Below are 144,179 nucleotides of genomic sequence, written 5' to 3'. Positions count from 1 at the left end.
TCACAGCCTGGTACGGAAACTGCTCGGCCTCTGACCGCAAAGCACTACAGAGGGTAGTGCGTATGGCCCAGTACATCACTGGGGCCAAGCTTCCTGCCATCCAAGAACTCTATACTAGGCGGTGTCAGAGGAAGGCCCTAAAAATTGTCAAAGACTCCAGCCACCCTAGTCATAGACTGTTCTCTCTGCTACCGTATGGAAAGCAGTGCCAAGTCTAAGTCCAAGAGACTTCTAAAGAGCTTCTACCCCCAAGTCATAAGACTCCTGAAGGTCTAATCAAATGGCTACCCAGACTATTTGCATTGCCCCCCCACCACCTCTTTTACGCTGCTGCTGCTACTCTCTGTTATTATCTTTGCAAAGTCACTTTAATAACTCTACCTACATGTACATATTACCTCAATACCTCGACTAACCAGTGCCCCACCACATTGACTCTGGACTGGTACCCCCTGTATATAGCCTCGCTATTGTTATCTTACTGCTGCCCTTTAATTATTTGTTACTTGTTTAATGACAAGCGAACCTGGAACATTGTTATGGATTTGTCTCTTATCTGTTGATAGTGATTGACGTCAGACTGGAGATACAAGAACCCAGGACACACTGATTATTCACTGTTGTATTGTATTGATGACATTCTGTGGACACTGTGTGATTCTGTAGCTGCTGACAAAGTCACTGCTTTTTGTTTTGACATCCTACAACTCCTCAGGCTGGTGTTTCTAGAACATTTGGTGCTGCCTGATTAGGAGATAAAGGGTCTGTGTCCAAGAAGACAGTTAGACATCTTTTCTGCTTCTGTGCTGGATGGTGTCTCCCTGTTGCAACTTTATTTATTTTTATTTACAGTGGCAAGAAAAAGTATGGGAACCCTTTGGAATTACCTGGATTTCTGCATAAATTGGTCATCAAATTTGATCTAATCTTCATCTATGTCACAACAATAGACAAACATAGTATGCTTAAACTAATAACACGCAAAGTATTGTATCTTGTCTATATTGAATACATAATTTAAACATTTACAGTGTAGGTTGGAAAAGTATGTGAACCCCTATGGCTAATGACTTCTCCAAAAGCTAATTGTAGTCAGGAATCAGCTAACCTGGAGTCCAATCAATGAGATGAGATTGGAGATGTTGGTTAGAGCTGCCCTGCCCTATAGAACACATTCACAAAATTTGAGTTGGCTATACACAAGAAGCATTGCCTGATGTGAACCATGTCTTGAACAAAATAGATCTCAGAAAACCCAAGATTAAGAATAGTTGACTTGCATAAAGCTGGAAAGGGTTACACAAGTATCTTTAAAAGCCTTGATGTCCATCAGTCCACGGTAAGACAAATTGTCTATAAATGGAAAAAGTTAAGCATTGTTGCTACTATCCCTATGAGTGGCCATCCTGTAAAGATGACTGCAAGAGCACAGCGCAGAATGCTCAATGAGGTTAAGAAGAATCCTAGAGTATCAGCTAAAGACTTACAGAAATCTCTGGAACATGCTAACATCTCTGTTGACGAGTCTTTGATACGTAAAACACTAAACAAGAATGGTGTTCATGGGAGGACACCACGGAGGAAGCCACTGCTGTCGGAAAAAAATTGCTGCACGTCTGAAGTTTGCAAAAGTGCACCTGGATGTTCCACAGTGCTACTGGCAAAATATTCTGTTGACAGATGAAACTACAGTTGAGTTGTTTGCAAGGAACACACAACACTGTGTGGAGAGAAAAAAGGCACAGCACACCAACATCAAACCCCATCCCAACTGTAAAGTACGGTGGAGGGAGCATCATGGTTTGGGGCTGCTTTGCTGCCTCAAGGCCTGGACAGTTTGCTATCAACGACGGAAAAATGAATTCCCAAGATCATCAATACATTTTGCAGGAGAATGTTAGGCTATCTCTCCGCCAATTGAAGCTCAACAGAAGTTGGGTGATACAACAGGACAATGACCTAAAAGACGGAAGTAAATCAACAACCGAATGGCTTCAACAGAAGAAAATATGCCTTCTGGAGTGGCCCAGTCAGAGTCCTGACCTCAACCTGATTGAGATGCTATGACATGACTTCAAGAGAGCAGTTCACACCAGACATCCCAAGACTGTTCCTGAACTAAAACAGTTTTGTAAAGAGGAATGGTTAAAAATTCCTCCTGACCGTTGTGCAGGTCTGATCCACAACTACAGATAATGTTTGAGGTTATTGCTGCCAAAGGAGGGTCAACCAGTTATTAAATCCAACTGTTCACATACTTTTCCCACCCTACACTGTGAATGTTTACACGGTGTGTTCAATAAAGACATGAAAACATATAACTGTTTGTGTGTTATTAGTTTAAGCAGACTGTTTGCCTATTGTTGTGACGTAGATGAAGATCAGATCTAATTTGATGACCAATTTATGTAGAAATCCAGGTAATTCCAAAACCTACTTTTTCTTGCCACTGTATTTATTTAACCTTTATTTAACTAGGCAATTCGTTTAAGAACAAATTCTTATTTACAATGACAGCCTACACCGGCCAAACCCAGACGACGCTGGGCTAATTGTGCACTGCCCTATGGGACTCACAATCACGGCCGGTTGTGATACAGCCTGGAATCAAACCAGGGTGTCTGTAGTGACACCTCAAGCACTGAGATGCAGTGCCTTAGACCGCTGTGCAGCTTGGGAGCCCAAACTTGTAGTAAACCGGATAGATTTTCGATTGACTTTATCAATGACTATTCATTCCGTTAGCGGAACGTGTGTCCTAGACAGGATAAACTAGAAGTATTTAAATATTCTTGATTTCACAACTGGGATAAATAAGAGTACAGCGACACCTTCCATCCCTGGAATAAGGTACGCTTTCAAGCCATATCCTTCATTGGTCACCTCAGTGCCAACAAATTGGCATGGAATCGTTTCGACTTGAAGGAGAAAATTGAACTTACCACTGAACCTCAAGTAGGACCCATTCTGGCTAGGTAGGCCTACGTGTTTTGTTGACCTTGAATCAGCGATAAAGAAACAATAGAAAACGGGAAAGAGAGAGAACACAAAGTACGATACAGGGCAAAGTAGGCCAAATCAAACGTAGGCCAAATCAAAAAGTTTTCTGGCTAAAAATCCAGACTTTAAAAAAAAAAGTAAACCTTTATTTTCCAACCTTTTTAGGATAAGTAAATGTCTTGTATGTCAGTTTTAAAGGGTCCTTGATCTTGCTATATTTAATGAATCTGATTTTCAGCTCTGTAAATAAAGTAGTGATGAGGTGCATGCTTTATTTCCTAGTGTTTAATCTCAAAGGAATGCGCTTAATCTGTTTCTATAGAAACACTCTACATCACAAACACAAGACTGCTAAAAGAGACTAGAGTACACCCTGTGTTGGTGTTGTCACAAGTGTAATATTGTTATGCATTTTTATTTAAAGACTCACTCCAGGCTCCTTTTTACCTCATTTATCACCTGATTTACTTAACAAAAGGCACATCTCAACAGGGGGTCCAGGTATATCATGACATGGCACAAGTGGGAGAGTTGGCCTTTCCTCTTTTGTCCTCTATTGCTCTTCTATTGTTCCGACAAGCAAGTGGGATGCCAATGACATCTGAGTAAATGCATCAGAGCAAGTCCTCCAATGTCCAAATCTTTAAGTTTCCAGTTGTGTATAAAAAATTCTCAAACTCAAAACATATTGTGTACATGACAGTACTTATACTTTGGGTATTGTTTTTCATCAGGAGAAGGTCAAAAATACCTGGAATGCATCTTTAACTTATTTTAAACTGTTTGGCTGCGTTTACACAGGCAGCCCAATTAAAATCTTTAGCAAAATATTTGAGAAGCATCCAACTGCAGATGATGTTGGCTGAAGCTACCTAGTCTGTGAATATCAAAGTGTATGCATGTGCGTCTCAGATGATGTTGGCTGAAGCTACCTAGTCTGTGAATATCAAAGTGTATGCGCGTGCGTCTCAGATGATGTTGGCTGAAGCTTCCTAGTCTGTGAATATCAAAGTGTATGCGCGTGCGTCTCAGATGATGTTGGCTGAAGCTACCTAGTCTGTGAATATCAAAGTGCATGCGCGTGCGTCTCAGATGATGTTGGCTGAAGCTTCCTAGTCTGTGAATATCAAAGTGCATGCGCATGCGTCTCAGATGATGTTGGCTGAAGCTTCCTAGTCTGTGAATATCAAAGTGCATGCGCATGCGTCTCAGATGATGTTGGCTGAAGCTACCTAGTCTGTGAATATCAAAGTGCATGCGCGTGCGTCTCAGATGATGTTGGCTGAAGCTACCTAGTCTGTGAATATCAAAGTGCATGCGCATGCGTCTCAGATGATGTTGGCTGAAGCTACCTAGTCTGTGAATATCAAAGTGCATGCGCGTGCGTCTCAGATGATGTTGGCTGAAGCTACCTAGTCTGTGAATATCAAAGTGCATGCGCTTGCATCTCAGATGATGTTGGCTGAAGCTACCTAGTCTGTGAATATCAAAGTGCATGCGCGTGCGTCTCAGATGATGTTGGCTGAAGCTACCTAGTCTGTGAATATCAAAGTGCATGCGCGTGCGTCTCAGATGATGTTGGCTGAAGCTACCTAGTCTGTGAATATCAAAGTGCATGCGCATGCATCTCAGATGATGTTGGCTGAAGCTACCTAGTCTGTGAATATCAAAGTGCATGCGCGTGCGTCTCAGATGATGTTGGCTGAAGCTACCTAGTCTGTGAATATCAAAGTGCATGCGCGTGCGTCTCAGATGATGTTGGCTGAAGCTACCTAGTCTGTGAATATCAAAGTGCATGCGCGTGCGTCTCAGATGATGTTGGCTGAAGCTACCTAGTCTGTGAATATCAAAGTGTATGCGCGTGCGTCTCAGATGATGTTGGCTGAAGCTACCTAGTCTGTGAATATCAAAGTGCATGCGCGTGCGTCTCAGATGATGTTGGCTGAAGCTACCTAGTCTGTGAATATCAAAGTGCATGCGCGTGCATCTCAGATGATGTTGGCTGAAGCTACCTAGTCTGTGAATATCAAAGTGCATGCGCGTGCGTCTCAGATGATGTTGGCTGAAGCTACCTAGTCTGTGAATATCAAAGTGCATGCGCGTGCGTCTCAGATGATGTTGGCTGAAGCTACCTAGTCTGTGAATATCAAAGTGCATGCGCGTGCGTCTCAGATGATGTTGGCTGAAGCTACCTAGTCTGTGAATATCAAAGTGCATGCGCGTGCGTCTCAGATGATGTTGGCTGAAGCTACCTAGTCTGTGAATATCAAAGTGCATGCGCATGCGTCTCAGATGATGTTGGCTGAAGCTACCTAGTCTGTGAATATCAAAGTGCATGCGCGTGCGTCTCAGATGATGTTGGCTGAAGCTTCCTAGTCTGTGAATATCAAAGTGCATGCGCATGCGTCTCAGATGATGTTGGCTGAAGCTTCCTAGTCTGTGAATATCAAAGTGCATGCGCATGCGTCTCAGATGATGTTGGCTGAAGCTACCTAGTCTGTGAATATCAAAGTGCATGCGCGTGCGTCTCAGATGATGTTGGCTGAAGCTACCTAGTCTGTGAATATCAAAGTGCATGCGCGTGCGTCTCAGATGATGTTGGCTGAAGCTACCTAGTCTGTGAATATCAAAGTGCATGCGCATGCGTCTCAGATGATGTTGGCTGAAGCTACCTAGTCTGTGAATATCAAAGTGCATGCGCGTGCGTCTCAGATGATGTTGGCTGAAGCTTCCTAGTCTGTGAATATCAAAGTGCATGCGCGTGCGTCTCAGATGATGTTGGCTGAAGCTTCGTAGTCTGTGAATATCAAAGTGCATGCGCATGCGTCTCAGATGATGTTGGCTGAAGCTACCTAGTCTGTGAATATCAAAGTGCATGCGCGTGCGTCTCAGATGATGTTGGCTGAAGCTACCTAGTCTGTGAATATCAAAGTGCATGCGCGTGCGTCTCAGATGATGTTGGCTGAAGCTACCTAGTCTGTGAATATCAAAGTGCAGATGATGCTACCTAGTCTGTGAATATCAAAGTGCATGCGTCTCAGATGATGTTGGCTGAAGCTACCTAGTCTGTGAATATCAAAGTGCATGCGCGTGCGTCTCAGATGATGTTGGCTGAAGCTACCTAGTCTGTGAATATCAAAGTGCATGCGCGTGCGTCTCAGATGATGTTGGCTGAAGCTACCTAGTCTGTGAATATCAAAGTGCATGCGCGTGCGTCTCAGATGATGTTGGCTGAAGCTACCTAGTCTGTGAATATCAAAGTGCATGCGCGTGCGTCTCAGATGATGTTGGCTGAAGCTACCTAGTCTGTGAATATCAAAGTGCATGCGCGTGCGTCTCAGATGATGTTGGCTGAAGCTACCTAGTCTGTGAATATCAAAGTGCATGCGCGTGCGTCTCAGATGATGTTGGCTGAAGCTACCTAGTCTGTGAATATCAAAGTGCATGCGCGTGCGTCTCAGATGATGTTGGCTGAAGCTACCTAGTCTGTGAATATCAAAGTGCATGCGCGTGCGTCTCAGATGATGTTGGCTGAAGCTACCTAGTCTGTGAATATCAAAGTGCATGTCTGTGCAAAGTGCATGCGCGTGTCTCAGATGATGTTGGCTGAAGCTACCTAGTCTGTGAATATCAAAGTGCATGCGCGCATGCGTCTCAGATGATGTTGGCTGAAGCTACCTAGTCTGTGAATATCAAAGTGCATGCGCGTGCGTCTCAGATGATGTTGGCTGAAGCTACCTAGTCTGTGAATATCAAAGTGCATGCGCGTGCGTCTCAGATGATGTTGGCTGAAGCTACCTAGTCTGTGAATATCAAAGTGCATGCGCGTGCGTCTCAGATGATGTTGGCTGAAGCTACCTAGTCTGTGAATATCAAAGTGCATGCGCGTGCGTCTCAGATGATGTTGGCTGAAGCTACCTAGTCTGTGAATATCAAAGTGCATGCGCGTGCGTCTCAGATGATGTTGGCTGAAGCTACCTAGTCTGTGAATATCAAAGTGCATGCGCGTGCGTCTCAGATGATGTTGGCTGAAGCTACCTAGTCTGTGAATATCAAAGTGCATGCGCGTGCGTCTCAGATGATGTTGGCTGAAGCTACCTAGTCTGTGAATATCAAAGTGCATGCGCGTGCGTCTCAGATGATGTTGGCTGAAGCTACCTAGTCTGTGAATATCAAAGTGCATGCGCGTGCGTCTCAGATGATGTTGGCTGAAGCTACCTAGTCTGTGAATATCAAAGTGCATGCGCATGCGTCTCAGATGATGTTGGCTGAAGCTACCTAGTCTGTGAATATCAAAGTGCATGCGTGCGTCTCAGATGATGTTGGCTGAAGCTACCTAGTCTGTGAATATCAAAGTGCATGCGCAGATGATGTTGGCTGCGTCTCAGATGATGTTGGCTGAAGCTTCCTAGTCTGTGAATATCAAAGTGCATGCGCGTGCGTCTCAGATGATGTTGGCTGAAGCTTCCTAGTCTGTGAATATCAAAGTGCATGCGCATGCGTCAGATGAGTGCATGAATATGCGTCTCAGATGATGTTGGCTGAAGCTACCTAGTCTGTGAATATCAAAGTGCATGCGCATGCGTCTCAGATGATGTTGGCTGAAGCTACCTAGTCTGTGAATATCAAAGTGCATGCGCGTGCGTCTCAGATGATGTTGGCTGAAGCTACCTAGTCTGTGAATATCAAAGTGCATGCGCGTGCGTCTCAGATGATGTTGGCTGAAGCTACCTAGTCTGTGAATATCAAAGTGCATGCGCATGCATCTCAGATGATGTTGGCTGAAGCTACCTAGTCTGTGAATATCAAAGTGCATGCGCGTGCGTCTCAGATGATGTTGGCTGAAGCTTCCTAGTCTGTGAATATCAAAGTGCATGCGCGTGCGTCTCAGATGATGTTGGCTGAAGCTTCGTAGTCTGTGAATATCAAAGTGCAAATGCGTCTCAGATGATGTTGGCTGAAGCTACCTAGTCTGTGAATATCAAAGTGCATGCGCGTGCGTCTCAGATGATGTTGGCTGAAGCTACCTAGTCTGTGAATATCAAAGTGCATGTCGCGCATGCGTCTCAGATGATGTTGGCTGAAGCTACCTAGTCTGTGAATATCAAAGTGCATGCGCGTGCGTCTCAGATGATGTTGGCTGAAGCTACCTAGTCTGTGAATATCAAAGTGCATGCGCGTGCGTCTCAGATGATGTTGGCTGAAGCTACCTAGTCTGTGAATATCAAAGTGCATGCGCGTGCGTCTCAGATGATGTTGGCTGAAGCTACCTAGTCTGTGAATATCAAAGTGCATGCGCGTGCGTCTCAGATGATGTTGGCTGAAGCTACCTAGTCTGTGAATATCAAAGTGCATGCGCGTGCGTCTCAGATGATGTTGGCTGAAGCTACCTAGTCTGTGAATATCAAAGTGCATGCGCGTGCGTCTCAGATGATGTTGGCTGAAGCTACCTAGTCTGTGAATATCAAAGTGCATGCGCGTGCGTCTCAGATGATGTTGGCTGAAGCTACCTAGTCTGTGAATATCAAAGTGCATGCGCGTGCGTCTCAGATGATGTTGGCTGAAGCTACCTAGTCTGTGAATATCAAAGTGCATGCGCGTGCGTCTCAGATGATGTTGGCTGAAGCTACCTAGTCTGTGAATATCAAAGTGCATGCGCGTGCGTCTCAGATGATGTTGGCTGAAGCTACCTAGTCTGTGAATATCAAAGTGCATGCGCGTGCGTCTCAGATGATGTTGGCTGAAGCTACCTAGTCTGTGAATATCAAAGTGCATGCGCATGCGTCTCAGATGATGTTGGCTGAAGCTACCTAGTCTGTGAATATCAAAGTGCATGCGCGTGCGTCTCAGATGATGTTGGCTGAAGCTACCTAGTCTGTGAATATCAAAGTGCATGCGCATGCGTCTCAGATGATGTTGGCTGAAGCTACCTAGTCTGTGAATATCAAAGTGCATGCGCATGCATCTCAGATGATGTTGGCTGAAGCTACCTAGTCTGTGAATATCAAAGTGCATGCGCGTGCGTCTCAGATGATGTTGGCTGAAGCTTCCTAGTCTGTGAATATCAAAGTGCATGCGCGTGCGTCTCAGATGATGTTGGCTGAAGCTACCTAGTCTGTGAATATCAAAGTGCATGCGCGTGCGTCTCAGATGATGTTGGCTGAAGCTACCTAGTCTGTGAATATCAAAGTGCATGCGCGTGCGTCTCAGATGATGTTGGCTGAAGCTACCTAGTCTGTGAATATCAAAGTGCATGCGCGTGCGTCTCAGATGATGTTGGCTGAAGCTACCTAGTCTGTGAATATCAAAGTGCATGCGCGTGCGTCTCAGATGATGTTGGCTGAAGCTACCTAGTCTGTGAATATCAAAGTGCATGCGCGTGCGTCTCAGATGATGTTGGCTGAAGCTTCCTAGTCTGTGAATATCAAAGTGCATGCGCGTGCGTCTCAGATGATGTTGGCTGAAGCTACCTAGTCTGTGAATATCAAAGTGCATGCGCGTGCGTCTCAGATGATGTTGGCTGAAGCTACCTAGTCTGTGAATATCAAAGTGCATGCGCGTGCGTCTCAGATGATGTTGGCTGAAGCTACCTAGTCTGTGAATATCAAAGTGCATGCGCGTGCGTCTCAGATGATGTTGGCTGAAGCTTACCTAGTCTGTGAATATCAAAGTGCATGCGCGTGCGTCTCAGATGATGTTGGCTGAAGCTACCTAGTCTGTGAATATCAAAGTGCATGCGCGTGCGTCTCAGATGATGTTGGCTGAAGCTACCTAGTCTGTGAATATCAAAGTGTAATGTGCATGCGTCTCAGATGATGTTGGCTGAAGCTACCTAGTCTGTGAATATCAAAGTGCATGCGCGTGCGTCTCAGATGATGTTGGCTGAAGCTACCTAGTCTGTGAATATCAAAGTGCATGCGCGTGCGTCTCAGATGATGTTGGCTGAAGCTACCTAGTCTGTGAATATCAAAGTGCATGCGCGTGCGTCTCAGATGATGTTGGCTGAAGCTACCTAGTCTGTGAATATCAAAGTGCATGCGCGTGCGTCTCAGATGATGTTGGCTGAAGCTACCTAGTCTGTGAATATCAAAGTGCATGCGCGTGCGTCTCAGATGATGTTGGCTGAAGCTACCTAGTCTGTGAATATCAAAGTGCATGCGCGTGCGTCTCAGATGATGTTGGCTGAAGCTACCTAGTCTGTGAATATCAAAGTGCATGCGCGTGCGTCTCAGATGATGTTGGCTGAAGCTACCTAGTCTGTGAATATCAAAGTGCATGCGCATGCGTCTCAGATGATGTTGGCTGAAGCTACCTAGTCTGTGAATATCAAAGTGCATGCGCATGCGTCTCAGATGATGTTGGCTGAAGCTACCTAGTCTGTGAATATCAAAGTGCATGCGCATGCGTCTCAGATGATGTTGGCTGAAGCTACCTAGTCTGTGAATATCAAAGTGCATGCGCGTGCGTCTCAGATGATGTTGGCTGAAGCTACCTAGTCTGTGAATATCAAAGTGCATGCGCATGCGTCTCAGATGATGTTGGCTGAAGCTACCTAGTCTGTGAATATCAAAGTGCATGCGCGTGCGTCTCAGATGATGTTGGCTGAAGCTACCTAGTCTGTGAATATCAAAGTGCATGCGCGTGCGTCTCAGATGATGTTGGCTGAAGCTACCTAGTCTGTGAATATCAAAGTGCATGCGCGTGCGTCTCAGATGATGTTGGCTGAAGCTACCTAGTCTGTGAATATCAAAGTGCATGCGCGTGCGTCTCAGATGATGTTGGCTGAAGCTACCTAGTCTGTGAATATCAAAGTGCATGCGCGTGCGTCTCAGATGATGTTGGCTGAAGCTACCTAGTCTGTGAATATCAAAGTGCATGCGCGTGCGTCTCAGATGATGTTGGCTGAAGCTACCTAGTCTGTGAATATCAAAGTGCATGCGCGTGCGTCTCAGATGATGTTGGCTGAAGCTACCTAGTCTGTGAATATCAAAGTGCATGCGCATGCTCTCAGATGATGTTGGCTGAAGCTACCTAGTCTGTGAATATCAAAGTGCATGCGCGTGCGTCTCAGATGATGTTGGCTGAAGCTACCTAGTCTGTGAATATCAAAGTGCATGCGCGTGCGTCTCAGATGATGTTGGCTGAAGCTACCTAGTCTGTGAATATCAAAGTGCATGCGCGTGCGTCTCAGATGATGTTGGCTGAAGCTACCTAGTCTGTGAATATCAAAGTGCATGCGCGTGCGTCTCAGATGATGTTGGCTGAAGCTACCTAGTCTGTGAATATCAAAGTGCATGCGCGTGCGTCTCAGATGATGTTGGCTGAAGCTACCTAGTCTGTGAATATCAAAGTGCATGCGCGTGCGTCTCAGATGATGTTGGCTGAAGCTACCTAGTCTGTGAATATCAAAGTGCATGCGCGTGCGTCTCAGATGATGTTGGCTGAAGCTACCTAGTCTGTGAATATCAAAGTGCATGCGCGTGCGTCTCAGATGATGTTGGCATGCGCGTGCGTCTCAGATGATGTTGGCTGAAGCTACCTAGTCTGTGAATATCAAAGTGCATGCGCGTGCGTCTCAGATGATGTTGGCTGAAGCTACCTAGTCTGTGAATATCAAAGTGCATGCGCGTGCGTCTCAGATGATGTTGGCTGAAGCTACCTAGTCTGTGAATATCAAAGTGCATGCGCGTGCGTCTCAGATGATGTTGGCTGAAGCTACCTAGTCTGTGAATATCAAAGTGCATGCGCGTGCGTCTCAGATGATGTTGGCTGAAGCTACCTAGTCTGTGAATATCAAAGTGCATGCGCGTGCGTCTCAGATGATGTTGGCTGAAGCTACCTAGTCTGTGAATATCAAAGTGCATGCGCATGCGTCTCAGATGATGTTGGCTGAAGCTACCTAGTCTGTGAATATCAAAGTGCATGCGCGTGCGTCTCAGATGATGTTGGCTGAAGCTACCTAGTCTGTGAATATCAAAGTGCATGCGCGTGCGTCTCAGATGATGTTGGCTGAAGCTACCTAGTCTGTGAATATCAAAGTGCATGCGCATGCGTCTCAGATGATGTTGGCTGAAGCTACCTAGTCTGTGAATATCAAAGTGCATGCGCGTGCGTCTCAGATGATGTTGGCTGAAGCTACCTAGTCTGTGAATATCAAAGTGCATGCGCGTGCGTCTCAGATGATGTTGGCTGAAGCTACCTAGTCTGTGAATATCAAAGTGCATGCGCATGCGTCTCAGATGATGTTGGCTGAAGCTACCTAGTCTGTGAATATCAAAGTGCATGCGCGTGCGTCTCAGATGATGTTGGCTGAAGCTACCTAGTCTGTGAATATCAAAGTGCATGCGCGTGCGTCTCAGATGATGTTGGCTGAAGCTACCTAGTCTGTGAATATCAAAGTGCATGCGCGTGCGTCTCAGATGATGTTGGCTGAAGCTACCTAGTCTGTGAATATCAAAGTGCATGCGCGTGCGTCTCAGATGATGTTGGCTGAAGCTACCTAGTCTGTGAATATCAAAGTGCATGCGCATGCTCTCAGATGATGTTGGCTGAAGCTACCTAGTCTGTGAATATCAAAGTGCATGCGCGTGCGTCTCAGATGATGTTGGCTGAAGCTACCTAGTCTGTGAATATCAAAGTGTATGCGCGTGCGTCTCAGATGATGTTGGCTGAAGCTACCTAGTCTGTGAATATCAAAGTGCATGCGATGATGCGTCTCAGATGATGTTGGCTGAAGCTACCTAGTCTGTGAATATCAAAGTGCATGCGCGTGCGTCTCAGATGATGTTGGCTGAAGCTACCTAGTCTGTGAATATCAAAGTGCATGCGCGTGCGTCTCAGATGATGTTGGCTGAAGCTACCTAGTCTGTGAATATCAAAGTGCATGCGCATGCGTCTCAGATGATGTTGGCTGAAGCTACCTAGTCTGTGAATATCAAAGTGTATGCGCGTGCGTCTCAGATGATGTTGGCTGAAGCTACCTAGTCTGTGAATATCAAAGTGCATGCGCGTGCGTCTCAGATGATGTTGGCTGAAGCTTCCTAGTCTGTGAATATCAAAGTGCATGCGCGTGCGTCTCAGATGATGTTGGCTGAAGCTACCTAGTCTGTGAATATCAAAGTGCATGCGCGTGCGTCTCAGATGATGTTGGCTGAAGCTACCTAGTCTGTGAATATCAAAGTGCATGCGCGTGCGTCTCAGATGATGTTGGCTGAAGCTACCTAGTCTGTGAATATCAAAGTGCATGCGCGTGCGTCTCAGATGATGTTGGCTGAAGCTACCTAGTCTGTGAATATCAAAGTGCATGCGCGTGCGTCTCAGATGATGTTGGCTGAAGCTACCTAGTCTGTGAATATCAAAGTGCATGCGCGTGCGTCTCAGATGATGTTGGCTGAAGCTACCTAGTCTGTGAATATCAAAGTGCATGCGCGTGCGTCTCAGATGATGTTGGCTGAAGCTACCTAGTCTGTGAATATCAAAGTGCATGCGCGTGCGTCTCAGATGATGTTGGCTGAAGCTACCTAGTCTGTGAATATCAAAGTGCATGCGCAGATGATGCGTCTCAGATGATGTTGGCTGAAGCTGGCTGAAGCCTAGTCTGTGAATATCAAAGTGCATGCGCATGCGTCTCAGATGATGTTGGCTGAAGCTACCTAGTCTGTGAATATCAAAGTGCATGCGCATGCGTCTCAGATGATGTTGGCTGAAGCTACCTAGTCTGTGAATATCAAAGTGCATGCGCGTGCGTCTCAGATGATGTTGGCTGAAGCTACCTAGTCTGTGAATATCAAAGTGCATGCGCGTCTCAGATGATGTTGGCTGAAGCTACCTAGTCTGTGAATATCAAAGTGCATGCGCGTGCGTCTCAGATGATGTTGGCTGAAGCTACCTAGTCTGTGAATATCAAAGTGCATGCGCGTGCGTCTCAGATGATGTTGGCTGAAGCTACCTAGTCTGTGAATATCAAAGTGCATGCGCGTGCGTCTCAGATGATGTTGGCTGAAGCTACCTAGTCTGTGAATATCAAAGTGCATGCGCGTGCGTCTCAGATGATGTTGGCTGAAGCTACCTAGTCTGTGAATATCAAAGTGCATGCGCGTGCGTCTCAGATGATGTTGGCTGAAGCTACCTAGTCTGTGAATATCAAAGTGCATGCGCGTGCGTCTCAGATGATGTTGGCTGAAGCTACCTAGTCTGTGAATATCAAAGTGCATGCGCGTGCGTCTCAGATGATGTTGGCTGAAGCTACCTAGTCTGTGAATATCAAAGTGCATGCGCGTGCGTCTCAGATGATGTTGGCTGAAGCTACCTAGTCTGTGAATATCAAAGTGCATGCGCGTGCGTCTCAGATGATGTTGGCTGAAGCTACCTAGTCTGTGAATATCAAAGTGCATGCGCGTGCGTCTCAGATGATGTTGGCTGAAGCTACCTAGTCTGTGAATATCAAAGTGCATGCGCGTGCGTCTCAGATGATGTTGGCTGAAGCTACCTAGTCTGTGAATATCAAAGTGCATGCGCGTGCGTCTCAGATGATGTTGGCTGAAGCTACCTAGTCTGTGAATATCAAAGTGCATGCGCGTGCGTCTCAGATGATGTTGGCTGAAGCTTCCTAGTCTGTGAATATCAAAGTGCATGCGCGTGCGTCTCAGATGATGTTGGCTGAAGCTACCTAGTCTGTGAATATCAAAGTGCATGCGCGTGCGTCTCAGATGATGTTGGCTGAAGCTACCTAGTCTGTGAATATCAAAGTGCATGCGCATGCGTCTCAGATGATGTTGGCTGAAGCTACCTAGTCTGTGAATATCAAAGTGCATGCGCGTGCGTCTCAGATGATGTTGGCTGAAGCTACCTAGTCTGTGAATATCAAAGTGCATGCGCGTGCGTCTCAGATGATGTTGGCTGAAGCTACCTAGTCTGTGAATATCAAAGTGCATGCGCAGATGCGTCTCAGATGATGTTGGCTGAAGCTACCTAGTCTGTGAATATCAAAGTGCATGCGCGTGCGTCTCAGATGATGTTGGCTGAAGCTACCTAGTCTGTGAATATCAAAGTGCATGCGCGTGCGTCTCAGATGATGTTGGCTGAAGCTACCTAGTCTGTGAATATCAAAGTGCATGCGCGTGCGTCTCAGATGATGTTGGCTGAAGCTACCTAGTCTGTGAATATCAAAGTGCATGCGCGTGCGTCTCAGATGATGTTGGCTGAAGCTACCTAGTCTGTGAATATCAAAGTGCATGCGCGTGCGTCTCAGATGATGTTGGCTGAAGCTACCTAGTCTGTGAATATCAAAGTGCATGCGCGTGCGTCTCAGATGATGTTGGCTGAAGCTACCTAGTCTGTGAATAGTCAAAGTGCATGCGCGTGCGAATCTCAGATGATGTTGGCTGAAGCTACCTAGTCTGTGAATATCAAAGTGCATGCGCGTGCGTCTCAGATGATGTTGGCTGAAGCTACCTAGTCTGTGAATATCAAAGTGCATGCGCGTGCGTCTCAGATGATGTTGGCTGAAGCTACCTAGTCTGTGAATATCAAAGTGCATGCGCGTGCGTCTCAGATGATGTTGGCTGAAGCTACCTAGTCTGTGAATATCAAAGTGTATGCGCGTGCGTCTCAGATGATGTTGGCTGAAGCTACCTAGTCTGTGAATATCAAAGTGTATGCGCGTGCGTCTCAGATGATGTTGGCTGAAGCTTCCTAGTCTGTGAATATCAAAGTGTATGCGTGTGCGTCTCAGATGATGTTGGCTGAAGCTACCTAGTCTGTGAATATCAAAGTGCATGCGCGTGCGTCTCAGATGATGTTGGCTGAAGCTACCTAGTCTGTGAATATCAAAGTGCATGCGCGTGCGTCTCAGATGATGTTGGCTGAAGCTACCTAGTCTGTGAATATCAAAGTGCATGCGCGTGCGTCTCAGATGATGTTGGCTGAAGCTACCTAGTCTGTGAATATCAAAGTGCATGCGCGTGCGTCTCAGATGATGTTGGCTGAAGCTACCTAGTCTGTGAATATCAAAGTGCATGCGCGTGCGTCTCAGATGATGTTGGCTGAGCTAAGCTTCCTAGTCTGTGAATATCAAAGTGCATGCGCATGCGTCTCAGATGATGTTGGCTGAAGCTACCTAGTCTGTGAATATCAAAGTGCATGCGCGTGCGTCTCAGATGATGTTGGCTGAAGCTACCTAGTCTGTGAATATCAAAGTGCATGCGCGTGCGTCTCAGATGATGTTGGCTGAAGCTACCTAGTCTGTGAATATCAAAGTGCATGCGCGTGCGTCTCAGATGATGTTGGCTGAAGCTACCTAGTCTGTGAATATCAAAGTGCATGCGCGTGCGTCTCAGATGATGTTGGCTGAAGCTACCTAGTCTGTGAATATCAAAGTGCATGCGCGTGCGTCTCAGATGATGTTGGCTGAAGCTACCTAGTCTGTGAATATCAAAGTGCATGCGCATGCGTCTCAGATGATGTTGGCTGAAGCTACCTAGTCTGTGAATATCAAAGTGCATGCGCGTGCGTCTCAGATGATGTTGGCTGAAGCTACCTAGTCTGTGAATATCAAAGTGCATGCGCATGCGTCTCAGATGATGTTGGCTGAAGCTACCTAGTCTGTGAATATCAAAGTGCATGCGCATGCGTCTCAGATGATGTTGGCTGAAGCTACCTAGTCTGTGAATATCAAAGTGCATGCGCGTGCGTCTCAGATGATGTTGGCTGAAGCTACCTAGTCTGTGAATATCAAAGTGCATGCGCGTGCGTCTCAGATGATGTTGGCTGAAGCTACCTAGTCTGTGAATATCAAAGTGCATGCGCGTGCGTCTCAGATGATGTTGGCTGAAGCTACCTAGTCTGTGAATATCAAAGTGCATGCGCGTGCGTCTCAGATGATGTTGGCTGAAGCTACCTAGTCTGTGAATATCAAAGTGCATGCAGATGATGTTGGCTGCGTCTCAGATGATGTTGGCTGAAGCTGAACCTAGTCTGTGAATATCAAAGTGCATGCGCGTGCGTCTCAGATGATGTTGGCTGAAGCTACCTAGTCTGTGAATATCAAAGTGCATGCGCGTGCGTCTCAGATGATGTTGGCTGAAGCTTCCTAGTCTGTGAATATCAAAGTGCATGCGCGTGCGTCTCAGATGATGTTGGCTGAAGCTACCTAGTCTGTGAATATCAAAGTGCATGCGCGTGCGTCTCAGATGATGTTGGCTGAAGCTACCTAGTCTGTGAATATCAAAGTGCATGCGCGTGCGTCTCAGATGATGTTGGCTGAAGCTACCTAGTCTGTGAATATCAAAGTGCATGCGCATGCGTCTCAGATGATGTTGGCTGAAGCTACCTAGTCTGTGAATATCAAAGTGCATGCGCGTGCGTCTCAGATGATGTTGGCTGAAGCTTACCTAGTCTGTGAATATCAAAGTGCATGCGCGTGCGTCTCAGATGATGTTGGCTGAAGCTTCCTAGTCTGTGAATATCAAAGTGCATGCGCGTGCGTCTCAGATGATGTTGGCTGAAGCTACCTAGTCTGTGAATATCAAAGTGCATGCGCGTGCGTCTCAGATGATGTTGGCTGAAGCTACCTAGTCTGTGAATATCAAAGTGCATGCGCGTGCGTCTCAGATGATGTTGGCTGAAGCTACCTAGTCTGTGAATATCAAAGTGCATGCGCGTGCGTCTCAGATGATGTTGGCTGAAGCTACCTAGTCTGTGAATATCAAAGTGCATGCGCGTGCGTCTCAGATGATGTTGGCTGAAGCTACCTAGTCTGTGAATATCAAAGTGCATGCGCGTGCGTCTCAGATGATGTTGGCTGAAGCTACCTAGTCTGTGAATATCAAAGTGCATGCGCGTGCGTCTCAGATGATGTTGGCTGAAGCTACCTAGTCTGTGAATATCAAAGTGCATGCGCGTGCGTCTCAGATGATGTTGGCTGAAGCTACCTAGTCTGTGAATATCAAAGTGCATGCGCGTCTCAGATGATGTTGGCGTCTCAGATGATGTTGGCTGAAGCTACCTAGTCTGTGAATATCAAAGTGCATGCGCATGCGTCTCAGATGATGTTGGCTGAAGCTACCTAGTCTGTGAATATCAAAGTGCATGCGCGTGCGTCTCAGATGATGTTGGCTGAAGCTACCTAGTCTGTGAATATCAAAGTGCATGCGCGTGCGTCTCAGATGATGTTGGCTGAAGCTACCTAGTCTGTGAATATCAAAGTGCATGCGCGTGCGTCTCAGATGATGTTGGCTGAAGCTACCTAGTCTGTGAATATCAAAGTGCATGCGCGTGCGTCTCAGATGATGTTGGCTGAAGCTACCTAGTCTGTGAATATCAAAGTGCATGCGCGTGCGTCTCAGATGATGTTGGCTGAAGCTACCTAGTCTGTGAATATCAAAGTGCATGCGCGTGCGTCTCAGATGATGTTGGCTGAAGCTACCTAGTCTGTGAATATCAAAGTGCATGCGCGTGCGTCTCAGATGATGTTGGCTGAAGCTACCTAGTCTGTGAATATCAAAGTGCATGCGCGTGCGTCTCAGATGATGTTGGCTGAAGCTACCTAGTCTGTGAATATCAAAGTGCATGCGCGTGCGTCTCAGATGATGTTGGCTGAAGCTACCTAGTCTGTGAATATCAAAGTGCATGCGCGTGCGTCTCAGATGATGTTGGCTGAAGCTACCTAGTCTGTGAATATCAAAGTGCATGCGCGTGCGTCTCAGATGATGTTGGCTGAAGCTACCTAGTCTGTGAATATCAAAGTGCATGCGCGTGCGTCTCAGATGATGTTGGCTGAAGCTACCTAGTCTGTGAATATCAAAGTGCATGCGCGTGCGTCTCAGATGATGTTGGCTGAAGCTACCTAGTCTGTGAATATCAAAGTGCATGCGCGTGCGTCTCAGATGATGTTGGCTGAAGCTACCTAGTCTGTGAATATCAAAGTGCATGCGCGTGCGTCTCAGATGATGTTGGCTGAAGCTACCTAGTCTGTGAATATCAAAGTGCATGCGCGTGCGTCTCAGATGATGTTGGCTGAAGCTACCTAGTCTGTGAATATCAAAGTGCATGCGCGTGCATCTCAGATGATGTTGGGAAGCTACCTAGTCTGTGAATATCAAAGTGTATGCGCGTGCGTCTCAGATGATGTTGGCTGAAGCTACCTAGTCTGTGAATATCAAAGTGCATGCGCATGCGTCTCAGATGATGTTGGCTGAAGCTTCCTAGTCTGTGAATATCAAAGTGTATGCGCGTGCGTCTCAGATGATGTTGGCTGAAGCTACCTAGTCTGTGAATATCAAAGTGCATGCGCATGCGTCTCAGATGATGTTGGCTGAAGCTACCTAGTCTGTGAATATCAAAGTGCATGCGCATGCGTCTCAGATGATGTTGGCTGAAGCTACCTAGTCTGTGAATATCAAAGTGCATGCGCGTGCGTCTCAGATGATGTTGGCTGAAGCTACCTAGTCTGTGAATATCAAAGTGCATGCGCATGCGTCTCAGATGATGTTGGCTGAAGCTTCCTAGTCTGTGAATATCAAAGTGTATGCGCGTGCGTCTCAGATGATGTTGGCTGAAGCTTCCTAGTCTGTGAATATCAAAGTGTATGCGCATGCGTCTCAGATGATGTTGGCTGAAGCTACCTAGTCTGTGAATATCAAAGTGCATGCGCGTGCGTCTCAGATGATGTTGGCTGAAGATGTTGGCTGAAGCTACCTAGTCTGTGAATATCAAAGTGTATGCGCGTGCGTCTCAGATGATGTTGGCTGAAGCTTCCTAGTCTGTGAATATCAAAGTGTATGCGCATGCGTCTCAGATGATGTTGGCTGAAGCTACCTAGTCTGTGAATATCAAAGTGCATGCGCGTGCGTCTCAGATGATGTTGGCTGAAGCTACCTAGTCTGTGAATATCAAAGTGCATGCGCATGCGTCTCAGATGATGTTGGCTGAAGCTACCTAGTCTGTGAATATCAAAGTGCATGCGCGTGCGTCTCAGATGATGTTGGCTGAAGCTTCCTAGTCTGTGAATATCAAAGTGCATGCGCATGCGTCTCAGATGATGTTGGCTGAAGCTACCTAGTCTGTGAATATCAAAGTGCATGCGCGTGCGTCTCAGATGATGTTGGCTGAAGCTACCTAGTCTGTGAATATCAAAGTGCATGCGCATGCGTCTCAGATGATGTTGGCTGAAGCTACCTAGTCTGTGAATATCAAAGTGCATGCGCGTGCGTCTCAGATGATGTTGGCTGAAGCTACCTAGTCTGTGAATATCAAAGTGCATGCGCATGCGTCTCAGATGATGTTGGCTGAAGCTACCTAGTCTGTGAATATCAAAGTGCATGCGCGTGCGTCTCAGATGATGTTGGCTGAAGCTACCTAGTCTGTGAATATCAAAGTGCATGCGCGTGCATCTCAGATGATGTTGGCTGAAGCTACCTAGTCTGTGAATATCAAAGTGCATGCGCGTGCGTCTCAGATGATGTTGGCTGAAGCTACCTAGTCTGTGAATATCAAAGTGCATGCGCGTGCGTCTCAGATGATGTTGGCTGAAGCTTCCTAGTCTGTGAATATCAAAGTGCATGCGCATGCGTCTCAGATGATGTTGGCTGAAGCTACCTAGTCTGTGAATATCAAAGTGCATGCGCGTGCGTCTCAGATGATGTTGGCTGAAGCTTCCTAGTCTGTGAATATCAAAGTGCATGCGCGTGCGTCTCAGATGATGTTGGCTGAAGCTACCTAGTCTGTGAATATCAAAGTGCATGCGCATGCGTCTCAGATGATGTTGGCTGAAGCTACCTAGTCTGTGAATATCAAAGTGCATGCGCGTGCGTCTCAGATGATGTTGGCTGAAGCTACCTAGTCTGTGAATATCAAAGTGCATGCGTTGGTGCGTCTCAGATGATGTTGGCTGAAGCTACCTAGTCTGTGAATATCAAAGTGCATGCGCGTGCGTCTCAGATGATGTTGGCTGAAGCTACCTAGTCTGTGAATATCAAAGTGCATGCGCGTGCGTCTCAGATGATGTTGGCTGAAGCTACCTAGTCTGTGAATATCAAAGTGCATGCGCGTGCGTCTCAGATGATGTTGGCTGAAGCTACCTAGTCTGTGAATATCAAAGTGCATGCGCGTGCGTCTCAGATGATGTTGGCTGAAGCTACCTAGTCTGTGAATATCAAAGTGCATGCGCGTGCGTCTCAGATGATGTTGGCTGAAGCTACCTAGTCTGTGAATATCAAAGTGCATGCGCGTGCGTCTCAGATGATGTTGGCTGAAGCTTCCTAGTCTGTGAATATCAAAGTGCATGCGCGTGCGTCTCAGATGATGTTGGCTGAAGCTTCCTAGTCTGTGAATATCAAAGTGTATGCGCGTGCGTCTCAGATGATGTTGGCTGAAGCTACCTAGTCTGTGAATATCAAAGTGCATGCGCGTGCGTCTCAGATGATGTTGGCTGAAGCTACCTAGTCTGTGAATATCAAAGTGCATGCGCGTGCGTCTCAGATGATGTGTTGGTCTCAGATGATGTTGGCTGAAGCTACCTAGTCTGTGAATATCAAAGTGCATGCGCGTGCGTCTCAGATGATGTTGGCTGAAGCTACCTAGTCTGTGAATATCAAAGTGCATGCGCGTGCGTCTCAGATGATGTTGGCTGAAGCTACCTAGTCTGTGAATATCAAAGTGCATGCGCGTGCATGCGTCTCAGATGATGTTGGCTGAAGCTACCTAGTCTGTGAATATCAAAGTGCATGCGCATGCGTCTCAGATGATGTTGGCTGAAGCTACCTAGTCTGTGAATATCAAAGTGCATGCGCGTGCGTCTCAGATGATGTTGGCTGAAGCTACCTAGTCTGTGAATATCAAAGTGCATGCGCGTGCGTCTCAGATGATGTTGGCTGAAGCTTCCTAGTCTGTGAATATCAAAGTGTATGCGCGTGCGTCTCAGATGATGTTGGCTGAAGCTACCTAGTCTGTGAATATCAAAGTGCATGCGCGTGCGTCTCAGATGATGTTGGCTGAAGCTACCTAGTCTGTGAATATCAAAGTGCATGCGCGTGCATCTCAGATGATGTTGGCTGAAGCTACCTAGTCTGTGAATATCAAAGTGCATGCGCGTGCGTCTCAGATGATGTTGGCTGAAGCTTCCTAGTCTGTGAATATCAAAGTGCATGCGCATGCGTCTCAGATGATGTTGGCTGAAGCTACCTAGTCTGTGAATATCAAAGTCTCAGCATGCGCTGAAGTGTCTGTGTCTCAGATGATGTTGGCTGAAGCTTCCTAGTCTGTGAATATCAAAGTGTATGCGCATGCGTCTCAGATGATGTTGGCTGAAGCTACCTAGTCTGTGAATATCAAAGTGCATGCGCATGCGTCTCAGATGATGTTGGCTGAAGCTACCTAGTCTGTGAATATCAAAGTGCATGCGCGTGCGTCTCAGATGATGTTGGCTGAAGCTACCTAGTCTGTGAATATCAAAGTGCATGCGCATGCGTCTCAGATGATGTTGGCTGAAGCTACCTAGTCTGTGAATATCAAAGTGCATGCGCGTGCGTCTCAGATGATGTTGGCTGAAGCTACCTAGTAGCTACCTAGTCTGTGAATATCAAAGTGCATGCGCGTGCGTCTCAGATGATGTTGGCTGAAGCTTCCTAGTCTGTGAATATCAAAGTATGCGCATGCGTCTCAGATGATGTTGGCTGAAGCTACCATGAATATCAAAGTCTCAGATGATGTTGGCTGAAGCTACCTAGTCTGTGAATATCAAAGTGCATGCGCGTGCGTCTCAGATGATGTTGGCTGAAGCTACCTAGTCTGTGAATATCAAAGTGCATGCGCAGATGATGTTGCATCTCAGATGATGTTGGCTGAAGCTTCGTAGTCTGTGAATATCAAAGTGCATGCGCGTGCGTCTCAGATGATGTTGGCTGAAGCTTCGTAGTCTGTGAATATCAAAGTGCATGCGCATGCGTCTCAGAGAATGTTGGCTGAAGCTACCTAGTCTGTGAATATCAAAGTGCATGAGCGTGCGTCTCAGATGATGTTGGCTGAAGCTACCTAGTCTGTGAATATCAAAGTGCATGCGCGTGCGTCTCAGATGATGTTGGCTGAAGCTACCTAGTCTGTGAATATCAAAGTGCATGCGCATGCGTCTCAGATGATGTTGGCTGAAGCTACCTAGTCTGTGAATATCAAAGTGCATGCGCATGCGTCTCAGATGGTGTTTTTCAAATCAAATCAAAAGTTTATTTGTCACGTGCGCCGAATACAACAGGTGTAGAACTTACAGTGAAATTCTTACTTACAGGCTCTAACCAATAGTGCAAAAAAGGTGTTGGGTGAACAACAGGTAAGTAAAGAAATAAAACAACAGTAAAAAGACAGGCTATATACAGTAGTGAGGCTACATACAGACACCAGTTAGTCAGGCTGATTGAGGTCATTGGGTGCCCGTAAAACTGCTGCCATGTATTCCGGCACATCTCCAAAGGTATGTTCGTGCCCAACCTGATCTTGAGCCGTAAAATAGTAGAGGTTTTCTTGTATCATTCTATTTCACAGTTGAAGTTGGAAGTTTACATACAACTTAGCCAAAAATATTTAAACTCAGTTTTCACAATTCCTGACATTTAACCCTAGTAAAACTTCCCTTTCTTAGTTCAGCTAAAATCACCACTTTATTTTAAGAATGTGAAATAGTAGAGAGAATGATTTATTTCAGCTTTTTTTTTCATCACATTCCCATTGGATCAGAAGTTTAAATACACTCAATTAGTATTTGGTTACATTGCCATTAAATTGTTTAAACGTTTTGGGTAGCCTTCCACCAGCTTCCCACAATAAGTTGGGTGAATTTTGGCCCATTCCTCCTGACAGAGCTGGTGTAACTGAGTCAGGTTGGTAGGCCTCCTTGCTCGCACACGCTTTTTCAGTTCTGCCCACACATTTTCTATGGGATTGAGGTCAGGGCTTTGTGATGGCCACTCCAATACCTTGATTTGTTGTCCTTAAGCCATTTTGCCACAACTTTGGAAGTATGCTTGGGGTCATTGTCCATTTGGAAGACCCATTTGCGCCCAAGCTTTAACTTCCTGACTTGATGTCTTGAGATGTTGCTTCAATATTTTCCCCCAAAAAATCTTTCGCCATCTATTTTGTGAAGCGCACCAGTCCCTCCTGCAGCAAAGCACCCCCACAACATAATGCTGCCACCCCCGTGCTTCACGGTTGTTTTTCGGATTGCAAGCCTCCCCTTTTTCCTCCAAACATAATGATGGACATTATGGCCAAACAGTTATATTTTTGTTTCATCAGACCAGAGAACCTTTCTCCAAAAAGTACGATCTTTGTCCCCATGTGCAGTTGCAAACCGTAGTCTGGCTTTTTTATAGCAGTTTTGGAGCAGTGGCATCTTACTTGCTGAGCGGCCTTTCAGGTTATGTCAATATAGGACTCGTTTTACTGTGGATATAGATACTTTTGTATCTGTTTCCTCCAGCATCTTCACAAGGTCCTTGGCTGTTGTTCTGGGATTGATTTGCACTTTTCGCACCAAAGTACGTTCATCTCTAGGAGACAGAACGCGTCTCCTTCCTGAGCTGCATGGTCCCATGGTGTTTATACTTGCATACTATTGTTTGTACAGATGAACGTGGTACCTTCAGGCTTTTGGAAATTGCTCCCAAGGATGTACCAGACTTGTGGATGCCTACAATGATTTTTCTGAGTTCTTGGCTGATTTCTTTTGATTTTCCCATGATGTCAAGCAAAGAGGCACTGAGTTTGAAGGTAGACCTTGAAATACATTGTCACGTCCTGACCATAGAAAGCCTTTATTTTCTATGGTAGAGTAGGTCAGGGCGTGACTAGGGGTTTAGTCTAGTTTATATTTTCTATGTGGGGTTCTAGGTTATTTTTTCTATGTTGGGATTTTGGTATGATTAGAGGCAGCTGACTATCGTTGTCTCTTATTGGCGATCATACTTAAGTAGTATTTTTTTCCACCTGTGGGTTATGGGATATTGTTTATGTTTTAGTGCACATTGCACTTCTGTAGCCCCGGTTTGTTTGTTCATTGTTTTGTTTTGTTAAGTTTCACTAATAATAAAGTATGTGGAACTCATATCGCGCTGCGTTTTGGTCCGTCTCTACAAACACCCTTGACAGAATATCCCATCAAAACAGGACCAAGCAGCGTGCCCAGGAGGAGAAGACCGTGAGAGATACCAGAGAGAGGTTGTGGAAAGGAGTATGCTGCAGTGGAGGCTCATTGAAAATCTCAGCCCGGCACCATTTGTGCCAGCTCTATGCACCAGGTCTCCAGTGCGCCTTCACAGCCCAGTACGTCCTGTGCCAGCTCCTCATACTCACCGTGAGAAGTGTGTCAAAGTTCCAGTACTATTGATGCCCAGGTCTCCCGTGCGCCTTCACAGCCAAGTATGTCCTGTGCCAGCTCCCCAAACTCACCGTGCGGAGTGCGTCATCATTCCGGCACCATCTGTGCTAGCTCTATGCACCAGTTCTCCAGTGCGCCTACACAGTCCAGTACGTCCTGTGCCTGCTTCTCGCACTCACCCTGAAGTGCGTGTCCCCAGTCCGGTACGTCCTGTGCTTGCTCCTCGCACTCTCCCTCAAGTGCGCCTTCCCAGTCCGGTATGTCTTGTGCCTGCTCTTCTCACTCTCCCTGAAGTGTGTGTCCCCAGTCTGGTGCCTCCAGTGCGCCTCCTCAGTCCAGAGCTTCAGGCGACGGTCCCCAGTCCAGAGCTTCAGGCGACGATTCCCAGTCCGGAGCTTCCCGGCGACGATTCCCAGTCCGGAGCTTCCTGGCGACGATTCCCAGCTTCCTGGCGACGATTCCCAGTCCGGAGCTTCCTGGCGACGATTACCAGTCCAGAGCTTCAGGCGACGATTCCCAGTCCGGAGCTTCCCGGCGACGATTCCCAGTCCGGAGCTTCCCGGCGACGATTCCCAGTCCGGAGCATCCTGGCGACGATTCCCAGTCCGGAGCTTCCTGGCGACGATTCCCAGTCCGGAGCTTCCCGGCGACGATTCCCAGTCCGAGCACGGCGTCCAGTCCGAACACGGCATCCAGTCTAGCTCCATGGCAGGAGTCTTCTTCTGTGCCGAGGTCCAGTCCAGGTACAGTGTTCAGCCTGGGTCCATGGCTCGATGAGCGGGTGCTTCAGCCCGCAACAGAGCCACCACCAAAGATGGTGGATCCGAGAGCTCAGCGGGTTCTTCTTCCCGCACCAGAGCCGCCCCCGATGCTGGCGGATGAGCGGGTACTTCGCCCCGCACCAGAGCCGCCACCGACACCCCTCCCCTAACCCTCCCTTTTTGTTTCAGGTTTTGCGGTCGGAGTCCGCACCTTGACCATAGAAAGCCTTTATTTTCTATGGCTTTCTAAGGTCAGGATATGACAGTACCCCCCCCACTAAAAAAGGTGCGGACTCCACAGGTACACTTCCATTTGACTCAAATGATGTCAATTAGCCTATCAGAAGCTTTTAAAGCCATGACATCATTTTCTAAAAATGTTCAAGCTATTTATAGGCACAGACAACTTAGTGTATGTGAACTTCTGACCCACTGGAATTGTGATACAGTGAGTTATAAGTGAAATAATCTGTCTGCAAACAATTGTTGGAAAAATTCCTTGTGTCATGCACAAAGTAGTTGCCAAAACTATAGGATTATTTTCATTTTGTCATGCAATGTTAATATCATACTTGTACTTTTTTGGTGAAAATCACTCCAATGAGTCTAAACCAAGCTTTTGCTGTCACCTTGACAAATTGGCTACACTAGCTAGCTAGAAGCTAGCTCTCTGGCACCATTCAACAGGTATATAAAGGAGGTATATAAAGGAGCCAGACCCTATTAAATGATTTGTCATATCTGATATATATCTGATCTTTTCCTTAATGTGTAAACAGCAACAACAACAAAAAACATGGAATCTGATCTTTTGAGTTCATATTTGATCTACTCCAGATGCTCAGACTTTTTGCTCTGAAGTGTTAGTTTTTTTGCACATGACCTGGAATTTCTAAGAATTTCTACTCCCACATTCAAAGGAACAATGACAGGAAATGAGCATTGCATCTGTGTACTACTTCAGAGGCTATATCAGTGTGCATGTGTAAATCTGATATGGGTCAAATATCCTGTTCACACAGGTAGCCCAATTCTGATATTTTTTTCACTGATTGTTTTTTTGTCCAATCAGATCTGAAAAAGATTTGATGTGAAAAGATATAATGTGATTGGTCAAAAGAACAATTAGTGGGGAAAATATCAGAATTGGGCTGCCTCTAAATGCAGCCATATAAAACTGAGTGTAGGCAGTCAGAAAAAAAGATTGGATATGGAAAAATAATCTGAAGGGTGGCCCATGTAAACATAGTGTCTGTGACGTCTGTAGATTTGTGTGAATCCCAATGGGATAAGCTACAGTGAAACATCTATAAAGTTGGCTTTGGGCTCTACCTTTCATACTGGGAGGACTACAGAGACACAAAAGAGCAGGAAGCAATGTTCCTCATTTTAAAGTCCGGAGTCATTGGCGATGAGCTGCAGTCCGGAGCCTCCAGCGGTGGTTCCCAGTTCAGAGTCTCCTGCAACAATCCACAGTCTGGTTCCACAGAAGCAGAAGGATCAGCGTAGGAAGCGGGGGCTACGTCCCGAACCGGAGTCGCCACCGAGGGTAGATGCCCACCCGGACCCTCCCCTATAGGTTCAGGTTTACGGCCGGGAGTCCTTACCTTTGCGGACTCCCGGCCGTACTGGGGGGTACTGTCATGCCCTGACCTTAGAGAGACAGTTTATTTCTCTATTTGGTTAGGTCAGGGTGTGATTTGGGGTGGGCATTCTATGTTGTCTATTTCTTTGGGAACCATACTCGGCAAAAAACAATCAAAGGCAGCTGTCTATCGTTGTCTCTGATTGGGGATCATACTTAGGCAGCCGTTTTTCCCACTTTCTGTTGTGGAATCTTGTTTTTGTTAGTTGCTGGTTTAGCGCTACAATACTTTTACGTGTCGTTTATCTTTCTTGTTTTTTGGTGTTCATTTAATAAATTCAAAATGGACGCCTACCACGCTGCACCTTGGTCTCATTCCGACGACAGCCATAACACTGTTAGAGGAGATTGCAGCCTAGTTGGACACACGACAGTTTGTTGCTCTGTTAATATTAGCACTTGCTATCTTGCCTTTCGTCAAATAAATGTTACCAATACGAATGTACAAAGAGCAGATGTTTTGGTAATTAGACCGCTATTTGCATTTCGTAAGTACTGGTGGAACGTCTACCAATGGCATGCCCCTCTTTTAGTGAGAAATTACAGTGGTCACTCAAAACATGTATAAAGCAGAAATAGAGAACAAAAGAAGAAAGGCCCCTCCTTGAGCTACTGTATGAGTCATGATTTCTTCGTCTCTCTCATGTCTAGATTATGAATGTGTTAATGTCAGTTATGCTTTGTAATTTATGGTTTTGCCTTGTATAATTTGACTTGCCTAGTTAAATAAAGGTTAAATAAAAATAAATAATTATATATAAAATGGAATCCATAAATGTTACAATGATATCAAATATTTTGTCTTATTAGGTATATAGATTCAAGCAGTACAATAACAATAAATGTCTGCAAACTTATCTGTACTGTATATTGTCAGAATTGAAGAGGTGAATTGTTTATTCCTCTGCTGTGCTTGGGTAGGGGGTTTGAATTTCAGAAAAAGCTGCATCTCGGAAGCACCAATTATCATGGGTGATGGGTGGGGACGTTTGTAATTGATCAATACTGGTGTGGTCCAATGTGAAGGCCACGTTAGAAGGACATTTAGCACCTTTATTTCTGTCCTGAGTACAGAAGGGAGACATTGTGAGGTTGATGTAGGTTCAGGCATTATTTAGGCCATGGGCCTCATTTAGCAAAGGTGCGCTTGAATTAGCAAAACGTATTATATTTTACGAATTCTGCTAGGTGGCTAAGTGGCTAATGTTAGTTAGGCTAGGGGTTAGGGTTAAGGTTAGGGTGAAGTTTAGGAGTTAGGTGAAAGGTGAACCGGTTAGGGTTAGGGGAAGGGTTAGCTAAAAGGGTTAAGGTTAGGGGAAGGGTTAGCTAATATGCTAAGCAGTTTTAAAGTAGCTAAAAAAGTAGTAAGTACTAATTAGCAAAAATGCAAAAGTTGTTCAAAGGACAATCAATCTTGCATAATGCATGGCCAGTGTTTGGTACTTGCTAGGTGGCATGCATTTTTTGTTTGGAAGTCACTGCAACATTCTGCCCACACCATTGCACTTTCACCATTGCACTTTCTTTTAGGAACTATCATGGCCCAGTTCCAACATCTCCAAATCATGCAGCAAATTAATATTATAATTTATTTCAACAAGGAACACAGACTGAGACCAAGGTCTCTTTTACAGGTGGGCCTTGTGTATACATGTTTACACATACAGTTTAGGTACAATGTTTAAGAAACTACACAAGACAAACAAAACAATCACAGATAACACACAAATACAGCAGCAGATTGTTACATTTACACACAGGTTATTCCCCTAACAGCACAATAACTTGTATTACCCAAACAGTTACAAGCAATACAAAAAGACAAATCCTCCAATAAATGTTTAAAATGGGCAAGGGGGACAAGAGTACCAAGTTTATGTTTAGTCTGCAGGCTATTCCATAGGCAAGGAGCGTAACAGGAAAAGGCATTCATACCCAACTCTGTGGAAATCACATGGGCCTCAACTGTAATCCATGCTTGAGACCTGGTTTTAGGAATTCTAAATCTAATGTTGATGAGTGATGATAAATAAGAATGTAGTTTATAAAATGGCTCTACAGTGCCGGTGACGTTTAAGATGAGGGAGGATGATAGATTTCTTATGAGCATGGCCTTATTTCTATTACAGCATCATACCCAGCTCAATGTAACATCGATAGGTTTATGCTACTATGTGATACTCAAATTTTCCCTATACCCATCATGAGGTTGCTGCAACCAAGCCTATGAATGAAACATTTGAGTACTCACAGTGACACATTCAATACTGCCTTGCATACTCTTGTCTGCGTCTAGCTAATCAAGGGTGTAGTCAAATCAAATCACATTTTATTGGTCACATATACATGGTTAGCAGATGTTATTGCGAGTGTAGCAAAATGTTTGTGCTTCTAATTCCGACCGTGCAGTAATATTCAATAATCTAACAATTCCACAACAACTACCTAATACACACAAATGTAAGTAAAGGGATGGAATAAGAATATGTACATATAAATATATGGATGAGCAATGACCGAGCGGCATAGGCAAGATGCAATAGATGGTGAAAAATACAGTATATACATGTGATATGAGTAATGTAAGGTACAAACAATAACTTCTATTGGGCAAATTCAGGTATGTTCAGCCCTGTTTTGTTTTGTTCCATTTGCTGCAGTTTAAGAATCGATGGAATGAATACACCCCTGATCACATACAAACATCATGATCATTTTGCTAGTTGTAGAATTCCTTCTCGCATCTAGGTGCTGTGCTCCTCTCACCTTTTCCCTTTGCTTGTGGACTTCATTGTCCAGCACATCAGCTGTCTATGACCAGGCAAAAAATTACTTTCCAAGCCAAACCTACATATCATATCCGCTAACCGCTACACACAGCCTACCTGCATAATCGTAGCTACTAGAACTAATGTGTTGGTAAACCCGCTACAATCATGCAGTACAGTGTAGGCTGCCAGCCGTTTAGCAGTTACACTGGCAGGCTCCAATGGCAATACATTAATAAAACCAAAATCTTACCTTGACTTGAAAGAGTTCCAGTGTTGGATAGCCAGTTAGCTAACATAGCTTCCCTTTCTGTTTGAGCCAGTTTTTGAGTAGGCTAAACTAGCTAGCTGCATTCACTAGCTAAGCAAACGTGAGAGAAGAATACAACGAAACATACCTATCTCTCTCTCTTTCTCTCATGGTTCTCCTTCATTTTTAATTAAATGAATTTGTTCAAAACTGTTAATCTATTGCCTTTCTCTTTCTTTGAGTCAACTACTCAACACATTTTATGCATTGCAGTGCTAGCTAGCTGTATCTTATGATTTCAGTACTGTATTCATTCTCTGATCCTTTGATTGGGTGGACAACATGTCAGTTCATGCTGCAAAAGCTCTGATAGGTTGGAGCACGTCCTCCGGAAGTTGTCATAATTACTGTGTATGTCTATGGAATGGGGTGAGAACCATGAGCATCCTAGGTTTTATATTGATGTCAATGTACCCAGAGGAGGACGGAAACTAGCTGTCCTTCGGCTGCACCGATTGCGCCGTACTCATTGCGAGTACCACTGGTGTAGCCGAAGGACAAGGGAAAGCTAAAACTACAGGAAAAATGACAGTGCTGGACAGTGCTGGAATAGAGAGTAAGATAGTGGAGCTGCAGGCAAATTACTAAGATCTGGTGTTACCCATTTCTGGAGCCTTGTGTCAGACACAGAGTATCAACTTCTGAAGCAGTGTGTGCAAAAGGTGACATCATTTTTTGTCAGCACTTTTTCATGTGGAGCAACATTTTCAACAATGAGCATTGTGAAACAAAAACAGAGAAACACACTAATCAATGCACACTTGGATTGCCTCACAAGGATAGCAAAAACAGACTATACATTTAGAATGAATTCAGTCAAGGAGCAGAAGGGACATTTTCTCTCATCCAGCTACTAAGGTAACCCTGAATATTGGTCTTATACATGTGACGTAGCCTATTTGATGTGTGTATGTATATATTTGTGATGTGCTGTACATCAAATTAATTGCATGTACTCTATTGCATGTACTCTATTTGCTCTCAATTGATAATTGATAATATTGGAAGAAAAAGTACAACAAATTAAAGATATGTGCAGCCCTCTGAATGATTGTCTCAAACCAAAGTGGTCCCCTTACAAAAAATAGTGAGTAACACTGGTCTACACTGCAAAACAGTGTTTTTTTCATCAATTATTTGGTGACATGTACAGTGCATTCGGAAAGTATTCAGAACCTTTGTCTTTTTCCACATTTTGTTACATTCAGGGCTGGGGAGTAACAAATTACATGTAATCTGTTACATGTAAGGTATTACAAAAAACAGTAACTGTAATCCGTTACGTTACCAGCAAAAATATTGTAATCAGATTACAGATACTTTTGAAAAACTACAGAATCAGCATTGAAAAAAGGTGCAAATTTAAGTTTGTTCCACCTGAGACAACTATGATGACACGCCAAATGTGTTTGATGGATCTTGGGAAAAGAGCAGGAATATGCTTTTGTAGGCTACAGTCCAAGCTATGTCTTGACTGCTGTCGGCATCCAAAGATTATCCAATTTGAATAAACGCTTGGATGTAAGGATGACGGCAGTGGTGTTGTCTACGACATACGGATATCAATTATTCATGATATCTACAAGCGCATTGATGTGAATCACACTGCTACTCTCTCATTTAGCTATTTGTGCCTTACGGATTGTGGTTGTTGTCGATGGCTGTTCACAAATCTAAATGTGTATTTGAACCCATTAATGGTTGAATTCAAGAAGTTTAAGCTGCCTATCTATACATCATGGTAGTTGAAACCAGTGGACAGCCAGTGAAAAATGTGCTCTTGTAACAGCTGCATAATGCGGATCCAAGCCTATAGAATAAAAGTGGGGCTTTTATTGTTCAACCTAATTCATGCTGATAAAAGAAAATCCATAGGCCTAATGTACACCTGCTCAAACCTGCACACTTTTGATAGACTTAAAGGGGCGGTCTGTAGTTGCTATCTATTTTTGGACGTATACATCATATATACTGTACCAGTCAAAAGTTTGGACACATCTCATATCAAATACAATGAAATCAAATGTTATTGGTCACATACACATGGTTAACAGATGTTAATGCGAGTGTAGCAAAATGCTTGTGCTTCTAGTTCCAACAGTGCATTGTGCACACCGCATCACCCTCTGGAGAGCCCTGCGGTTGAGGACGGTGCAGTTGCCGTACCGGGCTGTGATTCAGCCCAACAGGATGCTCTCGATTGTGCATCAGTAAAAGTTTGTCAGGGTTTTGGGTGACAAGCCAAATTTCTTCAGCCTCCTGAGGTTGAAGAGGCACTATTGCGCCTTCTTCACCACACTGTCTGTGTGGGTGGACGATTTCAGTTCATCTGTGATGTGTACTTCAATGAACTTAAAGCTTTCCACCTTCTCCACTGCTGTCCCTTCGATGTGGATAGGGGAGTGCTCCCTCTGCTGTTTCCTGAAGTCCACAATCATCTCCTTGGTTTGAACACAAACCTTTGTGGGGCCCCATTTGAGGGTCAGCAAAGTGGAGATGTTGTTTCCTACCTTCACCAACTGGGGGCGGCCCGTCAGAAAGTCCTGGACCCAGTTGCACAAGGCGGGGTTGAGACCCAGGGCCTCCAGCTTGATGATGAGCTTGGAGGGTACTATGGTGTTGAATGCTGAGCTGTAGTCAATGAACAGCATTCTTATATAGGTATTATTTTTGTCCAGATGGGATAGGGAAGTGTTCAGTGTGATGGCGACACCTACTCATTCAAATGAACATCGGTAAACATCTAGGTACATCTAGGTAAAGTAATCTAAAAGTAACGGAATGTAATCAGATTATGCTTCTGAGTTTGGGTAATCCAAAAGTCACGTTACTTATTACAATTTTGGACAGGTAATTTGTAACTGTAACGGATTACATTTAGAAAGTAACCTACTCAACCCTGGTTACGTTACAGCCTTATTCTAAAATGGATTAAATAGTTTCCCCCCCTCAATCTACACACAATACCCAATAATCACATTTACATAAGTATTCAGACCCTTTACTCAGTACTTTGGCAGCAATTACAGCCTCGAGTCTTCTTGGGTATGACGCTTCAAGCTTGGCACACATGTATTTGGGGAGTTACTATACATACTATACATACATACTTACATACATACATACATACATACATACATACATACATACATACATACATACATACTATACATATACTATACATTGTATTATGATTTGAATAAGGCCATTTCAGTTTTTGATTGCGTCCTGTTTGTTATTTTTATTTGTAGACTCCATTCTGATCGTCACTCCACCGCCAAGAGCGTCCTCGTCATAGGCACCAGCCTATTGAAATCATAATACAATGGGCCTGCTCTGGGGCCTCATTTATCAACCATGCGTACATTTTTTACTTAACTTCTGCGTACGTGGAGTTGCTAGGATGTACCAGAGGCTATGCATGTTTCCATTGATAAACCGAGCACAGTGGAGGCTCCTCACCAGTTAAAGACCCAGGCGTTTATTAACCCCTGCCAGAAGTTATGCTTCCAGTGTTGCAGGTGAACAAGTGTAGTTCTTCTACAACTCCCCTGTTAGGCCATCTGTTTTTTAAAGCCTACTTAGGCAAGGCCCCACAAATTACCGGACTACTAAGTCCTTCACTGTATTTTGTTCATTACTTAATGTTGTTCATGTCGAGGGGACACAGCACGCATTCCTTCTTGGAGTTGGATCAATTGTGCCACAATTGTGCTTGTCAGCGAGAAAAATATAATTTGTCAGCTTGCTTGGCTTGACCTCGCGACCCTTCCCATCAGGAGGTGAGCCAGTCACCGGAGGTATAAAAACCCTGTGTGTCCCCGGAGACTCCAGTCCAGTGGGTTCTGAAGACAAGGGCAACAGTAAAGAAGTACCAAACTTACCAGGCTACGGTAAGACTTATTTTATTTGTCGTTATAGTTTAAAAGTTGAAGAACAGAAGAGTAGTGAGACATAATGAGATATAACAATTCGCTTTTTAAGAATGTAATAATTTGTTTATTAATGTCTCTTCTTAAATTGCTTTCATCATTGCTTCATTTTAAGTGAATAAATCCTTCTATTCTTTTTAGAGATGACGATCTGGCAACTGCCTTCCATGCTCCTTGTTGTTATATCAAGTGTCTCTACTCATCCTCATCACTTATTTGAGTATGATGAGCTGAGTCAGTATGTTGACAGCCATCAGGAGGAATATGTACAGGCAAGTTTCTAAACAGAATAATGATGTTGTCTGTTTTATTATCTGATAATACAATATTCACTACAAATAAATACTGTGTGTGTGTGTGTGTGTGTATGTGTGTGTGTGTGTGTGTGTGTGTGTGTGTGTGTGTGTGTGTGTGTGTGTGTGTGTGTGTGTGTGTGTGTGTGTGTGTGTGTGTGTGTGTGTGTGTGTGTGTGTGTGTGTGCTAGACTCTGAGGGACTGGGTTGCTGTAGAGAGCGACTCCAGTGATGTCTTGAGGAGGCCAGACTGCCATCGCATGATGGATATGACGGCTGAGAAACTACAAGCCATGGGAGGGAAGGTGGAACTGGTGGACATCGGCGTACAAGAGGTCAGTTTTCTTAAATGTGGTCAACTTAATGATTATGTTATGGGATCTTTTTGTTTGCTTTTAGCTTAGTCTTTAAAGTCCTTTGGTAGCAGATCAGACTGGTTTGCAGAAATAAATACTAAAAGTTGGGTGTTAACAGAAATGCTCCCTGCCTTGCAAACTGTATTCAGGTCATTTTCTGCATCTACCGTGTCTTTTATCATCATGCTTAGCTGCCTGATGGCAAGACAGTGGCCTTACCCAAGGTGGTGACAGCCCAGTTTGGCAGTGACCCCAGTAAGCAGACAGTCTGTGTGTATGGACATGTGGATGTCCAGCCTGCTAAGCTAGAGGACGGCTGGGCCACTGAACCCTACAACCTGACAGACATCAACGGTAGGCTATGGCTTCCAACAGTAGTCTATGGTATCCAACGGTAGGTTATGGGTTGCAACAGTAGGCTATGGGTTGCAACAGTAGGCTATGTTCCAAGGGTAGGTTACGGGTTCCAACTGTAAACTATGGATTCCAGCCATTCACAGTCACAGCAATCAAATGTATTATAATGATTTTTTACAGTGCTTTACAGTAATCCATTCTAAACCCAACACATAGAAACATCTATCTACAACTAACAGCCATTAGATATTGTAACTAACGTGAAGGAATGAAGCAAGTACTTGGGTGTGGGATGATTTTTACCATACATATTTTGAACCAATGAAATGTAACTGATACATGCATGTTAAATGTCAATGTGAGCTGAACATAATGGACATTTATTTGAAAATAATTACTTTGATTCTACCTCTAAGGAAACCTCTACGGCAGAGGGGCGTCTGACAACAAGGCCCCTGTCTTAGCCTGGATCCATACAGTGGAGGCCTATCAGGCCCTCAGCATTGTGAGTGTTCAGTAAGAAGAGATATCAGAGTGAACTCATAGGAGATGTAGAGACAAGATGTGGTGAAACAAGTTCATTTGCAGTCTAACTGACCGTTATTAGGGAGCTTTCCTTTGTTATAATAATTCTTCTTTTTTTCCACTCCTCCTTTCCCCTCCTTCCCCTTCCCCTCCTCCTCTCCCCCCCCTGCCCTCTCCTCATGCAGGACCTGCCAGTCAATGTGAAGTTCATCATCGAGGGGATGGAGGAGACCGGGTCCAATGGCCTGGACGCCATGATCGTGGCGCAGAAAGACACGTTCTTCTCCGACGTCGATTACATCATCATCTCAGACTGTGGTTGGCTGAGCCGACGCCCCGCCCTCACCTACGGGACCAGGGGGAACTGCTACTTCTTTGCTGAGGTAGGACGGGCTGGGGGCATTTCCAATTCTGTGGGACGTTACTTTTTCAAGATCATTAATGAATAGCCATGGTGACTTTGTATGTTTGGTAGGTAGAGGGTCCAAAACAGGACCTACACTCAGGGGTGTATGGAGGCACTGTTATAGAGCCTATGACAGATCTGATCGGCATATTGGGTGAGTTTTTCACCTCTTTGAGTGACAGTTTGTAATACTATCTTAACACCTACTTTATAGGTATCGCTGGCTCATGTTTGCATGCAAAGCTATCGTCCTTGTGTCTGTGTGAGCTCTCTATTGGCAGAAATAATAAAATATTAGATATCCCTACAAATGTGTGTCCATAAGAACTGCTTGTGTGTTGACCTATCTCTCCCACACCCAGACACACTGATCAGCCCCAGTGGAAAGATCCTCATTCCAGGCATCAGAGAGGCCGTTGCCCCACTCTCAGACGAAGAGTGGAAGATGTACCAGGATATTGAGTTTGACATTGAGAGCTTTAAGTCCAAGATCGGCGTCAGTCAACTCATGTACAGCAACAAGGTGATTCACAGGGGAGCGGATTTTTTCCCAAAAAGCAATACATTTAAAAAAAACAAAACGTTTTAATGTGTTCTTTTTAGGTTTTCACTCCTCCTATCTCTGTTTCTCTGTGTTTAGCCTGTATGTATATAGCCTCGTTATTGTTTTTTTTTTTATCATGTTGTTTTATTATGTTATTTTGTCTTTTATCTATTTGTACATTTTCAAACTTTTTAACTGCATTGTTGGGAATGGGATCGTAAGTAAACATTTCACAGTAAAGTCTTCACTTGTTGTACTCGGTGCATGTGACAAATAAGAGTTTAATTTGATTTCTCAGGTAGATCTGCTGGCCCATCGTTGGCGTTACCCTACCGTTACCATCCATGGCATCGAAGGGGGCTTCTCTGGCCCTGGCTCCAAGACGGTCATCCCTGCTAAGGTCATTGCCAAATTCTCCATTCGACAGGTCCCCAACATGGACCCAGCAGTGGTCAAGAAACAGGTAGGTGGTACACGCCTCTCACCCAGTGCATTGTACAGTTGCATGACAACACAATTACAGTGTACATGCAGTTACACACAGTTACACACATTTCTGGAATTGTTATAACCTTCAGCCTCTCTTTATACAATACATCCAAGAAAAGGGAACATTCATCCAGGTTACACTATTATAATGAACTCATTCTGCTCATTCAGTTCATTTACTATTCAGTTATTCACTATTTCAGTTTGGTTTCAGTTAATGAGATAGATATGAAGACTGCATGTATGCCTGTTACATATTTGTTCTGTTGTAGGTCACAGACTACCTGAACTCTGTGTTTGCCAAGAGAAAGAGCCCCAACAAGCTGAAGGTGACCATGATCATCGGGGCTAAGCCCTGGTTAGCAGACACCAAGCACCCTCTGTACGAGGCAGGGAAAGCAGCCGTGAAGAGAGGTACAGTTAGACAACTCTGCTCTGGACAAACCAAAGGACATTTCTTATGCTGTCTGTGTGTGTATTTGTATGAACAGTGGTCATAGGGGTAATGATTACTGTTTAGTAGCTGACCTGTGGACATTTATTGCACAACAGTAGCTTCACAGTGATAGGCCTATCTGTAGTCTTTAGAGTTACCAGACATATATGCATATCCTTATCGCTAAAAGAAGCCAGTGTGCTGTGGTTCTACTGTAGACCTATCAGTGGTTAAGGCATGACAGTGCAGCGGTATTGTAATGTTTGTGTAGCAGAAAGGACTTGGAATGACAATCTCGCGAAGAGGTAGCCCTGTCTGAGGCTTGTATTCCTAAATGACAGCCTTGGACCTTGCAGATGAACTCTTGGTCTAACGGTTAAGATATTGACTTGAGACCTGACTTCTAATCCCACTGGTTGCAGTTGGTATTCCTCTACTGCAGGTATAATGCATTATGACGCAGTCAGACTTGTCACTGTTTTCCTCTAGTGTTTAACGTGGAGCCAGACCTGATCCGTGAAGGGGGAACCATCCCCATCGCTAAGACCTTTGAGGACGTGACCGGTAAGAGCATCATCATGATGCCCATCGGAGGCTTCGACGATGGCCTCCACTCCCAGAACGAGAAGATGAGCAGGTTAGCCCTTCAATCTCCTAATACAGTATGTATTTAAAAAATGACGATGGACATTTATAGATTTTTACGCATGCACGCATGAACACACACACATAGACGTATCAACAATGTCTTATTTCTGTTTATATTCCTTTCCCAGGTACAACTACATAGAGGGGACCAAGTTGTTCATCGCGTACCTCCATGAAGTGGCCCATCTCAAGAAGGACTGAGAGCACCTCTTTTCATCACCACCGTTATAAGACAGTTCTATATTGTTTAGCTTGTATGAGATCCCATCAGTGGAGTCTGGCTTTGTTTAGCCTTTTTCCTGACATTAACTGGTAACTTTTCTTGTTTCTTTCCCTCTAAGCAAAACATTCCAGAAACCCTGTGAGTTCTTGGCATCTGATATAGCCTCAACACTCTGCCTCTCTCTCTCGCTCTCTCTCTCTCTTTCTGAATCTTTCTTCCCCCCTCACGTTCCTCCTTTCTCTCTCTCAATGTCTCTCTCTCTCAATTTCTCTCTCATTCACATACAAATGTCTACTTGATAGAGCAAATAAAACTGGTTTGACACACTATATGTTTTCTGAATCTTTTTTGTCTGGGATGCTTTAGAAAGAACATTGTCAAGTGTTAACCAATATCCACCACGCCAATATATAAAGAACAAGTGTTTCCCAATACCATCCCTGACTTCAAGACATAAAGAAGCGTTTTACAATGCCATCCCTGACTCCAAGACATAAGAGCAGCCACAAAAACAAAGAGCAGCAAAAATTGCAGTTCTCTCCTTATGTTTGGCACATGGAAACACTATTTTCTTCAGCATTATGGTGAGTCTTTACTATTTTAGCAAAACATGTATGCATTTTTTTCATGGACTTCCTTAATTAAGTGCACTACAAAGACATTGTCATGGAAAAACAGAAGTGGCTGCATGTTTATAGATGGTATGATGAAGAAGAAGGGTGAAATTACTTGTAACATAACAGAAAAGTGTGTGTGATATTGAACATCAATATGATTGTATGACGACCTGAGTGGGGTCATGTGTATGCATGCATAACAGGGTTTGCATGAGCAGCTAAGCTTGCTGGTGTCATGTACTGTAGCCTAGATACTGTTAAGACAGCATTATGGCATCACCAACAGTAACTTCTGTTAGCATCCTTCATCCTCTGTATTAGTTCTGTTAGAAAGTTCTACAGTATTCCCAGTTGAGACAGTGCTAAGTTGTGTTTTTTGTCATACTGCACCCTGATCTTTGATCCTCGAGCCCTGGCAGAGTCCAATCAAGTCAGTCAGATACCAGAGACTACCTACAACCATAGACTTTGAATTACTAGAACAGACAATTCCATTCAAGTCACTGCTGTGTTGTTTTGGAATTTTATTTCTATGCCCCCACACTCTCAGGAGTAACATGGAAATCTAAACTCACCAAACCACCCATTCCCCTCTACAAGTATATAAGTCAGTAGCTAGAGACAAGTAGAAGCCAGTAGAACTAGATTGAGGCAAATATTGCTAGAATGTACAGTATGGAGTAAGTTTTTATTTGGTTATTATCATCACTGGCTTCCTGTGGCATCTTACTCTCCCTCACAGACAAAGTTCATTGTTGTTGCGTTCCTGTTACTCCACACATCGGCTTCCTCTTCTTCCTCCTCTTCTCCTGGAGCTGCAGGCATGTTGGAACCACTTTTTCAATACATAGATGACCACCAAAATCAGTTTGTTCAGGTGAGGAATGAGCACTATTATGACATTCTACCTGGAGTTGGGACTCATACCTATACTCTGTTACTGAACTGTATAATTATACAAATATACATGTTCTTGTGCTGTAGCGAGGTGAATAGAGAGAAACCGAAGAAACCGAAGCAAAATAGTAAAGAAAATAGGAATGTCCACTCACTGTTTTGCTGCTCCCATACGGGATCTTTTAATAAACCTTAGATGATATAATCACAACTAGGTTGCCTGCCTGCTATCCATAGGCCAGCTTCAGCAAGCTAATGTACCCTGGTATTACAAATGTGACAATATGAGGATGAAGGTGGCTCATGGTTTTGGTTCCCTAGGTAACCTGTATGGGCGAGGGGCCACGGACAACAAAGGGCCGGTCCTGGCCTGGCTTCATGCTGTGGAGTCCTACCAGGCCACAGAGAAGGTTAGGATTTGCCCTGAAACAGCACAGCTGAAATCTGAATCTTAATGTTCTGCTTGCGGTCTCTAGTTAGTTTTCAGACATTATCTAACCCATGCAGTGTAGCTTAACATAGCAATGGTTATTAAAGGGATTCGGTAATGCATGTATCATAACCTCAATGTTTGGGCTAATCTGTGAGTCTGAATATAAAACAATTTGTGGGATTGTAGTGGAGTCAAACAGTATGTGAATAAGAGAAGGGTCACTGACTGGTGGGATTGCCTGGATCTATTGATTTCAGGAGATACTAGTGAATATAAAACTCATCATTGAGGGTCTGGAGGAGGTGGGCTCATACGGTCTGTTGGAGTTGACCAGGAAGAGAAACGACAGCTTCTTTGCAGATGTGGACTTCATAGTGATCTCTGACAACGTGTGCGCGACCAGAACCCCAGCCCTGACCTATGGAACCAGAGGGAGCAGCTATTTCTTTGTGGAGGTGATGATATAGCTCATTTGATTGCTCAAATAAAAATATGACACACTCTACCATGGTACCATTTGTTCAGTATATTCCTCTGTTACTTGTTTCAGGTTGATTGCCCTAAACTGGACTTCCATCCTAGAGTGTATGGGGGTTCAATCCAGGAGCCCATGTCAGATCTGATAGCCTTACTGGGTGAGATACAGAGGCGTTTGACTGACAGCTCTATCCAATCGTCAAAAAAAGAGAGGCGCAACTCTCTTGTCTGATAGACAAAATTATATATTCATTCCGTTATAGTTCAGGTCAGAAGTCCCTGCACCAAGCAAAAAATGAAGATAAAGGTGTATGTGAGCTAAGGTGCTTATCCAAACTCAGTTCCAGTTAAAACATGTTTCATCCCAAAATGTCTTCATTATTTCTTATTCCTCCCAAACAGGAAGTCTGTTAGATCACACAGGTAAGATCCTGGTTCCTGGGGTCACTGATGATGTCGCGCCCCTCACTGAGGATGAGAGGAAGCTCTATGACAACATCAGCTTTGACCTGGAGGAGATGAAGAGTGTGACTGGGGTCAAACACTTCCTACAGGACACTAAGGTACTTGTCTGACCAATTATGGTCATTGCCATGCCAAACATTGAAAATTGGCCTAACAACCATTGGAGTTGGCTATACTAAACTAATCTGGGCGTAAGGATGAAGACGTGTTCTCTCGGTGGGTACTGTAGAAGTCGATGTTTGACAGAGTGTGATGACCTTTTTTGGGATACACAGCTATATAACATGGGGCAGCAGGTAGCCTAGTGGTTAGAGTGTTGGACTAGTAACCGAAAGGTTGCAAGATCGAATTTCCGAGCTGACAAGGTAAAAATCTGTCATTCTGCCCCTGAACAAAGCAGTTAACCAATTGTTCCTAGGCCGTCATTGAAAATAAGAATTTGTTCTTAACTTTTTATGGCTGCAGAGGCAGTATTGAGTAGCTTGGATGAAAAGGTGCCCATTGTAAATGGCCAGCTCCTCAGTCTCAGTTGCTAATATATGCATATTATTATTGGTATTGGGTAGAAAATGCTCTGAAGTTTCTAAAACTGTGTGAATTATGTCTGTGAGTATAACAGAACTCATATTGCAGGCAAAAACCTGAGAAATTCCACTTCCTGTTCGTATTTTTTCTGGGGGTGGCAGATTTTCAACCAAGCTCTCATTGAAATTACAGGGAGATATGGATGAGTTTTCACTTCCTACGCCTTCCACTAGATGTCAACAGTTAATAAAACTTTGTCTGATGACTCAAATGTGAAGGGGGGTCGAATGAGACAGGAAATAGTCACCACTGCCACAAGTTGACCATGCGCGTTCACAGGGGAAGGACCTGCGTTCCATCGGTCATCTGAAGTCATTCTAATTCTCCGGTTGGAATGTTATTCAAGATATATGTAAACAATATTCTAAAGATTGATTCAGGACATCGTTTGACATGTTTCTACTGACTGTTACGGGAATTGTTTACCAAACGCACTAACCAAAGTAGCTAATTGGACATAAATAACAGACATTTTCAAACAAATCAAGCATTATTGTGGACCTGGGATTCCTAGGACTGCATTCTGATGAAGTTCATCAAAGGTAAGGAAACTATGACGGCTAATTTGGCTACTGTTCTGAGCTCCGTCTCAGATTATTGCATGGGTTGCTTTTTCCGTCAACTTCTTTTGAAATCTGACACAGCGGTTGCATTAAGGAGAGGTATATCTATAATTCCATGTGTATAACTTGTATTATCATCTGCATTTATGATGAGTATTTCTGTTGAAATGATGTGGCTATGCAAAATCACTTGATGTTTTTGGAACTAGTGAATCTAATACACCAATGTAAACTCCGATTTTTTTATATAAATATGAACTTTATCAAACAAAACATGCATGTATTGTATAACATGAAGTCCTATGAGTGTCATCTGATGAAGATAATTCAAGGTTAGTGATTAATTGTAACCCATCCTTGTCCATCCATGGGATCCAGGGGGCCTTCTCAGAACCAAGCACCAAAACTGTCATCCCCAAACAGGTCACAGGGAAGTTCTCCATCTGACAGGTCCCCAACATGGACCCTCCAGATGTGGAGAGGAAGGTACAGAGTATCTACCTGTCATGGTTTGAATGACAGGTGTACCAGGGTTGGGACAGGAGAATACCCATAACAAATCCTTTAAGGATCAATATCTGCTAAATTACCAAAATGTAAATGTATTGGTCTCTGAGTAAGTGTACAGTATAGAAAAGTTGGCTCGCTCTATCTTGGTCACTCTAAGAGTCCATGTGTATATTTAAAACCCCGAGACCAATCCTAACATAGCCACTCTCTTCAAGCCTCCATGTCCAACTCTCCTCTGTCACAATACCATGTTTCACAGGTGAAGGAGCACCTTCAGCAGGTCTTCTCCACTCTAAAAAGTCCTTACAGGCTGAGGGTGACCACAACTGTTGGGGCTAAACAATGGGTGGCTAACCTGAAGGACCCACTGTACGTTGCCGGACAAAGGGCAGTCAGAGAGGGTCAGTTGTAGAGGCCATTTACATAACCTCTCTCATTTGAAACCATGTCTAACTTCATTGTTTAAGTTAAGATGTGGTTTATCCTTGTGTTAGTGTTTGGAGTGGAACCGGAGCTGATCCGTGAGGGCTCCACCATCCCTATCGCTCAGAACTTCCAAGAGGAGATGGAACCGGAGCTGATCCGTGAGGGCTCCACCATCCCTATCGCTCAGAACTTCCAAGAGGAGATGGAACCGGAGCTGATCCGTGAGGGCTCCACCATCCCTATCGCTCAGAACTTCCAAGAGGAGATGGAACCGGAGCTGATCCGTGAGGGCTCCACCATCCCTATCGCTCTGAACTTCCAAGAGGAGATGGAACCGGAGCTGATCCGCGAGGGCTCCACCATCCCTATCGCACTGAACTTCCAAGAAGAGATGGAACCGGAGCTGATCCGCGAGGGCTCACCATCCCTATCGCTCTGAACTTCCAAGAGGAGATGGAACCGGAGCTGATCCGCGAGGGCTCCACCATCCCTATCGCTCTGAACTTCCAAGAGGAGATGGAACCGGAGCTGATCCGTGAGGGCTCCACCATCCCTATCGCTCAGAACTTCCAAGAGGAGATGGAACCGGAGCTGATCCGTGAGGGCTCCACCATCCCTATCGCTCTGAACTTCCAAGAGGAGACAGGCAAGAGGAGATGGAACCTGAGCTAATCCGTGAGGGCTCCACCATCCCTATCGCTCAGAACTTCCAAGAGGAGATGGAACCGGTGCTGATCTGTGAGGGCTCCACCATCCCTATCGCTCTGAACTTCCGAGAGGAGACAGGCAAGAGTGTGATGATGATGCCCATAGGTGGCCATGATGATGGAGAGCACTCTCAGAATGAGAAGATCAGCAGGTAAGAGGAGATGAGAAAAGAGATACGATTCCAGACGTTTCTCCCCTAAATTTGTTTTTGATTTTTTTACATGGCAGATTAATCATGGAAAACGTCATCTTCAGTAAAATAGTGAATCTTGTTTTTCTCTCTCAGGTACAACTACATTGAGGGGACGAAGCTGTTAGCTGATTATTTTGATGAGATCTCACTACTACAGAAGGTGCAGGATATATTTCCATCCAAGCTGTGACCATGATAATTATGCTGTAGGTGACAGTATTGTGCTAGTTGAGTGCCTGGGTTTACATCAATAATGGCTGATCCCATGCTGTGACTCCACTCTCCCAGGGTTTCTCAGGGGAGGGTGATATCCAAGAACCACATGTCCATTTCACCACACAATGAATAGCTTACACACTTGTACATGTGTGAAACAGGACAAATATAACCACCCCTATTTGACCTTTGAACAGGTATTATTACATAGCCTGAATGAGGTTTATTACTTACCATAGGAACAACATTTTAGCACCCTCTAGTATAACTATTTCTACTATTTGTATTTTATGCATGTATTCTACTCTGGATGAACTAATAAAGGGGGCAAAGACAAACGGTGGCATGTCTTGTGAAATAAATCTATTGGCTAACTCAATAAACACTTAAGTGTTATCCAAATGTAAAAAATAAAATACTTGGGTCTTGTGAGAACATTTCCGGAAAAGAGGGGAGTCACCACACTTGCGTCTTTCACTTTGAACAAAAACATTTTTATATTGCACTTCAGATAGATATCATCCGTTACTTATTTGTGTGACTTGTCTGTCTGTCACCTTTAGCTGGAGTCAAGTGAGTCAGTCAGTGTGGATGTCAGTGTGGGCTCTCAAGAGAAGATAAGCTATGTGCACACTGCCCACAAAACGAGGTGGAAACTGAGCTGCGCTCCCTAACCTCCTGCCAAAAGTATGACCATATTAGAGACACATATTTCCCTCAGATTACACAGACCCAAAATAATTTGAAAACAAACCCAATTTTGATAAACTCCCATATCTATTGAGTGAAATACCACAGTGTGCCATCACAGCAGCAAAATGTGTGACCTGTTGCCACAATAAAAGGGCAACCCGTGAAGAACAAACACCATTGGAAAGGAAAGGAGACTAGTCATGAACTTACAGGATAAGAGACATGAACTGAGATCGTTAAACAACCATCACTAACAGAGTGGCTGCTGCCAACAGACAGACTAATCTCTTGCCATAAATTGAATAAATGGATTTAATAAAGGTATCACTAGTCACTTTATGACGCCTCAAGCACTCGGGAGCAGCAGTCTAAGGCACTTCATTCTTTTTTTTTATATATATATATATATATATCTTTTATTTTTGCATTTTCCAATTAAGAACATTCAAAACAAAAGTGAAAAGATATTAGACAACGATAGGACAAAGTGACAGTAACAGATGAGCGTAACAAAAAAATATATATAATTATTTATACAAACGTACAATAAGAAAAATAATAATAATGAGACATTGGATCAACTGCCGTAGGCTACCGTAATTTCTGGACTATAAACCGCTACTTTATTCCCACGCTTTGAACCTCGCGGTTTATACAATGACGCGGCTAATTTATGGATTTTTCCCGCTTTCAAAAAAACTGAGCACCGTCAAATAATGTGACGTAAATCGAGCGCACTCAAACTTCCCATCATTCTGATTACGGTAGTAATTTGTCACCCTCATCATGGCAAAGACACTGAGAAATGCATATGATGCAGCTTTCAAGTTGAAGGCGATCGATCTGGCTGTTGGAAAAGGAAATAGAGCTGCTGCACGGGAGCTTGGCCTTAATGAGTCGATGATAAGACGTTGGAAACAGCAGCGTGAGGAACTGACTCAGTGCAAAAAGACAACAAAAGCTTTCAGAGGGAAGAAAAGCAGATGGCCCAAAGTATTTGCAGCCACTCAGCATCAGTGTAAATCGTGCATTTAAGGTGGCGCTCCGTGTTCAGTGGGAGGCTTGGATGACAAGTGGGGAGAAATCCTTCACTAAAACGGGCCGCATGCGAAGAGCAACTTATGGTCAAGTCTGCCAGTGGGGCTGAGGCTATCATGAGGAGGAATGTAAAAAGCATGACTAGTGATGTATTACTGACAGCGTGGAGCATTGTCAAAAAATCCACTATCATCAACGGGTTTCTTAAGGCTGGACTGCTGCGTGTTGAAGGGGCAGCATGAGCTCAGCCGGATGAAAGTGACAAGAGCGACAATGAAAACGATCCAACATCGGATGAAGCAATTCTGAGGCTATTCAACTCCGACACAGAAGGAGATGACTTATGTGGTTTCAGTGCAGAGGAGGAGGAAGAAAGTGACCAATGACTTTCTTGGTAGGCTACTGTTTAATTTGTTACAAACCGTGTTTTGTTAAAGCCTATTTATTGTTGTTACAAGCCGTGTTTCGTTTAAAAGCCTATTTATTTTTGTTACAAGCCGTGTTTCGTTTAAAAGCCTATTTATTTTTGTTACAAGCCGTGTTTCGTTTAAAAGCCTATTTATTTTTGTTACAAGCCGTGTTTCGTTTAAAGGCTGTGTAAAGTTCATTTGTTTCAATGTACCGGTAGGCACCTGTGGCTTATAGACATGTGCGGCTTATTTATGTACAAAATACATATTTTTTAATAATTCAGTGGGTGCGGTTTATATTCAGGTGCGATTAATAGTCCAGAAATTACGGTACATATTATGCATTACGTGTGAAACATTATGTGAGGATTATATAGAGATTCAATCAATGAGATGAGGGGGGAGATTCTCCATATAGTCAATAAAAGGTTGCCAAATTCTGTAAAATGTCTTTAACTTATTCCTCAAGCAGTAAGTGATTTTCTCCAAAGGGATACAACTATTAACTTCCGATAGCCACATTGCAACTGGCAGGGAGGAATCCAATTTCCATTTCAAGGCAATACATTTCTTGGCAATCACTAGCAATATTTCTGTTAGCTTTATAGTATGGCTTTGCCTAAGATTGGTGTTAGTAAAGTTACCCGGTACACAGACCTCCGGGTCTAAAGGGAATGCAACCCCGTGAATTGAGGATATGGTATCGCATACCCCCTGCCAGAAACCGTGTAGTTTTGAACACTGCCAAGTGGAATGGAGGAATGTTCCTTCATCTAAGCCACATCTAAAACATAGGGAGGCGATATCTGGGTTGAACTTGTGCAGTCTAGATGGGGTGATATAGAGCTGATGGAGGAAATCAAACTGGATCAGTCAATGTGAATGTAACACCATCCCTGCATAGGTCACTCCATAGATCCTCATCTAGATCAATACCCAGATCTTTTTCCCATCTAAGTCGGGGTTTATCTAGCTCAGTCAGTGTTAGTCCTGACATAAGAGCATCGTATACACGGGAAATGGTCTTGAACAGTGGCTGGTCTGCGTGGCCGAGTTGTTCAATAGGTGACATCTTAGGTAGGTTCCATTGTCCCTTGAGTCACCCTAATAATGTTTTATAGTTATAGGTAGCTAAAGAAGTCCCTGTTAGGCAAGTGGTATTTCTGTTTCAGCTGATCAAAAGACATAAGAACTCCCTCCTCGTAACAATGTTCCAGAAGAGTGATACCCTTATCTGACCATGGTCTAAAGTTACTATTCTGGAAAAACATAGGAATCAATCTATTGTTCCATAAAGGGGTTTTAGGGGAAAGGAATCCCCCTCGTCTGAACAGCTCATGCAGTTTGCACCATGCCAGGACAGAATGTATGATTAAAGGGTTGTCTGTGATGGTTTTTATAGATTTTCTGTCCCATTTGTAAAACAATTCTGCCCCAGTGTCATCATTTACCTCAAGCTTTTCAATGTTCAACCATGAGGGAGAGGGACCATTGTCAAACCTCTGATCCAGAAACCTAGACTGTGCAGCCCAGTAGTACATTCAACAATTGGGGAGGTTTAAGCCCCCTTGACTGTAATCAAGGGTCAGTTCATCCAGGCCAACCCATGGGGTTTTGCCGTGCCAGATATTCCGTCTGGTCAGCTTGTCGAGAGAGGGAAAAAAATGCTGCGGGAACAGGGATAGGGGGAGATTGAAACAGATATAGAAATCTGGGCAGGACATTCATTTGAATTACATTGATTCTACCCAGTAGAGTGAGAGGTATCCATTTACAAAGGTCACCCTCCACCTTTTGCAACAAACTGGCCAGATTGAGTTTATAGAGGTTGTTCAGATTACCATCCACCATTATGCCCAAATATGTGAAGCCCATAGGCGACCATCTAAAAGGAAACTTGTGCTTGATGGTATGATGGTCAAAGACAGACAACGGTAAGATTTCGCTTTTATCAAAATTGACCTTATATCCAGAGAAAGAACTATAACACTGTAGTAGGATCTGCAAGTGAGAGAGGGAGTGTTCTGGGTTTGTTAGAAATAAGATAAGGTTGTCCGCAAAGAGTGATAAATTATGGGTATGGGGGCCCACCTCAAAGCCATGTATGTCAGGGCACGTTCTAATAGCCTCAGCCAACATTTCGATGGCGAGACCAAAGAGGTGGGGGCTAATTGGGCAACCTTGTCTGTTCCCCCTATAAAGAGGGAAAGAGGAGGAAGTAATCCCATTGGTAGCAATCCCAGCTTTCGGAGATTTGTAGAGTGATTTTATCAAATTTACAAACACGGTACCTAAACCAAACTTTTCCAAAACGCGAAAGAGGTATGGCCATTCAACCCTATCAAAGGCCTTTTCAGCGTCGAAGGAGACTGCGACACTAGGTATTTTGTTTTTGTTAGCAAGGTGAATTATATCAAAGAACCTTCTGAGATTATTGGTAGACAATCTATTAATTATGAAGCCAGTCTGATCTGGGTTGACCAACAGGGGAAGACATGACTCCAGTCTCTTAGATAGCATCTTGGTGACCAGTTTACAATCTGTGTTAAAGGAGAGAGATTGGTCTATAGGAGGCGCACTTTAGCGGGTTTTTCCCTTTCTTGTGGATTACAGCAATCACTGCTTGAGAGAGACTCTGGAAAGCAGTTGTCTTCCCTGGCTTTTTTAAGTACCTCCATAAAGGTAGGGGACCAACAGCTCCCTAAATTCTTGATAGAACTCTGGAGGGAAGCCATCCTCCCCAGGAGATTTATTAGAAGGTAAAGATTTAATGGCCTCCAACAATTCAGGAACTGAGAAGTGTTCACTCAGGCGTTCACTGTCTTCCCCTGACAGTCATGGGAGGTTGAGAGAGGAGAGAAAGGACTCGATCTCTGATAGATCATCGCTTGATTGGGAAGTGTAGAGGTCTTCATAGTATTTCTTAAAAGTATTATTAATTTCAATAGGGTCGAAAGATCTCATTAGTAAGAGTTTCTATAGCATTAATTGTCCTCTTACTTTCCTCTGCTTTCAGTTGCCATGCCAATACTTTGTGAGCTTTCTCTCCAAGCTCGTAATAACGCTGTTTTGATTTAGTGATGGCCCTCTCAGCTTGATATGTGTTCAGAATATTATATTGAAGTTTTTTATTTACCAAAAGCCTGTATAGATCTTTAGTCGGGCCTCTTTGGTAGGTTTTTTCTAGCTCTGAGATTTCAGATTCAAGGGCACTCAGTTCCGCACCGTGTTTTCTCTTCAGCCCTTTAGTATAGGAAATGATCGGTCCCCTCAGATAGGCCTTCAATGTGTCCCAAAGAATGAAACTGTCAGGAGCGGAACCATTATGCCAAAAACCCTAGACCCACTTCATTTTGCATACCGCCACAGATGATGCAATCTCTATTGCACTCAACACTACCCTTTCTCACCTGGACAAAAGGAACACCTATGTGAGAAAGCAATTCATTGAGTACGGCTCAGCGTTCAACACCATAGTGCCCTCAAAGCTCATAACTAAGCTAAGGACCCTGGGACTAAACACCTCCCTCTGTAACTGGATCCTGGACTTCCTGACGGGCCACCCCCAGGTGGTAAGGGTAGGTAACAACACATCTGCCACACTGAACCTAACACAGGGGTCCCTCAGGGGTGCATGCTCAGTCCCCTCCTGTACTCCTTGTTCACTCATGACTGCATGGCTAGAAATGACTCCAACACCATCATCAAGTTTTCCGATGACACAACAGTGGTAGGCCTGATCACCGAAAATGATGAGACAGCCTATAGGCAGGAGGTCAGAGACCTGGCCGTATGATGCCAGGACAACAACCTCTCCCTCAATGTGATCAAGACAAAGGAGATGATTGTGGACTACAGGGAAAGGAGGACCGAGCACGCACCCATTCTCTTCGACTGGGCTATAGTGGAGCAGGTTGAGAGCTTCAAGTTCCTTGGTGTCCACATCACCAACAAACTATCAATGTCCAAACACACTAAGACAGTCATGAAGATGGCACGACAAAGCCTATTCCCCCTCAGGAGACCGAAAAGATTTGGCATGGGTCCTCAGATCCTCAAAATGTTCTATAGCTGCACCATTGAGAGCATCCTGACGGGTTGCATCACAGCCTGGTATGGCAACTGCTCGGACCCTGATCGCAAGGCACTACAAAGCGTAGTGCGTACGGCCCAGTACATCACCGAGGCCAAGCTTCCTGCCATCCAGGACCGCTATACCAGGCGGTATCAGAGGAAGGCCCTAAAGCTTGTCAAACACTCCAGCCACCCTAGTCATAGACTGTTCTCTCTGCTACCGCATGTCAAGTGGTACCGGAGTGCCAAGTCTTGGTCCAAAAGGCTTCTTAACAGCTTCTACCCCAAAGCCCCCTATTCCCCATTTTACACTGCTGATACTCTCTGTTTATTATCTATGCATAGTCACTCTACCTACAGGTACATATTACCTCAATTACCTTGACTAACCGGTACCCCCTGTATATAGCATCACTATTGTTTAATTATTTGTTACTTTTATTTTCTATTTTTTCTGAACACTTTGTTTTCTTAAAACTGCATTGTTGGTTAAGGGCTTGTAAGTAAGCATTTCACTGTAAGGTCTCTACACCTGCTGTATTCGGCGCATGTGACAAATAACAATTGATTTGATTTGATTGGAGCAAGGGAAAGGTTAATGGAGAAAAGTACAGCGAGATATTTGATGAAGTCCTGTCCTGAGTGCACTGAAGCAGGTTGTCAGACTGGGGAGAAGGTTCAACTTCCAACAGGACAACGACCCTAAACACACAGCAAGACAATGCAAAAGTGGTCTCTAAACGTCCTTGAGAGTGGCCCAGCCAGAGCCCGGACTTGAACCCGATCAAGCATCTCTGGAGAGACCTAAAAATAGGTGTGCAGCGACACACCCCATCCAACCTGACAGCTTGAAAGGATCTGCAGAAAACAATGGAAGAAACTCCCCAAATACAGGTGTGCCAAGTTTGTAGCGTCATATCCAAGAATACTTGAGGCTGTAATCGCTGCCAACGGTGCTTCAACAAAGTGCTGATTAAAAGGGTCTGAATACTTATGTAAATGTAATATTTCAGTGTATTTTTAATACTTTTGCAAAAATAAAAACTGTTTTTGCTTTATGGTGTATTGCATTATGGTGTATTGTGTGTAAATTGATGAGGGAAAAAAACGATTCAATTAATTTTAGAATAAGGATGTTACGTATCAAAATGTGGAAAAAGTCAAGGGGTTCTGAATACATTCCAAATATACTGTGTTATCCAAGTGTTAAAAAAAAAACACTTGGGTATTGTGAGAACATTTCAGGAAAAGCAGTGAGTCAGTCAACACACTTAAGTCTTTCCCCATCAACAATAAATATTTATATTGTACTTCAGATAGAGATCAGCTGTGACTTACATTTGTGTGACTGGATGTCTGTCAGAGAGAGTGGGCTGGGCTGGGAGGGGGCAGGGTTATGCAGACATTAGATGAGATTAGGAGGAAGCAACAGGTGTGTTTTTGCTGAAGATACTATCAGGTCACTGTGTCAGTCTGCTAGATGAGCTTACAGAGTGAGGGACAGAGAGAGAGAGGGACAGGGAGAGGAAGAGAGAGCGAGAGAGAGAGATGGAGGCAGTGAGAAGGAGATGGAGGCAGTGAGAGAGAGACTGACAGACAGACACAGTCGGGGAGGGAGCGGGTGTGTGTGAGAGAAACTGCAACGAGAGACACCAAAATTGAGAACTGGACAGTACCACCAGAGAAAAATGGCACCCATGGGTGATGTTCTCCACCTGTTAGTCATCCTGTCCTTGTTGGAGAAGGGCAATGCCAAAGTGGGAGACTTCAAAGCAGCAGGAGCCACAGCACCAGGAGATATCATCATTGGAGGGCTGTTTCCCATCCATGAGGGAGTAGAGGAATCCCCCAACATCTCAGCACCCCATGAACCACAGTGTGCCAGGTACAGTAAGTGCCAAAATAAGATTGGGTGTTGTAAAGAGATTCCTGAGGATTCTCTCTCTCTCTCTCTCTCTCTTTCTCTGTGGGGTGTATGCGGGGTGTGTTCGTGAGAGAGTTTATTTATTCTGACAGGTTAACCACAGACAGTGTGATGATCCAACTATGCCTTATGTACCTTACACGAAAACGCGCGCGCATGCACACACACACACACACAAACAGGTTCAACATGGACGGGTTCACCCAGGCATTGGCTATGATCCACGCTGTAGAGTCGGCCAACAGATCCCCTGTCCTGACTACACTAGGGATCTCTCTGGGGTACCGTATCCACGACTCCTGCTCTGATGTCACCACCGCTCTGAGGGCCTCAGCTGACTTCACACAGGTAAAGGCTCTTTAGCCGAAACGTTGGTCAAATCAATCCACAGCAAGTATAGATAAGTGTGTGACCTCTTCTTCATTTGTATAGTTTATCTTCCATTGGCCAGCATCTCATTTAAATGACGTACATTCTTTACTTCAAAGGATCCCACCATGGACTGTGGGGGAGGGGCCAACACCTCTAACTCTTCCCCGCCAATTATGGCCGTCATAGGGGCCTCTTCCTCTGAGATTTCCATCTCCGTTGCCCGGCAACTCAACCTAAAGCTCATCCCTCAAGTAAGCAGCCAAAACCCACCCACAGAGTGACGGTTGATGGACAGTAACAACATAAATAATAATAAAGTACTGAGTTTTGTTGAATAAATGAAATAGACAGCAATGATGAATACAGATGGATGGCCAAATCAATCCAACACAATGTAGACGGAAATTAATTCTCTCTTCGAATCATCACAGATCAGTTACGCCTCCACCGCCATCATCCTGAGTGACAAGAACCGTTTCCCTGCTTTCCTGAGGACCGTACCTAGCGACGTGTACCAGACACAGGCCATGGTCCAGTTGCTTAGTGACAGCAAATGGACCTGGGTGGGCGTGGTCACAACGGATGGAGACTACGGCCGCTCTGCCTTGGACAGCTTCGTCTCCCAGGCAACCGCCTCAGGGATCTGTGTGGCCTTCAAGGAGATCCTCCCTAATTCACTAACCAGTCCTGACAGCGAATCAGCAATCAGCCAAGCCGCCACCACCCTCCAATTGAACCACAATGTCAAGGTGGTGGTGTCATTTGCCAAGCCTACTCAGATGATGTACCTATACCAGAAGCTGAGGAGTCTGGGGTCGGGGCTGGGGGAGAGGGTATGGGTGGCCAGTGACAGCTGGTCCTCGTCCAAGGAGGTCCTGGGAGAAATGGACCTCCCAGATATTGGCAATGTGGTGGGCTTCTCCTTCAAAAGAGGCAACCTGGCTCCTTTCCATCGCTACCTGATGAACCTGAGTGACATCAATGATGTCATAGGAAACAACTCCTTCCTAAAGGAGTTCTACTCACTGCCAAACAGGTCGGAAAACTCTGGGGTTTTGTCCTCCTCCACAGTCCCAGCAGAGATCCTGCTAAACAACAGCTATGCGAACGTAGTCTTCAATGTGGAGATGGCTGTCAGTGCCATCGCCCATGCAGTGGCTGATATCTGCAGCAAAAAGGACTGCAAGACACCAGGCACGGTCCAACCCTGGGAGGTAACTACTGCACATGTCTACAGCATATCAGACTTTACTTATATACTGTATCTCATCTAATATTCACTGAATATAACAAACATGAGGAACACCTTCCTAATATTGAGCCGGACCCCCACTTTTGCCCTCAGAACAGCCTCAAATTGTCGAGGCATGGACTCTACAAGGTGTCGAAAGTGGTCTACAGTGATACTGGCCCATGTTGACTCCAATGCTTCCCACAGTTTTGTCAAGTTGGTTGGATGTCCATTGGGTGGTGGACCACTCTTGATTCACATAGGAAACTGTTGAGCATGATATACCCAGCAACGTTGCAGTTCTTGACACATAATACCATATCCCATTCAAAGGCACTTAATAACACACGTACACAATCCATGACTCAATAGTCTCAAGTCTTAAAAATACTTCTTTAACCTGTCTCCTCCCTTTCATCTACACTGATTGAAGTGGATTTAACATGTGACATGAATAAGGGATCACAGCTTTTATCTGGATTCATCTGGTCAGTCGATATCATGGAAAGAGCAGGTGTTCATAATGTTTTGTATACACAGTGTATTTTGGATATGGCTTGGGTCTATGAACTTACATATGAAAATGCATTTGCATTCATTTCAGGTGCTTGGAGCCCTGAAGGACAGTTGCTTTGAGCTGGAGGGGAAAAGCTACACGTTTGACCAGAAAGGAGACATCAACCTGGGCTATGACGTAACCGTGTGGAGGTCTGTGAGAGGGGTCATCAACGTCCATGACGTTGCAGCTGAGTACCATCCAAACAACAACAGCTTCAGCTACACCAGCGGAAACACCAAAAATCTTACTGACCTGAGGGTAAGGGTAAGGGTTAGGGTTAGGGTTCGGGTTAAGGTTAGGTCTCAATCTCTTTTAGTCTGTTTGCTAGGCTGCGACACAAAGGTTCAAGTACACATCCATATTAACCTGTTATTCCCACTTCACATAGAGAGACAAACAGGCCGGAATGTCAAATCATCTACTTTTTCTTTCACAAAGTGACGAAAGAAAACTAAACATACCTGTTTGAGAGACTTCTCAGCTAAACTGTAAAACAAGTAAAGATGGAAATTAAATAACTCCTAATCAGTGAAACAATGGGCATTGTTTGAATGTGAAAACCACATACCTTGGCACATACTGGGAGCACCTGTCTGTTATCACACATTCCTGTTAGATCTCAGTGATGATCTAAAAAAACAAAACTCATAATTACCAGAGCATATAATCATTGGTTGAATAGTTTGAATACACCTGGCCTATTGAACACGGTTTTAAATCGAGAGAGAGTTTAAACTGTGCCCAGGAAACTGGCCTTACACGTATAGGCTTATTTGAATACTACTATTAATAGAATTCAGTCACAGTTTTCTTGGGTCAGTGTAACGGGATTCTTCCGTCGAAGGAGAGGAGGACCAAAATGCAGCGTGGTTGAAATTCATGTTTGTTTTTAATAAGAAAACTACACATGAATAAACTACAAAAACAACAACCGTGTAAACCCGAAACAGTCCCGTGTGGCACAAACACTGACACAGGAGACAATCACCCACAAAACCCAACACCAAACAGGCTACCTAAATATGGCTCCCAATCAGAGACAATGACTAACACCTGCCTCTGATTGAGAACCATATCAGGCCAAACACAGAAACAGACAAACTAGACACACAACATAGAATGCCCACTCAGATCACACCCTGACCAAACAAAACATAGAAACATACAAAGCAAACTATGGTCAGGGTGTGACAGTCAGCCATTTAAATTAGTACATTGTGTCCCGGTGCAGGATGTGGTGTCTGTTTGCTCGCCTAGCTGTGAACCTGGGAAGTTCAAGAAGATTGCTCAGGGTCAGCACACCTGCTGCTATGAATGCATCAACTGCACTGAGAACCACTACTCCAACAACACTGGTTAGTTCTCCTGTCCTGTCTCTCTAAACACACCCGTGTACTCTATCTCTCTGCAGTAAACAGGTGTTGCCCTATTGTTCACACAATCTTCCTCCATGTCTTCAATATGTTATCTAAGATTTCCCAACACTGTTCTTATCCAAAACATTTAGTACTAGGCAACAGCACACATATTTCTAAATGCTAGACAGTTGTTCAAGCACTATCCTACCTTACAACCCTTCTCTCCAGACATGGACCAGTGTCTCTCTTGTGAGACAAAGAGAGAGTGGTCCCTGGAAGGGAGCTCTGGGTGTACCCATAAGACCCTGGAGTTCTTCTCCTGGCAGGATGGCTTTGCGGTGGCGCTGCTGACGCTGGCGGCCCTGGGCATCATCCTGGTTCTCCTGGTGGGGGCTCTCTTCCTACACCACCACCAGACCCCCGTTGTGAGGGCTGCCGGGGGGCCTTTCTCCCAGATCATCCTGCTCTCTCTAGTGGGAAGTTTTGTTAGTGCTGTGTTCTTTGTAGGTCATCCCAGCAGCCTACAGTGTAAGGTATGTACGGTACACACAGTTTGGGAAACACTGCTATAATGTACTGTCTGAATGTATCAGTGTTATTTTGTGAATTCATGGTTTATTGTGTGTGTATTGTTCTGAACCTTTTGTTACTTTGTGGTAAGGAATTTAGTTTGTAAACGGAAAGAAAATCTAAATACAAAGAGATAATACATTTCTGTCTCAATGTCTCATATCTTCTCATCTCGTCATCAAGGTGCGTCAGGTGCTGTTTGGCCTCAGCTTCACCCTGTGTGTTTCCTGCATCTTGGTCAAGTCCCTGAAGATCCTGCTGGCCTTCCAGCTCAACCCTGACCGGAAGAATGTTCTCCGCCGCCTCTACCAACCGTATGCCATCATCTGTCTCTGCGTGGCCCTACAGGTCATCACCTGCACCCTGTGGCTGGTCCTGCAGAGCCCCGGGAGAAGGCCACGGTCTTCACCACCACTGTGTTGGCCGAGTGTGACGAAGGCTCCCAAGTGGCGTTTGGTGTGATGCTGTGCTACATCGCTGTCCTGGCGCTCGTATGTTTTGCCTGCGCGTTTAAAGGCCGCAAGCTGCCACAGAAGTACAACGAGGCCAGGTTCATCACCTTCAGCATGCTCCTCTACCTGATGTCCTGGCTGATATTTGTGCCCGTCTATGTGACCACCTCTGGGAAGTACCTGCCAGCAGTGGAGATGGTGGTCATCCTCATCTCCAACTATGGCATCCTCAGCTGTCATTTCTTCCCCAAGTGCTACGTCATCCTCTTCAAGAAGGAGCACAACACCAAGAGTGCCTTCATGAAGAACGTGTTTGAGTATTCCAGAAAGGGCATTACTGACTCTAGCTCTGTCTCTGAGATTTCAGTCTCTCAGACAGAAGGGTATCGAATCAGTCACCCTTACTCCATCAGTTCACCTTCCTTCTTCATGTCTCCTCCACCAATAGAACCCACAGCACCTCAGAACTGCTGGTCCGTTGACCAGAACATTCAGAGCATTGACCCTGCAACCCATTGCACCGTAGTAGATCATGGAGTGTTTGTCACAGGTCAGCTGACTCGACCACACCGTCTGAGGAGAAGCATGAGCCTATGAGTGGAGTGGACCAGTGTCTGGAACTTTTACATCTTACAGTACATCACACAGTGTGTCTCTGTGATCCTATCTTTGGTTTGACTGTTCCCATTTTGCTTAGTCTACTGGCATGTTTTTTGCCCAAGTGGGTTGTTTTTACATTCAAGTCAATTTGGGTAACACTTTATTTGACACTGTTATTGTCAAACTCTGTCATACAGTGTTATATTAATCTATCAATATTTGTATTGGTTAAGCGCCAATGGTGTACAGGGTTGATTTATTTCTGAACTGCATATGATTTCTATACTGTGTGAAATGTTCTAACTAAGCATCATGGAGGATGTTGGTTTTGCCTATAGATATACCATCATGCTGTGTGTTGGATCCCTGATTAGGCCGTTTCTATGTGTAATGTATACAGTAAACAGCATTTCTATCTATTGTGGGGGCTGATGCAGCAGGATACAAATGAGATATTACATTTCATATTGAAAACAAGTCTACGATGAACACAATAGTTGGAATTTGTGTCAGTTTCTTAATGCATGCCTGGTTTGTCAGTGGATGTTATTGAAGTTCTTACATATTTCTAAATACCTTGACATGTATTTCCACATTATTCCTGTATATTATTCATGTATATATTAACATTACTTTGTGTACAGTATATTAAACGTTTGAATGTGCTGTTGACTTTCAGTTGCTGTTTCCATGCTCTAAATACACGTCCATTCAATTACTTACCCATTTAAGCAGATGTAACTTCTCTCTCTGTGTATGTTGACATCTTGACACCATATCTGCTTCTTCTCACTGTCTGCTCTGTTTTCAGAGCCCACCTGATGAGCACACCTATGCTGTCTATTTAGGCTGCAGGTCTAATGCCACAGTGACACAATAAGAGAGAGAGAGAGCTGCTGGCATTTCCCCAGTGCCCAAACACATGTGCTTGTAGTAACTGTACTACACTGAGCTCTTCCCTCCATAGTCTGAAGCTCTGTCCTTCAAAGCTCAAATATCCCGGGATCTATGGTAGTAGAACATTCCATGAATGAACTCTGGGCTTCTGCTCTGCTGCTGAACAGTAGTCTCAGAAACCTGACCCTAGGCAACAGTACAGGCTAAGGTCTGGTTTCAATGACAAACTCTTTTGGCAACATCGATAAGGTGAAAAAAATTCAGACAGACAACTATCTCAACAAATCACGAGGAAGACATGCCTGAACGGCAAGATTTGAAACCAAAGTATGCAGGAAAATCCTTTGCAGTGATTTTAGTGAAAGTAGTTGATCCAAACTAGCCACTTGCAAAATGAACTTATTCAAAATAACCTCTGTTATCCCCATCTTGCTAGCTACTATTTTAGATTTTGAAACTAGACCCTAGTCACTGCTGAGAACAGCATGTCTGCTCTATATCTCTATGTCTTTGTGGTACAGGGGCTATTTTTAGACCAGAGAGCATGTTTCTGTGCAAACGGATAGGCCCAAATCCATGATAGTAACTGAAGAATCTAAAATCTTCCATTGACATCAGTGCATTATTAACAATAAGTTTGAATTAAGTGCGCACATCTGAAGATATTTTTCATCTCATCTCTGTTGTCTCCTTTTCATCAGTAACGCCAGTGAACTTCCACTCCTGTCCCTGCCATTGTCACCAGACTCGCCTTCAAAGTTGGCTGCAATGTTAAAAGCCCACTTTGACTTGACCAAGTTTTTGAGGTGTGAGTCATTGAGGAGATGTTGAAACTTCGGTCTGTCCTAAATTCCACCAAACAACAGGTGATGATGAAGACTGCACAATCATTGGAATGAGGAAACAAACTATTCACTATCTCAAAAAACAAAATCTGAAACCCACAGACATGCATGCATACCGAAGTGTGTGTGTGTGTGTGTGTGTGTGTGCTTGGAGCGTCTGTCTGTTTTATAGGAATTAAACAGACAAGTTCCGTGGAAACCATTATTGCTTTTGTGCAGAATAACCCTACAGAGGTCAAGTCAAAATCCCCTCAATTCCATCCACCAAGAGACCTTACATTATGTCTAAGATAGAAGTTAATATATTTTTTCTTCATTATTTTACAGTCAAGTCCACATTAACCTCTCATGGAAGAGCCAGACAACAGCTCCATGAGTAAGTCCAGCTTCACTCACAGCCCTCTGTGGTCCATTGGGTTAAAGGAAACAGAACCACAATGGTGGCATGATACACTTATCATGTTTTAGGGAAGACCCAGATGCAGATAGTGTTGAAGTAACACAAGTTTATTGCTAGAACAGGGGGCAGGAAAAACAACAGGTCAAGGGCGAGTCCAAAAGGTACAGAACAGCAGGCAGTCTCAGGGTCAGGGCAGGCAGAGTTCAATAATCCAGTGTGGTGTGGTGGGGCAAGGTACAGCACAGCAGGTAGGCTCAGGGTTAGGGCAAGCAGAATGGTCAAAACCGTGAAAACTAGAAAACACTAACTATAGAAAAGACAGGTGCAAGGGGAAACCACTGGTAGGCATGACGAACAAAACTGGCAACAGACAAACAGAGAACACAGGTATAAATACACATGGGATACTGCGGGGAGATAGGAGACACCTGGTGGGGGGTGGAGACAAGCACAAAGACAGGTGAAACAGATCACGGTGTGACAATGCTAATCACCTAAACTAGAGGATTCTGGACAGAATACCCCAGAAGTTATTATGGCCTCTGTATCAAAGCCGAAACGAAAACACAAAAAAAACATTCCCAAAATGGAAGAGAAATAAATCAACCTAAAACATTAAAATTATTTCATCCAATTGATCAAACATGATAAATATTAGAAAACACCTGTTTTTTGTGTCTGACAAAATGTAGCATTAAACCATTTCCAACTCACTTGAATATATATATATATATAATTTCCAACTCCTTGGGTCAATTAACATGGTCCTCAAAATGTACACATTATCTACAATTTTCATAAAATGTAACATGTCAAAAGTAAAGAGCCGTTCTGTGAGTTTGTGTGGCCTATCACTTTGAAGCTGAGCCATTGTTGCTCCTAGACCTTTCCACTTCACAATAACAGCACTTACAATTGAACAGGGAAGCTCTAGAGGGGCAGAAATTTGACAAACTGACTTGTTGGAAAGGTGGAATCCTATGATGGTGCCATGTTAAAAGTAATTCTACTGCCAATGTTATCTATGGAGATTGCATGGTTGTGTGCTCAATCGTATACACCTGTCAGCAACAGGTGTGACTGAAATAGCCAAATCCACTCATTTGAAGGAGTGTCCACCTACTTTTTTATACTTAGTGTATATATATATAATTTCCAACTCCTTGGATCAATTAATATGGTGCTCAAAATGTACAAGGCATCTGCAATTTAAAAAATCTTAACCAGGAGCCAGGTTTCAGGAGTGGGTTTGATGATGAGATTAAAGCTAAAAGAAAAGTAGAATGCTGAAATACTGTGCTTGGGATCACACACACTAATAAAAGCTCAGCAGTTCAGTGTAGCCAGGTTGGGTTTCCTCCACCAATCAAGAGTTCATATCATTTAAAATAAAACATTTAACAACAATTTTCTATAAGATGTCCTAAACAAAACATATTCTAGAAGAACTTCTAAATAAAATATGTTCTAGAAGCCATTCTAAACAAAACGTGTTCAGGAGCTGTTCTAAACAGAACATGTTCAAAAGCTGTTCTAAACAAAAAATATTCTAGAAGCCATTCTAAACAAAACATGTTCAGGAGCTGTTCTAAACAAAACATGTTCAGGAGCTGTTCTAAACAAAACATGTTCAAAAGCTATTCTAACAAAACGTGTTCAGGAGCTGTTCTAAACAGAACATGTTCAAAAGCTGTTCTAAACAAAAAATATTCTAGAAGCCATTCTAAACAAAACATGTTCAGGAGCTGTTCTAAACAAAACATGTTCAGGAGCTGTTCTAAACAAAACATGTTCAAAAGCTGTTCTAAACAGAACATGTTCTAGAAGCACTTCTAAACTCCTATGACTAATTGGGAATGGGACGCAAGCGTAGGATTGATCACCCTGTCGCTGGCCGCCTTTGGGGAGGGTGTATAGTGTGAAAGGCCGAAACACCCTAGGAACAAAAGGTACACTACTGACGATGCGGTCCCCAAATTTCACCACGGTCACTGTTCATTAACTCTTGGAAGTGCTTGCACAAAGGATAGTAACATCTCATCCTGTGTTCTTGTAATCTAAACAATACATGTTCTAGAAGCCATTCTAAACAAAACATGTTCTAGAAGCACGGAAGTTTACGTATACCTTAGCCAAATACATTTAAATTACGTTTTTTTCACAATTCCTGATATTTAATCCTAGCAAAAATCCCCTGTCATAGGCCAGTTAGGATCAGAACTTTATTTTAAGAATGTGAAATGTCAGAATAATAGTAGAGAGAATGATTTATTTCAGCTTTTATTTCTTTCATCACATTCCCAGTGGGTCAGAATTTTACATACACTCAATTAGTATTTGGTAGTATTGCCTTTAAATTGTTTAACTTCGATCAAACGTTTTGGGTAGCCTTCCACAAGCTTCCCACAAAAAGTTGGGTGAATTTTGGCCCATTCCTCCTGACAGAGCTGGTGTAATTGAGTCAGGTTTGTAGGCCTCCTTGCTCACACACGCTTTATCAGATCTGCCCACACATTTTCTATAGGATTGTGGTCAGGGCTTTGTGATGGCCACTCCAATACCTTGACTTTGTTGTCCTTAAGCCATTTTGCCAAACTTTGGAAGTATGCTTGGGGTCATTGTGCATTTGGAAGACACATTTGCGATCCTACTTCCTGACTGATGTCTTGATGTTGCTTCAATATAGCCACATAAGTTTCCTGCCTCATGATGCCATCTATTTTGTGAAGTGCACCAGTCCCTCCTGCAGCAAAGCACCCCCACAACATGATGCTGCCACACCCATGCTTCACGGTTGGGATAGTGTTCTTCGGCTTGCAAGCATCCCCCTTTTTCCTCCAAACATACCAATGGTCATTATGGCCAAACAGTTCTATTTTTATTTCATCAGACCAGAGAACATTTCTACAAAAACTACGATCTTTGTCCCCATGTGCAGTTGCAAGCCGTAGTCTGGCTTTTTCATTGTAGTTTTGGAGCAGTGGCTTCTTCCTTGCTGAGCGGCCTTTCAGGTTATGTCGATATGTCGATATAGGACTTGTTTTACTGTGGATATAGATACTTTTGTACCTGTTTCCTCCAGCATCTCCACAAGGTCCTTTGCTGTTGTTCTGGGATTGATTTTCACTTTTCTCACCAAAGTACGTTCATCTCTAGGAGACAGAACGCGTCTCCTTCCTGAGCGGTATGACGAATGCGTGGTCCCATGGTGTTTATACTTGCGTACTATTGTTTTTACAGATGAACGTGGTACCTTCAGGCATTTGGAAATTGCTCCCAAGGCTGAACCAGACTTGTTGAGGTCTACAATTATTTTAGTCAGTGTGGATGTCTGTCAGAGTGGGCTGGGCGCGAGGGGACAGGGTTATGCAGACATTAGATGGGATTAGGAGGAAGCAACAGGTGTGTTTTTATTGAAGATGCTGACAGGTCAGTGTCAGTCTACTAGAGGAGAAAACAGAGTGAGAGACTGAGAAAGAGTGAGAGAGAGATGGAGGCAGTGAGAGAGAGGATGTGTGAGAGAGAGAGACGGACATAGTCAGGGAGGGTTAGAGGGAGTGTGAGAGAAACTGCAACGAGAGCCACCAAAATTGAGAATTGGACAGTACCAAAAGAGAGGTGATGGAACCCATGGGTGATGTTCTCCACCTGTTAGTCATCCTGTCCTTGTTGGAGAAGGGCAATGCCAAAGTAGAAGACTTCAAAGTAGCAGGAGCCACAGCATCATTGGAGGGCTGATAAGATCTCTCTCTCTCTGTGTGTGCGTGTGAGATTCTGTCCACATGTATGACTAAGTGTTCGTGAGAGAGAGTTTATTTACTCTGACAGGTTAACCACAGACACTGTGATGATCCAACTATGCTTTATGTACACACACACACACACACACACACACTGGCTATGATCCACGCTGTAGTCGGCCAACAGATCCCCTGTCCTGACTGCACTAGGGATCTCTCTGGGGTACTGTATCCATGACTCCTGCTCTGATGTCACCACCGCTCTAAGGGCCTCAGCTGACTTCACACAGGTAAAGTCTCTTTAGCCGAAACGTTGGTCAGATCAATCCACAGCAAGAATAAACTATTTGTATAGTTTATCTTCCATTAGCTAGCACCTCACATAAAGATTGTACATTCTTTACTTCACACAGGAGCCAAACACAGGAGCCAACACCTCCACCTGTTCCCCACCCATCATGGCCGTCATTTGGGCCTCTTCCTCTGAGGTTTCCATCGCTGTTGCCTGGCAACTTAACCTGGAGCTCATTCCTCAGGCAAGCAGTCCAATCCCACCCACAAAGTGACAATTGATGTAACAAAAGGCTTGATAAAATAATAAATAAATAACTAAGTAAAATAACTAAATAGACAGCAATGATGATACAGATGAAGTACAAAATCACTTCAGCATTCTCTTCGAATCATCACAGATCAGTTACGCCTCCACAAGAATTGAACTGTGGGCCTCCCGGGTGGTACAGTGGTCTAAGGCACTGCATCGCAGTTCTAGCTGTGCCACCAGAGATCCTGGGTTCGATCCCAGGCTCTATTGCAACCGGCCTCAACTGGGAGGCCCATGGGGCGGCGCACAATTGGCCCAGCGTCGTCCGGGTTAGGGAGGGTTTGGCCGGTAGGGACATCCTTCTCTCATCGCGCACTAGCAACTCCTATGTTGGGCCAGGTGCAGTGCACTCTGACCAGGTCGCCAGGTGTACGGTGTTTCCTCTGACACATTGGTGCGGCTGGCTTCTGGGTTGGATGTGCATTGTGTCAAGAAGCAGTGTGGCTAGGCCTCTCCTAAGTCCGTACAGGAGTTGCAGCGATGATACAAGACTGAAACTACTACCGCCTCTACCAACCCTATGCCATCATCTGTCTCTGCCTGATCCTACAGGTCCTCACCTGCACCCTGTGGCTGGTCCTGCAGAGCCACTGTGCAGAGAAGGCCACCGTGCTGAGAAGGCCACCGTGCTGGCTGAGTGTGACAAGGGCCCCTATGTGGCGTTTGGCGTAATGTTGGGCTACATCGCTGTCTTGTATGTTTGCCTGCGCGTTTAAAGGCCGCAAGCTGCCACAGAAGTACAACGAGGCCAGGTTCATCACCTTCAGCATGCTGAGAAGGCCACCGTGCAGAGAAGGCCACCGTGCTGTCTGAGTGTGACAAGGGCCCCTACGTGGCGTTTGGCGTAATGTTGGGCTACATCGCTGTCTTGTATGTTTGCCTACACGTTTAAAGGCCGCAAGCTGCCACAGAAGTACAACGACCTTCAGCATGCTCCTCTACCTGATGTCCTGGCTGATATTTGTGCCCGTCTATGTGACCACCTCTGGGAAGTACCTGCCGATGGTGGTCATCCTCATCTCCAACTATGGCATCCTCAGCTGTCATTTCTTCCCCAAGTGCTACGTCATCCTCTTCAAGAAGGAGCACAACACCAAGAGTGCCTTCATGAAGAACGTGTTTGAGTATTCCAGAAAGGGCATTACTGTCTCTAGCTCTGTCTCTGAGATTTCAGTCTCTCAGACAGAAGGGTATCGCATCAGTCACCCTTACTCCATCAGTTCACCTTCCTTCTTCATGTCTCCTCCACCAATAGAACCCACAGCACATCAGAACTGCTGGTCCATTGACCAGAACATTCAGAGCATTGACACTGCAACCCATTGCACCGTCGTAGACCATGGAGTGTTTGTCACAGTGTTACGAATCCCTTTTGGCCCGACAGTCTAGGGGGGATGGTAATGAGACCCGTAACATAACTCATGCAAATTATAAGTGACAAAGTAAAAGTGTGAACGAAATAACCACGACAACTGAAATCTACCGTCAAACTCAGGGTTTATTGTAAAACACACGGTAATGGGGGGGGCCCAAGGAAAGAAACAATAAGTATTCAAAAACACCCCTAAGCTAGACTAGCCTACTTTAACAACAGCTAACTAACTAACCAAAAATAAAGTGGGTGGTCCACCCAGTTCTAACTAGTGTATTTAACAAAGTCTACCTACGGGTAGTGTATGCCCATGGGCGACTTGTCTTGGTTTCCCCTTTTCCCACCAGAAAACAAACAAACACCATAACCAAAAACAATACTCACAGGTGATGACAAAGTGCTATGGAGGTGCTCAAACAAAAGACAGGTCAATACACAAAGAGAGAGTGAAACAGAGAGACCTACAGACATGGCATTTACAGAGAGATTGAGCTCAAGAGCAAACTACTGACAGGTTTTTTAAACCAAGGGAAAGGAACTGTGATAGGGTAGGAAACAGGAGGAGGTGTGTCTTCTGATTGATGATTGGTGACTGATTGGGGAGTGATGATTTTCACCTGTGAGGGGAGAAGGAGAGAAAAGAAACACACACACAGGATACACACACAGGATACTTGTATCCGTAACACACAGGTCAGCTGACTCGACCACACCGTCTGAGGAGAAGCATGAGCCTATGAGTGGAGTGGACCAGTGTCTGGAACTTTTACATCTTAAAGTACATCACACAGTGTGTCTCTGTGATCCTATCTTTGGTTTGACGGTTCCCATTTTGCTTAGTCTACTGGTATGTTTTTTACCCAAGTGGGTTGTTTTTACATTCAAGTCAATTTGGGTAACACTTTATTTTGACACTGATATGGACATGACAGTGTCATAAACAAACAAACTCTGTCAAACTCTGTTAAGCGTCAATGGTGTACAGGGTTGATTTATTTCTGAACTGCATATGGTGCGGCAGGTATCCTAGTGGTTAGAGCATTGGACAAGTAACTGAAAGGTTGCTAGATTGAATCCCCGAGCTGACAAGGTAAAACTCTGTCCTTCTGCCCTGAACAAGGCAGTTAATCCACTGTTCCTAGGCCATCGTTGAAAATAAGAATTTGTTCTTATCTAACTTGCCTAGTTAAATAAAGGTAAAATATGAATTAATAATAAATACGATTTCTATACTGTGTGAAATGTTCTAACTAAGTATCATGGAGGATGTTGGCATTTGCTGTGGATATGTTGTGTGTTGGATCCCTGAATAGTCCGTTTCTATGTGTAATACAAACAGCATTTCTATCTATTATGGGAGCTGATCCAGCAGGACACAAATTAGATATATTGAAAACATGTATACAATGAATGCTATAGTCGGTATTTCTGTCACTGTGTCTTAATGCATGATTGGTTTGAATTGAATAGAATTGAATTTGTTTTGGGCAACAGACATATACAACAAAATGTACGATGTGGACCCAGAGGATATCACTTGAAAGTATTCATTCAAACACTTGTTTCCAAAGTGGTCCTCGGTGGTACAAACAATAACACATATAATGATTAAAAGACAAGACAAAATTACAAACAACCATAAATACCATCATTTATTTTAACATCCTAAAAAGTGGCACTACTCACTGTGCTTCTCCCTAACATTAAAATCCACAATCTATTAATCTATTAATTGCACATCATACCAATCCTTCAAATAAATACACCTGAGCAGCAGTAGGGGGCACAAGGGGCAGTGGAGGGGTTTCTCTTACTTACACAACCTTGTAGATATTAAAAACTTTGCCCTCTTTTTAAAGCTATTTTCTCCAATGAAGGCTATTCCATAAACAAATACCTATATGGAAAAACATGCTCCTCGCAGTACTGTTTACTTCTGGGATTTTACAAGGCATAACACTAGCTCTGGTATTGTGACTGTGTTGGTTATAGACCATATCAATGTGGTTTTTCATGTAACTTGGGGCACGATCATTTAAGATGTCAAACATATGACTAAATTTAAGTTGGTCCACTCTGGACTCCAACAAGCCCACCTCCCGGAACTCCTGTACCCCTATGTGGGTCCTAGGGGGAATGTTCAGCATATACCTGATAGCATTATTTTGTATGACCTGCATTCTCTTTTTCAGATGTTTTGATAGTCCACTATACCAAGCAGAGCAGGCATTATCAAAATGACACTGAATCAAGGTTGAGACAAGCAGTATCGTAACGTTAATGATAAATATCTAGTGTCAGTTGACATTCTTGAAGTTTTTAAATACTTCTAAATACCTTGAAATCTATTTCCACAAATCTATGTCTTGTGCCGAACCCACCTGATATGCACACCTATGCTGTCTCTTTAGGCTGCAGGCCTAATGCCACGGTGACACAGGAAGAAAGAGAGAGAGAGAGAGAGAGAGAGAGAGAGAGAGAGAGAGAGAGAGAGAGAGAGCTGCTGGCATTTTCCCAGTGCCCAAACACATGTGCATGTAGTAACTGTACTACACTGAGCTCTCAACCTCCATAGTCTGGAGCTCTGTCCTTCAAAGCTCAAATATCCCGGGCTCTACAGTAGTAGAACATTCCATGAATGAACTCTGGGCTGCTGCTCTGCTGCTGAACAGTAGTCTCAGAAACCTGACCCTAGGCAAACAGTACAGGCTGAGGTCTGGTTTCAATGACAAACTCTTGGCAACATCGATAAGGTGAAAAAAATCTGACAGACAACTATCTCAACAAATCACGAGGAAGACATGCCAGAACGGCAAGATTTGAAACCAAAGTTTGCAGTAAAAACCTTTGCATTCGTATTAGTGAAAGTAGTTGATCCAAACTAGCCACTTGCAAAATTAACTTATTCCAAATAACCTCTGTTCTCCCCATCTTGCTAGCTGCTATTTTAGATTTTATTCAGGCAGATAGGGTAGGGACGTAGGCAGTGACGCTGTTCTTCTGTGCCAAAAGAGTCCGTTATTGAAATTAGACCCTAGTCACTGCCGAGAACAGCATGACTGCTCTATATCTCTATGTCTTTGTGGTACACGGGCTGTTTGTAGACCAGAGAGCACATTTCTGTGCAAACGGATAGGCCCAAATCCATAATAGTAACTCAAGAATTCACAAAAATCTTCCATTGACATCAGTGCATTAATAACAATAAGTTTGAATTAAGTGCGCACATCTGAAGATACGTTTAATCTCATCTCTGTTGTCTCCTTCTCATCAGTAACTCCAGTGAACTTCCACCCCTGTCCCTGCCATTGTCACCAGACTTATCAATAATTTCAAGCTGATGTTGACTTTGGCCATGGTCAGAGCATCAACACTGTGTATCATGGGTAAATTGTGACTGACTGATATACTGATATACTGATATAATAATGAGTAGTTATTTATGATGCAAGGTGATTTGTAGATCAGTCTGTCTCGACTCGCCTTCAAAGTTAGCTGCAATGCTTTGACTTGACCAGGTTTTTGAGGTGTGAGTCATTGAGGAAATGTTGAAAATGAAGTCTTTCCAAAATTCAACCAAACAACAGGTGATAATGACTGCAACATCATTGGAACGAGGAAACAAACTATTCACAATGTCAGATTTCTTTGTCAGAGACCCATTCAGACGCATGCAAACCGACAGACATTCAAAGAGTCACACGGATACAAAGATTCCTAAAGATAATAACAGATCATAATGGTGTTTGCTAGAGTGAGCTGATAACAGCTTTTGGGAAATCTGTCATTTAGTTTCTTCTACATAGAGAATTCCCCATTCTGAACCTGCCTGTCTGGTTGTGACACAATGACACCAAGAGGAGAGAGACAGGGAGAGAGCCCTTGAATTGAATTGAATTGAATTGAATTGAGAGAGAGAGAGAGAAGGGGTAGAGAAAGATTAAAAGAGGGAGAGAAATAGAGAGTTGGTGAGTTGGAGAGAGGGTGACAGATGTCCCTCGGGATATTTCCTTGTGATAGCCTTGAGATTAGAGGTAGCGTCAAAATGAAACCATGATCTCTCTATGTCAAGAAAATCTTTATCAAGAATGTTTGTCCTCATCATTTCATGATGATGATACCATCACTAAGTACATAACAGCTAAATAAATATGTCATGAAGAGTTCCACAAAATGTCAGTTTACACCATACTCACACTTCGAACCCATCTCAACAGACCATAAACTAAATTCTGGTTAACTGATACTGGACAAATACTACAATGAAATAGGATATGGATGGAATTCTTCTCTTAGAATGCCTAGTCACTGACACTGAGGAAATAATCGCCCGTGAGCAGGAAGAGTCAGCTTTAACTGGTGGGAGTGTTTATACTTTACTATTCTATGACAGCAATCCTAATTCTGGATTGCTAATCAACTTGTTTGTGAGAAAAGGTGACAATGTGTTATGAATAGGGATAGTTTAGGTGTTTTTTTTGTGTGGATCACAACAGTTAGAACAACAGTTAGAACAGCAAGGCAAAATATGCAAGCTCTGTAGACCTGCTATCATGATGTGAACAAAAAATATGCTTCCACTGTCACACATAAAAATACAATAAACAACACAGTTTCCTTTGATGGGACCAATTCAGAGACGCGGTATAGTGTTGTGAAGTTCTCGTTGTTGTTTTACAGTGGTTGTCTCCAGTCCTGTGACGTATGACACTCATGTAGACTCCTACCGGTTTCTTCTCGTGATCACACTGAGGTTGAGTTAAGGGAAATGGCTGGGGGGGTGGAACTGGATCAGCTGCATAGACAGCACCCACACACCGAACGTGTCTGAAGGTATGCTTCTGTCACACATAGTGGACAAAGATGTTCTGATAACAGAACATTATAATTATAAGGTATCTATTATAAGGTCCTCTGTGTGCGTGGTGTGTGTGTGTGTGTGTGTATGTGTGTGTGTGTGTGTGTGTATGTGTGTGTGTGTGTGTGTGTGTGTGTGTGTGTGTGTGTGTGTGTGTGTGTGTGTGTGTGTGTGTGTGTGTGTGTGTGTGTGTGTGTGTTTGTGTGTGTGTGTGTGTGTGTGTGTGTGTATGTGTGTATTTCACAGGAATTGTACAAGTTCTGTCGAAAACGTCATTGCTTTTGTGCAGAAAAATAGACAGATGTCCTGTAGACAAAATCCACTAAATGTCATCCGACAAGGGTAACAGATAATTGTATTTATTTATCCTTCATTGTTTTACAGTCAAGTCCTCATTAACCCCTCATAGAATAGCCAGACAACAGCTCCATGAGTAACACAGTGCAACTTCACACACGGCCTTCTGTGTTCCATTGGGTTAAAGGAAACAGAATCACAATGGTGGCATACGGTAATCACCTAAACTAGGGCATTCTGGACAGAATACCCCAGAAGTCCTTATAGCCTCTGTATCAGAGCCAAAATGAAAACAAAAAACAATTCCCAAATGGGGGAGAAATAAATCAACCTAAAACGTAAAATGATATATCATCCAATCGTACAAACATGAGAAATATTAGATGTGATATTAGATTAATGTGTCTGACAAAATGTAGCACTAAACAGTTTCCATCTCACATAAATATACACTACCGGTCCAAAGTTTTAGAATACCTACTCATTCAAGGGTTTTTCTTTATTTTTTATTATTTTCTACATTGTAGAACAATAGTTAAGACATCAAAACTAGGAAATAACACATATGGAATTATATAGTTACCAAAAAAGTCAAACAAATCAAAATATATTTTATATTTGAGATTCTTCAAATAGCCACCCTTTGCCTTGATGACAGCTTTGCACACTCTAGGCATTCTCTCAACCAGCTTCACCTGGAATGCTTTTCCAACAATCTTGAAGGAGTTCCCACATTTGCTGAGCACTTGAGCACTGGCTGCTTTTACTTCACTCTGCGGTCCAAATCAGCCCAAACCATCTCAATTGGGTTGAGGTTGGGTGATTATGGAGGCCAGGTCATCTGATGCAGCACTCCATTACTCTCCTTCTTGGTCAAATAGCCCTTACACAGCCTGGAGGTGTGTTTTGGGTCATTGTCCTGTTGAAAAACAAATGATAGTCCTACTAAGCACAAAACAGATGGGATGGCGTATTGCTGCAGAATGCTGTGGTAGCCATGCTGGTTAAGTGTGCCTTGAATTCTAAATAAATCACAGACACTGTCACCAGCAAAGCACCCCCTCACCATCACACCTCTTCCATGCTTCAAGGTGGGAACCACACATGCAGAGATCATCCGGTCACCTACTCTGCGTCTCACAAAGACACAGCGGTTGGAATAAAAAATCTCAAATTTGGACTAATCAGACCAAAGGACAGATTTCCACAGGTCTAATGCCCTCCTGTTTCTTGGGCCAAGCAAGTCTCTTCCACTTTTTGGTGTCCTGTGGTAGTGGTTGCTTTGCAGCAAATCGACCATGAAGGTCTGATTCACACAGTCCGCTCTGAACAGTTGATGTTGAGATGTGTCTGTTACTTGAACTCCGTGAAGCAATCTGAGGTGGTTACCTCTAATGAACTTATACTCTGCAGCAGAGGTAACTCTGGGTCTTCCTTTCCTATTGCGGTCCTCATGAGAGCCAGATTCTTCATAGCGCCTGATGATTTTTGCGACTGCACTTGAAGAAACTTTCAAAGTTCTTCAAATGTTCCGTATTGACTGGCTTTCATGTCTTAATGTAATGATGGACTGTCATTTCTCTTTGCTTATGTGACCTGTTCTTGCCATATTATGGACTTGGTCTTTTACCAAATAAGGCTATCTTCTGCATACCACCCCTACCTTGTCACTTCACAACTGATTGGCTCACAACTGATTGGCTTAACAAGGCACAGCTGTTAATTGAAATGCATTCCAGGTGACTAGCTGGTTGAGAGTATGCAAAGATTGTGCAAAGCTGTCATCAAAGCAAATGGTGGCTACTTTGAAGAATCTCAAATATAAAATATATTTGGATTTGTTTAACACTTTTTGGGTGACTGTCACATTGGTATGAAGGATACAGCGTACCGTGTAAAGGCACAGGGATGAAGACCAAGCAAACACGTTTACAAAACACAGGGTAGAAACCCAAACAAAAGAGCGAGGAGTGCCTCGAATAAATACACAATTGCACAATGATTATCACATGGGATGAGACCTGTAATCACAATATACGTGGCATGAAAGCCAAAACAACACATATATATATATATATATATATATATATATATATATATATATATATATATATATATATATATTTTCTTACATATAATGTCTTACATTTATAGATAATATACAGAGCCATTTCTATCTTTGTCCAAAATCGTTAAGTAAGTCCAATGCAAGGTTAACCACCACTGATTAAACAAAAAGACTGCAGGCAATACGAATAACGGTGCATGTACATTAGATAGAGGTGAATTGTGTCACTTCGGCCGCCTATTGTGACTCACTTGTAGGGCGTGCTGGTAGCATATGACAGCACGTTCAATTGTGCATCAAGAATTCAGCATAGCAAGTTGTATGAAGGTCTGGTTATTAAATGGGTACATAGTTCAATAGTAATATCCTCTAAAACTCTCTGGTGACAAACAAACTTTGCTCCCTGTTTCCAATTGTCCACATGGCTGGGAGAACCTATTCAAGTAAGTAAATACATTTTGAAAATGTAAAAAAAAACAATATTATTTGCTAACTAGCTACAGTGCAGGCTAACTCAAATGAGCTGCTAAATGAGCTAACGTAAACTCACCCCATTCCGTACAAATGTGCGCAACCGCGACATTCAAACGAGGCTACAAAGAAAACTAATGGGACTGTAGCGACTTTGTTGACTTCAAAATCTGGGCTGTGAACTAGGTTTCTATTCAACTATGATCGACATGGTAATGGCTCTATAGCATTGGAGAAAAGTTTAAAAAACTGACCCTCCAATACATCGTGACGTGTCCTGGCCCGGGTATCCTGGAAGGATATTGACCTCATCCCGTCAGTTGAGGATGCCTGGTCATTCTTTAAAAGTAACTTCCTCACCATTTTAGATAAGCACGCTTCGTTCATAAAATGCAGAACTAAGAACAGCTCTAACTCCAAAAAGTTCTGGGACACTGTAAAGTCCATGGAGAAGAAGATCACCTCCTCCCAGCTGCCCACTGCACTGAGGCTAGGTAACACGGTCACCACCGATAAATCCATGATTATCGAAAACTTCAACAAGCATTTCTCAGCCTGTTCAACCTCTCTTTCATATCGTCTGAGATCCCCAAGGATTGGAAAGCTGCCGCAGTCATCCCCCTCTTCAAAGGGGGAGACACCCTGGACCCAAACTGTTACAGACCTATATCCATCCTGCCCTGCCTATCTAAGGTCTTCGAAAGCCAAGTCAACAAACAGGTCACTGACCGTCTCGAATCCCACCGTACCTTCTCCGCTGTGCAATCTGGTTTCCGAGCCGGTCACGGGTGCACCTCAGCCACGCTCAAGGTACTAAACGATATCATAACCGCCATCGATAAAAGACAGTACTGTGCAGCCATCTTCATTGACCTTGCCAAGGCTTTCGACTCTGTCAATCACCATATTCTTATCGGCAGACTCAGTAACCTCAGTTTTTCTAATGACTGCCTTGCCTGGTTCACCAACTACTTTGCAGACAGAGTTCAGTGTGTCAAATCGGAGGGCATGCTGTCCGGTCCTCTGGCAGTCTCTATGGGGGTGCCACAGGGTTCAATTCTCGGGCCGACTATTTTCTCTGTATATATCAATGATGTTGCTCTTTCTGCGATTCCCTGACGATTCCCTGATCCACCTCTACGCAGACGACACCATTCTGTATACTTCTGGCCCGTCCTTGGACACTGTGCTATCTAACCTCCAAACGAGCTTCAATGCCATACAACACTCCTTCCGTGGCCTCCAACTGCTCTTAAACGCTAGTAAAACCAAATGCATGCTTTTCAACCGTTCGCTGCCTGCACCCGCACGCCCGACTAGCATCACCGCCCTGGGTGGTTCCGACCTAGAATACGTGGACATCTATAAGTACCTAGGTGTCTGGCTAGACTGTAAACTCTCCTTCCAGACTCATATCAAACATCTCCAATCTAAAATCAAATCTAGAGTCGGCTTTCTATTCCGCAACAAAGACTCCTTCACTCACGCCGCTAAACTTACCCTAGTAAAACTGACTATCCTACCGATCCTCGACTTCGGCGATGTCATCTACAAAATAGCTTCCAATACTCTACTCAGCAAACTGGATGCAGTTTATCACAGTGCCATCCGTTTTGTTTCTAAAGCACCTTATACCACCCACCACTGCGACCTGTATGCTCTAGTCGGCTGGCCCTCGCTACATATTCGTCGCCAGACCCACTGGCTCCAGGTCATCTACAAGTCCATGCTAGGTAAAGCTCCGCCTTATCTCAGTTCACTGGTCACGATGGCAACACCCACCCGTAGCACGCACTCCAGCAGGTGTATCTCACTGATCAACCCTAAAGCCAACACCTCATTTGGCCGCCTTTCATTCCAGTTCTCTGCTGCCTGTGACTGGAACGAATTGCAAAAATCGCTGGAGTTGGAGACTTTTATCTCCCTCACCAACTTCAAACATCTGCTATCTGAGCAGCTAACCGATCGCTGCAGCTGTACATAGTCTATCGGTAAATAGCCCACCCAATTTGACCTACCTCATCCCCATACTGTTTATATTTATTTACTTTTTCTGCTCTTTTGCACACCAATATCTCTACCTGTACATGACCATCTGATCATTTATCACTCCAGTGTTAATCTGCAAAATGTGTAATTTTTTGCCTACCTCCTCATGCCTTTTGCACACAATGTATATAGACTCTCTTTTTTTCTACTGTGTTATTGACTTGTTAATTGTTTACTCCATGTGTAACTCTGTGTTGTCTGTTCACACTGCTATGCTTTATCTTGGCCAGGTCGCAGTTGCAAATGAGAACTTGTTCTCAACTAGCCTACCTGGTTAAATAAAGGTGATATAAATTTTTTTTTTTTTTTAAATAAAAAAAAATGCACATTTTTGTTTGTGCCTTAGCACTGCACAGCTGATTCAAATGATCAACATAGATTCAAGCTTCAAGGGGTATTTATGTATGAATTTGTGATGCTATCCTTGATATGATCCTGTTATTGTCACATGCTAGACATGCACATATGTGTCCATGCATCTATCAATCCAACGTTATCATGATTTGTTATCAGGGATATTATACTTTAGTAATCCACAATGACCTGGTGATGTAAAAGTCTAATAATTACATTGTCTCCCACATTCCTACAGATACCTTGTAACTGGAGATTCCTTCAAAACGAATGCCTACAGTTAACCTGTAGGGCACTGCAAGGTTGGGTGACCAGGGCCATCTGGGACTGCCTCCTGGAGGAATTCAGATTTGTGAAGGCTACCTGTGTCCTGCATAACTTTACGTGCTGCTGTGCATTTTGTTTCTAACCTTACTTTGCTACCTGACAACTTTACAGTTTTGACTTTTTAATTACCGTTTATATTTTTAGTTTACCCCTCACTCAACTTTTCTTTTTTTTGTCAACTTTTTTACTCCGGACGCTTTATCTGGACGTGGTTCGTCAGAACCTCCACCAGCCGAAGCTAAGTAGTAACATTAACATGATGCTTTATCTGGACGTGGTTCGTCAGGACTTCCACCAGCCGAAGCTAAGTAGTAACATTAACATGATGCTTTATCTGGACGTGGTTCGTCAGGACCTCCACCAGCCGAAGCTAAGTAGTAACATTAACATGATGCTTTATCTGGACGTGGTTCGTCAGGACCTCCACCAGCCGAAGCTAAGTAGTAACATTAACATGATACTTTATCTGGACGTGGTTCGTCAGGACCTCCACCAGCTGAAGCTAAGTAGTAACATTAACATGATGCTTTATCTGGACGTGGTTCGTCAGGACCTCCACCAGCCGAAGCTAAGTAGTAACATTAACATGTCTTCTTATTGCAGTCGCTTCACTCATAATATACAGGAGAACGATTGCCTTACGGCGAGGACAGCTGTGCTACAAGCCCAGCTTCAGACTCAATCGTTAGGCAAGGGTCATTTCAGTGTAGGAAAGGATGAAACAGCATCTGTGCCATCAGTAAGTACAGATAGTAGTATAAATCCCCTCGCATGGTCCCCTCAGCCGGACAACTTTCTCATGGCTTCTGGAGGGAAATGCTGTAGGAATGCTCAACCGGTGTCGCTCACTCAGCCGACAGAAACTTTCAACCGGTTCTCCCCATTAAGCAGTGAGTCGGAGTCAGAGGCCGAGCCTTCTCTGGTCTCTACTCCTCCCGTTACGGGGTCTGAGATGCCGAAGCCTCCCACCATTAGCTCTGACAAATTGAAAACCCTAGTTATTGGCGTCTCCATTACCTGCAGTATTAGACTTAAAATGAATCATCCAGCGATCATACATTGTTTACCAGGGGGGAAGGGCTACCGACGTTAAGGCTAATCTGAAGATGGTGCTGGTTAAAGCTAAAACTGGCGAGAGTAGAGAGTATAGGGATATTGTTATCCACATCGGCATCAACGATGTTAGGATGAAACAGTCAGAGGTCACCAAGCACAACATTGCTTCAGCGTGTAAATCAGCTAGAAAGATGTGTCGGCATTGAGTAATTGTCTCTGGCCCCCTCGCAGTTAGGGGGAGTGATGAGCTCTACAGCAGTCTCACAACTCAATCGCTGCTTGAAAACTGTTTTCTGCCCCTCCCAAAAGATAGAATTTGTAGATAACTGACACTCTTTCTGGGACCAAACCTGGCCTGTTGAGGAGTGACTGATTCCATCCTAGCTGGAGGGGTGCTCTCATCTTATCTACGAACATAGACAGGGCTCTAACTCCCCTAGCTCCACAAGAAATAGGGTGCAGGACACGCAGCTGTTAGCCAGCCTGCCAGCTTAGTGGAGTCTGCCACTAGCACAGTCAGTGTAGTCAGCTCAGCTATCCCCATTGAGACCGTGTATGTGTCTCGACCTAGGTTGGGCAAAATTAAACATGGCGGTGCTCGCCTTAGCAATCTCACTTGAATAAAGATCTCCTCTATTCCTGCCATTATTGAAAGAGATTGTGGTACCTTTTCACACCCTGACTTTAGAGATCCTTTTTATGTCTCTATTTTGGTTTGGCCAGGGCGTGAGTTGGGGTGGGTATTCTATGTTTTGTGTTTCTATGATTTTCTATTTCTATGTTTTGGCCGGGTATGATTCTCAATCAGGGACAGCTGTCAATTGTTGTCTCTGATTGGGAACCATACTTAGGTACCCTTTTTCCCACCTGTGTTTGTGGGAGGTTAACTCTGTTTGATGGCACATAGCCTGAAGCTTCACGGTTTGTTTTGTATTGTTTATTGTTTTGTCGGCGTCATTTCTTAAATAAAGTCAAATGTATGCTCACCACGCTGCACCTTGGTCCTGATCCTTCAACAGCCATGACATACCTCACATCTCAAAATAGGGCTACTTAATGTTAGATCCCTCACTTCCAAGGCAGTTATAGTCAATGAACTAATCACTGATCATAATCTTGATGTGATTGGCCTGACTGAAACATGGCTTAAGCCTGATGAATTTACTGTGTTAAATGAGGCCTCACCTCCTGGTTACATTAGTGACCATATCTCCCGCGCATCCCGCAAAGGCGGCGGTGTTGCTAACATTTACGATAGCAAATTTCAATTTACAAAAAAAAAACAGACGTTTTTGAGCTTTTGAGTCATGAAATCTATGCTGCCTACTCAATCACTTTTTTATAGCTACTGTTTACAGGCCTCCTGGGCCATACACAGCGTTCCTCACTGAGTTCCATGAATTCCTATCGGACCTTGTAGTCATAAAAGATAATATTCTAATTTTTGGTGACTTTAATATTCACATGGAAAAGTCCACAGACCCACTCCAAAAGACTTTCGGAGCCATCATCGACTAGCTTGGAAAGACAGTACCGTGCAGTATCGAAGAGCCCTCACTGCTGCCCGATCATCCTATTTTTCCAATTTAATTGAGGAAAATAAGAACAATCCAACATTTATTTTTGATACTGTCGCAAAGCTAACTAAAAAGCAACATTCCCCAAAGGAGGATGGCTTTCACATCAGCAGTAATAAATGCATTAACTTCTTTGAGGAAAAGATCATGATCATTAGAAAGCAAATTACGGACTCCTCTTTAAATCTGCGTGTTCCTCCAAAGCTCAGTTGTCCTGAGTTTGCACAACTCTGCCAGGACCTAGGATCAAGGGAGACACTCAATTGTTTTAGTACTATATCTCTTGACACAATGATGAAAATAATCATGGCCCTCTAAACCTTCAAGCTGCATACTGGACCCTATTCCAAGTAAACTACTGAAAGAGCTGCTTCCTGTGCTTGGCCCTCCTATGTTGAACATAATAAACGACTCTCTATCCACCAAACTCACTAAAAGTGGCAGTAATAAAGCCTCTCTTGAAAAAGCCAAACCTTGACCCAGAAATATAAAAAACTATCAGCCTATATCGAATCTCCCATTCCTCTCAAAAATGTTAGAAAAAGCTGTTGCGCAGCAACTCACTGCCTTCCTGAAGACAAACAATGTATACGAAATACTTCAGTCTGATTTTAGACCCCATCATAGCATTGAGACTGCACTTGTGAAGGTGGTAAATTACCTTTTAATGGCGTCAGACCGAGGCTCTGCATCTGTCCTCATGCTCCTAGACCTTAGTGTTGCTTTTGATACCATCGATCACCACATTCTTTTGGAGAGATTGGAAAACCAAATTGGTCTACACGGACAAGTTCTGGCCTGGTTTAGATCTTATCTGTCGGAAAGATATCAGTTTGTCTCTGTGGATGGTTTGACCTCTGACAAATCAACTGTAAATTTCGGTGTTCCTCAAGGTTCCATTTTAGGACCACTATTGTTTTCATTATATATTTTACCTCTTGGGGATGTCATTCGGAAACACAATGTTAACAGTCACTGCTATGCGGATGACACACAGCTGTACATTTCGATAACATGGTGAAGCCCCAAAATTGCCCTCCCTGGAAGCCTGTGTTTCAGACATAAGGAAGTGGATGGCTGCAAACATTCTACTTTATACTCGGACAAAACAGAGATGGTTGTTCTAGGTCCCAAGAAACAAAGAGATCTTCTCTTGAATCTGACAATTAATTTCGATGGTTGTACAGTCATCTCAAATAAAACTGTGAAGGACCTCAGCGTTACTCTAGACCCTGATCTCTCTTTTGATGAACATGTGTGCCAGAGGAGAAGTCTGCTGCTCTGCAGGATATTTCAAGGATGGGGTCCAACAACGCAGCAAGAGATGCAATCTGTGTGCGGGAGATCTTCACCTCCTACTTCGTTGAAGAGGGTTCTGTTCTGTTACAGGAATTAAATTCCTACATGTTTTAATACTCAAATAAAATGAAACACTCTGTCAATTTCTAAGAATTTGTAAGACTCTTACTGGCATAAAATGGACAGAGACCAGTCTCAAAATCAATCAGCAGCGTTTATTCTCAAGAGTACTGAACATGATACAGTTTACCACAGGTTATAAATTGAAAATGACGTCATTAGTTTTCGTACTACCCCGTCTCATCTCCACTCCAGTACAATGGCTGTATAGTTCTCAAGCCTTCCCACATCGTCTAACCCAACTTAGATAATTTATGACCTGAGCCAAGGTCTGCCTGTGTAGATAAGCATTCTAGCCAGTCTGACGATAAATTCATTCATTTCTACCAAGGAACAGACAGTCATTGTTCTACTTCTTGATTATAATTACACACATTATATTCAGTACTAGGATAAAAAGAAAATTCATACATATACAGTAACATAATAGTACTCTGATTAGTCAGTCCTGATTGAAATGTATACATAATTAGTCATTATTGATAAAAAAAATCCCTTAACATGTTCCCTGGCAACACCATAGACTACGCTATGCACAACCAAAGGCTCTTTTAAGAGGCATTCACATTGCAATAAGAGTATTCTTCCATTTACTTAGCTATGTCAACTGCAGGTACTCAATTCCCAGATTCTCTCCCTTTGATTTCTACTTCTCAGGTGAGGTTGCTGTTTAGGTAAGGGTGTGATGTCTGTACACAAACAACCTAGTCTATTTTAAATCACCCATATTGAAAAAATGTAGATCAATTAGACACCCTACAACACACACCTACACATTCATGTATCAATCTGATTGATGGATTGTGTTGTGCAGCAAGCAGGCTCGCGTGTATAAATATGGCTTTTTCCACCTTCAAAGAATAGGCAAGAGAGCCAACCATGGAGAATAGTAAGACACTTCAGTATTTCTATAACTACACTAACAGTCTCTCCTTCACGCCATCCCTTTCTCCTCTTCTCCCTAAATCCTTTAGGTTATATCAGCTGTGACGGTGAACCCCTCCCGCATCTGAACTGGCTACATAGAGGGCACAGCATGATCAGAGGTGAGAGGTCACTTGGTCAGGTCAACAGGAAGTATTATTAAGGAAAAGCTTTACATTGAAATACAGATCTTTTTCACTGCCTCCCACACCACCTTCGCACCGCCCAAAGGTCCCCTGCCCTCTCCGCTTCTCACGCTTTCCTTCCATTGAAATGAATGCGAAGCTGTGTTTCACCCTGCGGCAACCTGTGCTAGTGTATCATGCCCGTCAGTAATGATATCATAATAACTCATGGTGAGACGAAGGAAAAAACTCAAACTACAGAAGAACTCTGAGAGCCTGTGTTTTTATTCACCTGGAGATTGTTACAGACATACACTGCATCACACGACAGATGCTAGTTACTGAACCTAACCCGTCTGGTCCTGTACTGTGGCTGGCGACGCTTCAAGAAGGAGTACTTGCACAAGCAGGCCACTGAAACTTTGTCCCAATCCTACCGTAACATTGTCACAGATAATCGTAGACCTGGCTGAATGTTATACTGACTTACACAGCAAGTTACATGCAGCGCTGTTGCTACACTATGTATCTACATTACTGCAGCCAGTTTCATGCAACTGGTGTCCTGAATGTTATTCTTTTTTATTGTTTTTTTGTACTTGTTTACCCCTTTTTCTCCCCAATTTTGTGATATCGAATTGATAGTTAGTCTTGCCCCATTGCTGCAACTCCCGTACGGATCGAACCCGGGTCTGTATTGACACCTCTAGCAGCACGATGAAGTACCGTAGACCGCCGCACCACTCGGGAGGCCCCTGAATGTTATTCTAACCTTAATATTGCAGCCAGGGCCAAGGAGTGGAGAGGAGAGGAGCAGATAATAATAATTACAGTTTTTGACCATCTTTCTTTCAAATTAGCAGAAAGCCATTTGATCAGAATACTTAAGAATCTCCAGGTCAACCATAGACCATTTCTTTAACGTAAGAGAGACCCCAGAGAAAGAGATGTGCAGCTGCCTTCCAACATAATAATGTCACTGGAATACACACATCATCATTATCATCTTGACACAATGTACATCCTCCACTGACACAGTACAACTACATTGAGGGGACGAAGCTGTTAGCTGATTATTTTGATGAGATCTCACTACTACAGAAGGTGCAGGATATATTTCCATCCAAGCTGTGACCATGATAATTATGATGTAGGTGACAGTATTGTGCTAGTTGAGTGCCTGGGTTTACATCAATAATGGCTGATCCCATGCTGTGACTCCACTCTCCCAGGGTTTCTCAGGGGGAGTGTGATATCCAAGAACCACATGTCCATTTCACCACACAATGAATAGGTTACAGACGTGTGAAACAGGACAAATATAAGCACCCCTAATAGACCCTTGAATCGTTATTATTACATAGCCTGAATGAGGTTTATTGCTTACCATAGGAACAACATTTTAGCACCCTCTAGTAGTCTTCTTGGAAAAGCATGGTCAATGTGCTTATTATAGTGTTTGCATTGTGTTACTACTGTAATTGGATATGATACATGACCTCATACAGTCATTTTTAAACAAAGCTAAAACTATTTCTACCATTTGTATTTGATTAATGTATTCTACTGTGGATTAACTAATAAAAAGGGCAAAGACAAATGGTTGGATATCTTGTGAAATCAATGCATTGATGACGAAGGAGTGGCTAACAGGAGACAGTCAATAAATTAATTTATCTCTGAAATGTCAAGGTTAAACATTGTGACTCAATAAACACTTAAGTGTAATCCAAGTGTTAAACGACCCAAGTGTTTAAAAGAAAACTTGGGTATCATGAAATCAGTTCTGTCTTTCATCTTGAACAAAAACATGTTTATATTGCAGATCAGTTGTGATGCATTTGTGTGACTGTCTGTCACCTTTAGCTGGAGTCAAGTGAGTCAGTCAGTGTGGATGTCTGTCAGAGTGGGCTGGGCAGGAGGGGGCAGGGTTATGCAGACATTAGATGGGATTAGGAGGAAGCAACAGGTGTGGTTTTATTTATTATGCTGACAGGTCACTGTGTCAGTCTGCTAGAGGAGAAAACAGAGTGAGTGAGTGAGAGAGAGAGAGAGAGAGAGAGAGAGAGAGAGAGAGAGAGAGAGAGAGGAGACAGACAGACACAGTCAGTGAAGGTTAGAGGGGGTGTGAGAGAAACTGCAAGGAGAGACACCAACATTGAGAATTGGACAGTACCAACAGAGAGGGGATGGAACCCATGGGTGATGTTCTCCACCTGTTAGTCATCCTGTCCTTGTTGGAGAAGGGCAATGCCAAAGTGGGACACTTCAAAGCAGCAGGAGCCACAGCACCAGGAGATATCATCATTGGAGGGCTGTTTCCCATCCATGAGGGAGTAGAGGAATCCCCCAACATCTCAGCACCCCATGAACCACATTGTGTCAGGTGAGTGTCAAGATAAGATAGGGTGTTGTATAAAGATTTTGAAAGAATCTGTATGTCTGTCTGTCTCTCACTCTCTATCCCTCTCTCCCTCTGTAAAATGTCACATTAATATGCAATTATATCTAAAATAGAAGAGAATAGTACTTATTTAATTTTTTTAAATGTTCCATTTGTTTTAACATCTGTGTTTGGCTAGTGAGGGGTCAGGGGTCAATCCAACACAACGCATAATCAATGCTTGGAGTTTGTCAGAATTTGTTGTTTTTTGTTTGTCCACCTGCCTCTTGAGGATTGACCACAAGTTCTCAATGGGATTAAGGTCTGGGGAGTTTCCTGGCCATGGACCCAAGCCACTTAGTTATCACTTTTTTATAGTTATTATTATTCTTTTTTTTATTTTACACCTTTTTCTCCCCAATTTCGTGGTATCCAATTGTTTTAGTAGCTACTATTTTGTAGCCTTGTCTGCTTATTACAGACAGGATTAACGTCATAGAGGATTTATTACAGGAAATCTGTCCCTTTAAATGACTGTATTTCTGGAGTCCATCAGTCTACAGCCAACAGAGAGTGATAATACTCTGCAAATGAGAAGAGTGTAGGTCAATACCTTGGGCTGCATTGCTTACTTTGACTTTTCACAAAGTGTTAAGGCGATTCGGACAAGTAATTAGTACATTGTGGAAGATATAGAAAGCTCCAAATGTATTGGGACAGTGACAATTTTGTTGGTGTTTTGGCTCTGTACTGCAGCACTTTGGAATTGAAATTATACAATGACTATGGGGTTAAAGTGCAGACTGTCTGTGACGTGGTCAGGTTGGACCCAGGTGCAGAGAAGAGACCAGACGAGGAATCAGTGGCTAAGGATAAACATAATACTTACAGTATTATAGTGAGAAACGGTAGCTTCAGGATTACAGTACACTTGAAAAAACAACAAACGCTAAGTCTCAAAAACTCACTCAGGAAACAAAACACACACAGTAAATCAAATCAAATGTTATTTGTTGGTTAGCAGATGTTAATGCGAGTGTGGCGAAATGCTTGTGCTTAAAGTTCCGACAATGCAGTAATATCCAACGAGTAATCTAGCCTAACAATTTCACAACAACTACCTTATACACACACAAGTGTAAAGGAATGAAGAATATGTACATAAAAATATATGAATGAGTGAGGGTACAGAACGGCATAGGCAAGATGCAATAGATGGTATCGGGTACAGTATATACATATGAGATGAGTAATGTAGGGTATGTAAACATATGAAGTGGCATTGTTTAAAGTGGCTAGTGATACATTTTTCATACATTTCTCCATTATTAAAGTGGCTGGAGTTGAGTCGGTATGTTGGCAGCAGCCACTCAATGTTAGTGATGGCTGTTTAACAGTCTGATGGCCTTGAGATAGAAGCTGTTTTCCAGTCTCTCGGTCCCAGTTTGATGCACCTGTACTGACCTCGCCTTCTGGATGATAGCGGGGTGAACAGGCAGTGGCTCGGGTGGTTGTTGTCCTTGATGATCTTTATGGAGTTCGGCAGTGTGTTATGCGCTTACTCCTCCCAGATGAGGAATTTAATCCAGTTGCTGGCCTAGGTGGAGATGAAGCAGCGGAGGAACTTCTACAGCTCCTGGTTGGCCCACTCAGTTTGCCCATTCGACTGAGGGTGGAACCCGGAGGAGAGACTCACCGATGCCCCCAACAGGGAGCAGAAGGCCTTCCAATACAGTGCAATGAACTGGGGCCCACGATCTGAGACAATGTCCTGGGGAAGTCCCTGTAGGTGAAAGACAATGGTAACCATGAGATCAGCGGTCTCCTTCGATGAAGGCAACTTGGGTGAGGCGATGAAATGGGCTACCTTGGAGAACCGTTCGATGGCCACCAGGATAGTGGTAAGCCCTTGAGATGGCGGTAACCCTGTGATAAAGTCTACAGACAGATGAGACCAGGCCCGGCTGGGGATGGGCAGGAGTTGGAGCAACCCGGCCGGTCGCTGACGTGAAGACTTGCTTTGGGCGCAGATGGAACACGCCACAACAAATAATCTCACGTCTTCCATCATGTTGGGCCACCAGAATTTCCTCCTCAGGAACTACAGTGTCCGATTAACCCCTGAATGCCTGGTTAATTTAGAGGAGTGTCCCCATTTTAGTTTTCGGGACCGGGCTGACCGCGGAACATAGTCTGTTAGTGGGTCCCCCACCGGGTTCAGGTTATTGGGTCTGGGTTTGTCGGACCATGGTCTCAATACTCCATATCTCAGGGGTGACAACGCGTGAGCTGGGGATGATGGGCTTGGGTTCCCTCTCCTCGTTAGAGACATCGTGTTGGCGTGACAGGACATCTGCCTTCTGATTCCTGGATCCCGGGTGATAAGCTAGTGTGAAATCAAAGCTGTTAAAAAAACAGAGCCCACCTAGCCTACATTGTAGAATAATAGTAAGACATCAAAACTATGAAATAACACATATGGAATCATGTAGTACCCCAAAAAGTGTTAAACAAATCAAAATATATTTTAGATTAGTAGCCAACCTTTGCCTTGAAAACAGCTTTGCACACTCTTGGCATTCTCTCAACCAGCTTCACCTGGAATGCTTTTCCAACAGTCTTGAACGAGTTCACACATATGCTGAGCACCTGTTGGCTGCTTTTCCTTCACTCAGTCCAACTCATCCCAAACCATCTCAATTGAGTTGAGGTCGGGTGATTGTGGAGGCCAGGTCATCTGATGCAGCACTCCATCACTCTCCTTCTTGGTCAAATAGCCCTTACACAGCCTGGAGGTGTGTTGGGTCATTGTCCTGTTGAAAAACAAATGATAGTCCCACTAAGCGCAAATCAGATGGGATGGCGTATTGCTGTAGAATGCTGTGGTAGCCATGCTGGTTAAGTGTGCCTTGAATTCCAAATAAATCACAGACAGTGTCACCAGCAAAGCACCCCTCACCATCACACCTCCTCCTCCATGCTTCACGGTTGGAACCACAAATGCAGAGATCATCCGTTCACATACTCCGCGTCTCACAAGGACATGGCGGTTGGAACCAAAAATCTCAAATTTGGACTCACAATATGTTTCTCAACACTTGAGCACGCAGACACGCACACAGACGATGCAATTGCCATAACACTGCACACTGCCCTATCCCATCTGGACAAGAGGAATACCTACAGTATGTAAGAATGCTGTTCATTGATTACAGATCAGTATTCAACACCATAGTACCCTCCAAGCTCATCATTAAGCTAGAGATCCCGGGTCACAACCCCGCCCTGGGCAAATGGGTCCTGGACTTCCTGATGACTTCAGGAAACAGCAGAGGGCGCACCTCCGTATCCACATCAATGGACAGCAGTGGCAAAGGTGGAAAGTTTTACGATCCTGGACAAAATAAAATGGTCCACCAACACAGACATTGTTGTAAAGAAGGCGCAACCCTCACAAACTTTCACAGATGCAGAATTAAGAGCATTCTTTCGGACTGCATCGCTGCCTGGTTCGGCAACTGCACCGCCCTCAACCGCAAGGCTCTCCAGAGGGTGGTGCAGTCTGCACAACGCATAACGGGGGGCAAACTACCTGCCCTCCAGGACACCTACAGCACCCTATGTCACAGGAAGGCCAAAAATATAATCAAGAACAACAATCACCAGAGCAACTTTCTGTTCACCCCTGCTACCATCCAGAAGGCGAGGTCAGTACAGGTATATCAAAGCTGGGACCGAGAGACTGAAAAACAGCATCTATCTCAAGACCATCAGACTGTTAAACAGCCATCACTAACTAACACAGAGAGGCTGCCTCCTACATACAGACTTGAAATCATTGACCACTTTAATAAATGAATTACTTGTCACTTTAACAATGCCACTTTAATAATGTTTACATATCTTGCATTACTCATCTCATATGTATATACTGTATTTTATAACATCTATTGCATCTTGCCTATGACGCTCTGTCATTGCTCATCCATATAATTATATGTAAAAAAAAATGTATTCAATTCCTTTACTTAGATTTATGTGTATTAGGTAGTTGTTGGGGAACTGTTAGATTACATGTTAGATATTGCTGCACTGTCGGAACTAGAAGCACAAGCATTTCACTACACTTAAATTAACATCTGCTATCCATGTGTATGTGACCAATACAATTTGATTTGATTGGATTCGAAAAATGACTAAATTTACCAATCATTTCTATTGAGCACTAAATAATCGGGACCAGGACCAAAACAAACAGCAAATGCATTCAACACGTTTGTAGAGTCACAAGCTTGCTAGGAATATGGAAACAAATACTGAACTTTTGACCACTTTAATGCACATATACAGTGCCTTTGGAAAATATTCAAACCCCTTACATTAAAAATGTTCCTCAACCTGACAGAGGATCTACAGAAAATAATGATAGAAACTCCCCAAATACAGGTGTGCCAAGCTTGTAGCGTCATATCCAAGAAGACTCACTGCTGTAATCACTGGCAAAGGTGCTTCAACACAGTACTGAGTAAAGGGTCTGAATAATTATGTAAATGTGATATTTTATATATATACAGTGGGGAGAACAGGTATTTGATACACTGCCAATTTTGCAAAATGCTAATTAATTACTTAAAAATCATAATGTGATTTTCTGGATTATTTTTTTTTTAGATTCCTTCTCTCACAGTTGACGTGTACCTATGATAAACATTACAGACCTCTACATGCTTTGTAAGTAGGAAAACCTGCAAAATCGGCAGTGTATTAAATACTTACTTTTAGAATAAGGCTGTAAAGTAACAAAATGTGGAAAAAGTCAAGTGGTCTGAATACTTTTCGAATCCTCTCTCTCTCTCTCTCTCTCTCTCTCTCTCTCACTCTCTCACTCTCTCACTCTCTCACTCTCTCACTCTGTGTGTGTGTGTGATTCTGTCCGCATGTATGACTAAGTGTTTGTGAGAGAGAGTTGATTTGCACTGACAGGTTAACCACAGACAGTCTGATGATCCAACTATGCTTTATGTACACACACACACACACACACACACACACACACACACACAAACACAGGTTCAACATGGTCGGGTTCACCCAGGCATTGGCTATGATCCACGCTGTAGAGTCGGCCAACAGATACCCTGTCCTGACTACACTAGGGATCTCTCTGGGGTACCGTATCCACGACTCCTGCTCTGATGTCACCACCGCTCTGAGGGCCTCAGCTGACTTCACACAGGTAAAGGCTCTTCAGCAAAAACGTTGGTCAGATTAATCCACAGCAAGAATAAACTATTTGTATAGTTTCTTCCAATAGTCAGCACCTCACATAAAGGTTGTACATTTTTTACTTCACACAGGAGCCAAACACAGGAGCCAACACCTCCACCTGTTCCCCACCCATCATGGCCGTCATTGGGGCCTCTTCCTCTGAGATTTCCATCGCTGTTGCCCGGCAACTCAACCTGGAGCTCATTCCTCAGGCAAGCAGTCCAATCCCACCCACAAAGTGACGATTGATGTAACAAAAGGGTTGATAAAACAATAAATAACTAAGTTGTGTTGAATAAATTAAATAGACAGCAATGATGATACAGATGAAGGACAAAATCACTTCAACATTGGACAACCAGAAATAATTCTCTCTTCGAATCATCACAGATCAGTTACGCCTCCACTGCCATCATCCTGAGTGACAAGATCCGTTTCCCTGCATTCCTGAGGACCGTACCTAGCGACCTGTACCAGACACGGGCCATGGTCCAGTTGCTCAGCGACAGCAAATGGACCTGGGTCGGCGTGGTCACAACGGATGGAGACTACGGCCGCTCTGCCCTGGACAGCTTCGTCTCCCAGGCAACCGCCTCAGGGATTTGTGTGGCCTTCAAAGAGATCCTCCCTAACTCGCTAACCAGTCCTGACGGCGAATCAGCATTCAGACAAGCCGCCGCCACCCTCCTCGGGAACCCCAATGTCAAGGTGGTGGTATCGTTCGCCAGGCCTATTCACATGATGTACCTGTACCAGGAGTTGAGGGTTTGGGGGTCGCTTCTGGGGGAGAAGGTGTGGGTGGCCAGTGATAGCTGGTCCTCGTCCAAAGAGGTCCTGGGAGAGATGGACCTCCTAGATATCGGCCATGTGGTTGGCTTCTCCTTCAAAAGAGGGAACCTTGCTCCTTTCCATCGCTACCTGATGAATCTGATTAACATCAATGATGTCATAGGAAACAACTCCTTCCTAAAGGAGTTCTACTCACTGCTAAACGAGTCGGGAGATCCCGGGTGTGGGTCCTCCTTCACAATCCCAGCAGAGATCCTGCTAAACAACAGCGATGCAAAAGTGGTCTTCAGTGTGGAGATGGCTGTCAGTGCCATCGCCCATGCAGTGGCTGATATCTGCAGCAAAAAGGACTGCAAGACACCAGGCACGGTCCAACCCTGGGAGGTAACTACTGCACATGTCTACAGCACATCAGACTGTACTTATATACTGTATCTCATCTAATATATCTCATATACACTGAATATATCAAATATGAGTAACACCTTCCTGATATGTAGCTGCACCCCTGAATTTGCCCTCAGAACAGCTTCAGTTTGTCGGGGCATGGGCTCTACAAGGTAGCGAAAGTGGTCTACAGGGAAGCTAGCCCATGTTGACTCCAATGCATCACACAGTTGTGTCAAGTTGGCTGGATGTCCTTTTTGTAGTGGACCATTCTTGATACACACAGGAAACTGTTGAGCGTGAAAACCCCAGCCAGCGATGCAGTTCTTGACACCTGGCACATACAGTTGAAGTCGGAAGTTTACATACACCTTAGCCAAATACATTTAAACTCAGTTTTTCACAAATGCAGCCATTTAATCCTAGTAAAAAATCCATGTCTTAGGTCAGTTAGATCACCACTTTATTTTAGGAATGTGAAATGTCAGAATAATAGTAGAGAGAACGATACATTTCAGCTTTTATTTTTTTCAGCACATTCCCAGTGGGTCAGAAGTTTACATACACTCAATTAGTATTTGGTAGCATTGCCTTTAAATTGTTTAACTTGGGTCAAACGTTTCGGGTAGCCTTCATACAAGCCTCCCACAATAAGTTGGGGGAATTTTGGCCCATTCCTCCTGACAGAGCTGGTATAACTGAGTCAGGTTTGTAGGCCTCCTTGCTCACACATGCTTTTTCAGGTCTGCCCACACATTTTCTATGGGATTGAGTTCAGGGCTTTGTGAATGCCACTCCAATACCTTGACTTTGTTGTCCTTAAGCCATTTTGTCACAACTTTGGAAGTATGCTTGTGGTCATTGTCCATTTGGAAGACCCATTTGCGACCAATATTTAACTTCCTGACTGATTTCTTGAGATGTTGCTTCAATATATCACACAATGTTACTCCCTCATGATGCCATCTATTTTGTGAAGTGCACCAGTCCCTCCTGCAGCAAAGCACCCCCACAACATGATACTGCCACCCCAGTGTTTCATGGTTGGGATGGTGAACTTCAGCTTGCAAGCCTCCCACTTTTTCCTCCAAACATAACATTGGTTATTATGGCCAAACAGTCAGACCAGAGGACATTTCTCCAAAAGTACGATCTTTGTCCCCATGTGCAGTTGCAAACCGTAGTCTAGCTTTTTTGTGGCGGTTTTGGAGCAGTGGCATCTTTATGTTGATATAGGACTTGTTTTACTGTGGATATAGATACTTTGGTACCTATATCCTCCAGCATCTCCACAAGGTCCTTTGCTGTTGTTCTAAGATTGATTTTCACTTTTCGCACCAAAATACGTTCATCTCTAGGAGACAGAACGCGTCTCCTTCATGAGCGGTATGACGGCTGCGTGGTCCCATGGTGTTTATACTTGCGTACTGTTTGTACAGATGAACGTGGTGCCTTCAGGCGTTTGGAAATTGCTCCCGAGGATGAACCAGACTTGTGGAGGTCTACAAAAACAATTCTGAGGTCTTGGCTGATTTCTTTTGATTTTCCCATGAAGTCAAGCAAAGAGGTACTGAGTTTGAAGGTAGGCCTTCATACATACACAGGTACACCTCCAATTGACTCAAATGATGTCCATTAGCCTATCAGAAGCTTCTAAAGCCATGACATCACTTTCTGGAATTTTCCAAGCTGTTTAAAGGCACAGTCACCTTAGTGTATGTTAACTTCTGACCCACTGGAATTGTGAAACAGTGAATTATAAGTGAAATAATCTGTCTGTAAACTATTTCTGTCTGTGAAAAATGACTTGTGTCATGCACAAAGTAGATGTCCTAACCGAATTGCCAAAACTATAGTTTGTTAAAAAAAACTATAGTTTGTTAACAAGAAATTTGTGGAGTGGTTGAAAAATGAGTTTCACTGACTCCAACCTAAGTGTATGTAAACTTCCGACTTCAACTGTACTATCATATCCCGTTCAAAGGCACTTAATGGTACACATACACAATAAAATAAAATAAACTTCTTTAACCTGTCCCCTCCCCTTGATCTACACTGATTGAAGTGGATTTAACAAGTGACATGAAAAAGGGATCACAGCTTTTGTCTGGATTCACCTGGTCAGTCTATATCATGGAAAGAGCAGGTGTTCATAATGTTTTGTATACACAGTGTACTTTTGATATAGCTTGGGTCTATGGTATGTGTTCTTATATTTGAATATATTTTTGCATGTTTTTTTCAGGTGCTTGAAACCCTGAGGGGCAGTCGCTTTGAGCTGGAGGGGAAAAGCTACAGTTTTGACCAGAAAGGAGACATCAACCTGGGCTATGATGTAACCTTGTGGAGGTCTGTGAGAGGGGTCATCAACATCCATGACATTGTAGCTGTGTACCATCCAATCAACAACAGCTTCAGCTACACCAGTGGAAACACCAACAATCTCACTGACCTGAGGGTTCGTGTTAAGGTTAGGTCTCAATCTCTTTTAGTCTGTTTGCTAGGCTGCCACACAAAGGTTCAAGTACACATCCATATTAACCTGTTATTCCCATTTGACATACAGAGACAAAAACACAAACAGGTCGGAATGTCAAAAAATATACTTCTTCCTCAAAGTGACTAAAGAAAACTAAACATGGAAATTCAATAACTCCTAAACAGTGAAACAATGGGCATTGTTTGAATGTGAAAACCACATACCTTGGCACATACTGGGAGCACCTGTCTGTTATCACACATTCCTGTGAGATCTCAGTTTGAATACACTTGGCATATTGAACATGGTTTTAAATCGAGAGAGAGTTTAAACTGTGCCCAGGAAACTGGCCTTACACGTAAAGGCTTATTTGAATACTACTATTAATAGAATTCAGTCACAGTTGTCTTGGGTCATCCATTTAAATTAGGTCATTGTGTCCCGGTGCAGGATGTGGTGTCTGTGTGCTCGCCTAGCTGTGAACCTGGGAAGTTCAAGAAGTTTGCTCAGGGTCAGCACACCTGCTGCTATGAATGCATCAACTGCACTGAGAACCACTACTCCAACAACACTGGTTAGTTCTCCTGTCCTGTCTCTCTATACACACCCGTGTACTCTATCTCTCTGCAGTAAACAGGTGTTGCCCTGTTGTTCACACAATCTTCCTCCATGTCTTCAATATGTTATCTAAGATTTCCCAACACTGTTCTTATCCAAAACATTTAGTACTAGGCAACAGCACACATATTTCTAAATGCTAGACAGTTGTTCAAGCACTATCCTACCTTACAACCCTTCTCTCCAGACATGGACCAGTGTCTCTCTTGTGAGACAAAGAGAGAGTGGTCCCTGGAAGGGAGCTCTGGGTGTACCCATAAGACCCTGGAGTTCTTCTCCTGGCAGGATGGCTTTGCGGAGGTGCTGCTGGCGCTGGCGGCCCTGGGCATCATCCTGGTTCTCCTGGTGGGGGCTCTCTTCCTACACCACCACCAGACCCCCGTTGTGAGGGCTGCCGGGGGGCCTCTCTCCCAGATCATCCTGCTCTCTCTAGTGGGAAGTTTTGTTAGTGCTGTGTTCTTTGTAGGTCATCCCAGCAGCCTACAGTGTAAGGTATGTACGGTACACACAGTTTGGGAAACACTGCTATAATGTACTGTCTGAATGTATCAGTGTTATTTTGTGAATTCATGGTTTATTGTGTGTGTATTGTTCTGAACCTTTTGTTACTTTGTGGTAAGGAATTCAGTTTGTAAACGGAAAGCAAACATAAATACAAAGAGATAATACATTTCTGTCTCAATGTCTCATATCTTCTCATCTCGTCATCAAGGTGCGTCAGGTGCTGTTTGGCCTCAGCTTCACCCTGTGTGTTTCCTGCATCTTGGTCAAGTCCCTGAAGATCCTGCTGGCCTTCCAGCTCAACCCTGACCGGAAGAATGTTCTCCGCCGCCTCTACCAACCGTATGCCATCATCTGTCTCTGCGTGGCCCTACAGGTCATCACCTGCACCCTGTGGCTGGTCCTGCAGAGCCCCCGGGAGAAGGCCACGGTCTTCACCACCACTGTGTTGGCCGAGTGTGACGAAGGCTCCCAAGTGGCGTTTGGTGTGATGCTGTGCTACATCGCTGTCCTGGCGCTCGTATGTTTTGCCTGCGCGTTTAAAGGCCGCAAGCTGCCACAGAAGTACAACGAGGCCAGGTTCATCACCTTCAGCATGCTCCTCTACCTGATGTCCTGGCTGATATTTGTGCCCGTCTATGTGACCACCTCTGGGAAGTACCTGCCAGCAGTGGAGATGGTGGTCATCCTCATCTCCAACTATGGCATCCTCAGCTGTCATTTCTTCCCCAAGTGCTACGTCATCCTCTTCAAGAAGGAGCACAACACCAAGAGTGCCTTCATGAAGAACATCTATGAGTATTCCAGAAAGGGCATTACTGTCTCTAGCTCTGTCTCTGAGATTTCAGTCTCTCAGACAGAAGGGTATCGAATCAGTCACCCGTACTCCATCAGTTCACCTTCCTTCTTCATGTCTCCTCCACCAATAGAACCAACAGCACCTCAGAACTGCTGGTCCGTTGACCAGAACATTCAGAGCATTGCCACTGCAACCCATTGCACCGTCGTAGACCATGGAGTGTTTGTCACAGGTCAGCTGACTCGACCACACCGTCTGAGGAGAAGCATGAGCCTATGAGTGGAGTGGACCAGTGTCTGGAACTTTTACATCTTACAGTACATCACAGTGTGTCTCTGTGATCCTATCTTTGGTTTGACTGTTCCCATTTTGCTTAGTCTACTGGCATGTTTTTTGCCCAAATGGGTTGTTGACTTTTACATTCAAGGCAATTTAGGTAACACTTTATTTGACACTGATATAGACATGATAAACAGGCATAAATTCTGTCATACAGTGTCATTGTAACGGTTTTCTTTAGGTGAAGTAGAGGCGGACCAAAACGCAGCGTGGTTATATTGATTCATGTTTAATAAAAAAAGATAAACATGAACACTACAAAACAATAAACGTGGAAAACCAAAAACATCCCTATCTGGTGCAAAACACAGAGACAGGAACAATCACCCACAAACACACAGTGAAACCCAGGCTACCTAAATATGGTTCCCAATCAGAGACAATGACTAACATCAGTTGTGTTGTGACAAGGCAAGTTGGGTGTACAGAAGATACCCTATTTGGTAAAATACCAAGTCCATATTATGGCAAGAACAGCTTAAATAAGCAAAGAGAAACAACAGTCCATCATTACATTAAGACATGAAAGCCAGTCAATATGGAACATTTGAAGAGCTTTGAAAGTTTCTTCAAGTACAGTCGCAAAAACTATCAAGCAATATGATGAATCTGGCTCTCATGAGGACTGCCACAGGAATGGAAGACACAGAGTTACCTCTGCTGCACACGATACGTTCATTAGAGTTACCAGCCTCAGAAATTGCTTCACACAGTTCAAGTAACAGACACATCTCAACATCAACTGTTAAGAGGAGACTGTGTGAATCAGGCCTTCATGGTCGAATTGGTGCAAAGAAACCACTACCAAAGGACACCAATAAGAAGAAGAGACTTGCATGGGCCAAGAAACACACGCAACAGACATTACCGGTGGAAATTTGTTCTTTGGTCTGGAGTACAAATCTGACATTTTTGGTTCCAACCGCCGTGTCTTTGTGAGACGCGTGTGGGTGAACAGATGATCTCTGCATGTTTTTTTCCCACCTTAAAGCATGGAGGAGGAGGTGTTATGGTGTGGGGCTGCTTTGCTGGTGACATTATCTGTGATTTATTTAGAATTCAAGGCACACTTACCAGCAGGGCTACCACTGCATTCTGCAGCAATACGCCGTCCCACCTGGGATGGGCTTAGTGGGACTATAATTTGTTTTTCAACAGGACAATGACCCAACACACCTACATGATGTGTAAGGGCTATTTGACCAAGAAGGAGAGTGATGGAGTGCTGCATCAGATGACCTGGCCTCCACAATCCACGACTTTAACCAAACTGAGATGGTTTGGGATGGAAAAGCAGCCAATGTGGGAACTCCTTCAAGACTGTTGAAAAAGCATTCCATGTGAATCTGGTTGAGGGAATACCAAGCGTGTACATAGCTGTCATCAAGGCAAAGGGTGGCTATTTGAATAATCTCAAATATAAAATATATTTTGATTTGTTTAAGACTTTTTGGGTTACTACCTGATTCCATATGTGTTATTTCATAGTTATGATGTCTTCGCTATTATTCTACAATGTAGAAAATAGTCAAATAAAGAAAAACCCTTGAATGAGTAAGTGTTCTACAAACTTTTGATGGGTATTGTATTCCTGTCTGTGCTAGAAAAACAGTCCTGTAGCTTAGCGTCTGCGTCATCTGACGACTACCGTATTGAGTGAGTCACTGGTACTTCCTGCTTTAGTTTTGCTTGTAAGCAGGAATCAGGAGGATAGAGTTATGGTCAGATTTGCCAAATGGAGGGCGAGGGAGAGCTTTGTATACGTCTCTGTGTGTTGATGCAAACCGCATACAAACCTGCATGCAAACCGACAGGCATTCAAAGATTCACACAGATACAACAATTCACAAAGATACATCACAAGCCAATGTATTTGAATAAGAAATAGTAATCATGTGTATGTACCATATGCATTTACATTCAGAGGTACAAGGTAAAAACAATTTACTCATTGTCAAATGTTGGATGAGAGGGTTGGTTTAGCATGGATAATAGCAGATCATTGCGGTCAGTCTGCTAGCGTTAGATGATAACAGCCTCTGGCAAATCTTCTGTCATGTAGTTTCTTCTACTCTGAGAATTCCCCATTCTGAACCTGCCTGTCTGGTTATGACACAATAACACCATGAGGAGAGAGACAGTGAGAGGGAGAGAGAGAAAAGGGATGGAGAAAGAGAGCAAGAGAAGGAGAGAAAGAAAGAGAGTTGGTAGGGTACAGAGAGGGTAACAGGTGTCCCTGGGGATAGTGTATTGTGGTAACCTTGAGGTTAGAGGCAGCATCAAAATGAAACCATGATGTCTCTGTCAAGAATATCTTTATCAATAATGTTTGTCCTAATCAATTTAGATGATACCCTCACTAAGTACATAACAGCTAAATATTAGTCACAAAGAGTTCCACAGAAACTCAGCTTACACCATTCTCACACTTCGAACCCATCTCAATACCGGTTAACTAACATTGGACAAATACTACACCGAAACAGGATGTGGATGGAATTCTTCTCTTAGAATGCATAGTCACTGACACTGAGGAAATAATCGCCCGTGAGCAGGAAGTGCTAGCTTTAACTGGGAGTGTTTATACTTTACTATTCTATGACAGCAATCCTAATTCTGGATTGCTAATCAACTTGTTTGTGAGAAAAGGTGACAATGTGTTATGAATAGGGATAGTTTAGGTGTTTTTTTTGTGTGGATCACAACTAGAACAACAGTTAGAACAGCAAGGCAAAATATGCAAGCTCTGTAGACCTGCTATCATGATGTGAACAAAAAATATGCTTCCACTGTCACACATAAAAATACAATAAACAACACAGTTTCCTTTGATGGGACCAATTCAGAGACGCGGTATAGTTCTCGTAGTTGTTTTACAGTGGTTGTCTACAGTCCTGTGACGTATGACACTCTCATGTAGACTCCTACCGGTTACTTCTCGTGATCACACTGAGGTTGAGTTAAGGGAAATGGCTGGGGGGTGGAACTGGATCAGCTGCATAGACAGCACCCACACACAGAACATGTCTGGAGGTGTGCTTCCTTCTGTCACAATGAGGTTGAGTTAAGGGAAATGGCTGGGCGGTGGAACTGGATCAGCTGCATAGACAGCACCCACATACAGAAAGTGTCTGTAGGTGTGTGTGTATTCCATAGGAATTGAACAAGTTCTGACGAAACCATCATTGCTTTTGTGCAGAAGAAGAGACAAGTGTTCTGTAGACAAAATCCACTAAATTCCGTCTGACAAGAGGCATTGTGTATCAGATCATTTTACGTATTTATTTTTCATTATTTTACAGTCAAGTCAACATTAACGCCTTATAGAAGATCCAGACAACAGCTCCAAGAGTAACACAGAGAGGATATGTTAAGTCCAGCTTCACACACAGCCCTTTATGGTCCAATGGCATAAAGGAAACAGAACCACAATGGTGGCATGTTATGGTAATCACCTAAACTAAGGGATTCTGGACAGCATATCCCAGAAGTCCTTATAGCCTCTGTATCAAAGCCAAAACGAAAACACAAAATGATTCCCAAATGGGGGAGAAATGAATCATCCTTAAACATAACAAAATACACATCATCCAATCGTACAAACATGAGAAATATTAGAAAACTATACACCATTTTTGATGTGCTTGACAAAATGTAGCATTAAACTGTTTACAGTTGTTTTTTTGTGTGCAACACAACAGTTAGAACTACAGGGCAACATATGCAAGCTCTGTAGACCTGCTATCATGATGTGACTTTAAAAAAAAAATACAATAAACAACCATTTCCTTTGATAGGACCAATTTTGAGACGCAGAGTCTGTCTGTCAACCTGTGGTAAACAGTGCCCTAACACTAAACAGCTGATTCAAATTATCAAAGATTGATGATTAGTTGACCATTTTAATCAGCTGGGGGTGGAATTGGATCAGCTGCATATACAGTGCCCACGTACAGAAAGTGTCAGGAGGTAAACGTGCCTTCACAAAGTATTCATACCCCTTGACTTATTCCACATTTTATGTGTTACAGCTTGAATTCAAAATGGATAAAAGTATCTAATTTACATAAGTATTCACAACCCTGAGTCAATACATGTTAGAATCACCTGAGTTTTTTGGGGTAAGTCTCTGACAGCTTTAAACACCTGGATTATACAATATTTGCACATTATTCTTTTTAAATTATTCAAGCTCTGTCAAGCTCATTGCTAGTCAGCTATTTTCAAGTCTTACCGTAGATTCCCAAGGCAATTTACGGTAAAACTGTAACTGGGCCTCTCAGGAACATTCAATGTCGGTAAGCAACTCCAGTGTATATTTGGCCTTCTGTTTTAGGTTATTGTCCTGCTGAAATGTGAATTTTTCTCCCAGTGTCTGTTGGAAAGCAGACTAAACCAGTTTTTTATCTAGGAATTTGCCTGTGCTTAGCTCTATTCTGTTTATTTTTATCAACAAAAAAACTCCCTAGTCATTGCCAATGACAAGCATACCCATAACATGATGCAACCACAACCACCTTGAAAATATGAAGAGTGGTATTTAGTGATGTGTTGTGTTGGATGTGCCCCAAACATAACGCTTTGTATGAAGGGCAAAGTTAATTTCTTTGCAATTTTTGTTTTGTTTTACTTTAGTGCCTTATTGCAAACAGGATGCATGTTTTGGAATATTACTTTAGTGCCTTATTGCAAACAGGATGCATGTTTTGGAATATTACTTTAGTGCCTTATTGCAAACAGGATGCATGTTTTGGAATATTACTTTAGTGCCTTATTGCAAACAGGATGCATGTTTTGGAATATTACTTTAGTGCCTTATTGCAAACAGGATGCATGTTTTGGAATATTACTTTAGTGCCTTATTGCAAACAGGATGCATGTTTTGGAATATTACTTTAGTGCCTTGTTGCAAACAGGATGCATGTTTTGGAATATTACTTTAGTGCCTTGTTGCAAACAGGATGCATGTTTTGGAATATTACTTTAGTGCCTTATTGCAAACAGGATGCATGTTTTGGAATATTACTTTAGTGCCTTGTTGCAAACAGGATGCATGTTTTGGAATATTACTTTAGTGCCTTATTGCAAACAGGATGCATGTTTTGGAATATTACTTTAGTGCCTTATTGCAAACAGGATGCATGTTTTGGAATATTACTTTAGTGCCTTATTGCAAACAGGATGCATGTTTTGGAATATTACTTTAGTGCCTTGTTGCAAACAGGATGCATGTTTTGGAATATTACTTTAGTGCCTTATTGCAAACAGGATGCATGTTTTGGAATATTACTTTAGTGCCTTATTGCAAACAGGATGCATGTTTTGGAATATTACTTTAGTGCCTTATTGCAAACAGGATGCATGTTTTGGAATATTACTTTAGTGCCTTATTGCAAACAGGATGCATGTTTTGGAATATTACATGTTTTAGTGCCGTGTTGCAAACAGGATGCATGTTTTGGAATATTACTTTAGTGCCGTGTTGCAAACAGGATGCATGTTTTGGAATATTACTTTAGTGCCTTGTTGCAAACAGGATGCATGTTTAGGAATATTACTTTAGTGCCTTATTGCAAACAGGATGCATGTTTAGGAATATTACTTTAGTGCCTTATTGCAAACAGGATGCATGTTTTGGAATATGTGTATCCTGTACAAGCTTCCTTCTTTTCACTCTGTCATTTAGGTGAGTATTGTTGAGTAGCTACAAAGTTGTTGATCCTCAGTTTTCTCCTATAACAGCCATTAAACTTTGTAACTATTTTAAAGTCACCATTGGCCTGAGAGGTTCCTTCATCTCTGGCAACTGAGTTAGGAAGGATGTTTATATCTTTGTAGTGACTGGGTGTATTGATACACCACCCAAAGTGTAATTAATAACTTAATAATTTTACCCATCTACTAATAGGTGCTGTTCTTTGCAAGGCATTGGAAAACCTCATTGGTCTTTGAGGTTTCATCTGTGTTTGAAATACACTGCTAGACTGAGGGACCTTACAGATAATTGTACAGTTGAAGTCGGAAGTTTACAAACACTTAGGTTGGAGTCATTAAAACTCATTTTTCAACCACTCCACTAATTTCTTGTTAACAAACTATAGTTTTGGCAAGTCGGTTAGGACATCTACTTTGTGCATGACATAAGTAATTTTTCCAACAATTGTTTACAGATAGATTATTTCACTTATAATTCACTGTATCACAATTCCAGTGGGTCAGAAGTTTACATACACTAAGTTGACTTTGCTTTGAAACAGCTTGGAAAATTCCAGAAAATGATGTCATGGCTTTAGAAGCTTCTCAAAGGCTAATTGACACCATTTGAGTCAATTCGAGGTGTACCTGTGGATGTATTTCAAGGCCTACCTTCAAACTCAGTGCCTCTTTGCTTGACACCAACAGCCAAGACCTCAGAAAAAAAATAGTAGACCTCCACAAGTCTGGTTCTTCCTTGAGAGTAATTTTCAAATGCCTGAAGGTACCATGTTCATCTGTACAAACATTAGTACGCAAGTATAAACACCATGGGATCACATAGCCGTCATACCGCTCAGGAAGGAGATGCGTTCTGTCTCCTAGAGATGAACGTACTATGGTGTGAAAAGTGAAAATCAATCCCAGAACAACAGCAAAGGACCTTGTGGAGATGCTGGAGGAAACAGGTACAAAAGTATCTATATGCACAGTAAAACGAGTCCTATATCGACATAACCTGAAAGGATGCTCAGCAAGGAAGAAGCCACTGCTCCAAAACCGCCATAAAAAAGCCAGACTACGGTTTGCAACTGCACATGGGGACAAAGTATGTAATTTTTGGAGAAATGTCCTCTGGTCTGATGAAATAAAAATAGAACTGTATGGTCATAATGACCATCGTTATGTTTGGAGGTTTGCAAGCCAAAGAACACAATCCCAACTGTGAAGCACGGGGGTGGAAGCATCATGTTGTGGGGGTTTTGCTGCAGAAGGGACTGGTGCGCTTCACAAAATAGATGGCATCATGAGGGAGTAACATTATGTGGATATATTGAAGCAACATCTCAAGACATCAGTCAGGAAGTTAAATCTTGGTCGCAAATGGTCTTCCAAATGGACAATGACCCCAAGCATACTTCCAAAGTTGTGACAAAATGGCTTAAGGACAACAAAGTCAAGGTATTAGAGTGGCCATCACAAAGCCCTGACCTCAATCCCATAGAAAATGTGTGGGCAGAACTGAAAAAGCGTGTGCGAGCGAGGCCTACAAACCTGACTCAGTTACACCAGCTCTGTCAGGAGGAATGGGCCAAATGTAAACTTCTGTCCCACTGGGAATGTGATGAAAGAAATAAAAGCTGAAATAAATAATTCTCTCTACTATTATTCTGACATTTCACATTCTTAAAATAAAGTGGTGATCTTAACTGACCTAAAACAGGGCATTTTTACTAGGATTAAATGTCAGCAATTGTGAAAAACTGAGTTTAAATGTATTTGGCTAAGGTGTATGTAAAACTTCTGACTTCAACTGTATGTGTGGGGTATAGATATACGGTAGTGATTAACAAATCCTGTTAAACACTAATATTTCACACAGAGTGAGCCCATGCTTGTGACTTAGGCAAAGTTTACTCCTGAACTTATTTAGGCTTGCCAGAACTAAAGGGGTTGAATAGTCAATGACTCAAGACATTTCAGATTTTCATTCTTAATTTGTAAACATTTCTAAAAACATAATTCCACTTACACATTATGGGGTATTTAATCCATTTTTAATTCAGTGTGTAACACGTCAAGGGGTGTAAATACTTTCTGAAGGCACTGTACCTCCAGCAGTCACACATAGGACTAAGAAGCTCTGATAACAGGACCAGTCTTCTAAAATCAGCTGGTCAGAGTCACTAATAGTCCCCCTTAGGAACTGTAACAGGCTAGACCAGGTCTATTGTAAGGTTGTGTGTGTGTGTTTCATTCATAAAGAATTGAACAGATAAGTTCCGTTAAAACCATAATCGAAGACAAATTCCCCAATATTCCAGCCGAAAAGAGGCCTTGTGTTACAGATCATTTAATTGTATTTATTTATTCTTCATTATTTTACAGTCCACATTAACCCTTCAAAAGAGAGCCAGACAACAGCTCCATGAGTAACACAGAGAGGAGCTGTTGAGTCCAGCTTCACACACAACCCTCTGTGGTCCATTGGGTTAAAGTAAACAGAACCACAACGGCGGCATGATATGGTAACCACCTAAACTAGAGGATTCTGGACAGAATACCACAGCAGTCCTTATAGCCTCGGTTTCAAAACCAAAACAAAACAATTCCCAAATGAGGGAGAAATAAATCAACCTAAAACAAAAATAATATCATCCAATCGTACAAACATGAGAAATACTAGAAAACTATACAATTTTTAATGTGCATGACAAAATGTAGCACTACAAACTGTTTCCATCTCACGTAAATATATCATTTCCAAGTCCTAGGATCAATTAATATGGTACTCAAAATGTATACAGCATCTACAATTTTCAAAAACATAACATGCCAAAAGTAAATAGCCAGGTTTCAGGAGTGATGAGTTTAAAACTAAAGAAAAGTAGAATGCTGAAATACTGTGCTTGTAGTCACACACACACACACACATAAAGGCTCAGCAGTTCAGTATAGCCAGGTTGGGTTCCCTCCACCAATCAAGAGTTCATATAAAAATGTTATTTAAAAAATAAAAAATTTTTTTTTTTTTTAGAAGTTCGAAACAAAACATGTTCTGGAAGCCGTTCTAAACAAAATATGTTCTGGAAGCCGTTCTAAACAATCCATGTTCTGGAAGCCGTTCTAAACAATCCATGTTCTAGAAGCTGTTCTAAAAGGTGAGGGGAACCAGGGGAGACAAACACATGACCAACAGAAGATCAGAATAAAGCAGCAACAGGTAAGTGTGCAAAGACTCAACCATAAATACAACACTACTGCATCTCAGTCAGAAAACACATTGTACTGCAATAAATCACCCCTTCCAATTAGTAGGAATTTCTTTCCCCTATATAATTTCTTACATGTATATATAATATACAAAGCACTAGAGTTCAACTGAGCATTTTCTATCAACGTCCAATAGCGTTAAGTCCAATGCAAAGTTAACCACCAACAATTAAACAAAAACACTGCAGCAAAAACAAATAAGTCATGACATCATAATAACTCATGGTGAGATGAAAGAAAAAACAACTACAAAAGAACTCTGAGAGCCTGTGTTTTTATTCACCTGGAGATTGTTACAGACACTGCATCACACGACAGACGCTAGTCACTGAACCTAACCCGTCTGGTCCTGTACTGTGGCTGGCAGGCGGCGCTTCAATAAGGAGCACTCACACAAGCAGAACACTCCTCAACGTCACCCTAACGTTGTGTCAATCCTACCGTAAGTAACATTGTTATAGATAAGCATAAGCCTGGCTAAACGCTTTGACTAATGCAGCAAGTTACATGCAGTGCTGCCCTACACAATGCATCTACATTACTGCGGTCAGTTCGATGCAACTGGTGTCCTGATGTTATTCTAACGTTAATATTGCAGCCAGGGCCAAGGAGTGGAGAGAAGATAATGACAGTTTTTGACCATCATTCTCTCAAATGAGCAGAAAGACATTTCAACGGAATAAATAAGATTAGGAATCTCCAGGTCAACCATAGTCCATTTCAACATTGAAGAGAGACCCCAGAGAAAGATGTGCAGTTGCTTTCCAACTTAAATACTATGTCACTGGGATACACACATTATCATCTTGACACAATGTACATCCTCCCAATGAAAACAGTAGGCTGTCAGTAGCCTACTGTTCTCTCAGCTCTGGTCAAAGGGTACAAGTGAGGAAATGAGCTGATACAGTCACTAAACCTCTTCAGGACACTAGTTTGGACTATCTGGTGAAATCCGTCAAATGCTTCATATCTTTTGTTTTATTTTTGAAGACTGAAGAGGTCATTTCACATTTAAAAAGGAGATATGGAGGACGATTGAGACACCAGTGTCGTAATAATAATAATAATGTATTATAATAATATCACAGGGAATAATGATAATGATAAAATAAAAACATTTTAGGGAGTAATACAAAATATCAGCCAACTCTTTCTTTCATATTCATACAGCTGCAGGAAGTCTCAAACACTAAGAATGAGCTGTCCTCAGTCAGTCTTTCAGTCAGTCTCTCTCTCTCGTGCTCGCTCTTTCAAGATAGGGTGGCGTGGAGGAACATTTGGAGAGAGAGGTGGAGCAGGTGGGTCCAGTGAGAGAGGAGAGATGGGGTAGTGTCATCAGTTCAGGTCTAAAACAGCCCTATGGAGACTGGACTCTCTGGGGTGATGGGGGGGATAGTAGTAGATACTCAGAGGGGTGAAGGTCAAAGGTCAAGGTGTGGTTAGAGCTGGAAGCCCTCCATGGGCCCGTCTTGCTGCTGGAAGATAAACTGGCCTTGGTTCTGGTCCACCTGCGGGGCGATGCTAGCGTCCTCCTCCTCCACACCAAAGTAATGCTCGATCAGGTCAAAAGCCTTTTGGTAGATCTCCTGATTCTCATGGCTCTGCAGGAACTCTATCTTGTCCAGACCTGCCGTGGACATTTTTACATTTAGCAGATATTATCCAGAGCAACTTACAGTCAGTGCATTCAACGAAGGTAGGTATGACATCCACACAGTCATCACAAATACAACTTTCCTCAATAAAGCAGACATCAGCTAAAATCAGTGCTAGTAAGAAAAGCCAGTGGACACACACGCACACAAATTAATATCAGGCCTTAGTGACTCACATGACAATACTGAGTCATAATCACTAACTAATAGCTGTTTAAATTTGGCAGCATGTGTCCTTGCAACTTATTAGATAACTACAGAGTACACTATTCACTTCACAGCAACATATCTACTGCCATCTAGTGGAACAGTGTGCATTCCACTGGCTAAGTGATTATCCATAGCCTAATGACATTTCTCCTTCTCCCTGAAGAGTGCAATCGTTCCCTCTCCCTCCTTACGTCAGTGCATTCCTTATAAATCCACGAGACATTTGCTATTTCAGGGAGAAGGTGGAGAAACAGAATTGAGCGTACATCTAAGGGTTGATTCCTGTCCCATTCTCTTATGTTGTGTGTGTGTGTGTGTAAAAAACATACCATAGGCTTCCTCTATGAGGGCACAGTAAGGATTAATGCCGGTGCCGTTCTGCTTGGCCTCCTGCTCTCCCAGTCTCAGGATGTTCTCCAGGCCGTTCAGTGACACCTGCACTATCTTACTGTCCATCACTGTCAGCAGGTCACACATGGGCTTGATGGTGTTCAGACTAACCAGGTACCTACAGGGACAGCAAGACAGTGTTAGATTGACATTTATTCACATTTGTTAATTTGGTTTAGCAGAGATACAGGTCTACTACACTGGGACAAAACTTTTGCCGAGCATGAAACTACTCCCATTAATTTCATGAATTCTTGGCGTAAGCAGCGAGTCTCCAAAATGATGCTCCGGTTCTATTGAATAATTTGACGCGCGTTATTACCTGATCTGCTCAGGAGTGCCCCCAGAGGTAGCGTTGGTTATAGCCCACGCTGCTTCCTTCCTGGTGCGGAACTCTGCCTTCTGAAGAATCTCTATCAGCACTGGGAAGATGTTGGCATCTATCACCGTCTGACCAAGATAGAGAGATAGAACAGTGAGATGACATTATACACATACACACAAATAAGTTGTTGTCAATAAAACATCACAATAAGGTGCAGAGTGTTCGATTTGCCTGCTGGGGGTCAAGGAGACCCCCAGCTCCTCTAAAACCATTGACAACTACATGCCGTTTTCATGCCGTTTAAAATATCTTAACCTCATGAAGAGCATAGTCAGAACTACACAGTTCAGATTATTCCACATTTAGCTCTCAGAGTTAAACAAGTAACCATGCTTGTCATGATAAGTAAACATCAATTGGTCATGTAATTTCAGATACGTGAGGGTAACCTCCCGATATCTCTCAATATAGGCCACCATTAAGAGGATGATATTACAACCAAATAGTTAACATTTATTTAACAATCCATTGAAAACAGCATGTAGTTGTCAATGGTTTTAGCAGAGCTCGCAGTCTACTTGCCCCCCAGCAGGCAAATTGAACACTCTGCACCTTGTGACATTTTAGCAATAATGACCTACAGAGTGTACAAAATATTATGAACACCTCCTCTTTCCATAACAGACTGACCAGGTGAAAGCTATGATCCCTTATTGATGTTACTAGTTAAATCCACTTCAATCAGTGTAGATGTGTAGATGAAGGGGAGGAGACAGGTTAAAGATGGATTTTTAAGCCTTGAGCCCTGGATTGAGCATCGGTGCCATTCAGAGGGTGAATGGGCAAAACAAAAGAAGTTCCTTTGAACAGGGTATGGTAGTAGGTGCCAGGCACACCGGTGTGTGTCAACAACTGCAACACTGCTGGGTTTTTCACACTGAACAGTTTCCTGTGTGTATCAAGGATGGTCCAATACCCAAAGGAGATGCAGATAACTTGACACAACCGTGTGAAGCAATGGAGTCAACATGGGCCAACATCCCTGTGGAATGCTTTCGACACAGTGTAGCGTGCATGCCCTGACGAATTACAGCTGTTCTGAGGGCAAAAGGGGATGCAACTCAAAATTAGGAAGGTGTTTAATATTTTGTACACTCAGTGATAAAATCCTTCAGACAACTCCTTAAAACAACGTTCTAGAGGTCGACCGATTATGATTTTTCAACGCCGATACCGGTAATTGGAGGACCAAAAAAGCAGATACCGATTAATCGGACGATTTTTAAAAATGTATTTGTAATATTGACAATTACAACAATACTGAATGAACACTTACTATAACTTAATATAATACACAAATAAAATAAATTTAGCCTTAAGTAAATAATGAAACATGTTCAATTTGGTTTAAATAATGCAAATACAAAGTATTGGAGAAGAAAGTAAAAGTGCAATATGTGCTATGTAAGAAAGCTAATGTTTCAGTTCCTTGCTCATAACATGAGAACATATGAAAGCTGGTGGTTCCTTTTAACATGAGTCTTCAATATTCCCAGGTAAGAAGTTTTAGGTTGTAGTTATTATAGGAATTATAGGACTATTTCCCTCTATACCGTTTGTGTTTGATTAACCTTTGCCTATTAGATGTTCTTATAGGCACTTTAGCATTGCCAGTGTAACAATATAGCTTCCGTCCCTCTCCTCGCTCCTCCCTGGGCTCAAACCAGCAACACAATAGCCACCATCGAAGCAGCGTTACCCATGCAGAGCAAGGGGAACAACTACTAGAAGGCTCAGAGTGAGTGACGTTTGAAACGCTATTAGCGCACGCTAACTAGCTAGCCATTTCACTTCGGTTACACCAGCCTAATCTCGGGAGTTGATAGGCTTGAAGTCATAAACAGCGCAATGCTTGACGCACAACGAAGAGCTGCTGGTAAAACGCACAAAAGTGCTGTTTGAATTAATGTTTACACGCCTGCTTCTGCCTACCACCGCTCAGTCAGATACTTGTATGCTCAGTCACATTATATGCAACGCAGGACACGCTAGATAATATCTAGTAATATCATCAACCATGTGTAGTTAGCTAGTGATTATGATTGATTGTTTTTTCAGAAGATAAGTTTAATGCTAGCTAGCAATTTACCTTGGCTTACTGCATTCGCGTAACAGGCAGTCTCCTTGTGGAGTGCAACGAGAGAGAGGCAGGTCATTATTGCATTGGACTAGTTAACTGTAAGGTTGCAAGATTGGTTCCCCAAGCTGACAAGGTGAAAATCTGTCGTTAACCCACCGTTCCTACGCCGTCATTGAAAATAAGAATGTGTTCTTAATTGACTTGCCTAGTTAAATAAAAAGGTAGAAAAATAAAATACTTATTTATTTATTAAATCGGCGTCCAAAATACCGATTTCCGATTGTTATGAAAACTTGAAATCGGCCCTAATTAAATCGGCCATTCCGATTAAATCGGTCGACCTCTACAACGTGCTACCATCAAGCACAGGTACACACACACCTGGATCTGTGCTCTGTTTCCAGCTGTAATGTTAGACACAGTCCAGCAGGCCTCCTTCTTGATGGACTCCTTGGGACTACTGAGCAGGTGTAATAGGCATGGCAATGCTGAGCAGTTCAGAATCACCTGGAACAATCCACACACAGTGAAGATTACACACCAGTCCACACACACACACACACACACACACACACACACACACACACACACACGACCATGCGAAGGATCAAAACTCCACACACATCAGGGTGAAGAGAGACAAAGCCATTGGGAGGTAGCAAGAAAATAAACTAGTTCTACCTGAGTCTGAATGTCATCGCCTGTCACTATGTTTCCCACAGCACGCAGCGCGGGAGAGACCACCTTATAGTCACTGTGCCTGGGAAAGACCAAAAACACCACAGTCAGTGTGCACCAACATCTACATTTCTTGTGTGTGTGTGTCTAGTAGTACTTACATGAGTAGCTCCACCAGTCTGCGGCAGACCCCAGAGTCAATGACTGTCTGTATCTTGTCATTGGGTCCGTCAGACAGGTAAGAAAGGGCCCAGCAGGCATCAGCCAACACATCTGGGTCACTACTGAACAGCAGCCTGGACAGCACACTCAGACAGGGAGACACCTGGGGGAGGAGGAGAGAGAGAGAGCAAAGAAGAAAAGAGCAAGGGGGAGGAAGAAAGACAGAAAGAGGGATAATGGTTTTGCTAAGAGAATGGCTTTGAGAGAAATTAGTCAAAATCCCAGAGTGGTTTGTGCATTTGACAGGAGAGATCTGTTGGACTGTTAGAACTGTCCTCTGATTGGGCAATGTGGGAATAGACCCCATTACCTTGGTGAAGTCAGGGGGGGGGTTCTTCCCTCTACACAGGTTAGACAGAGCCCATACAGCATTCCTAGTTGTGGTGAGACGGTTGGATTTAGCCAGCAGCCTGCGGGGGGAAAGAACAGTTCTCAGTACACCTTGTTTCTCTGACCGCAATTAAACTGTTAAACCTGACTAATCTGATTATACAATGTATTAGGTAATGGTATGAAACTCTACTTCTCCTTGTTAAAACGACATGGGCCTACAGACTGATAAAACCAAGCTCGCACACACACATACTGTTGTAGGGAGGGCAGGATGCCACAGTTGAGAACGTAGTCTCTGCACTCTGCGTTGTCCCCGGCGATGTTCCCCAGGGCCCACACGGCCTGAAATACACCAATCACTCGTCACCTCTAAACCAGCAGCCGTGCATATTGCAGCTATATTGCATGCAGCTAGGAGCTATATTATACAGTGCTGCAGCTAGGCTATATTTCCACACAAACATCAGCACCATATAGAGCTGGGCTTGGAGGGCCATACCATATACTGCTACATAACCGCACAGCTAAGACCATATCGGGCTGGGATTGCTTAGTATTTGACTATGTTAAAACCCATGAAAGGGGAGTGAATAAGAGATAACTTCAGGGAGAAGGGTAGAGAATCAGAATGCAGTCATAGCATTTATATTTAGGGAATGCAAAAATAGCTGGTTTACTATTCAGATAGGATCTTCTTGGCAGGACAAATCCCATGACATCTTATTCCCACTCCTGCTAGACATCCCTGTGACCCATGTGTTAGTGTCCCATCATGCTACAACTCTTCCCCAGGGCTTCAGCCCCCCTCCCAGGCTGTTCAGTCACCTGCTCCTGGACGTCCTCGTAGTCCGAGTTGAGCAGCTCGATGAAGATGGGCACGGCTCCCATCTCAATAACCACCTTGGTGTGCAGGAAGGTCCCAGAGGCAATGTTGGTCAGGGCCCAGGCTGCCTCAAACTGTGTCACACACACATTTCACACCACGGTCACATGGGGAGCATAGTACAAGCCCTCATAGACAGATACACAGGCTGAAGAGTTATGATTGACTGAGTGTCATAAAGGGGCAGAGGAAAGTTCACTTGTCTTTTGACAGGGAGCAATACAATGCAGATGTCATGCAGACTGACTAATGCCAACAGGATGTGATATAATATTACAGAATCTGACTTAATTTCATATATTCCAACAGCTTTCTGTTAGTGTCATTTTGTGTAGTAAATACATTTGTTGATTTCTAACACACCAAACCAAGAATTCCCAGCACATCCAACTAACGGACAGACAGAGACCCAGCCACCTGACCAACCTGAAGAGTGCAGTTCTCACTCCTCTTGAGAAACTCCACAAACTTATTGACGACCCCTGGGGTGAGAATGACCTCATCGATGGGAGGGTTGGGCTCTGATAAGGAGAGAAAAGAGAGCATGACAATGACATCACACGACTACCTTAAAAACATCATGGTTCATGGCTGAAAACATGTGATGCTAAAACACTCCAATACGGTGTTGAGGGAATAGCATCAGGTCCAACAAAGGCATTACTTGCAGACATTTGGCACGAACAATCCATCTTTGTTGTTGAGAAAACATACTATACAAGACCAAACTATGTCCCGTCCCAAACGGAACCCTATTCCCTATATAGTGGGTTCTGCTCAAAAGTAGTGCACTAAATAGGGAATTGGGTCCCAATGGAGATATATCCTAAATAATACAGGTGGCATGAGCCCTGCATTGGGGTGTTATGAATTGCATGATTCACACAGACCTTTGGAGAGTAACTTCCTGAATTTCTGTGTGGCGATCAGCTGCTGGTCTGGATCCTCAGAGAAGATCATCTGGATCATGTCTGGAGTTATGACACCTTCCTACACACACACAAGTCAACATACATAAAGACGTGAATGACTTACAAAACCATGTACTCTGACACTATACACACAATGCAGAGGAAGCAATGTAGTGCTACACGTGACCGGTTTATCACGTAAAGTGCACTTAGGTCTAATGACCTTCATCTAGCTTTAATCACAGATTGATTTGAAAACCAAAAACTCTTGTCTTTTTTGGATACTGGAGAGCAAAGACTTAACTAACCATGGGTTTCAGAATCTTCTGTTTCCCCCTAAATTATTTGTACTTATTTTATGGAGTAATGGCATTGTCTTTCAACAGGTAACTAGTCCTTCGGTGCAGAGTGTAGACCATGAGAGCAAGACAATGGAACAATTGGAGTAATGGTCACTTACACCTGAGACTGGTGCAGTGGAGCTGATGTCGGGGTCCTGGACAGGGCATTCCAACATGGACTCGTCGCCCGAGGGCACACACACATTCCTCCTCTTGAACAGCTGGGGGAAGAGGGAGAGGTAAGTGTTAGTAGGACACCGACTCACTACAACCCAAACAAACCAAAGACAACTATAACAGGTCAATAAAAAAATGACTCATATCTGGAGAAGATTTACCATTCAAAAGGCATTTACATGGTCAAATTGGATGAGATTAGGGTTGTCTCCACAGAATGGAGAGTAGCTGATTCAGTGGTCCAGGCATAAGAACTAGAAGCACCCTACCTGCTCTTCTCTCTTCTGTTTGCGGAGTTGGATCCCCTCCTCCTCTCTCCTCCGGCGCATCTCCTGTGGGTTCAGCGCTTTGTTCTTGTAACTCTTCATTCGGTCATTCCCTGGGCTTGCCATCTCGTCTGGGGAAATAAGGATAAACATAACGTTATACTGAATGATCAAATATACAAACTTGTGAATTCACCACAGCCACAACCAGCCAAACTTGACTAGCTAGCTAATGTTGTTGTTAACATAATGGAAAATCAAATAAATTAAAATCACTCTCGATGTGAATTTGGATTTGTTGGCCAAAAGGGGATTTGAACACAAACCCTGCCATGTGCGAAAACAGCAGTTGGGGTGACAGTTTGACAGCTGATGAAGAAGACTGGTGATCAAAGTAACAATACCAAATGTTTCTCGCTCGCTGTCATCAGCTGTTAGTAATCTTTGTGTTAGCTAGTGAGTCAAAGAATGCCATTCCTGGCTCGCTAGATAAAGATGACAAGCACACCAGCTAGCTATGAGCTAGATAATGAATGTTAGCTAACATTAACCACGGTCTTGCTGACAGCGTCACTTTGACATTGCTTGTTGTATTTTCTGGGGGAATCAGTGGTCTTCCAGGCTGGATATCTCCAATCGCAAGAAACCGGGTTCCTCTCTAGCTAGTAGTACAGTACGGCCTAGTACAGTGGTTCCAAACCAGCGGTACTACCTAGTAGGACCCCTGGCCTAGGGAGGGGTACCTGGCCTATCCACAGGGGGTACTTGAGAAGGCTCACGAGACCTTAGGCTTACTGGTAAAATGCACATGAGGGGGTACTTCAGGGGTACTCCGGGCAGAGCAAAATTCAGTTGGTGGTACAATAACCCAAAAAGGTTGGGAGCCACTGGCCTAGCACACAGCAACTAGTAGTAGCAAGCTGGCTACCTAGCTAATACATTATTCGTGTTAATTAAATTACATGGTGTTCAAAAACCTTCTACCGTATTCGTATCGTTAGCAAAACAAATACTTAACTGTAAAACCAATTATAATAGGCAATGGTAGCTAAAACTGCCATTAGACCCAAATCACAGCTTTTTAAGATTGAGCTTGCTAATAACACAGCTAGCGTTAGCAAGCTAGATAGCTCCCTACATCGTTAGCTAGCTAACTAGCTACTTCACACCCCTCTCCGGTCTTTCTTGTTTAGCAACCATCGTCATGCCAAATTGCCAGATAATTCGTGATAAAAAAAGAAAACAACAATAAAAAGGTTGCGAAGATTGTATTGATCTTACCCATTTAAGATGAATAATGTCAGAAACGCCTAGGTGTAGCTAGGTATTATTATTTGCTTCACGCAAACTCCCGAGTCCAGCTGAGAGCAATATGGCGTCTTGTATCGCTTAAAATTTCCCAGTAACCCTCCTTGGATCAACAACCAGTGACGTCAAATCCATCAGCCCCAACTGAAGGAGGAGAAGCCAACTGGGCCAGTAAAGTCAAGTTGTTAGCTAGCATTGCTAAGATGGCATATGAATGAAAAGTGAAACAGAAACACATTTATTTTGAAAGTAGTCACATAAGTCAAGCATTAGTACGGCACATCGTCCATATTTTTGAAATCGGTGAGTAACATGATGGTTAGCTAGCTAGCAATCTCCGTGTTTTGAAGTTACGTTTTAGCCCATAGCCTGACATGTTGACTAGACAAATTCAGAATTAACTATGATAGCTGAGTTAGAATTTGGCTAGCTATCTTGGCTGACAAAGATGGGAATTGCGTTGTTGCGTCTTGGCTGACAAAGGTGGGAATTGCGTTGTTTCGTTATTGGGTACATTTGGTCTACATTTGATTGACATCCTTCCTGTTTATTCCTATTTATTTACTGACAATTAATGTTATCATAATTTATCTTCATTTCAGTGTCCAGCTGAGCACCAGAAACAATTGACCATGCTGACGTGTGAGGTCTGTGGCGAGGAATTGGTGTTGGAGGAGGACATGAAGACCCATCTCCTCCTGAGCCACCCGGAGAATGACATGGGCTGCACCCTCTGTTCCTGGTCCGGAGTCGCCAACGACGAACTCCACTTCCACATCAATACCACACACAAAGAGGAACAGGGCCATGACGGAGGAGGAGCAGAGGGTAGAGGTGGTCACAGTCTTGTCAGGCCCAGCTCAAGTCCTACTCTCACTACCACCATAGTGGACAATCACTCCAAACAAGCCATTGGTTTGTCTAGGTCTGAGGGTTCTGAAAGAGGAGTAGACAATGGGAACAGGTTTGACACCATTGGAGGAGGGGTCTCACCCAGGACATCCAATAGCACACTGGAGTCTAAGGAGAAAATTACTGAAGCTGGGGGGGAGTTCGGTGGAGGGCGAGCAGTGGCCATTGTTGTATCCACCTCTTCAGTGTCTACAGGCTTCCTGAGATCAGCTCAGGACTCCAGTAGGCCTACTAGCAGACACTGTAATGCTGAAGAGTCTGTGGGAGTGGGATCCGCAGAGCACACCAAAGTCAAACAGAAGCGTTTCTCCTCCCCACTTAAAGGTTTATTTTAGTGTGTCTGAAATGTTTGTTTATTCAACATGTTGTTACATCTTTACTACTGGTTTGTTGTACTGACTGACGTTAGTTGGTTTTGTCCCACTGACTGGCATTAGTTGGTTTTGTCCCACTGACTGGCATTAGTTGGTTTTGTCCCACTGACTGGCATTAGTTGGTTTTGTCCCACTGACTGGCGTTAGTTTGTTTTGTCCCACTGACTGGCGTTAGTTTGTTTTGTCCCACTGACTGGCGTTAGTTTGTTTTGTCCCACTGACTGACGTTAGTTGGGTTTGTCCCACTGACTGACGTTAGTTGGGTTTGTCCCACTGACTGACGTTAGTTGGGTTTGTCCCACTGACTGACGTTAGTTGGGTTTGTCCCACTGACTGACGTTAGTTGGGTTTGTCGTACGGACTGTTGTTAGCTGGTTGTTTATACTGACAGATGTGATTTGTCGTACGGACTGTTAGTTGGTTTGTCGTACGGACTGATGTTAGTTGGTTTGTCGTACGGACTGATGTTAGTTGGTTTTTTGTACGGACTGATGTTAGTTGGTTTGTCGTACGGACTGATGTTAGTTGGTTTGTCATACTGACTGTTGTTAGCTGGTTGTTTATACTGACCGATATGATTTGTCGTACGGACTGTTAGTTGGTTTGTCCCACTGACTGACGTTGGATGGGTTTGTCCCACTGACTGGCGTTAGTTGTTTTGTCCCACTGACTGACGTTAGTTGGGTTTGTCCCACTGACTGACGTTAGATGGGTTTGTCCCACTGACTGACGTTAGTTGGGTTTGTCCCACTGACTGACGTTAGTTGGGTTTGTCCCACTGACTGGCGTTAGTTGGGTTTGTCCCACTGACTGACGTTGGCGTTGGGTTTGTCCCACTGACTGACGTTAGTTGGGTTTGTCCCACTGACTGACGTTAGTTGGGTTTGTCCCACTGACTGGTTTGTCCCACTGACTGACGTTAGTTGGGTTTGTCCCACTGACTGACGTTGTTGGGTTTGTCCCACTGACTGACGTTAGTTGGGTTTGTCCCACTGACTGACGTTAGTTGGGTTTGTCCCACTGACTGACGTTAGTTGGGTTTGTCCCACTGACTGACGTTAGTTGGGTTTGTCCCACTGACTGACGTTAGTTGGGTTTGTCCCACTGACTGACGTTAGTTGGGTTTGTCCCACTGACTGACGTTAGTTGGGTTTGTCCCACTGACTGACGTTAGTTGGGTTTGTCCCACTGACTGACGTTAGTTGGGTTTGTCCCACTGACTGGGTTTGTCCCACTGACTGACGTTAGTTGGGTTTGTCCCACTGACTGACGTTAGTTGGGTTTGTCCCACTGACTGGCGTTAGTTGGGTTTGTTGGGTTTGTCCCACTGACTGACGTTAGTTGGGTTTGTCCCACTGACTGACGTTAGTTGGGTTTGTCCCACTGACTGACGTTAGTTGGGTTTGTACCACTGACTGACGTTAGTTGGGTTTGTCCCACTGACTGACGTTAGTTGGGTTTGTCGTACGGACTGACGTTAGTTGGGTTTGTCGTACGGACTGACGTTAGTTGGGTTTGTCGTACGGACTGACGTTAGTTGGGTTTGTCGTACGGACTGACGTTAGCTGGTTGTTTATACTGACAGATATGATTTGTCGTACGGACTGTTAGTTGGTTTGTCATATGGACTGTTGTTTGTTGGTTGTTTGTACCTACTGATATAATTTGTCGTACTGACTAATTAGTTTGTTTGTCGTACTGTGTGATATTACTTGTTTTTTTGTATTTTGACTGATATGATTTGGTTTGTCATACGGACTAATAGTTGGATTGATTGCCTATTGATGAACTGTCAATGCATCCCATTAACAGTCCATGCTGTCTGGCCTTCGTGGGCTCTTCCTCACTTTAGTCGTCGATTGCATCACTATTTTGTAAACCTCATCAGTTAGTTTTTTGTACTGACTAATATTAGGCCTAGTTGTACTGAAGTGGAAGAGAGAGGCCCAACTCATCAGAATCTGTCTCCCTCCATCAGGTGTTGTTTTTTGTTGTTTCGCCCACAAAGCAAGAGAGTGTTGAATTTAGCCAACAATAAAATGAATGGCTTATTTGCTACATGAGGTTTATTTATAATAGAAGTTTCGTAATGCTTAAGTTATGAGTGTACTGATATAAGTAGGACACATGACATCATTGTCACTTCACAAAAAACACTATCTCGGAGATGGCTATGCATATTCATTGGATGAGGCTAGCAGCATCTCTCTCCATTGAATACAGGCGTTTAACGTCACAACCCTCATCGAATATTCAAAAAAGGATTACAATAATCCACCAATCCAAAGCAAAGATAGGCAGGAGCTAGTCAGTCTGCCTTGCCGCTTTGTGGACAACAACTTCCATCGTTAGGGCGGGAAGACATGTATCTTGTCAGTATATCCATAATCTTTGGTTATACTGACTGATTGATATCTGTTGGTTTGAGTAGAGTAGTACTTTATTGATCCCAACTTGGGAAATTGTTTTCACTCAGCATCACTAATAAATTACAAAGACAATGATAAAAATGCATAATAAGGCACCTAAGAAGGCACCTGCATGTTAGTAGCTATAAAAGATGGAGACAAGTTTAAGATAAATACTGTTGTCTATCCTACTGCTGGGAAACAAGCAATAACAACATTCCTATTAAGAAGGCACCATAAATGAGTCATTTGTTAAAAAGACTCATGGCTGTGGGTAAAAATGGCATTTTGAACTGCTCTGTGGAGCTTCTGGGCAGGATGAACCTGCTACCAAAGCTGCTCCTGTGTGGCATCAAAGTGCTGTGTGGAGTGGGTTGAATTAGTCTTGTCATCATCCTGTGTCTCATTGTTATGGACTGTGTGCCTGTTGTCGTAGAGAAGCGGTTTTCCTGTCCTATGTGTGCTCTGGTCTGCACCGACGCCTTCATCCTACAGGAACATGTTGAATTGCACTTGCTAGAAGAGAGCCCAGCTGAAGGTACTGGATCTACAGTTCAGAACATATAGACCACACAGTTCAGCACAGAACACACTGTGACTGTACAAACTCATGACATTCTTGAGTCTACACAGTTCAGCACAGACAGAACATGAGGCCCAATCCATTGTGTTAAGTCTCTGACTCTGACATAATCTGTATCTGTCTTTTCAGAGGCTGTCCTGGGGGCCACATCATCAACCGAGGCAGCATCATCCAGCAACAGCTCAGGTTCGTCTCATTCCTTTCATCATAGGAACAAATATAGTTCAACCAAACAAAGGAAGAAGCCTGCCTATGGCAGATCCACAGAGGTTGAAGCTTGCAAGAGAGGTTTTATCTCAACAAGAATAACTTGGATGAATAATGATTTAGATAAAAATGCCCCGTCAATATCCCTTTTAACCACGGTGTGTCCCTGACCTCGTCCTCAGGTGGGAAGAGTTATGAGTGTCCCCTGTGTTCTGTGGTGTGTGGAGACTGCTACTCCCTACAGGAACATGTGGAGCTGCATCTTGACTATGGCACAGCCACTAGTGCAGGTATGGCTTGATTTAAACAATCAAATGCGATGGGAACACAGGTTTCATTGGGATTTTATGTTTACACTTGTGGGAATTGTCCTAAAGGGATAGGGTTAAATTCAAAGTGTATCTTAAGGAAGAAATATGAAAAGCAGATGAAAAACCATGGTAGCAATTGAAGGGGAAGAGTTTAGTCTAATAATTTCCCCATAATTGCCAAAGATGAGGACACAACGGTTCACCTGACCCAAGACTGAATCCAAACATTACACTGTTGTTTGTATGTGCATTTTACATTGACTGTACCTTTTTCTGCATTTGTTGATAACAAAATCTGAAAATACTCTGGATACATTCAGTAACATGATAAGAATATTCCTGGAAAATATGGGCATAGGTGCAACGTAAGACAAAATAAATAGTTTGAGTGAGAGGACTAACTGGTGTCTCCTAGTGGCCACACACCTCTCCAAAGTGTGCTAAGTTCCTAAGTAATTTCAAGGAACTTTTGACTCAAAGAAAAGTCTTAAACTATAAGGTGCTTTTTTGAGCTCTCCAAGCTGTGCCGTTGAGGAACTAGAGCAAGCACACTTGTTTTGTTTGGAACACAGTCCTGCGTCCTTGCCATCACACAATTACTGTTGTTGTTTACACAATCCCAAAATTGTCCATTATAAATCGCAATCTGGATCAGATGGGTATCATTTCAAAACCTGTTATATTGCAAACATGACTAGCGAAGTTATAAAATACAATATTACAGTGATAGGCTTTCACAATGCAATTCAGAGAACCAGATCATCATTTTGGTGAGCATAGAAATGAGTTATGAGTGCATTCAGGTGCGTGTGCCTCTGCAAATCTTCCTCACAATTAACAAACATGGGCTCATTCTGTTCAGAACAACACAGGATATTACGCCAAAAATAGTGATCATTTAAAAATAAAGATCATAAATGGTGGCACTGTATATGACACAAGTTTTCTGATATGGAAGTGCACATTTACTCACAGGTGTTTGGCTTGTTTGTATGACATCAAAGCGAGATTTATTATCATTCTCAACGTCTGATCTTTCAAAATACATGGAGTCCTTTTTAATTTACAGCATTTCCCTCACTTGGACAACAAAACATTTGCAAAAGTTGCCCAATTAGCGGGAGATATGGGCACAACTTCTTGTAGGGCGAGATGCTCAAGTTCAGAACTGCTGTCAGGCAAAACCCATACAGTGCTGTGAAGCGCAGAGCCAGAGCTCTGACGTCATGTATAGCATGTACTGTACAGCCAGTACGTTCCAATTTACGCATTTATTAATGCCCAAATCTGCTATTTTCTTCCTGAATATGGGTACGAGTATAAAAGGTTAATGAGAAATCTATTTAGTTCCCACTTATGCTTCCAACACGTTTTATTTCCTGCTTAGATGTAGCCATGTTATAACAACGTTATGACTGTTATTTTACCATAAACAGGGTCTCGGTAGAGATAGAGAATGGTGTAATACCCCATATTTGATTTGCACAAGCACTCTATTGCCAGCCAACTCCTGAAGTTGCAATATAATGTGTAATTTGTCCTTTGTGATCGGTTTTGAACTATGAATTTCCCTCTGAGGACTATAAAGTTTGAACTGAACGGAACTTCTACAACCTGCCAGCTCATACCGCTGAGCTCACACATGCAGCTGTCCTCACAACAGTTTTGTGTGTACAGGGTTGATTCGCATGGTGAATTCGAGAGAGGGAATTGTGACTGACGCTGTGTTGCTGTGTGTGTTGCAGTGAGCCCTGGCTCAGACCTGAGGCTGGCCAGACGGCTGCAGGAGGAGGAGAAGCAGAGGAGGAAGGAGCAGGAGGCCAAGAGGGAGGCAGAGGAGTTCAAGAAGCTGCAGGTTCTTATAAAGCACAACCATAATAACACTGGAGTAGTGGATTTGACCTTGCTGCATGATGCACCATATGACGCGTCTGTGCTTTGTCACATGGCTTATGTAGGAAGTGTGTGGTTTATTTGTGTTTCTGCATGTCAACAAGATTTACAGTATACGTGTGTCTGCTTATGTATGCTGAGTGTGGTGGTGACCTCACCCTGACCCCTTGCTGTGTGTGTGTGTTTAGAGGCAGTTTGGTGTGGACGGGAGGGGGGGCTACCGCAAACAGATGGAGAGGACCGTGGAGAAAGCCGTGTCTCGAGGTGTCATGGTGCCTGCTCACTTCCACAACAAGAGAGATGAGATGATGGAGGCTCTGGCCTCAGGGGTCGACGATGGCAGGACCAGAACGCAGGGTGTGTGTGAGATTCAATTTCTTATCCGGATCTTGACTAACATAGCTCCCTCATTATTTACTATGTTCTCAAACTGAGTTGTTTAGATCACATCATGTTATGTTTATACAGCTGTCTATCTACCACCTACATCTCTCAATGTTTTGCACACATTTTATTTAGCCTACAAGGTATGTATGTCATTCATAACTGTCTTCCTTCAATTGATTAAAAACTAAATGGCAGCTCCACCTTAGTGCTCTCTTTCTCTCCGTCTTTGTCATTCTCTTTGTTTATTGTATTCCTCTCATTCTGTCAGGTGTGCTGGGTGCTCTGTATGTTTACTACCAGAGGGAGGCCAGAGACTGTGTCCACGTGTGGCTGAGTGCTGACACAGACCACTACTGCTCATCAGAGGGGGATAAGGGCTGGGGATGTGGCTACAGAAACTTCCAGATGCTCCTGTCTTCTCTGCAAAGAATGGAGCCCTACACTACCTGTCTCTCAGGTACACACAGACAGAAACACGTATATCAAAACATCACATTCTACAATTGTTTACCATTCTCTCAAATCCAGTAGCTGTCTGGATTGCTTAATGAAATGGTTCAATGCAGCCCTCTCAAAAAGCCATTTCGCCATGTAATCTCCTAAACTAACTTTCTCTCTTAAATCTTCTATCATGGCATCTTTTCCTTGCCCCCCCCTCTCTCTCCCTCCTCTCCCAGAGGGGTCAGTACCCAGCATCCCACAGGTGCAGGTGTTGATAGAGGGGGCGTGGCGGGAGGGGTTAGACCCTCAGGGCGCCACCCACTTTAACCAGCGACTACAGGGCACACGGGCCTGGATAGGAGCTACGGAGATCTACGCTCTCTGCACCTCCCTCAGAGTCAGGTTAGAGCCCAGAGAGTCACACACAGAATGTTAACATACTACACGCATTAGAACATAACACATTTGTGTAGCCAGCTATATTTGAATTAGATACACCTGAATGGACTCTCACACTGAGTATACAAAATTAAAAGAACACCTACTCTTTCCTTGACATGGACTGACACAGGTGAATCCAGGTGAAAGCTATGATCCCTTATTGATGTCACTTGTTAAATCCACTTTAATCAGTGTAGATGAAAGGGAGGAGCCAGGTTAAAGAAGGATTTTCAAGCCTTGAGACGATTGACATGGATTGTGTATGTGTGCCATTCAGAGTGTGAATCTGCAAGACAAAAGATTTAAGTGACCTTGAACGGGGTATGGTGGTAGGTGCCAGGCGCACCTGGTGTGTGTCAAGAACTGCAATGCTGCTGGGGTTTTCTTGCACAACAGTTTCCTGTGTGTATCAAGAATGGTCCACTACCCAGACATTCAGCCGACTTGACACAACTGTGGGAAGCATTGGAGTTAACATGGGCCAATATCCCTGTGGGGCGCTTTTGAAACCTTGTAGAGTCCATGCCCTGACGAATTGACGCTGTTCTGAGTGCAAAAACGAGGGGAGGGGCTCAATATTAAGTTTTCCTTATGGGTTTGGTATACTCAGTGTACACACACAGAGTCACTATAGAATGTACATGGTTGAAAATGGATTCTGTTCTCAGTCAGTTACCTCTAACCTGTGTCCCCACAGTGCCCGTGTTCTAGACTTCCACCAGCCCACGGGCCCAGGGGACACCCACCCCCGCCTCTTTGACTGGGTGAAGCAGTACTTCTCTCAGACTGCCACCAGAGGCGCCAGACTACCGCCCCGGGTGGTGCAGACCACACAGCCGCCCCTCTACCTCCAGCACCAAGGTAGTCTTAACATGGGTTTAGTGGATTGGATGGATTAGCTGATGATGGGTTACTGATATCCAATGTAGAATTTGTTTATGTCGTGTGTCTATTTGATGTTTTCTTGTGTGTTGTTTAGTGCTGAGCGATTAGTGCTTTTTGAGGTCGGTTGTGTTTTGGTTCGATCATTCAAAAATAATCACGGTTTCGATATTATTATTTTTTACATTAAATGCACTATACATTTTGTGGGTTGAATGCTGTAACAACACATAATAAAACAAAAGTCCCATGATGGTAGTGACTGCCATCACTTATTCACATTTACTTTAATAAAATATTTGAGTTGTTGTGTATATTACATTTGTTTTATTCAATGACTTTATTATTTCATTCCAAGTCATCTCATCTCTATAGAGCTGCTGCCTATGCTGTCTGCCAAAATCACTATTTTACTCGTTCTTCAAAGTAAATAAAGCATACTTTTATGACTGCTGAATACCAACTACCAATCACTTAGAACATGTATTTTCAAGTAGAGATACCTCTCGAAGCAACTGCTTTCTATCTCGCTCGATCACGCGTGCTCCACACAGACCGGACTAGTAGGTGGGTGCGCAAAGGATTATAGTCATTGTAGTTAATTACCACGTTTTCTGCACTAAAATATGTCGAAAAATGGCCTGTTGGAAACTTCAACTCACTACTACATCGCACAGTTTGGGCTTGATCTGATTTATCTCTACAGAAACTGCACATCGAGCTCACAGAACAAAAATGAATTAAATGGAATTAAAATAATTTAATCTGTCGGTCAATTAGTGATTAAAAACTGAAAAATAACTTAAATGTTGTTAATCGCTCAGTACTAGTGTGTTTGAGGGAGATTTGTTTGTTTCGTATGTGTGTACACCTGACGTCTACGTTATCTCTAAAGCCTTGTTCACATTGGCAGTTTGAAGTGACTCAAATCTGTTCTGTTTCTTGCAGTCGGAACTGCCAAAAAGCACATGGAATCTGATATTTCAAGCCACATTTCAAACCACCTTCGTAGGTGTTTTTAAAGTCCGATACAAATCTGATTCCCGGCCATGTGAACGGTCAAATCAGATTTATTTGCCCTCAAGTGGTTTTTAGACTTATTTGGCATATCTTGTTGCTTGCTAGCTACTCCGTTGACAGTTTGACAAGAACATCTGGTCGTAACTTGCTTGTTAATTGTTTAAAAACAAATGAGTGACTGTTCTAGAAAGCTAAACTACTACCTACCTAGCTAGTTGACTGCTGTGGCTAGCCAAAAGATTCCATTTGAAAGTTGGATCATCTTTTGAGGCTTTAAGTGTTCTTACATTATGATTTTGAACATGCAAAGCAACTGGGGAGACATCCATGGCAGGCATTGTTATCACCATAGCTTGCTATATAACTTCTGAGTGATAGGAAGCATGAGCACTACCACCAGTCAGCCTACACCACTGTGCACACACCCATAGTTACTATGATAACTAGCGTAGCCATGTCAGCAAATGAATAATGTCTCAACACAAACACATCTGATTTGCTCACTTGTAACATACTGTTTTGAAAGTCAGTAGTCCAAAATGGATTTGAAAAACATAACTGATTTGGGCATTAAGACCTGCGGTGTGACCAAGGCTTTAGTGTGTTTCCTCCATGTCTTCTATCGACAGGCCATAGCCGCTCAATAGTAGGAGTGGAACAGAAGAAGAATGGCAGCCTGTGCCTGTTGCTCCTGGACCCTGGCTGTACACCAGGAGATGTGAGGAAACTGCTGAGCCAAGATGGCTCCACTGTTAGCACAGCAGTCTGCCGCATGAGGAAGTTCCCTGGCAACCTGAAACATAGGCAGTACCAGGTGGTGGCTGTAGAGGGTGTGCTCGCCCCCGTGGAGAAACAGGTGAGTCTGAGTGGCTCTTAACTACATACAGTTGTAAAGTGTTTTGCTACGATGTGCACTGAACAGTGAATCAGCTATTCGATATTGATTTGGTTTTTGTTTGTCAGACCCGCATTCTCAACTCAAGAACACTGCAAGCCGAGAGGATCCCTTGATGCTGGAATGCAGTTTTGTAAATGTATAACTGCCAAAAACAGTTCATGTTTAATTTTCTTGGACATTTTATTAAGGTAATAAATTATGTATTTTAATATTTGCCTTTTTCTCTGTTCTGTACAAACCCTCAACATATTTCTGTGTGTAGAATTGGGACCTTGTAGAAGTCGTAAGGACACATGGAACATGTATTCATATATTTATTGAGCTACCAGAAATGACTAACCAAACATTATAGATTGGATGATTTTTAATGGAATATCTACATAGGCGTATAGAGGCCCATGATCAGCAACCATCACTCCTTGTGTTCCACTGGCACATTGTCTTAGCTAATCTAAGTTTATCATTTTAAAAGGCTAATTTATCATTAGAAAACTTTTTTGCAATTATGTTAGCACAGCTGAAAACTGTTGTGCTGATTTAAAGAAGCTATAAAAGTGGCCTTTAGACTAGTTCAGTATCTGGAGTATCAGCATTTGTGGGTTCGATTACAGGCTCAAAATGGCCAGAAACAAAGAACTTTCTTCTGAAACTTGTCAGTCTATTCTTGTTCTGAGAAATGAAGGCTATTCCATGCGAGAAATTGCCAAGAAACTGAAGATCTCGAACAACGCTGTCTACTACTCCTTTCACAGAACAGCGCAAACTGTCTCTAAACAGAATAGAAAGAGTGGGAGGACCCGGTGCACAACTGAGCAAGAGGACAAGTAGTGTCTAGTTTGAAAAACAGCTGCCTCACAAGTCCTCAACTGGCAGCTTCATTAAATAGTACCCGCATAACACCAGTCTCAACGTCAACAGTGAAAAGGCGACTCCAGGATGCTGGCCTTCTAGGCAGAGTTGCAAAGAAAAAGCCATATCTCAGACTGGCCAATAAAAAGAAAAGATTAAGATGGGCAAAAGAACACACACTGGACAGAGGAAAAAAGTGTTATGGACAGACAACTCTAAGATTGAGGTGTTCAGATCACAAAGAAGGACATTCGTGAGACGCAGAAAAAAAATGAAAAGATACTGGACGGGGGCTTGACGCTGTCTGTCCAGCATGGTGTAGGCAATGTGATGGTCTGGGGGTGCTTTGAATATGGTGAAGTGGGAGATTTGTACAGGGTAAAAGGGATGTTGAAGAAGGAAGGCTATCACTCCATTTTGCCATACCCTGTGGACGCCATTGCCATACCCTGTGGACGGCGCTTAATTGGAGTCAATTTCCTCCTACAACAGGACAATGACTCAAAGCACAGCTCCAAACTATGCAAGAACTATTTAGGGAAGAAGCAGTCAGTTGGTATTATGTCTATAATGGAGTGGCTAGCAGTCACCGGATCTCAACCCTATTGAGCTGTTGTAGGAGCATCTTGACCGTATGGTACGTAAGAAGTGCCCATCAAGCCAATCCAACTTGTGGAAGGTGCTTCAGGAAGCATGAGGTGAAATCTCTTCAGATTACCTCAACAATTTGACAACTAGAATGCCAAAGGTCTGCAAGGCTGCGATTGCTGCAAATGGAGGATTCTTTGATGAAAAGTTTGAAGGACACTATTTCAATTAAAAATCATTATTTCAAATCAAATCAAATTTGTCACATACACATGGTTAGCAGATGTTAATGCGAGTGTAGCGAAATGCTTGTGCTTCTAGTTCCGACAATGCAGTAATAACCAACAAGTAATCTAACTAACAATTCCAAAACTACTGTCTTATACACAGTGTAAGGGGATAAAGAATATGTACATAAAAAGATATATGAATGAGTGATGGTACAGAGCAGCATAGGCAAGATACAGTAGATGGTATCGAGTACAGTATATACATATGAGATGAGTATGTAAACAAAGTGGCATAGTTAAAGTGGCTAGTGATACATGTATTATATAAGGATGCAGTAGATGATATAGAGTACAGTATATACGTATACATATGAGATGAATAATGTAGGGTATGTAAACATTATATTAGGTAGCATTGTTTAAAGTGGCTAGTGATATATTTTACATCATTTCCCATCAATTCCCATTATTAAAGTGGCTGGAGTTGAGTCAGTGTGTTGGCAGCAGCCACTCAATGTTAGTGGTGGCTGTTTAACAGTCTGATGGCCTTGAGATAGAAGCTGTTTTTCAGTCTCTCTGTCCCAGCTTTGATGCACCTGTACTGACCTCGCCTTCTGGATGATAGCGGGGTGAACAGGCAGTGGCTCGGGTGGTTGTTGTCCTTGATGATCTTTATGTCCTTCCTGTAACATCGGGTGGTGTAGGTGTCCTGGAGGGCAGGTAGTTTGCCCCCCGGTGATGCGTTGTGCAGACCTCACTACCCTCTGGAGAGCCTTACGGTTGTGGGCGGAGCAGTTGCCGTACCAGGCGGTGATACAGCCCGCCAGGATGCTCTCGATTGTGCATCTGTAGAGGTTTGTGAGTGCTTTTGGTGACAAGCCAAATTTCTTCTTCTTCATATTTATAACCTTGTCAACGTCTTGATTATATTTCCTATTCATTTTGCAGCTAATTTCATGTATTTTTTCATGGAAAACAAGGACATTTCTAAGTGACTCCAAACTTTTGAATGGTAGTGTGTGTGTGTGTGTGTAATATATATATATATCATAAACGGAGTGCATCCATGGAGTGACGCCTGGTGAATCTTTGCCCCACACTCTTTCACTAGAAGTAGGAATAGACCAGCGCCTCATGTATTGTCAAATCAGAAAACAAGACCAAGTAGTTCTCCCCTTTCTCAAACATGAGTCTGGTTACATGGGGAGACATAGAGACCACTGATGATTTAGTATTGAGTCACACTTTAAACTTCTGTCCTGTTCCAATTGAGGAGGAACATTCCGCAGCTTTTATCTTCTTACAGTATCTAGGGGCCAGGGCCCTCTGGGTACGTGCGGCTTCAGTGAAACAGATACACACACACATACTCTCTCACAAACACAGAAGACACACACCCTCACTCACACCCTCCTGGAAAGTCACCTGGCCACACGATCACTACTGTGAGAATAGGACAGATATTTCTTTTTTAAGTTGCTGGTGAAAAGGACATTCTGTAATACATATTATTCCCAGGCCACCGACTAGAATGCTCTAATTACTATTGAACTGGTAGGACCGCAGTCTGTGGGTTGGTTGAAGGAACTTCTCTGGTACATTCTTTCCTCCAAGACTCTGTCCTGATTCCTGTCCATGCCCTCACAGCAATGTGACAGCTCACTGATAACTGACAGTTGTGTGGATTGCGACTTTGCATGTCCTTATCAGTTCTACTGAAAATAAATATGTATTGTATGTATTGGACATATAGTACTGTCATATTAGAGAAATTGCACAAACTGGTGAAAGGTTATTTTTATGGTTTATTGTCCTCTAACAAAATATGAGTCCATCAGCAGTATTAGGGTCCATGCATGGCCGGGCAGCCAGAACACGTGGAGAGATGGCATTTACCACAACACTTTTCAATCACCATTTTTGATTAAGTTTAATAAAATATATCAACGCAAAACGTTAAAAAGAGGGGGAAAGTGCTGTATTTTAGACTGATTTGCCTTGTGATTTGTCAACTCGACAAGTTCTCTATCCTTCACGCTGGAGTGCTGCTACAGGCTCTTTGCATGCCTTAACCAATCACATTCACAGAAATCGCAGGTCACGCGGGCTGGACACAACTGCATAAAGCTTACGGCAGTCTCCACTTCCTCTGGTATTTATTTAGCAAACCTGATAACACATCACACTAGACAAGCCAAAACTCTTCCATAAATGTATCAGCATATACACTTAAACATTAGCGATCTGACATGTTGTATTGCATGGAAACAATTTTTTCTTCTTCAGTATGATCAACTGTAGGCTACTAATGGCTGCAGCTGCATAATCTAGCCTTATTATGCGCCGTCTTTCTGGCCAGGGCAAAGGAAGCGGTAACGTTGTGTATTTATCAATTTGTGAGAAAATGTGAATTGGATCAAATGTGGTTTATATTGAAACTTGAACTGACTAGACTACCTAGACTTTTTCAATCCAAAATTATTAACTGGAATAAATTGATAAAGCTAACAGACTGAGTAAATTTTAATTAGGCCTAGAGTTGCATAGGGCGAAACTACATGATGCAACAAACCCGCATACAGAAAGCTTTGTCCAATCATGTTGCTTTCTCTGTGTATGGGAAACAACCTCAGTCCTTCTTTAAAATATAATTCATATGTAAAGTACAAGATTGCTGCAGTTTGCTAGTGTTTTCATCTTCCAAGGACATTCGTGTTTTTTTTTTTTAAACCATGTGACCTGATTATAAAAAGGGGTCCCATCAAAGCCCATATTAAACCTTTTTACAACAGATTAATCACGTCATACCGTATAAGGTCCTGAGTTTTACCTGGTTAGGTTACCAGAACAGGAAAGACTACAGCACCAGAATAATTTTTCGCCACACCACTCTGTCGCACAGGGTGGAAAGTGTGTGTGAGAGTGAGTGCGCAACATGTTGACAAAACAATAATGAATTTGGCCCCACAAAATGTTTCTCAGTTAATTTTCTCAGTAAAACAAACTAGTTAAGAATACCGGATTTCCTCCCGTTTCTCATCGGTCATGAGGGATGTAAAATATGCCACATTATATGGACTCTGAAACGCTGTGTTTAAAAAGCGCAAATCAATCTGACGTGCGCCCGCGCAGCGTGGTCCTGTGGACAAGGTTACAAAAATGCCCTAATGCTGCGAACGCGCTTAAATTGTATAAACCATCAGTAGTCCTCTAGCACAACGTGAATTTAAAAAAACGCGGAAACGTGTGTTTGTCTTCAGCGTGTCTTCTATTGGGACAGTAGGGGATATTCGGGGGCGCATTGCACACAGAGCTGCCCGCTATCCATCATAAACCCTTATTTTTGAGAACAGTTGTGAATTGACTGCAAGAAACTCCCCGGGGCCAAGGATTTCATAGTAGCCTACCGCGATTGTGGATTTTGTGACATTGGCATACAATGACAACTTCCACCCGTACAAAGACAGGTAGGGAATAGTGCGCGCTCTGTGCAGTGCGTGGAGTTATAGTTGGAGTTCAAATAGGTTGCTATATTGCCTATTGCAGAATACAGTGCCTACCCTTGTATTGGCATTTTATCATGTTACTTGAATGTTATACCAGAATGTACACCAGATTATTTGTTGTTGTATTCATATTTGGAACCTCTTGTGAGACATGTTTGCATATCTGAAGTGTACATTACTGTATACAGGCATATATATTATGCACTGTTGCATGCAAGATCTGTCTCACCCTTTAAGCATCGAAAGGATTATAGAGGACCATGAATGGTGGACAATGCTTGAGCTTGATGGACACAAACTAGGCTACTTTTTTTGTTTGTGATTCAGACCAGCCTGTGAACAGAACTTCATGCTCTCTGCCCCTCTAGGATTTACAGATAGAAATGCATTGTTGCACAGCAAACCCACTATTTATATTTACTGCAATATTTGCTAGTCCTTCATAGGAATACTTTTTTTGTGCCCAGGCTTTGTTGATAGGTACTTGAGAGTTATTCAATGTCTCCTTTTTGTTAAAGGGGCAAGCTGGGATTGTTACATACATTTTAGGACTTTTGAGTTAATGGCATGTAGCAGTTGCTTCATGAAGAATACAACTTTTAAATGCCTCATGAGCTTAGGTGAACTGTTTTACCCCACCAGAACCCAAAATAGAATCTTGTTTGTAAACAATGTTATTCTAAACCAACCTAATGGTTTCATAACTATCATTTTGATATCATTAATGGTCAGTCCTTGCATCCATGGCTCTGTTTGTTTACATTTCTCCAGCCCCAACCCTCAACTGTTTACCAGTTGTTTTTCCAATCCCAGATTTCCCCTTTAAACATTTCCACTTGACTTCCTCCAGACTCCCTGTGATCTGATAGCTATATAAACATTTGTTTGGAATAACAACTTTATTTACTGGGCTTTTGGGGTGTTTATTTCAGATTTTTGTCTAATCAAGCACAGTGTTTCAACTTTAGATGAGTAGGACTTCGGCCTCGTGCCTTCTCACATGACTGGAGGTGAATGGTTATTCCCTGTTGTGTGTTAATGCTTACACAGATCCAGATTGTTTGAATGAGTGGGCCTTTGATTATGTCTTGTCTTCTCAGATCATTTGGATTCCACTGATCCCCAGGTTCTGGACTATATGCTGGTTCCTCACCGGAACTTCAACCTGATCAATGGGGTCCACTCTCCCGACGAGGTCGACCAGATCCAGAACTGGGAGATCCGAGACTCTGACATATTCGTTGTCACTTATCCCAAGTCAGGTGAGTACTGGAGACAGCACGGATATATTTACCTAGAATACCCAGATTACCGCTTTCAAAGCAGTTTACTGCCTTTAAAACATGCCTGCATAGCTCTTTTCATCTCTTCCTATAAGGTCCTCTAACACAGTTTATCAGCTCAACTGAGTAGATCTCGTTCAGTGAGTTTACTTTGCTTATCTGTTAGTGGGCTCTGTTCTCAACCTATATCAGTCCAGCAGCCCAGATAAGTGAAAGAAATGTCCTAGTTTTTAAACCCCAAAAAATAGTCTTTTTCGCTTATCTCCCTGTGCAGAACCTTACCTGCATCCTTATATTAAGTGGAATGCTGCCATGCAACCTTCATAGACAAACATTGGCAGTAGAATGGCCTTACTAAGGAGCTCAGTGACTTTCAATGTGGCACCGTCATAGGATGACACCTTTCCAACAAGTCAGTTTGTCAAATTTCTGCCCTGCTAGAGTTTCTGGTGCTGCTATTGTGAAGTGGAAACGTCTGGGAGCAACAACGGCTCAGCTGCGAAGAAGTAGGTCACACAAGCTCACAGAACGGGACCGCCGGGTGCTGAAGCACGTAGCACGTACAAATCGTCTGTCCTCGTTTGCAACAGTCACTACCGAGTCCCAAACTGCCTCTGGAAGCAACATCGGCACAAAAACTGTTCGTCAGGAGCGACATGAAATGGGTTTCCATGGCCGAGTAGTGGCACACAAGCCTAAAATCACCATGCGCAATGCCAAGCGTCGGCTTGAGTGGTGTAAAGCTCGCCGCCATTGGACCCTGGATTAGTGGAAACACTTTATTTTTTTTAATGAATCACGCTTCACCATCTGGCAGTCTGACGGACAAATCTGGGTTTGGCGGATGCCAGGAGACCACTATCTGCCCTAATACATTGTGCCAACTGTAAAGTTTGGTGGAGGAGGAATAATGGTATTGGGCTGTTTTTCATGGTTTGGGCCAGGCTCCTTAGTTCAAGTGAAAGGAAATATTAACGCTACAGCATATAATAACATTGTAGACATTGGGGTTATATCCTTCCTGTTTGGCCTCAGGACTACCTGACATGATGACTCCTTGCTGTCCCCAGTCCACCTGGCTGTGCTGCTGCTCCAGTTTCAACTGTTCTGCCTTATTATTATTGGACCATGCTTGTCATTTATGAACATTTGAACATCTTGGCCATGTTCTGTTATAATCTCTACCCGGCACAGCCAGAAGAGGACTGGCCACCCCACATAGCCTTGTTCCTCTCTAGGTTTCTTCCTAGGTTTTGGCCTTTCTAGGGAGTTTTTCCTAGCCACCGTGCTTCTACACCTGCATTGCTTGCTGTTTGGGGTTTTAGGCTGGGTTTCTGTACAGCACTTTGAGATATCAGCTGATGTACGAAGGGCTATATAAATACGTTTGATTTGATTTGATAGACAATTCTGTGCTTCCAACTTTGTGGCAACAGTTTGGGGAAGGCCTTTTCCTGTTTCAGCATGACAATGCACCTGTGAAAAAAGCGAGGTCCATACAGAAATGGTTTGACGAAATCGGTGTGGAAGAACTTAACTGGCCTGCACAGAGCCCTGAACCCTGAACTCAACCCCAAACGAATACCTTTGGGATGAATTGGAACGCCAACTGCAAGCCAGTACTAATTGGCCAACATCAGTGCCCGACCTCACTAAGGCTCTTGTGGCTGAATGAATGCAAGTCCCCGCAGCAATGTTCCGACATCTAGTGGAACGCCTTCCCAGAAGAGTGGAGGCTGTTATAGCAGCAAAAGGGGACCAACTCCAAATGAATGCCCCATGATTATGGAATGAGATGTTTGACGAGCAGGTGTCCACATACTTTTGGTCATGTAGTGTAGAATCCCTGAGAAACAAAAGTTTACTACATTTTCCCCCATCAAAATAACCCCTGAATTGTCAGTTAAACAGTGTGTGGCTGTTATCAAATCAAGGTAGTGAGGTGAAAGGGCTAAGCTATCCAGTATTGTACGTTCTATGGTAGGACTGACTTGCCATATTGTCCCTACACGGACAATTCATGTTTAAATTGAATTGAAATGACCTGTAGTGTCCACTCTGCTGTGATTGACAGGGACGATCTGGATGCAGCAGATTCTGACTCTGATAGAAGCCAAAGGTGACGTCACTCCAAACACAGAGCATCTCAACGCGCAGCGCGTCCCATGGATCGAGCTGATTGGCAGTGAGAAGGAGTTTAACGCCACCCCTTCCCCCAGGCTACGGGTCACCCACCTGCAGTACAAGTTCATGCCGCTCGCCGTCAGACAAAAGCGGGGAAAGGTCAGTGGAATGCAAGGTTCATTTTGGTAACACTTGAGTATTATTCTGTGGTATTAGCACTTAGCATAATTAGCACTTTGGTATTGGTGTTAGCCTGCAGGTATAATGCTTTATTACTTGTTATGTATGAGCCTTTATAATGCTTTAAGGATTTTAATATATTATATCTCTATGTATCAAAATACTCTAAATGGTCGGTATACATGCTGATTATAAGTCTTAGAATGCATAATACCTGCAGGCTTTAAGTGTTACCCGAAGTCTATCACTATAAATCATTACCTTCTGGATAACTTTCATTAAAGTATTACTACTGATATTGATCTAGTTTTTTTTATAGTCAATCTATTGATATGCAGTATGACCTTGCTTCCCTAAGGTGATCTATGTGGCCAGAAACCCTAAGGATGTTCTCGTGTCCTATTACCACTTCCACAAATATGCAGCCATGCTGGAGACACCGAAGGACTTCAATGATTTCTTTGAGAAATTCATGGAAGGGAAAGGTAAGAAGAATGTGAGCCGTTGGTCCTGTTTAAGGACTATGCATTTTGTACATGATGTTCAAAGCCAAGTATGTTTTCTATGGGGAGTTGGCACTAGCCAACAACGCTTTAATTGTGATTATTTTGAAATGAATGTTGTCGAAAGCCTTCTAAACACTTTTGCCTGTAGTATCCTTAGGTTCAGCTGTGCTTTCATGGTGGTAGGCTGGGTATGACGTATCCATTTGAGTCTTTGCTGTGTGTGTTGCAGTTTTTGGGAACTGTTGGTTTGAGCACATCAAGACGTGGTACGCTAATAGAGACAACATGAACTTCCTGTACATCACATATGAAGAGATGATCAAGGTACCAACTGTGGCGAAACCTACCTGTCCATCTACTTGTCCATCCTGTCCTGTACTCGGAGTTGGCTTGTGAGTTCATATGAGTCTCAAAGCATGAACGCTGTGTTTGTTGCAGGACCTGCGCTCCATGGTGGAGAGGATGTGCAGGTTTCTAGGGAAGGATTTGACAGAGGAGCAGATGGCCAGTGTGGTGGAACACAGCACCTTTAGAACCATGAAACTGAACCCGCAGGCTAACTACAAGACGGTGCCCGACTCTCTGCTTGACCACAACAAGGGCACGTTTATGAGGAAAGGTATGCACGTCACACCTTGTAAGTCATAATATAATGTGATAACAGAATGGTCGCCTGTGTCCTTATCAATAACACTTTGGTATGAGGATTTTTTTGTTGTGTGATTCAGAGAGACCATTGCACAAGCTGCATATTATTAAGAGCAATCACAAAGGGCTTACAGTACTATACTTGTCACACCTGGCCCCCACACATTTACACTGAACCAATGTTCCGATAGATATACAACCATCTGGATTATAATTTGTGCAAATTTATCTTAAAGGGCAATTCCGCCACTTTTCAACCTCACATTAATGATCTCTTCTACATATGTGAAAACGGCACGTTAAAAAGCTACGGTCCTATTGTTTAAAAAAAAATCTGTCACATGACAGGGTAGGATTAAAAGTAAGAAACTGATTTACAACAAGTTTCTAGCCAGAGGGAGGGTATTTTCTTGCTCCCCACGTCACCGCGAATCTCAGTGTTGGATGTTATCGGGTAGAACTTTTTAACCTTAGATGTTTTTATACAAAATGTAGAAATGTGCCATTTTCACATATATACGTACACTGGTATTGTGCTGGAGATAATGAAAATGACGTTGAAAAGTGGTGGAATTGCCATTTAATACTCTTTTATATTATTGACTGATTTCCATCCACACTCTTGACAGGGACCATTGGGGACTGGAAGAACCATTTCACTGTTGCACAGAGCGAGAGATTTGACAGTGCCTTCCAGGAGAAGATGTGGGACCTGCCCCTCTCCTTTGTGTCGGACATAAATGACGTCAATAGTGCCACGTGATGACATCATAGTCACGTCTTTCAGGGATTTTTTAAATCCTTGGGCGGGCCCCCTAAGTATTTTTTGGGGGTCACCTACAGTGGGGCAAAAACGTATTTAGTCAGCCACCAATTGTGCAAGTTCTCCCACTTAAAAAGATGAGGCCTGTAATTTTCATCATAGGTACACTTCAACAATGACAGACAAAATGAGAAGAAAAAAAATCCTGAAAATCACATTGTAGGATTTTTTATTAATTTATTTGCAAATTATGGTGGAAAATAAGAGAGTTGAGTTGAAATAAACGATCCCAGAAATTTTCCATAGGCACAAAAAGCTTATTTCTCTCAAATTTTGTACACATGTTTACATCCCTGTTGGTGAGCATTTTTCCTTTGTCAAAATAATCTATCCACCGGTCTCAAGTTGAGGGTGTGCAATTGGCATGCTGACTGCAGGAATGTCCACCTGAGGTGTTGAATGGTAATTTCTCTACCATAAGCCACCCCCCCTGTTTTAGAGAATTTGGTAGTACGTTCAACTGACCTCACTTCAGACCACGTGTAACCATGCCAGCCCAGGACCTCCACATCTGGCTTCTTCACCTGTGGGATGGTCTGAGTCCAGCCACCTGGACAGCTGATAAAACTGTGTTTACACAACCAAAGAATTTCTGTACAAACTGTCAGAAACCGTCTCAGGGAAGCTCATCTGTGTGCTCGTTGTCCCAACCAGTGTCTTGGACCTGACTGCAGTTTGGCATCATAACCAACTTCAGTGGGCAAATGCTCACCTTTGATGGCCACTGGCACACTGGAGAAGTATGCTCGTCACAAATTAATCCCGGTTTCAAATGTACCGGGCAGACGGCGTTTTGCGTATTGCGTTGTGTGGAGTTTGTCAACGTTGTGAACAGAATGCCCCATGGCGGGGTTATGGTATGGGCAGGCATAAGCTTCGGCCAACAAACACAATTACATTTTTATCGATGGCAATTTTAACGCAGATACCATTACGAGATCCTGAGGCCCATTGCCATTCATCCGCCACCATCACCTCATGTTTCAGAATGGTAATGCACAGCCCCATGTTGCAAGGATGTTCACAATTCCTGGAAGCTGAAAATGTCCCAGTTCTTCCATGGCCTGCATACTCACCAGACATGTCACCCATTGAGCAGGTTTGGGAAGCTCTGGATCAACGTATGACAGCGTGTTCCAGTTCCTGCCAATATCCAGCAACTTTGCACAGCTATTGAAAAGGAGTGGGACAACATTTCAACAGCTTGATCAACTCTATGCGAAGGAGCTGTTGCTCTCCATGAGGTAAATGGTGATCATACCAGATACTGACTGGTTTTCTGATCCACGCCCCTACCTTTTCTTTTGAAGGTATGTGACCAACCGATGCATATCAGTATTCCCAGTCATGCAAATCAATAGATTAGGCCTAATTAATTTTTCCTTAATTTCCTTATATGAACTGTAACTCAGTAAAATATTTGAAATTGTTGCATTTATATTTTGGTTCACTGTAGTAGCTATCAATCCAAAATGTATCTATAAAACAATGTACATTTTCTATTTGGAGGGAAAAATAGTTTGGCAAGTGTACAGTAACTTCTCATGCACTTTACCCACATGGTTTCAGTCAGTTTTGAATGTGTATAAAAAAGTATTACATGTTTAAAGAATTAAAATACATTAAAAAAAGCAATTGTCTTGACTCATTTTAGCTGTATGTGATTGAATAAGGAAACAGTGAATTCAACCAACAGTGTCTTGAAGGTTTTCTGTAACAATGTGCTGCTGCCCTCTGTGGGCCAGTTTACAACTGTCTTGTGAAATCCAAGCCGACAAGCACTTATTCCCTATTATCTAAATGAAGTGATGACAATGTAAAGTCTTTAGTCCCCCACATCCAAGAAAAGTACTCAACACAAAATTCATAGAAATGCAAATTATAGATCTTTCATTCTTATTGAAAGCAAGTCTATGAAGCAGTAGATCTGTGCTATTTCTATGCTTCCTGTTTAAGTTTAATTATTGCATTTTTATGTTTTGTACACCAGTTTATGGAAGAGACATTTCACAGCAGTTTAGATGGTACAATGATTCTCTACACTATACTTGCTTGTTTTGTCACAAACTGAAATTAAGCAAACTAGAATTTTTGCGACCAGGAAATGGCAGAGATTTCTGCATAGTGCATCTTTAATGGCATCAGGGTATAAATCAATTAATTGACCAGGGTGTATAAATGCCTTGAGGTGATTGTGTTTACAGCCAACTGGAGTTATAGTTCATGTCTAGAACATAAATGTGGGTGTTATTGGATGTCTTTCTTCTCTGGGCTTGGTTACATACAGTGACTTCCCTTCCTGTGATGATCCCCTCCTGTTAGTATCGGTTGCATTCAAAGTCGTAAATATTACAGTCGTGCTGCGCATCTCAGAAGAATTCTATATCAAATTGATGTCATTCCTGAGATGCAAAACACTTCTCCAGGCGTTGAGGGATCTGAATCTGTGCAGCACAATGTGACTGCAATAAAGATGATCTGGGACCGGACCTGGTTTCAAATACTATTTGAAATCATTTCAAATGCTTTCTTCTGGGCTTGATTGTGCTTGCCAGGCGCAATGGAACCAATAAAATAGTCAACACTGCAATCCCCACCGATCTGGCACTCCAGGCAGGCTAGAGCAAATGCTCAAAGTATTTTAAATAGTATTTGAAAACAGATCTGCCCTCTTCCTCGTTCAGTCCTCATCACTGCCCAGTGCCAGAGGGTCAAAGTCAGGGTCGTCTTCATCCAGGTCGAGTTCCTCAAGGTCCTGGAAGAGGGACTCGTCCACTTCAACACTGTTTCCAGCTGAAAGGGAGGGAAGAGCAAAGTTATTGTACAACCTTTTACAGATCCCCTCGCTAATCTCCATACTTCTCTTCAATCAGACATGCACACACTACAGTTGTATCACTCTGTTATACTTACAATCTTCCAGGAACTGTATATCTGATGTGTCAAGATTGTGATCGGTCTCAAATAGCTTTTTTCCTGGTAGAGAGAGAAGGAAAAAAAAGTGTTAATGTACAAATGTCAAGACGTTCAACCATTGAACCTTGTCCAGCCCACCATTTGATACCTCGCTTTACATGCACTGACAGCTACATTGGTATGTGTTCATATGAAGTCCTTCTGGGCAAACTCCCTCTACCTCTGTAGCATGCTCTCCTTCACCACTAGCAGTTACCAGACATGGTCTTCAAGGTGTTTGCTACCTAAAGTCCCCAGGGTCATTGCCAAGTTAAGACTACCGTTTCCTACTGTGCACTAGAGGCATGTGATTAACTAACTATGTTCAGGAGTGTAAATGTTTCCTGTCGGCCGGATCGTGTTTTACATTTTGTAATGTTGTATTGACTGCTGCCTTTTTCTTGGCCAGGTCTCCCTGGCAAAAGACTCAATGGACTTATTCTGGTTAAATAAAAATAAAAACTTTGGTTTAGGTTCGGACTGTACATGTTGGCAGAGATGTAGCATCCATATTAGGGTTGAATATTTTCCTGGTATTTTACAAATGTTCTATCCCTAGAATGAATCACTTTTCTTCCAGTAACCCGGTATTTCCCGCCAAAACCATAAGTGCCATTCAAAAACATCAAAAAGCATATAAATAGGCCAGTCTGGATTTGTTTAGAGCTTTGATTGAAAATTCAAGCCTGATGCTACCTGAGCCGGATGAGCCATACATTAAAATACATTTAATGAGCAGCACGTGGCCTGCAAATTTGATTGAAATATAATAGGGTCCGTTTGTATAATTAGTAGGCTGACGCATACATATATACACACCGTTTCATAATATTTCCCCAAATGATAACCTACCTCTTTCTCTATTGTTGAAAGCGAGGAAGGAATGAATCAACAGTTAAATAAGTTATCATTCTGAAGACATCCTTGAATAATACAGGACTAGAATTAGATGCAGAAGGCTTTCACTTCTCTTCACGAAGATTGAATGGTTATGGGTCTGAACAAATAACTGCTATATCCTACTGGCATCACACATGGACTTATTTCAAACTACCCGTGAGCTTTATTGGCTGCTGTATTCAACTTTCAGCAAAAAAGAGCTTACGTCTCTGAATAGTCTATTGGTATAAGAAATGCTACGAAAAATCATGTCTAGCTTTTCCTGCATGGGAAAGGAGAGAGGCCAGGGTCGGACCGATGCATGCTTATTGCGCAAGACACAAAGGCTATAAGTTAGAAGATTATTATGCATAACCCATCATTAAATTAGCTAAATATAAGGCTAATACTGCATTGAATTTATGACCAGAAAAGGGTAGTCTAGGACATCTATTTTGGATGCAATTTGAATGGAGTTCAAGATAAGAGAGAAAGACTGCAAGAGAGTACAATGATATTCAAGCGATAGGCTGTTTTAAAACAGCAGCTGAAATAAAAAAAAATAAAAAAATAGGGTGACCCCTGAAAGCCAGATGTTGATGGGTAAATTAGACCTAGGTCTTTATATTACTGTAGCATATACTATGCTGCAGCAAATGTAGGCCTACCTATCACTAGAAGAAAATGTACCATGATGAGATGATAGGTCTACATGCACTGTGAACTGCGCTCCATACGGAGATGGGTTGTCTGTCCCCACCCTGAACACAGGAGTTATCATACAGAGGCCATAGAGAAGACGGATTTAGACTTCGCATATCACTTAATAGTTCCATTTCACGCCAAGCTGTTCATAGAAATAATTTAAAATAATGTAGTGTCTCAGTTATTTATCCTGGGAAAAGGGAGTGGTCCCAGTAAGTCTCAGTAACCAGGTTACCATTATTCAACACTAATCCAGATGGTTGGGGATGAAGAGGGGTTTGGGGGTGGTATAGACATACCTGTGAGTTTAATCTTCCCAGCCTGCTGCTGCTCCTCCTCTTTCTGCCGTTTCCTCCTCAACTCAGCCATCTCCAGCTCAAACTTGGCTTTCCATGACAGGAAGTTCTCGATGGTGACCACTGTTCCTTGGAAGAGCACCTTCTCAGCCTCCTCCGCTGCCTCCTCTTTTCGCCTCTTCTCTTCCTCTCTTCTGTTTTTTATCTCGTCGACTAATTCATTCAGTTTGTCCTGAACTGCTGTAACTAGGGTGAATATCATCACCATTCCTAGGTTTTCCTCAGCCTAGAAAAATAAAAACACAGATGTAAGCCCTTTCATTGCGGAGTAAGGTGGAATAGACAGACGGAGAGCTGCAGTAAGGCGAGGATGGTGGAACAGACAGACTGCAAGAGTAAGTAGGGCTGTCAGCCAGTGATTGAAAAGCAAATATTTGATTTGAAATAACTGCCGGCCTCACTCACGGTAATTGACCGTTAATTAACACATTTAGCATCTCCTGTCTTCCACACATAGCCTACAATCTACTGATGCAGACCTTCAGAACTACATTTTTAAAAGTATAATAAATCCATGTATTATAGCCTTCACCATCACAATAAATCCATTCATTTTTAGACAGGTCTAAAGAAACATGACATGAAGAAAATGTAGTCTATTTCAGAAGAACAGAATAGCATACTTTGCATTGTCCTTATGTTAGGCCCTGATCTGGCTATGCCATATGGCTGTGGGCTACACTAGTTCATTTAGCATTTGCTAAGAATTCCATGGCAGAGGCTAGATAGTGTGGTTTACAGCTTATCATAAGGTACTCTACCTCAGGCGAGCAATACCTCGAGACTTCTTTAATATTAGACATTGCGCACCAGCTGTTATTGACAAAAAGACTCCCACCCCTCGTCTTACCAGACGTAGCTTCTCTGTTCTGCCAGTGCATTGAAAATCCCTCCAGCTCTATATTATCCGTGTCGTTGTTCAGCCACGACTCAGTGAAACATATGATATTACAGTTCTTAATGTCACGGATAATCGTAAGTTATCAATTTTATTTCCCAATGATTGAATGTCAGCAAGTACAATTGATGGCAGTGGGAGTTTACTCGCTTGCCTACAGATTCCCAAAAGGCAGCCCGATCTGCATCCCCTTTTCCTCTGTCTTTTCGTCACACAAATGTCTGGGATCTGGGTCTATTCCGGGAGAGTAGTAGATCTTTCTCGTCGGACTCCTTAAAAGGAAAAAGCTTCTTCCAGTTCATGGTGAGTAATCCCAGTTCTGATGTCCAGAAGTTATTTTTCGGACATAAGAGACAGTAGCAGCAACATTATGTACAAAATAAGTTAAATAAAATAGCACAATGGGTTACGGGCATGTAAAATACCATTCACGAGTGATGAGATACCATTCACGAGTGATGAGATACCATTCACGAGTGATGAGATACCATTCACGAGTGATGAGATACCATTCACGAGTGATGAGATACCATTCACGAGTGATGAGATACCATTCACGAGTGATGAGATACCATTCACGAGTGATGAGATACCATTCACGAGTGATGAGATACCATTCACGAGTGATGAGATACCATTCACGAGTGATGAGATACCATTCACGATAATAATAATATATGTGAAATTTGTTTTGATTTGGAATTATGCACCTGTCTCGAAACAGGGGCAGCGGAAAAAAATATATGTAACCTATGCACTTAAATAGCGAATGGAGGATGCTTTTCCCATGGTTCATTTTCATGCCACCCAAGGTAGGCTATACTTCTGTTTTAAAGAGAAGCAATGTGCTTAATATTAGGAAGGTTGAGAAATAAATATAGTAGTCCTAGCCTATAGAAAGCTGATGGGATCCTCTATTTAAGAGGCCATCACTCTGTTTTCTCATGCAATTGCATAGTCTATAGAAATGTTGCACAACACGAGCTCATGGGGTCTCATGAAGTGTTTGATTTGATTTCCGATTAAATTTGCATTGATGTCAGAGTGACTTGAGGGACAATAGAGTGCAGAGTACAAGGCAGTTATCAAGTTTGATAGGCTACTAATGACCATGAGCAGCATCAGAGCTTGGAGAAGCCTAATTACAGTGACTAAACGGTCACATGGAATTTGACTGCCACCATGACTCAGTGTGGCGGTAATACGGTCACCGTAACAGCCCTATGAGTGAGTGTGTGTGCACATGAGTGTAACAGACCTGCTGCTGCAGTAAGGTGAGGATGCCCTCTGCATCTGAATCCTCCAGGTTCTCCTGGGAATATATCTCCCACAGCGGCACCTCATCAGGATATTTCTCCACATAGGTGAACTGTAGCGTCACTTCAATCGCTACAATAACACAGAGGCATTAGGTTAACAAATAAACAAACAATAAATGTAGTAAAACCCTAGCCAGGTCCCAGATCTGTAAATGCTTTAATTAGCCAACTCGTCCCATATGACAAGTCAGTCCAGGCTAGTGTAGCCCAACAGATCTACACAAGACTCGGGCAAGCGAATGATAGGTTAGGTTACTGCTTACTTTCATCGTTTTCCCCTGCGTCTGATGTCACAGTGATGGTGAAGCTGGTGGGCACCTCTGATAGCACTACAGGAGGGCCAAAACAAATATTAAAGTCAGCACAGCAGTCACATCATTGTTATGCAAATTAATGAAAAGCAAACAGTTCGAACAGAAAGTGGATCCCGTTGCTCTAAAATTATTTCACTATTGAAAAGTGGAAGATGTTAACTATGATCAACCTACTGGAGAGCCTGAATGGTAGGATGTGTGGCACTGTCAGTGCAGTTGAGTTTGTTTAGCTAGCTAACAGTGCAGTGGCACTGACTAACTTTGAGTGTGGTGATCGAGGGCGTTTCATTATGTGATCGTTAGCTAAAACAATTTCTCCTAAATGTTGAGGGTTGTTGGCTTGCTAACTAGCTAGCCAGCTAAATTGGCACCACAATGCTAACCTGAGTTAGCTAGCTAGCATTCTCCAGCCTGGAAACCAACCGAGACAGACTCGCAGAAAACTCACCTGTAAACGAGTCCGGGTAAATTGACTCTATAGCTTCCAGCTCGTTTCGCTGCTCCTCGGCGTAATCTGTCATTTTCTTCTACTATGGTCCATCAATGAGCTAGCAAAGTTATCCAATTGGGCACAGACGTGTGCGTGCTCGAAGCAGAAGGGCCCACCAAAGATGTTTATAAAACCGAGATAGACCCCAGCTCGTCGTTTCCAATGGGAATAAATTAGTCATAGTGGGCAGAACAAGCAAGGAGGCGGGCAGAGCCAAGCATGCGCGAGCGAAATCCTATTGGCGCGTTCTAATATATTTGGGCATATTTCCGTTAGGAAACGCCTACTCTGTGAAGTGCACGTGTGCAATAACTCAATTCGCCTTTGCACTCCTACTAAACAGCGTGATTTTGTAAAACAAAGTGCGAAGTCTACAATACTTAATCAGTTTTGTTCATAACATATTCTAGTTTTTGGAACAGAAAACTGCATTGAGATCAAATGTTTAATTTATGAGAAGATTTGCAGAATATCGGCAAAAATACATCTCGTTCCATCTTCTCCCAATGCGCGCCAGTGGGCTTCCTCTCACTACTACATTTGGTAGTGAGTGGAAACGCCAACCGGATGCTTCACATTTAGGC

At 43.3% G+C, this 144,179-nt stretch overlaps 7 protein-coding genes across 11 annotated transcripts; 5 read left to right on the top strand and 2 right to left on the bottom strand.

The window, feature by feature from the left end:
• The first annotated feature begins 34,629 nt into the window (after positions 1-34,629).
• LOC112227796 (cytosolic non-specific dipeptidase-like) lies at positions 34,630-39,388 on the top strand. The gene is made up of 12 exons (XM_024392697.2): positions 34,630-34,743; positions 34,924-35,054; positions 35,267-35,410; positions 35,623-35,785; positions 36,205-36,293; positions 36,499-36,696; positions 36,789-36,873; positions 37,082-37,242; positions 37,562-37,726; positions 38,025-38,166; positions 38,678-38,825; positions 38,965-39,388. The coding sequence occupies exons 2-12, from the start codon at positions 34,926-34,928 to the stop codon at positions 39,035-39,037; spliced, it is 1,497 nt and encodes a 498-aa protein (XP_024248465.1). The 5' UTR covers positions 34,630-34,743; positions 34,924-34,925; the 3' UTR covers positions 39,038-39,388.
• A 13,425-nt stretch (positions 39,389-52,813) lies between these two features.
• Positions 52,814-59,096, top strand: LOC112227801 (G-protein coupled receptor family C group 6 member A). The gene is given in 9 exon segments (XM_024392711.2): positions 52,814-53,249; positions 53,471-53,636; positions 53,777-53,911; positions 54,092-54,874; positions 55,496-55,708; positions 56,682-56,805; positions 57,037-57,341; positions 57,562-57,763; positions 57,766-59,096. Coding segments are annotated over 9 exon segments (2,787 nt in total). The 5' UTR covers positions 52,814-53,052; the 3' UTR covers positions 58,428-59,096.
• A 24,840-nt stretch (positions 59,097-83,936) lies between these two features.
• LOC112244468 (G-protein coupled receptor family C group 6 member A-like) lies at positions 83,937-95,529 on the top strand. The gene is made up of 8 exons (XM_042306655.1): positions 83,937-84,199; positions 89,267-89,432; positions 89,554-89,676; positions 89,855-90,652; positions 92,886-93,098; positions 93,570-93,693; positions 93,925-94,229; positions 94,450-95,529. The coding sequence occupies exons 1-8, from the start codon at positions 84,003-84,005 to the stop codon at positions 95,314-95,316; spliced, it is 2,793 nt and encodes a 930-aa protein (XP_042162589.1). The 5' UTR covers positions 83,937-84,002; the 3' UTR covers positions 95,317-95,529.
• Positions 95,530-103,410: 7,881 nt separating this feature from the next.
• Positions 103,411-114,305, bottom strand: LOC112227833 (importin subunit alpha-6). Its single transcript, XM_024392770.2, has 14 exons — positions 114,159-114,305; positions 112,881-113,008; positions 112,554-112,655; positions 112,073-112,172; positions 111,609-111,703; positions 111,125-111,256; positions 110,553-110,641; positions 110,277-110,376; positions 109,906-110,069; positions 109,748-109,826; positions 109,448-109,573; positions 106,924-107,051; positions 106,541-106,719; positions 103,411-105,973 (listed from the first exon to the last, which is right to left on the bottom strand). The coding sequence occupies exons 1-14, from the start codon at positions 114,160-114,162 to the stop codon at positions 105,786-105,788; spliced, it is 1,614 nt and encodes a 537-aa protein (XP_024248538.1). The 5' UTR covers positions 114,163-114,305; the 3' UTR covers positions 103,411-105,785.
• A 19-nt stretch (positions 114,306-114,324) lies between these two features.
• On the top strand, positions 114,325-125,151 carry LOC112227815 (zinc finger-containing ubiquitin peptidase 1). 4 transcript variants are annotated; one of them, XM_024392731.2, is made up of 12 exons: positions 114,327-114,488; positions 114,788-115,421; positions 118,316-118,417; positions 118,592-118,648; positions 118,852-118,959; positions 120,726-120,835; positions 121,062-121,230; positions 121,529-121,717; positions 121,938-122,103; positions 122,840-123,003; positions 124,674-124,900; positions 125,008-125,151. In XM_024392731.2, exons 2-12 carry the CDS (start codon positions 114,818-114,820, stop codon positions 125,053-125,055), a joined length of 1,944 nt encoding a protein of 647 aa, XP_024248499.1. In that variant the 5' UTR covers positions 114,327-114,488; positions 114,788-114,817; the 3' UTR covers positions 125,056-125,151. The 4 variants fall into 4 exon arrangements, with proteins under 4 accessions (XP_024248515.1, XP_024248499.1, XP_024248508.1 ...); XM_024392740.2 differs by lacking the exon at positions 114,327-114,488 and adding an exon at positions 114,498-114,668; XM_024392747.2 differs by lacking the exon at positions 118,316-118,417 and having other exon boundaries at positions 114,325-114,488.
• Positions 125,152-129,690: 4,539 nt separating this feature from the next.
• Positions 129,691-136,127, top strand: LOC112227839 (amine sulfotransferase-like). 2 transcript variants are annotated; one of them, XM_024392784.2, is made up of 7 exons: positions 129,691-130,076; positions 131,216-131,377; positions 133,473-133,681; positions 134,061-134,187; positions 134,438-134,532; positions 134,647-134,827; positions 135,486-136,127. In XM_024392784.2, the coding sequence occupies exons 1-7, from the start codon at positions 130,049-130,051 to the stop codon at positions 135,617-135,619; spliced, it is 936 nt and encodes a 311-aa protein (XP_024248552.1). In that variant the 5' UTR covers positions 129,691-130,048; the 3' UTR covers positions 135,620-136,127. The 2 variants fall into 2 exon arrangements, with proteins under 2 accessions (XP_024248552.1, XP_024248559.1); XM_024392791.2 differs by lacking the exon at positions 129,691-130,076 and adding an exon at positions 130,374-131,125.
• Positions 136,128-137,784: 1,657 nt separating this feature from the next.
• On the bottom strand, positions 137,785-143,756 carry LOC112227852 (RWD domain-containing protein 1). The gene is made up of 6 exons (XM_024392803.2): positions 143,554-143,756; positions 143,055-143,120; positions 142,731-142,861; positions 140,518-140,800; positions 138,593-138,655; positions 137,785-138,472 (listed from the first exon to the last, which is right to left on the bottom strand). The coding sequence occupies exons 1-6, from the start codon at positions 143,624-143,626 to the stop codon at positions 138,360-138,362; spliced, it is 729 nt and encodes a 242-aa protein (XP_024248571.1). The 5' UTR covers positions 143,627-143,756; the 3' UTR covers positions 137,785-138,359.
• Positions 143,757-144,179: the final 423 nt, after the last annotated feature.

The sequence above is a fragment of the Oncorhynchus tshawytscha genome, linkage group LG03, assembly GCF_018296145.1.
Source record: "Oncorhynchus tshawytscha isolate Ot180627B linkage group LG03, Otsh_v2.0, whole genome shotgun sequence".
NCBI classification, from domain to species: Eukaryota; Metazoa; Chordata; class Actinopteri; order Salmoniformes; family Salmonidae; genus Oncorhynchus; species Oncorhynchus tshawytscha.
The sequence above is the reverse complement of the archived record's forward strand: the minus strand, read 5'-3'. Positions and strand labels throughout refer to the sequence as shown.

Coding starts and splice junctions, on each gene's coding strand:
- LOC112227796 (XM_024392697.2), top strand. CDS start 34,926: ATGACGATCTGGCAACTGCCTTCCATGCTCCTTGTTGTTATATCAAGT. Junction 37,727..38,024: donor CAGCAGTGGTCAAGAAACAG/GTAGGTGGTACA, acceptor GTTCTGTTGTAG/GTCACAGACTACCTGAACTC. Junction 38,167..38,677: donor GAAAGCAGCCGTGAAGAGAG/GTACAGTTAGAC, acceptor GTTTTCCTCTAG/TGTTTAACGTGGAGCCAGAC.
- LOC112244468 (XM_042306655.1), top strand. CDS start 84,003: ATGGAACCCATGGGTGATGTTCTCCACCTGTTAGTCATCCTGTCCTTG. Junction 89,677..89,854: donor ACCTGGAGCTCATTCCTCAG/GCAAGCAGTCCA, acceptor GAATCATCACAG/ATCAGTTACGCCTCCACTGC. Junction 94,230..94,449: donor CCAGCAGCCTACAGTGTAAG/GTATGTACGGTA, acceptor CTCGTCATCAAG/GTGCGTCAGGTGCTGTTTGG.
- LOC112227833 (XM_024392770.2), bottom strand. Junction 110,070..110,276: donor CCCCCCCTGACTTCACCAAG/GTAATGGGGTCT, acceptor CTCCTCCCCCAG/GTGTCTCCCTGTCTGAGTGT. Junction 105,974..106,540: donor CCTCATAGAGGAAGCCTATG/GTATGTTTTTTA, acceptor TGTCCACGGCAG/GTCTGGACAAGATAGAGTTC.
- LOC112227815 (XM_024392731.2), top strand. CDS start 114,818: ATGCTGACGTGTGAGGTCTGTGGCGAGGAATTGGTGTTGGAGGAGGAC. Junction 120,836..121,061: donor AGGAGTTCAAGAAGCTGCAG/GTTCTTATAAAG, acceptor GTGTGTGTTTAG/AGGCAGTTTGGTGTGGACGG. Junction 122,104..122,839: donor TGCACCTCCCTCAGAGTCAG/GTTAGAGCCCAG, acceptor GTGTCCCCACAG/TGCCCGTGTTCTAGACTTCC.
- LOC112227839 (XM_024392784.2), top strand. CDS start 130,049: ATGACAACTTCCACCCGTACAAAGACAG. Junction 133,682..134,060: donor TCAGACAAAAGCGGGGAAAG/GTCAGTGGAATG, acceptor TGCTTCCCTAAG/GTGATCTATGTGGCCAGAAA. Junction 134,828..135,485: donor GGGCACGTTTATGAGGAAAG/GTATGCACGTCA, acceptor CACTCTTGACAG/GGACCATTGGGGACTGGAAG.
- LOC112227852 (XM_024392803.2), bottom strand. CDS start 143,626: ATGACAGATTACGCCGAGGAGCAGCGAAACGAGCTGGAAGCTATAGAG. Junction 143,121..143,553: donor TTACCCGGACTCGTTTACAG/GTGAGTTTTCTG, acceptor GCCCTCCTGTAG/TGCTATCAGAGGTGCCCACC. Junction 140,801..142,730: donor TCACCTTACTGCAGCAGCAG/GTCTGTTACACT, acceptor TTATTTTTCTAG/GCTGAGGAAAACCTAGGAAT.